Below are 121,896 nucleotides of genomic sequence, written 5' to 3'. Positions count from 1 at the left end.
ACTTCGCTAAGTGAATAAAATATCAGGTACCGGTGTATTTGCATAAAAAGGTCTTTACCAGATGGGCAATGCTTTGAAATGAAGCACCAGGTAGAAGAGGGTTTTTCCCTTCCCCATCAGCCCATCTTTCAGCGCGGGTTTGCTCCAAAGAGCCGCATTGTTTGAAGATCACAGCAACAGTTTAGCACGGCGAAGATGAGCGGTGCCTCAGCGGGGCATGGAGCTGATTCATGCACGTACCAAGCGCCGCTGTCTCACTATATCACACACTGCTGAAACCGCTTTACTGGCTTTCTGTCATGCAACAAATTTATTTTAAAGTGTGTGGGCCTTATACTGCCTGGAATGGCTTTACTTGTACTTCAAATACTGCATAAACCAAATTTAGAGATATATTTCTTGCTTCCCTCTGTTCCCCGCATCATTTTTTTTTGCTTCTGACTGTCCAATTGGTTGCAGTAATTCACTGCAGAGGAAGACATTTCTTAGGTTTCCAAGAGCGCCAGCTCCTTAACCTTTATGAAATTAAGGAGAATGAATCACTCCTGACTTTTACATCTTTCTCGAACACAAGTGTTTGTTAGATGCAGCCCAGGGCAGTGCTTTGCCTCAGTTTAACTTAGTTGTAAATGTTTGTAAATTCCCACATAATGTCTCAGCACAATGGAGACTGTGCGTCCACACGTGGATTTATTGAGAGAGACACTAAACATATTTCAGCTGGAGGGAAGGAAGATGAGGCACTTATCTGGTTTACTGTTCTATACAGTATATATTGGCATCTCATATTTTGTGAACATAAATGCCAGGTTGACTCAAGAGAGCTATGGATCAAGTGTTGTTTGTAACCTGCACCGAATGCTTCAAGTTTCATCTCAGCACTGAGGCCTTTTGGCATCTTTCAGTATCCCCAGTGTCCTGGGAGGCACTGGAAACTGGGATTTTGGAGCACAGGATGAGCACACAACAGCCAAGTAAGAGGCAGTAGGATGTTAAGGTTGCATCTGGCAACTGTTTGTTTTTAAAGGAAAAATGACTGGTTTATTTTATTTTGTGAGTTTATCCCTGTTTTGGTGACACGAGGGAGCACGTCCCTGGCTCAGCTCCGTCCCCTGCAGCCCTAGGAAAGGAGTGAGGGTGCTCTGTCCGGCTGTGCCCTTTGCTGTCATCCCTCTCCTGCATCCAGGTGTTTTGGTGCATGCACACAGGATGGGGAAGAGGCACCATGGAATGTGCCAGTCCCTTGCTCCCCTTTGGTCAGGACAGGCCCAAGCCACCTCTGCCTGCCCCTTTCCTTCCTCCGGGATAGTCAAGGAGGACGCTGTGCTCTGAAGCAGCTCCTGCAAGGCAGATCCTGCCGGAAACAAATCCGAGCCCGGCTGCTGCCCGGGAGCACCCGGCACCTACACGAGCCTCTTCCAAGGTGTGGTTTGCCTCTGGCTGTGTTGCAGTTCCCCGCTCGCCTCGGGGCTGTTGTTGTTGCCGCAGCGCCTCTTCCCCCGCGGCAGAGACCCCGCCGGTCGCACGGCCGGGGGTGACGGGCTGTTGGCGAGGGGGACACGGCGCCGTGTTATTATCCCAGCGGGGGCTTCCCCGAGCACCAGAAAACAACAGGCTGTTACACAGACACAACCACACTTTTCCCAGCTGGATCCAAGCGCGCTGATGCAGCTCCCGCGCTGTCGAGGACAACAAACAGCCCTCCTTTCTGTGCCAGGGAAAGGACACGTGTGGGGATGGGGACGCCGCAGCCACCCCTCTCCGGCTGGGATTCTGCCAGGACAGCGTCACCTGCAAGGCACAGGCTGTTGTTTGACCTTTGGGACCCTCCACGGTTTCCCTTGTCATGGATAAGGATTGGGAGTTAACAGGGATGCAGAGAAAGACGAGCTGGTGTTTTCTCGGGTCAAGCAGGTTAGGAGATATGATGGCAGTGATTTAATAAAGGCTGCACACGCCATCATTCAAATCAGCAGGATGGCACTTTACCCTGTGACATGTCAGTGTGCCCCAGATGACAGCAGCAAATGTCCTCAGATCAATGGAGCTGAGAGGTTTCACCATTCTGCATCCTGTGTGGTGCTCACCTCCTTGCACCTCTGGATAATATTAGTAACAAAGATAAATATTTAACCTTCTATAAAGTAAAAAAATTCACAATAATCCCAATTTAAACCATCCCCAGTTTTCAGGAGCCACAGAGGGAACAAAGGGAACAAACTACCGAAGCAGAGGAGTGTGACACTTGGAAAACTGGAGAACCTCCTTCTTGAAAGACATTAATAACTTATTAAGAAATACTTTCAGCCCTGATTCAGCACCCATTTAAGTCAGAGTCCTTCTCTCTAGATAAGGCAAAGCTGGGACGCTGTTCTGACGGCTGTTTGCTATGACTGTTGCCAACCAAATTTTGTGGCTCCACACCACCACATCCTTTTATGATGAAGTTCCCTCAAAGAAGAACTCGCTTGCTTTAATCATGTTTTCTCTGAGATTTATGGCTTGATGCTTCTTCACTGACGGAGCTTCTCCACGTGAAATGTCAGTAAGCCTGTTATAAATCGCTCCTGGCATTCCTGCTCTATCTTTTACTTGGCCAGGAGTATTTCTACCTGAAAGTGATAAATTCCTGCTATAACTGCTTTATGTGCTCCAGTAATTATGCTGTGCAGGGATGGCGGGGGATGAGCCTGTGCAGGCACCGCCTAAAAACAGCAGCCTGTAAAACGTGGGGGATTGGGCTGAACCCTGAGGTGCCACAGGACACACAGGCTGAGGGAAAAACCACTCTGGAAACCCAAAATAACTGTGAATGGTGAGGTTTCTCTGTTAGACTGAAGCTAGGGAATGGGTGGAAGAGAGGGGAGAAAATGAATTGTTTAAATTCAGGGTTGGAAGGCACTGGCACGGGGCAGGTGCCCTGCCTGGGCTGGGTGCCAGGCACGAGGGGCGATGCCCTCAGCACCACCACGCCGTGCCCACCCACCCGTCCCAGACCTCTGGGTAGGGGCTATTTGTGCTGTGCTAGACATGTTACAGATACACCAACACTGGAAAGACGTAGGCACGTCGGGTTTGGGTGTCTGATTGATTCAGGTGCTGTGGTATCCATATGGGCCGAGACCTACGGCAGGAGGTTCAACAAGATTCAGTGCCAGGCCCTGAGCTTTGGCCACAACAACCCCTGCACCACCACAGGCTGGGGAGGGGGGATGGAAAGAGGCCCAGAGGAAAAGGACTTGGGGGTGCTGGTTGGCAGCAGCTGAACATGACCCAGTGTGTGCCCAGGTGGGCAGCAAAGCCAGTGGCACTGGCCTGTGTCAGCAATGGGGTGGAGCAGGGCCAGGGCAGGGACTGTCCCCTGTGCCGGGCACTGCGGAGGCCACACCTCAAATCCTGCGTCTGGTTCTGCCCGCTCCGGTCGGGAAGGACATGGAGGGGCTGGAGAGAAGGCCAGCAGAGCTGGTGAAGTGTTTGGAGTGGCTGAGGGAGCTGGGGCGGTGGCTCAGCCTGGAGACAAGGAGGCTCAGGGGGGACCTTCTCACTCTCCACAATTGTGTGGCAGGAGGGGTGGGGGCAGAGGGGGTCGGGCTCAAGGGAACAAGGAACAGGACAAAGGGAAAGGGCCCCGAACAGTTCCAGGGGAGGTTCAGGTTGGGCATCAGGAAGAATTTCTTCACAGAAAGGGAGATAAGACATTGGGATGGGCTGCACAGAGAGGTGTTGGAGTCACCATCCCTGGTGGTGTTTAAGGAAAGACTGGACACGGCACACAGTGCCAGGGCCTGGTTGCCATCGTGGTGTTGGGCCACGGGTTGGACTTAGATGCCCTCACAGGTCTTTTCCCACCCGCCCCGCCCCGCTCCGCCCCGCCTCGCTCCGCCCCGCCTCGCCTCCACTCTGGGCCCTCCGCCCGGTCCCTCCGCTCGGCCCCGCCCACCCTTCACGGCGGCCACGCCCCCTCCCGGAGCGCGGGAAGCGCCGAGCGCGCGCGGCTCCCGCGCCTGTGCGGTGGTGGCGGGCGGGGAATTCGGAGTGATGGCGGGAAACGCTGAGGGCAGGGGCGGCTGAGAGCGGGGCAGCGCTGAGGGCAGGGCCGGGTGAGAGCGGGGCAGCGCTGAGGGCAGGGGCGGCCGAGAGCGGGGCAGCGCTGAGGGCAGGGGCGGCTGAGGGCAGGGCCGGCTGAGAGCGGGGCAGCGCTGAGGGCAGGGGCGGCCGAGAGCGGGGCCGTGCTGAGGGCAGGGCCGGCCGAGAGCGGGGCAGCGCTGAGGGCAGGGCCGGGTGAGAGCGGGGCAACGCTGAGGGCAGGGCCGGGTGAGAGCGGGGCAGCGCTGAGGGCAGGGCCGGGTGAGAGCGGGGCAGCGCTGAGGGCAGGGGCGGCCGAGAGCGGGGCAGCGCTGAGGGCAGGGCCGGGTGAGAGCGGGGCAGCGCTGAGGGCAGGGCCGGGTGAGAGCGGGGCAGCGCTGAGGGCAGGGCCGGCCGAGAGCGGGGCAGCGCTGAGGGCAGGGCCGGCCGAGAGCGGGGCAGCGCTGAGGGCAGGGCCGGCCGAGAGCGGGGCAGCGCTGAGGGCAGGGGCGGCTGAGAGCGGGGCGGCGATGAGGGAGGCGCTGCGCGGGCGCTCGGGCAATCAGCCGGCCCCGGGCGGCCCCGCCGATCCCCCCATGGAGCTGCCCGGGCCCCGCTGGGCCCGCACCCGCGCCGCGCTGGCCCGAATGGAGGAGGCGCTGAGCTGCTCCCGCTGGTAATGTATCCCCCGCCCTTTCCCTTTCCCCCGCGGTCCTTCCCTGAGTCCGCGCGTGTTAAAAGCGCCGCGTTTGTCCTTGCTGTGCCCACAGCGCCGGCGTCCTGCGGCAGCCCGTGTCCCTGCGGCAGTGCGAGCACGTCTTCTGCCTGTGAGTACCGCGGCCCTGTGGGGACGAGCGGGGGCACCGCCGCTGCTCTCCGGCCCTGCCGGGGCTGGGGGCAGAGGAGCTGCATTTCCCCTGTGGGGCCCGTGCCATAGCGCTGATTTGGGTTCAGGGTGCTGGCCAGGTGTAAAGGGAACCCTCAGCCTGCTGCTGTCCACTTGTTGTGGGATTAGAATTCCAAAACAGCCTCCAGTTCTCTTCATCTCCAACTCCTTCCTTTTCCTCTTCCTCATAACAAACAAAAAAGAGCAGCCTGGAAGGATGCTTCATGTTTCCCGGGGGTTTTGCTCTGCCGGCGGGGATTGGGTGCTGCTTGTCCTTGCCCTGGCCGCCTGCTGTGCTGATGACATTGCTCCTTCAGTTCTGTCTCTGTAGCTCTTCCTGTATTCATGCCCGTCCAAACACGTTAGGATACCAAGATTACCTCTACTTTCGGTTTGTTAAATAATTCGAGTGCTTAAAAACCACCCAGAGTTATGTTAGAAACATTCTGCACTTGCTGAGAAGGGGGTGGTCACCTGGCCTGTCATAAGACAACTTCACTGCATTGTCCGTACAGGCAGAGACTGAAATCTTTGTGTCCCAGAATCTCATCTGAGGAAGGTGATGGAGCTTTTTGGCTGCCCTCTGTGTCACTGCTCTTCAGGCATGCAAAGGCAAACACGGGGAGTTAAAAGGTCAGATGTATATCTTAAACAGTTTCTCTGCACAGCAGGTGTGTGAGCAGTCTGATAAAATCCTTTGGTGAAGAGGATTAATACTTTCTAACCTCTGCTTGTAAGCCAGCCTAGATATTCAGCTTTGCCTCTTGACACTGTAGTCACTATGTCAATAAAAGCAGAGGAAAACCTTTCCTCTCTCATGGTTGTGTATCCACTCCTTCTCTTCAGCTGCATCTTTCTAACTGGAGCTTAGAGTGTTGAAGGCCTAGAGGGTGAAGTGCAAACAAAATATTTCCTTTTTAAGGAGTAACTGATAATGGGACAGATGCCCTCTGTGTCTCTTCCCCCAGTGTGGATGTACTAAAAAATGCACAAATTATTTATTTCCAGATGTGTGTTCTTTCCCAGCTGTGGCCATTAATTGCTGTAGAAGATTCTTAAAGAGGCCCTTTTTACAAGGGTGTGTAGTGACAGGACAAGGGGTGTAATGGCTTCTAATTGGCAGAGAGTAGGTTTAGATTACACATCAGGATATTAGGAAGAAATGCTTCCCTGTGAGGGTGGTGAGGCCCTGGCACAGCTTTCCCAGAGAAGCTGTGGCTGCCCCATCCCTGGGAGTGTCCCAGGCCAGGTTGGAGCAACCTGGGCTAGTGGAAGGTGTCCCTGCCCAGGGCAGAATGCTTGGAACTAAATGGCTTTTAGGGACCCTTCCAGCCCAAGCCATTCCATGATTCTGCTGTCTGGAAGATTTGTTTCTGTTATTTGTTTCATTTATATGACCTGCCTACAGATTACTGGGTAAAATAACCCCCAGAAGCTTGTACAAGTCGTAAGCATGATCATGGGGCTTAATAAATGTAATTGTTTAGGTGTTGAGTGTCTTAAGGCCTTGTGGTTTCATTTTGGGTAACCCTGATGTATTCTAGGTGATAGATTTCAAAGACCCACTGTTTCATGAAGTTGTGGAGGTTTTTTAAGAAAAATTTTCAAAACATCATAAGACAGTGCTGTTTGTATTGTTGAGGAAGGAAAGAATAGCTAAAGGAGCCTTAAGCACTCATTAGCAGCTATTTCTTGCTTCAGGCAAAGTTCATTTGCTATTATGAATTATTGTTATACCTGATCTTTTCTCTTTTGTATGCCTGACCTTTCAGCAGCAATTTCATGTGTCCTTTGATGACTGAGCCTTGGATAGCTGCTGTTTTTTAAAAGAAACCTCAGGAAATTTAGATTAATTTGTTTAGAGGCACATTGTGTAGGGCACAGGTCCAATCTGCAGTTTTTCTGACCTGAACTGATCCTGATCCAGGGCTGAAGGCAAACATTTATTAATGCACCTGGGAAGGAGTGGGGTGAATGTCCAGAGCTGGCTTCTGATAGATGAGGTGAAATATGTGAAACTAATGAACTGAAGTAATCAGGTCACATATAATAGAACTGGTTCTCCCTCAGCATGGTTTTATTATGGACAGGGATATTTATTAAGATCACTTTCTGCAGCTTTGTCTGAGTAGCTCTACCAGGTTAGCCACAGTCATTATCCACTAACTATAAAACCCCAACAGCTAGAAGTAATTAAGAAATGTTGTGGTATAAAAGTCAGTCTGCATTTCCTTTGCAGTACCTTTTACAGGCAGGGGAAACCCGAGGCCACTTTCTCTGGAGAGTGAGACCTGCTTGGTCCTTCTCCCTTTGCTCCGAGTGCTTTGTCAATGTCATCTGGAATGTGTCAGAACCAAGAGCTGTATTTCAGTGTCTCAGCCACGAGGTCCTTTGCCTGCTCAGAGCACAAAACACACCCAGCAGCAATTTTTACATACCCCATTTCCTCCCTTGGAATTAGCTGAGGGTGTGACACATGTGTGGTGTTTGAGGGAGAGATGCCAGTGCAGAGAACAGACCTGAAAATAACTCTCTCCTTAAGGGAAGTGGCAGTAGCTGTAATTGTGGTATCCTTTGGTTAACTGATGTGCTACTGGTTTTGGGGTATGTGAATGTTTAGAGTTGAGATCACAGACTTTGATCTTCCTTTCCCTGATATTACTTCCTCAGTGCCTTGATGTGACTTGCATTCTGTTCCTGTGGATATTTAACATGACCTATTCAAGGTTATTTTTTTACCTTTGCTAGAATTGTGTTCTGCATTGTGGTGGGGTAACAGAGACTTTGGAAATTACTGTCTTGGGTGTTTGAGAACATAACCTGTATTTAATATAATAGATTGTAGATGAGAAGTAATAATGGCCCTTGAATGTTGCAAAATATTCAACATTCAACAAAAATATTCAACATGGGAAGCCATAAGGTCTTCTCACTAGTCTAAACAAAAGAATAAAAGATTTTAGGCTGATATGGGGAGAGTAATATTGCTAAGAAGCTACAGGTGTTAAATGACCTTTACCAAATAAATGTTTCCCCACCTTGATCATCTCCTGACACAAATGCTCTGAAAGGGAGCAGTGATAGAATACTCTGAACACCTGCAGATCCTCACGGGAATTCAGACAGGTGAAAGTTCACAATATCGAGAACATTTTAAGATGGAGAAGGTGGAAGTGATAGTTTACCATGGGTTGGCTTTCTGGCACTTATTTAAAAGTGGAAGGCTGCAGAATGTAAAAGTTTGTGTAGTTTTAACTGTTGCAGTCTAATTGTTACCTGGAGGCAAACAGCAGTGGAGCCTTAGCATTCCTTGAAAATTTGGGTCAGCCTCTGCTCGGGAAATGGCAAGACACCACGTTTTTCATGACAGTGTTCAGACAAGACTCTGGCCTTGGCTTGTTTAATTCTGTTCAGCTTGTCACTTGCCATGATAAACATGCCCTGTCCTGCATTTGTGACTAACTCAGGAGGGCCTTACGGCAGAGTCTGTCACTGCTGAATAGGAGGCTCCTGTGGAGCGCTTGGCTGTGCAGCGGTTGGTTGTGAATACAGTGGATAACTTATGCTGGAAAATGGTTTTTCTTTTCCACTTGCCTTTCAGCTCCTGCGTGGGTGACTGTGTTGGCACAGAGTGCCCCGTGTGCCACGTGCCAGCCTGGGTGCAGGATGTCCAGACCAACCGGCAGCTGGACACCATGATCCAGCTGTGCTGCAAACTGCGGCAGCTGCTGGGCACGGACACCCCAGGTAAGGCTCGCCCGGGACAGCCGCTCCCGTGCATTCCACAGGCTTTCCATGGAGTGAGCAGTGCAGTCCTGCTTAACATTCTGAAAGGCTGCTCCGAATCAGGTTTGGAAAATTTGATTTGAAGAGAACTGTCTGTATGGATTGCTCGTTCTTTGAATCTGTTTTACTAAGAAATCCGCATGAGCGGGTTAGTCCATAATTCATTAGAACCTGTCTCCCAAAATTAGATGGAAGTGGGAGAGATTGCCAAGTCACGTGACACAAACCAGGGGCACAGGTTTTCATATCTTGTGCTGTTAGGTGAGCCCCAGTGTGCACTGTTCTGCATTGTATTAAAGAATTAATGCATAGATTCTCTTGCCTCTGTTTCTGTGCACTGAGCCATGTGTGCTGTCCCAGTCATTGTCAGTTTAGGGGTTTTGCACATGGCAAAAATGATGCACGTTCCTTGCCTAAAAGAGGAAGGAAGCAAGTCTTAACTCATTTATTTTCTGGTCCCTGACACTCAGCCAGTCTGCTGCAGTGGAGTTTTGTCATTGCTGACTGTGCTGGAAGATTGCAGAGAACGTACTCTGGGAATTCATCTCTTCCAAATTTGAGGCTCTTGTGGAAGTAGGGAAAAAAGAAGTGAAATAAGCGTAGGTGAGTGTATGTCTCTTTTGCAAGCTCAGAGAGGAGCATTTGTGTAATACCAAGTTTTAGAAAATATTAATTTAGCTGTCAGATATGGAAAAGGTGTTTCTTCCTTCATTGTTGCTTCCTAATATGTTTGGCTAAACTAAAGATTCTTTTTCTACATCTTATCCCATCAGCACCTTCATTCATTTGTGGAGTAGCTCTTTGTTGACATGGAAATACATTTAAAGTGAGGAGACTGGAAGCCTGTGTCCAACTGTAAAGGAAAACATTTTATATAGATATAAAAAATCCTGTGGTGGTTAAATCTTCTGGAGCACAGAAAACAGACTGTGCCTTAAACAGGATTTCAAGGAAACATTTTAAGTGATGGAGGCTTTTAAAAACACACTTGAAAGAGAATCTCTGAGAGGACCTATTTGTGATGCTATAAATAAAACCTTTAAAATAAAACATGGTAGTATTACTGATACTATTTGGATGTTTTGGACAACTCTTACAAGTGGATTAACTCTTAAAAATTAGTCAGATGTTCAACTGTACTAGTAATTGAATAATACATTTAATCTCATAGTTCTTAAAAAGTGAAGTCTGCATGCTGTGTCTAAACCACAGAACGAAATGAGGTTCTTTTTATCATCCCTTCTTCTGGCTTTAAAGCAGGCACAAAATTGAAGTTTACAAGAAGAGGGTTATGTTTGAAGCTAAATCTGTGAACTGATTTGGAAGAGGACTTTCCATCACTTGTAATCTTTGCAGCGTGCCAGGGATTAGCACAGTGGCCTTTTGGATGTTTGATACTGGGGTTAAGAGAAAAACTTCCCAAGCTGGTGATAGTTCATTGTCAGGATTGGTGTGGATACATCAGTAAATGAGCACACCTCTAAGAACAACCAATTCTGTGCTGTAAAATAACCCATATTGCTGAAAATCAGAGGATGTTGTAGCTTTAGAGGTTTTGAGAGCAAATCCTTTTTAGGATGTTTTGTCCCTCATCTCTGGCAAATCCATCACCTCCTATAGATGTATGCCTTGAACTTAATGTATCCAAAGTGAAATATGTGAGTTTGGAGAATCAGGGCCTCTTGTTAAGGACTTGCTTTCATGTTCTTACAGCTCTGTACTTCTGTCAACAATATTTTCTTCTCTTTTTTGTTAGAAGGTCAGAAATTGTACTTTGTGTTCCAGTAAAGGAAATAGACCGAAAAATCAATCTTTCAGTGGAGGAAAGGAAGAGAAGCAGTTGAAACAAAGAATATTTCCATATATTTGTTTTATGTCCCTTTTGCATATTTGCTTTACATGCCTTGTTTTGTTGTGGCTCATCTCAAGGCTTCTCTTTGAGATCTTTGTTGACACTGAAATATCTAATGCGAGTGGATCCTCCTGCCCATTTTTAGCCTTCAACAGAGCTGGTGAATGCAGCAAGTTGTGTGTTTTTCTTTAAAAAACCCCACAGAACTGCTGTGACTGAAAAAGATAGGGTTAAGCTCACACATTGAATGCTTCAAGTACAAAAATCCCTGTACCCTGAGGTTCCACAGCAGATGTGAGAGGGATCTCACTTTGTATTCTGTTGGGATAAGAATAGCTTTGCCAAACAGCATGTGCATTGTAAGAAGCAGTGGCAAGTAATGCAGAAAAGACTGCACAAAACAGCTAATGTTTCCCTTTAATGTAAAGGGAAACACAACAAATGGCACTACTGGGACTATTGAAGGGGGATGGACAAAAGACAAACCTGGAAGTGGCTAGAAAATACTAATTATAGGTAGCAAATTCAAACTATAGCTAATGCTGAGTCTCAAAATTAATTCACTTGTTTGAGATGCTGTATCTGTGGCCAGGTGAGAAGAGCTGTCTGACCTTTTCACTCCCTGTGCTGTACCTTTTACAAGGGTAAGGTGCAGCTGGGTGGTTGGCAGGCCTCACAGGTGGGTGTCTGCACCCCAGTCTTTAGGTGTGATGTTACAGCATCCAGGACATCGTGAGAACTGGTGTTGGTGGGATGATGGGCTTCACAGGTGGGTAATTAGAAAGAACTTCATAGAATCTTAGAATGGATTGGGTTGGAAAAGACCTCCGAGATCATAGAGTCCAACCCTTGGTCCAACTCCAGTCCCTTTACCAGATCATGGCACTCAGTGCTACGGCCAAGCTCAGCTGAAAAACCTCCAGGGATGGGGAATCCACCCCCTCTCTGGGCAGCCCATTCCAATGCCTGAGCACTCTCTCTGCAAAGAAGTTTTTTCTGCTCTCCAATTTCCCCTGGCAGAGCTTGAGCCCATCGTGCCCCCTTGTCCTGTTGCTGAGTGCCTGGGAGAAGAGACCAACTTGCTGAATCCTGGACAGTGTGTATAATACACTAGAGATGAAGGAGGCCCATTTATAGTGATGATTTTGACAGTGAATTTCTAAATCAGCAGATTTTTCTGTGTGATGTTCTTTAAAATGAAGAGATTGTTGTTAATTTTCAGAACAACCATTTATAGATTACCTTATTTGTAACATAATGTGCTTCTACCACTGCCAAACGAAGCCTTCCCCTCTTCTCATGCAGAGCTAGACCTTGCAGGTGTTGGTCAGAGGTTCCAGACCTTGTGCTAATGCTGGTGGACAGTGGGAGAGATCAACTTTTGATCAGCCTTTATAGTATCATGACTTAGTTTCACATTTACTGATGTGGAGGGAAAGATGTTGAACTCCTGTTGTAACAGATTACTTTGCATTTCATGTAAGTTGTGACATTTTTCATAATAGCAAGAGATGAGGTTTTGAATAGTTGGAACTTCTCCCTTTTCCCCCTGTGCTGAATACTTAGTTTGCAAAATAATCATTCTTCAGTGAAGGCACTAATGTTGCACAGATGGTACCAAAGCTCTTCCCTTTGATTTTTAATAAGGGACTAGTTTGTCAAAGAGATTTCTCAACTTCTGTTCTGAAACCCATAATAGAGAATAATTTGAAAGGCACACAATGTGCATCATTATATTCCTTTGATGCAGATTAATGGTAGCTAAACCACATTTTCTAATTGCTCCTTTTTCCCCCTGTCCTGGCCCGTTATTGCAGTAGAGCAGAACCTGGGGTGGAGCTCTGCTTGCAAGGCACTGCCTGTCTCCTCATGTGTTTGTCTATCCTCAACCCTTTTAACACTCAGGAAATTCAACTCTATTAAATGTCAGCATTAAGAAACTCATGCTTATTATGTGCAAATAAGTCTAATTTAGAAAGAATTCAGTTAATGTATTGTGTATATGAATGTTACATTTAATAGGTAATGGAGAGTAAATTTACTGCATTTATTATAGGCTGATTCTAATGCTGGTATTGTGGATGCTCTTTACACTATTGCAGATGCTTAAAATCCAGGATTAGTAGGGCATGCTCTACTGATTTACCTTGTCTCAATGCATCTCTAAAGAATTTTGGGAGGACATTTATGTATTAAAAAGATAATGAAATCTAAATCATATATGGTAATTTTTTTCATTCCTGGCTTCCAACTTGGAGACAGCAAAGAATTCATTGGGATCGATTTTTCTATGAGCAATTTTCCCTGAAGGCAGTTTAACTGAATGCACTTAGCTACCAGATAATACCCTCTTTATAGAAATTAACATTTACATATTAAACCACAAGGACTTCCTTTCAGCTTCTTAGCACTGTGTCTCCTCTCTTTCTTCCTTTCACAGCTCTGGGTTCATCAAAAAATTCAATTTTCAGGGAGGGCAGATTGGCCATTTGTTCTGCTCCCTACCTTGGTCTGGTAAAGGGACTGGAGTTGGACCAAGGGTTGGACTTGCTGATCTCGGAGGTCTTTTCCAACCCAATCCATTCTGTGATTCTTGCCCACTTTGGGTGGCAGAGTCTGAGAATAACCATGTTTTTGTGGCTGCTACACAGAATGTTCTGATGAAGTTGACATTAGCTATGGAGTATTCCAGAGGATGGAGCTGTTGAGGAAGGGCTGAGGGGTAACCCAGCCTGGCAGAAGGTGCTGTTTCTGCCCCAGCAGGCTGGGGAGGTGCCCTGGGTGTGCAGGGCTGGCCCCTCCATGGGCTGGATCTCTTTGGCAGCAGGTGCTGTCCTCTAGTGATGCTCCTCAGGTGCCTCCCTGTTCTAAAACACGCAACGTTCTCTTTTACACCTGAAGTAGTTGCATGTGAGTACAAACAATTCTGGGAAATTCTTTATTTGGTGTGTTGTTATATTTTCAGCAGGGTTTTAACAACCTGACTAATGAGTCCCTGCTGAGCAGCCAGTGCTGAACAGATTGGTTTGGGAACCCTCATGGTGGGTTGTTCCCAGGCTTTCTTGCTGCCAGAAGTGGTAGGTCTGGAGCTTCCCGTGTAAGTTCCTCACTGTGTTGTGCTGCCTTAGATCCTGCTTCTGAAGGACAGTGCCTTTGATTGAACTTGTCACTTGGACTTTAAAGTCTTGCTGTGCCTTACACATCAAAAAGAATTCTGGCCATCACAAAATTGTTGCACAAATTACTTCTGCAAGCTGATTTTATTCTCTCTCTTTACTTGAGGATGACTGATGGTTCTAGCAAGGTAAATATTTTACAAGGAAATCTGCTGGTTGTATAAACAGTGAAGGCAAGACAAATAAATAGTAACTCATGTTTTATATTTTGCATCTGTTTGCAATCAAGCTCTTCCTTTTTTTAGATGTTATTGTCAGAAGGAGATTGGATATGATCTCATGGCCAGCTCATTCTGAGATTTCGGTCTCAATTTCACTCCTTTTCTTCCTGTTTGCACCAATTCCAGCCCTGTGGAAAAACCGAATAGCTGCAGTTCTGTACTTGATGATTGTCTTAAGATACCTAAATGATTGATTGGCCAGCCTCAAGCTGTATTTCTTAAAGACTTTTGGTCTGATGGCTTACATATTCCTCTGGCTAAATCTAATATGTACCATATTTTAATTCCAGGGATAAGTAGGATAATTGAAATCAAGATTGAGGAAACATTTAACTTTGAAATATTGCCTTAAAAACCCCTGCAAATGTCTGGTTTAGTGTTCAATTACTGGCTATACAGTTCTCTTTCAAGTGTAATTTCAAACATACATTTTTGGGGCTAAGGGATTGGGACTAGTTTGTTTGCTGTCTGTGAGTTTGTCACAGCTTGCTGTGGAAAACAGACTATAGTTGCAGAAACCAAAAGTAAAAGAGAAGGTATGGGAAAAATAAATTATCCATGGAAAGTTAATACACCAAGTGAAAGTGATAGATTGTTGCAGTGAGTGTCTGTCACTTCTAATAATTGAGGCTTTGTATAGTTTATTGCAAGAATGTTTAATCCCTCTCCCTGCCACTAATCTTGGTCTTAGTTCTATTAAAAAAAAAATCCAACAAAACTTTCCTCACTAAGCAAAATTCCTGCTGGTTTTGTGTTTGATTGTTGTAAATCATCAAGACTTTTGTGAGTTGTAGTCCCTGAGGCTTGAGGCAACAGGAAAAGTCAGTTGTGCATTTACTTTGAAGGACTTGACCAAATAGCCCAAAATAACTTGAGTTTCCATGAAGGAATGGGTAAAAAATCTGTTCTAATTCTTTTGCACCAAAAAAAGTAGTTGTCTAATTAAATTAGTGTCAAACTTAGAGGTCACTTTAAGCTCTTTAATTTGTACATAAGCCATTGAGGACAGTATTTATGGTCTTTGTCCTCAACTGCTATTTCATGTGCTGGGAGTACAGGATATTCCTCTGTCATCTTGGTTATTGATTTGTAATGGGCTGTACAGTGTGATTTATAAAATTGCTTCACTGCATATTTTTAAAGAAATGTTCGAGATCATCAAAATGTTTGGCTTCTTGAAATTATTTACTACCAAGGGGTAAAGGATCAGATGACAGGACACAATTACTTACAGATTTTCTATATATTCCTCTGATTAATCTGCCATATGTGTGGAATCAGTCAAAATTTCTCAGGAATGTTCAACACTGTTATGAGGATATTATCTTTGCTTGCTTAGAGCTTATTCTTCTTTTTCATCTTCAGATGAACTGTATTGTCTTTTTAGAAAATTGTTTCTGTGCTCTTTTTCTATGCACATACCTGTTTGTTAAACCTATTTCCAAGGAGAACTCAGGGAGAGAACCAACCTCTCTGCTTTTCTGACCTGGTCAGAAATCCTCTGTGCATGAGCTGAAGGAATTTCTCCACCAGAATGCTCCCTTGCTTCAGCTGCACTGGGATCCCTGGACTCCAGGGGGGCAGGTGACCTTGGCAGGGGTTTTGAAGCATTTTGTCTTCTCAGAAGAAATGAAGGCACTCCCAGATTGTGTTTAGTAACACTTTAAAGTTGTTGCAGTTGTTAATATGATCTTTGTTCGTGTTGTGATGTTCTGAAGAGCTCTGTACCTCCATAATTATTTCTCCTCCTCCCTGCTCCACTTAGATTCAGCAGAAGATCCATCCACACCAACTGACTCGGACTTGGGAAAAAAGAGCAAGAAGGAACAGATTAAAATGTGGTTCAGCCCCAGGAGCAGGAAGATTCGATGTGTCCTGAACAAGAACCAGCCTGAGACTAAAAGCAGTGACCCTGGTGAAAATGAATCTTCAGTTTATGATTTCTTTCCTTCCCCTCCTCATGAAAAGCCTCCTGAGCCTCCAAAGAAACCAACCCAGAGGCAGATAAAGAAGGTGAAGAAGAAACATCTAGAGGACATTAACAAAGTGTGGAGCTTGGAGAAGCCTGAGCACAAGAGAGTTGAGGAGAAGGCTCCCAAGGAAAGGTGTGTGACCATCTGCAGCCAGCCAGTCGTGCTGTGCACTCCAGAAGCAGATGGCCCTGGAGAGAAACCTCAGCAGGAGCCTCTGGAGGAAGGTGACTGCAGCAAAAGCACAGGAAGTGGGGAAGTGCCACCACAGGCAGAACCCCCAGAGGAGAAAGACAGCAGGGACCTTGAGTGCCCTGCACAAGGTGGCAAAGAAAAGAGCTGTGCTACCGACACGTCACTGCCAGTGGGAAATGAAACAACCCCCTTAAAACGTGGCAGGGAGGGATCCAGAGCTCAGGTTACTCCTCAGCCTAAACGACTGAGGAGGTCTGAGAGGGGTGTCAGTGGGCAGGCAGGCAGCCAGGCAGATGGCTTGGGGGAGGCACCTCAGGGCTCCCCCATTGCCACAGGGACTGAGCAGCAGACACCAGTTCAGGTTTCCTCCTCTGCATCAAAGCTCACCGACACTGTGAGGAAGACAAGAAGCTCTGCAGTCCCTCAAGCAATAAGCAGTCCTTCACTTTCAAAATCTCCCTCTACCCCATCTACTCCGAGGACCTGCAGTCAAATATCCACACCCAGCAGTCCTTCTGTGTTGAAATCCCCTGGTGGCAACACAATTGCCAGAAGAAACTACAAAGGAGAGACTTTGCTACATGTTGCTTCCATCAAGGTAAGACCATCCTCTTCTAGTTCAGTTTTTAACGGAGGTTTTAAAAAGACAACATTGTTTTAAAAATATTCTGTAAACCCAGTTACTTCAGAACATGCTATTTTGGTGGCATGGAACTTTGATTTTGTGATCTGTATGTTCTATGTTTTTTGGGAAGTTTCTAACCTGATTCTCTGATTTTACAAAGAAATTACTATTGGAATGATCAAAGATGGTTATACGTGGAAACTCAATGCACTGCAGTGTCAGTTATACCTGTGAGCTTTAGGAAATGATAAGCATTTAGATCCTTGGCCTTGTGTGCCAGAAAGCTGTCTCTGATTTGTCATAAGGAATTCAGTAGGTATTTCAGACATCACTTGAGTGATCCTGATCAGTTTGACTTGAGCAGGGTAAGATCTGAACTATCTACATAAAGATAACTATGAAATTAATTCCATAATCTTTGAGGTCTGCCACCTGATGGAAGCGTTGGCTGAAGGGAATGAGGTGCTGCACCCTGTGGTTCCCATGCTGAGCCCTGTGCTCTGAAGGGAAGGGACAGAGCTGGGATGTTCTCAGTAGGCTTCAGTGTTATGAAGAATCAGTGTTATTTTTGTAGTTGTCACTGATTTTGCTGTTGCCTTGGCCAGTTCCTGCTGTGGTAGAACTTCATGTCTTTGCTCTGTGCAAGGGCTGTTCTTGCCCATTACTTTGTAGGAGCTGCAGGCAGGGTGGGACTGATCACACTCATCAGATGCACTTGTGGCAACTCCCTTCTGAGAGGTCGTTTGAAGGAGTTTGTAGTCTGGCAATGTAAAAGTGCTTTGTGCTAAATCATAATATACAAATACTGTGTGGTTAATAAACTGCCTCTGCTGGAAGAATTGATTCCTCTGTAAGCATTCTGACATTTATACAGCACTTCTCTGTAGTGAGACAGGCTTGAGAAATAACCTGTTCTAGAGAAATAACTGTGCCCTCTTTCAAAGACATTCTAATAAGCCACTCCTGCTGCACGAGACCTTTTTAAATAGAAGTGGCAGCTGAGCTGAGTTGAGTTCAAATCTCAGACTTGATGCCATTAATATGGAATTAGGGAGGAGAAAATGAAATGTTGTCCTCACAGGACTGAAGAGCTCTGAAGGATAGATCTCTAGTTACCTCTCGTCATAAGTCCTGTATATTCCTCTTTATTAAAACACTGTTTACAAATTACCCTTCCATGATTTTCTGGGAATGTGTAATGAATACTGTCATGACTGACTGGTTCTAGAAAACCTGATGTACCTTGACAAGTTTTCACACAGGTCTGGTTTCCAGCAAGGTGTCTGACACTCCTTTGGAATGCAGGTATTTCACCTGAGGACATGGCATGTCTGCAGCTGATTGTGACACTTGGAGCCCTGGCATTTTTGGGGTATGCCAGTAAGGTGGTTTTCATTGCAAAGCATTTGAAGATAAATGAGTGAAAATGGAACAGTTCATGCTGTAGGCAAAAAGGATAAATGTACTTTGGTTATCAGGGTTCAGTGGTGTCAATGGCACTGCTCGTTGGGGTTGGCACAGCCCTCTGAGAACGGGCAGGGCTGCTGGAAAGGGGGTGGGCTTTCATCACTCCTGTGTGTGAATTGCTCTCAGTGTTGACTTCTAATGTTTATAATTATTGAGCTAAAATGGGAAGTGCCTTCTGTTCCTCATTAGTTCTGCTGTGGTTTTATCCATCAGTTCCATATTCATCAAGGTGCTCGTTAGCAAAGGCTTGTTTACCCAGGTGGAGCTGCAGGGTGATCCCAGTTACTGCTGCCTTGTAACCGAACCAAAACACGGCAAGTGAAGTGATCCTTTCAGTGTGGTTACAGTTTCCTTGCATGTGTCTGTTTCCAGGTACTAAACTTCCAATGCAGCTCTGAGAAGAATGTTTTGCTGTCTCAGTTTCTAATCTGTAGAAGGTTATATAAATAATCTCCTTTCTGTTCTGGTGTACTTTGTTCTTGTTATGTAGCTTAATCTTGGGAGTGTCATGGCATTCCAAAGAAGCTGCTGCATCTCCTGGTAGCCAGGAAGTGTAGGCACATTTACTAGTCTGTGACAGAGTAGATGAAGTTTCTGGAGACAAGATTTTTAAAATTTGTTTGGTCAAAATAGCCCTGCCATTTTTCTGTGTTTCTGGAAGGAGTGTTTCTCTTCCAGTTTTGTTTTATTGGCAATTTTTTTCCTTGTTCTTTCCACAGCCAGTAATGTTTTTCCATGTGTATAATGGGCAACAGGCTTGTAGCTGCCAGCCCCCCTCAGAGTGAAATAAAGTCTAATTCTCTGGGACTTCATTAATTATAAAAATAAATCTGTATTATTTTCATTAGCTGTTAAGGTCTAATACCCAGAATTTAATTAAAGCTAATTGAATTCTCTATTTTTTCTTATTTAAAGCAGATCATAAACAACATTATCAGGCATGAAAAGTAAGTGTTGTGCTATTTCAAATGATTCTGAGGGATTGTCCCAATTTACTTCTTCTGCTAGTTATTACCTTACTGAAATCAAAATGGTTCTCTAGAAAGGTTCTGGTGTGCCTGAACTTAATGCTCAGCTAAACTGATAAATGAAAATAAATGTGACCCTGCCTGTAGCAAACAGCAGTCAGATTACAGAGAGAGTGCTCAGGCATTGGAATGGGCTGCCCAGAGAGGGGGTGGATTCCCCATCCCTGGAGGTTTTTCAGCTGAGCTTGGCCGTGGCACTGAGTGCCATGATCTGGTAAAGGGACTGGAGTTGGACCAAGGGTTGGACTCGATGATCTCAGAGGTCTTTTCCAACCCAATCCATTCTATGATTCTATAGTCATTAAAGGTAAAAATTCCAATTAGTTAAAATACAAAATGTGACCTTTTCAACTTGGAATCTTCTAAACTAGTGGGAAACTGCCCAATCAACAGCCCTTCCACATGGGGACTTTTTGACAGTAGGATAACAAATGGTTCATAGGACAGCTCTGGCACCTGGGACACTGCACAGCCCAGCTTAACAAATTAGTGTGGGGAGAGAAACCCCCCACCTTTTTTGTACAGTCAGGTGAGCAGTTCCTTTGGTACCCGGGGGGTGTGTGCCCTGCTGGGCCACGGGGGAGCATCGCCCCTCCCAGAGGAACGAGACAAGGAAATAGGAAACAGCACCATGAGTTCAAATGCAGAAGTTAAGAACATGAAAACTGGCCACGAGTCAAAGCAATCCATCTTCCCAAGTGCTGATTTGAAAGCTTAGAAACAAATTACCACTTTTTTTCCATAATGCTCAGTTGTTATTTCTCTTGTTTCCGAGGCGGGTTAAATTTCTTGCACGCTTTGTGTTTGTTAAAGGTTAAGCACAACTCCCTTGTATGCTTGTTATTAATGAATGGTCTGCTGGGTAGGGAATTGATTTGGAGAAATTTGGGGTGAGAAATTTGCTGGTTGCTGGGAAGAGTTGGTTGGAGCATTTGCAATTCCTATGAGCACTCTGTAATTCATATTTATTCTCTTTGACTATTTATGAGCAGTAAATAATCAAGTTCCTCCCCAACCTAAACAAGCAAAAGTCTTTGGGTTTGAAAGGGGTTTTTTCAGTTCATTTGTTGACCAAAAGATTGAAGTCACTTGGTTACATTTGTAAATAAATGGAGAAGTGTTTGGTAGAAATAGTATGTTTTTAGCTTCATCTTCACGTACTGTCTGAAATTCTTTGGATCTTTTGAACTGGTAGAATATGTTTTCATTAACTGAATAATTTACATATGACTTCTGGGTGGAAAATATTTATGGTTAATGGAAATTGTAAAGGCTAAAATGGAAAAAGAACTCCTGTAAAATAAGATTGAAAGGACGCTTGGAGTTCTTAACCACATGTCTGTGTTAAAATCAGGACACAACTGACTTGAGAGAAAAGGGGAAAAAAAAACCCAACAACCTCGTGTGAGCCAAATAAAGATATTTTTCTGGGCTTATGCCATCTGTGGCTGCAGGAACTAAATTCTCCTTGGGAGGAAGTGTTTGTGAAGCCGTACAAATACCCTTCTCTGCAAGCTGCTGCCGGCTCCAGGTCTGCCAACAGATGGCCCCAGTGCCTTTCCTGCTGGTGTGGTTTTCCCAGCTCCTGTAAACCGTGTCAGGGAGGAAGAGCAAACCATGGCATTGTTGTGTTGTCACTACACATAAGCTTTGCTGTGAGCTTAAAACGTCCTTCACTTTGTTTCTTCTGAGTGGACAATTCTGCATTCTGCAGTAGTTCCTGCCTCTTCAGGAGCTGGATGTAATCCCTCATTGATAATGAGATTCCAAAATAAACACTTCCCAGTGAATTGGTAATGTTGGGGTTTTCTACCTGGCCTGTGTCAAGTTCCCTCTTTCTGAACAAGGAGTGTCTCTGTTTACCTTCCCACTCTGCTGTGCTACTGCCCAGACACATCCCAGGGTCCCTCCTCCATCACCTGCCTGTGGCTCCCCCTTGGAGTCTGGTGATTTCCTGCTGGCATTGCTGGATCAGCTGAACTCAAGGAACTGCCCAGACACATCCCAGGGTCCCTCCTCCCTCACCTGCCTGTGGCTCCCTCTTGGAGTCTGGTGATTTCCTGCTGGCATTGCTGGATCAGCTGAACTCAAGGAACTGCCCAGACACATCCCAGGGTCCCTCCTCCCTCACCTGCCTGTGGCTCCCTCTTGGAGTCTGGTGATTTCCTGCTGGCATTGCTGGATCAGCTGAACTCAAGGAACTGCCCAGACACATCCCAGGGTCCCTCCTCCATCACCTGCCTGTGGCTCCCTCTTGGAGTCTGGTGATTTCCTGCTGGCATTGCTGGATCAGCTGAACTCAAGGAACTAAATGTACTCAGCTGATTCCAGTAATAGTCAAAGTGCAACTTCATGCAGCATGTTGGAATCAGTAATTCCATACTAATAGGTGTAGTTCCCTCTGCTTTCATTTGGGGGAAAGATACATGGGATAGACTTACTTGTGACTGGGATTGCAACTACCAGGTCCTTACTCTTTGTTTAGAGTTTAGCAAAGCATTTAGTAACTTAAAATGTTAGTAATTCCATCAGCTTTGATAGGAGTGGTCAGTGTAAAGAACAAGCAAACAGTTTCCCTCCTCTGCCCCCTTGCCCCTAAAAAAAGCCTCCAAAAAAGCTCCTAAAGTGGCCAGTGTTAAAAAATGCACTTTTTTTTACTCCTGGATGTTGTCACTGCTGGCGTCCACCCCAGCAGCATTTGCTTTGGTACAACCACAGCTCTGTTATACAAATCAATGTTCAGAACTGATCTGAGAAGCTGTGGAGCTGTCTGATGCCCACACAGATTATTAGCTGTGCTTCCTGCTTTACAGGAGCACTCCTGAAATGTCAAACCCTTGCTGTACATGTTTGCAAACTGAACTTTAAATGATAAGCTCAGATCTCGCTCATTACAGATAATTGTGGCTTCTCTCTGTCGGAGAAGATCTCAGTGCTGAGCCTGTCTTGGCTGCCTCTGAGTAACTCCTCAGGTTTGATGCCTGTCTGCTCCCTTGCAGCCAGAAAGGATGCTCTGCTCTTGGAGCACTTTAATTGCTTTGAAAGGTAACGTTTTGCTGGGACATCTATGCTGGGAATATAATACAGGAAGTTTATCTCTGTGTTAATTTGCTTGATGCTTGTAGAGCCAGTGATTCTCAGCATTTTTTTTGTGAATTTTGAGTTTTACAGGCATTGCTTGCTGGATTTATTTCTGCTGAGCAGCCTGTCTTAATATGTTCTCTAACTAAAGAGTACAGATTAAAGCTATCTTGTTTTTTCAATGTGTTCCTTGGTAACACAAAAAATAGGATTAAGTTTATTTTTATTGTATTTAAAGCTTAATTTAATATTCTCTCGTCTTTTCTTTCTAAGGCTTGCTATGAGTAACACTTAGGAATTCCCTGACTTTCCACTACTACTGTCTCTTCAGGTTACTTTTCCACCTGCTTTTAAGATGGCCTGCACTGCAGAGATCTCTGACTCAGCTTCCACAGGAGCCTTCTCACCTTTTTATAGCTGCATCTGGATATGCTCCAATATTATTACCAACTTTCTCTCTTGTACTTTGCTTTTCAGAGTGTCAAAACATTGGATTCACAATTTCTACCATTTTTCTTTCTTTGCCTTGTCTCTGCTCAGCCTCTCTCCAAAATCCACTGTTTCCACGTACATCTCCTGGCTTATAGAAAAAACTGAATACAGCTTCTTCCAAAAAGCAATTTTAAACTATTTGGTAGAATAATTGTCAGTGAAGGTATTGGTGAGATTTAACATGAGTAGTAATTGTGGTGTTAAATAAAACTCTTTTCCTTTTGACTTGTGGAAAAACAATTTCTGGAAGCTTGTTAGGCTTATTAATTTATGTCACTTATGTTTTCAGCCAGTTATTTAGATCAGCTTAAAAAAATCCAGCCTGAAGAAAAAGGAAATTCTTGAGAAGTGTTCTTGTCTTTAATCCTTGCAGTTGACTCCAGTGGACAGATTGCAATCAGCACAAATTTTTCCATTTGCTTTAAGTCTGTTATATGCCTTTTTTTGTCTAGAAATGCATATTTGTGCAAAATGTGTTGGTGCTTCTAAATGAACCATGATGATAAACTGTGCTCTCTCCCAACCAGTTGAGCTTTTGCTGTCCTGACAATATCTACATGGAAGGCTTATATCATTCAGTTCTTACTGCAGCTACATTTAGAGTTTGGCATCTCTTAAATCTGTGTTGTCTTTGTGTATTGTTGTCATTACTTTTTCATAACTACAGTTTTTTCCTGTGTAGGGTGACTTGGCAGCTGTGGAAGAGCTGCTGAATAACGGGGCAGACCCCAATGTCAAAGACAATGCTGGCTGGACACCACTGGTGAGTGTTGAAGGCTTGTATTTTTCTGTCATCTAATCAGGTTTCATTTTATCCCTTCTTTCCTCTCCCATATTTCAGTTCCCTTTACACAAAGAATTATGCAAAGTCAAGAAGTGATGATAAACAAGGTTAAAATAATTCATTAGTAACTACTGACCTGCCCAGATCTTAACTCTCCTCTGCTGGGGTGTGGGGCACGCCAGGAAATCAATCAGCCTGCAGTTCTGCAAGTGCAGAAAATATAACTACAATAGCTAGAAAACGATCAGTTGCAAGCAATGTTTATATTTGATGGGTTCTTAATGTCCTCAGTGTTTTGGAAATATGTCAAGTAGTGGAATGAAAAAATTTCTCACTCAAATTACAGAAAACAAACAAAAGGTTCTTTTCAAGCATGACTCCTTCCTCTCCTGAGGAACACTCCTGACAGCCTGTAATCTGGAAGGCTTTGTTCCCTGCAGTCTTAATTTGCACACAGCTGGCCTTTGTTCAGCTCTTCTCGGGGCTTTCTGTCAGTGCTGGGTTCCCAGGTTAGTTCATGTCAGGAATGCAACGCACTATCCTCGCCTTGTCTGCCCCAAAACTCTCCCGAGTGTCTGAAAGTGAATGAGCTGGTGTGACAGAAGTCCTTCCCCTGAGCTGTGTCCCTGGATCTCACTCTCCTGGCTGTGCCCCCAGCACGAGGCGTGTAACCACGGGCACCGGGCGGTGGTGGAGCTGCTGCTGCGGCACCGCGCGCTGGTGAACACCACGGGCTACCAGAACGACTCCCCCCTGCACGACGCCGCCAGGAACGGGCACGTGGCCATCGTGGAGCTGCTGCTGCGCCACGGCGCCTCCCGGGACGCCGTGTGAGTACACTGGGAGTGACTGGGAACTGCTGCCCTGTGAGTACACAGGGAGTGACTGGGAACTGTTGTGCTGTGTGAGTACACTGGGAGTGACTGGGAACTGTTGTGCTGTGTGAGTACACAGGGAGTGACTGGGAACTGCTGCCCTGTGAGTACACAGGGAGTGACTGGGAACTGCTGCCGTGTGAGTACACAGGGAGTGACTGGGAACTGCTGCCGTGTGAGTACACAGGGAGTGACTGGGAACTGCTGCCGTGTGAGTACACTGGGAGTGACTGGGAACTGTTGTGCTGTGTGAGTACACAGGGAGTGACTGGGAACTGTTGTGCTGTGTGAGTACACAGGGAGTGACTGGGAACTGTTGCCGTGTGAGAACACAGGGAGTGACTGGGAACTGCTGCCCTGTGAGTACACAGGGAGTGACTGGGAACTGTTGCCGTGTGAGTACACAGGGAGTGACTGGGAACTGTTGCCGTGTGAGTACACAGGGAGTGACTGGGAACTGCTGCCCTGTGAGTACACAGGGAGTGACTGGGAACTGCTGCCCTGTGAGTACACAGGGAGTGACTGGGAACTGCTGCCCTGTGAGTACACAGGGAGTGACTGGGAACTGTTGTGCTGTGTGAGTACACAGAGAGTGACTGGGAACTGTTGCTGTGTGAGAACACAGGGAGTGACTGGGAACTGTTGCCCTGTGAGAACACAGGGAGTGACTGGGAACTGTTGCCGTGTGAGAACACAGGGAGTGACTGGGAACTGCTGTGCCGTGTGAGTACACAGGGAGTGACTGGGAACTGCTGCTGTGTGAGTACACTGGGAGTGACTGGGAACTGTTGTGCTGTGTGAGTACACAGGGAGTGACTGGGAACTGTTGCCGTGTGAGAACACAGGGAGTGACTGGGAACTGCTGCCCTATGAGTACACAGGGAGTGACTGGGAACTGTTGCCGTGTGAGTACACAGGGAGTGACTGGGAACTGTTGTGCTGTGTGAGTACACAGGGAGTGACTGGGAACTGTTGCCGTGTGAGAACACAGGGAGTGACTGGGAACTGTTGTGCTGTGTGAGTACACAGGGAGTGACTGGGAACTGTTGCCCTGTGAGTACACAGGGAGTGACTGGGAACTGTTGCCCTGTGAGTACACAGGGAGTGACTGGGAACTGTTGCCCTGTGAGTACACAGGGAGTGACTGGGAACTGTTGCCCTGTGAGTACACAGGGAGTGACTGGGAACTGTTGCCCTGTGAGTACACAGGGAGTGACTGGGAACTGTTGCCCTGTGAGTACACAGGGAGTGACTGGGAACTGTTGCCGTGTGAGAACACAGGGAGTGACTGGGAACTGTTGCCCTGTGAGAACACAGGGAGTGACTGGGAACTGTTGCCCTGTGAGAACACAGGGAATGACTGGGAACTGTTGCCCTGTGAGTACACAGGGAGTGACTGGGAACTGTTGCCGTGTGAGTACACAGGGCGTGACTGGGAACTGCTGTGCCGTGTGAGTACACAGGGAGTGACTGGGAACTGTTGTGCTGTGTGAGTACACAGGGAGTGACTGGGAACTGCTGCCCTGTGAGTACACAGGGAGTGACTGGGAACTGTTGTGCTGTGTGAGTACACAGGGAGTGACTGGGAACTGTTGTGCTGTGTGAGTACACAGGGAGTGACTGGGAACTGCTGCCCTGTGAGTACACAGGGAGTGACTGGGAACTGCTGCCCTGTGAGTACACAGGGAGTGACTGGGAACTGCTGCCCTGTGAGTACACAGGGAGTGACTGGGAACTGTTGCCGTGTGAGAACACAGGGAGTGACTGGGAACTGTTACCCTGTGAGAACACAGGGAGTGACTGGGAACTGTTGCCCTGTGAGTACACAGGGAGTGACTGGGAACTGTTGCCGTGTGAGTACACAGGGCGTGACTGGGAACTGCTGTGCCGTGTGAGTACACAGGGAGTGACTGGGAACTGTTGTGCTGTGTGAGTACACAGGGAGTGACTGGGAACTGCTGCCCTGTGAGTACACAGGGAGTGACTGGGAACTGTTGTGCTGTGTGAGTACACAGGGAGTGACTGGGAACTGTTGTGCTGTGTGAGTACACAGGGAGTGACTGGGAACTGCTGCCCTGTGAGTACACAGGGAGTGACTGGGAACTGCTGCCCTGTGAGTACACAGGGAGTGACTGGGAACTGTTGCTGTGTGAGTACACTGGGAGTGACTGGGAACTGTTGCCCTGTGAGAACACAGGGAGTGACTGGGAACTGCTGCCCTGTGAGTACACAGGGAGTGACTGGGAACTGCTGCCCTGTGAGTACACAGGGAGTGACTGGGAACTGCTGCCCTGTGAGTACACAGGGAGTGACTGGGAACTGTTGCTGTGTGAGTACACTGGGAGTGACTGGGAACTGTTGTGCTGTGTGAGTACACTGGGAGTGACTGGGAACTGCTGCCCTGTGAGTACACAGGGAGTGACTGGGAACTGCTGCTGTGTGAGTGCACAGGGAGTGACTGGGAACTGTTGTGCTGTGTGAGTACACAGGGAGTGACTGGGAACTGTTGTGCTGTGTGAGTACACAGGGAGTGACTGGGAACTGTTGTGCTGTGTGAGTACACAGGGAGTGACTGGGAACAACCTCCAGAGTGTGTGCTGAGTAAATGGGAGGCAAAGCTGGTAACATAAATATGACTTGTTTGAAGTGAGGGGGTGGGTGCTAAATGTGTGCTCTGCTGTGCTTGTGTCCTCCTTTCTCAGGTAGGTGTTTCCTTTCCACTTCACTTTGTCCTAAGCTTTTCTGAGGACTCCTGAGTCACACATAGCTGGAGTACTGGAGACTGTAGTAGGAAAGTAACAACACATGCTTACCCTAATCTTACACTTTCCTGTTGGCATCTTGTTACAGCAACTGTCAGCTTGGAGATGCTGAGCTAGATGAGTTTTGAACTGCTACAGCTGTTTTTTGTCTCTCTGCTGTTACTACACTACTTGCTAGCAGAAGGCATTTTGGTCCAGCCTCTTCTGTTTTCACAAATTGAATAGGCAGAGGCTGAGCTTTGGGAAGTGTTTCATTATTTTCATTCTGGATGAAGGCACTAATCTTTGGTACACTTTTTAATTAAAAAAAAGCAAGCTTAGAAATATTTTCAGTTGATTCTTCTCTGCAGTTACACCTCCTGAAGATTTTGGCATTTGTGTATTGGAGGTGCTGAAAAATCCTTTAGTCTATGCATAACCCTGCAGCCTATTAGCATTTCAGACACTAAATGTAATTTTAGGTGGTGTATTGTTGTTGTGCCAGAGCCTGTGTGTGCAAATTGGAGTCCAATGCAAATTGTCAATAGGTGTGTGCATGTAGTAACACAACAGGATGAATTCTTGCAGGGCACAAGTTTCCTTGGCAGCCACATAAAGAAGCATAAATAAGTTCAGCTTAATCACTTCAGCTCTTCAGATTTGCTCTGGAAGCTTACAGAATTAAGGTGCTCTGTGGGAAAGCATAGTTTTCATAAAGTCCTAATCTTGACTTTATTTAAAAAACAACAAGAGAAAAACCAAAACAAAGCAACAAACTCTTGAGACTTCAGCGCGAAAGAGTAAAACAAGGATCAGTTGTTCATCTCCACTTTGTTCTTGAACAACAAGGACCAGCACATTATACCCTGAAAAGCAGACAGATTCAGAAACTCATTTTCAAGACACTTGAGTGTCAGGGACTGGTTGTGTCACAGTTATCACTTGTTTGTCTGGTATTTGAAAATGTGGCACAGCCAACAGCCCTGCTGGAAGGTTTTGACAGGACTTGAGCCCTGGGAGGTTTGCACAGCCAAGACTCCAAATGCCAGCAGTGGACTCTGCAGGTCTCTCATTAGCCCTGGTCTCTGCTGCATGTGCTCACACAAACAGAGATGAAGCTGAACCTCCTTCAGCTCATTCTACATGAGCAAACATGACTTTCTGTTGAAACAAGGTTTTTAATCAGGGACAGGGAGATTTATGTAAACCTTTAACTCTGCCTTAACTTTTTACTGAATGTAGATAATGTTCAGTTCAATATTTGTGAGATTTGTCTGACAGAACCAGCCATGGATTTTTGACAAAAATCCAGTCCTGAATGTCCCTCCTGGAATAATTGAGGCTTCTAGGTCTTCCTTTTTTTGTCTGCAATGCTACTGGGTGTGTTGCTATTGCATTGGTGATGGAAAGGGATTGGGTTTCCCCCCATCCCTCTATTTTTACAGAAGGCATTAGATCCACAGAGTAAGGGATGTACAAGCAAAATTTTCAGGTTTGAATAGTAAGATTCTGCTGACCTCTTCTAAATGCTGTCGAGAAACTGTAGAAACAAGAACAGTGTTTCTGAGACTTCTAAGAATGTCTTGTGCCTCCCTTCCTTCCTTCCTGTGCCCTCCTGGCTTCCAGCAATGAAAAGTGCTGCGACCTTGCCCTCGATCATGACTTTGCAGATCTTTACTGGGTGTTTCTTTTTCTGCTGCCTCTGGTAGTTGTAGTCCTAATTAAGCAGTGCTTGTATTGTCTAGGTAAGTGGATTTGAACCATCTTTATTGTAGAAGGTTTACTTTATCCTTTTTTCCTAGTGGATGCAGGTACCCTTATAGCAAAGTCTCATCTTACAAGAGGCCTGTTTTCCTTTAGTGACTTTTTTCCTGGATCCCTGAAACCTGCAGACCAGAGTTTTAAAAACAGGAGACAAAAACAGGCTGAGCACTCAAGATGGTGCAATTATAGTTCTTTTCATAATGACTGGTTATAGCTGTCCTCTTTGCACCTAATGCAGGACCTGCTCACCTTCCCATTGCTACTTTGGACCTTTACGGTACAAATTGGGCAGTGATGAGTAGAATTTGCATCTCTTCCCAAGGGTTTATTTTCTTGAGGAATATACCATAGGAGTCCCTTAACTTTAGAGGTGTACAATGTGTGAGATGAGACTATACCAAGCTAATTTTACCAAACCAATGATTTGTGTATTTTTTAGCTTTCTTTTTCCTTTTTTTTTTTTTTTTGGTGTACAAAACTCTTTCTATTCCTTTTGTGGGCTCTTCAGCTTCTCAATGAACTCACTTTCAGCCCAGGAAAGGGCCCTCCTTAATATGATGGGATAAAGTGATTCTTCATTACCTCACAGGAGAGCAGGGGGGAAAGTTTCATTAGTTCGCTGTGGTTGCTTATAAGTCTTTTCCTTTAGCAAAGCTCAGTAAAATGTGACCATGATAAATGTGTTCAAATGTTACTTGGGACACTATGAAATATATAGCGTGAAACCTCCCAAAAGTGACTGATGTCTTGCTGCTGTTTTGACAGCAGAATTAACTCAGTTTTGTGTCTTAATGTCCCTTGTGTGTTGGAGAGTTAATCTACTGGAATAAAAACAGAGCTTGTGCTGAATAGCCTGCTTAGAGCAGTAGTTTTGAGATTCAGAATGATACTCAGCTGTGCCAGATGAAATATGTTTTTAAAGATGTGCAATATTTACTGACTGCAGGCCCAAAGGCACGTGAGCCCCACTGGTCTGTGGAGGGATGTGGGATATATCTAGAAGCAAATACAGCTGCTTCCTCAGGGCCCTTGGAGAGGTGCACAGGTATAACTCTATCCAGGGAGCTGAGACTTTGCAGTTGCAGTTTAGACCATCAGGTTCACAGGGCCATTGAAGCACATCTCATTCCAACCACCTTGCAGGCTGTTTTTCTCCTTGAATGTGAACACAGAGTGCATCAAGAATTAACTGTATAATACGAAGCAGCCACATACCTTTTAGACCACAAGAGTACAGATGGGGCCTTCCTCTTTTGCCAGAGAGTAATCCTGGGATTTCTGTATCCTTTGGCAAAAAAGGGTTTTTTTGAAATCTGTCAGATTTAATAGTTGTGGCACTTCATTTGCCATTGAAGTTTTCACTGACTGGGAAAGATACGAACTACAAATGAAAAGTATTATATGGACCAATGGACCTATTAATTGTCCTACTGGTCTTGTTAATTTTTTTAAGTTAATCTCCTACACATAGCTAATTTTTATTTTTATGGCTTCTTTCAGTGTGCTTGAGTTCTGTCTTTTTTTCTTGCTTCACAGCAAGCCAAGTGATTTGAAAAATTAGATCTGTGCATTTGCAATTTCACAGCACTTCCTAAATGCTCTCCCTCAAATGGGCTGGCTTTGCAGCTCTTCATGCACAATAAGTTCAGCATTAGTAAAAATTGTGGCCATGCTCTATTTTTTTAGGTGTTGGCTGTCTGAGTAGTTCTGATTCTGAAGAAACCTCTGGGAATGCTTAGGGATAGACTGCAGTCCTCAATTATGAATGGCATAAGGGCAAAACCTCTTCTAACCTGCAGTTAGTTCAGGAGGCATCAGGCCCATGACACTGACAGTTTTTTCTGCTTGTTCTGAGGCAGGGCAGTGGAGGTCTTTGCTGTCTAAGTCCAAGACAGTATGTTTAACTTCCTGCTGACAGCAGGTTAATTAAAACCCTGGCTCTGTTTGAGTATCTCACATAGTCTTTCTAGCTACACAGATTAAGTTTTCTTTCTTCTGTCAGATTCAAAGAAGGTTTCTATTTACTGATGCCAATGGGGTTTTGGATTTTTTGGTTTCTATAGATTTTAAAAGTACTTGTAACTGTAGTAAAAAAGCAGATGTAGTATGTTAATATTTCTGGTAGCTTAAGTTCCTTGTTTATGTATCCCAAACCCTAGCACATACCAGTAGCTCAAATTCTTTTAGTGTTTAGATGTCTTTTCAAGGTAGAAGACTAAGAAGGTCTGCAGAATGAAACATAAACATAAACCAACAACCTTGAGTCTCAGAACACTGGAAAATCTCCAAGAGCTAAAGAAGAGAATGATGAAGACAGAGAGTCCCACTGACCCCAAACCCAAATCATAAGGAGGTGTGACCAGAAGCAAGATGGGGCTGGACCAAGAAATGTGTGAACTGGGGATTGGGTGGGCAGTATAAAAACCATAGAGATTAGTGTTCAGGAGGAGATGTCATCATGTCTTCCCAAAAACCCTAAGCCTAGACATTAAAGAATCTACCTTTTTATCTTATCCCACATTAACTTGGCTCTGTTTGGGGTCTGTCACAGCACCATTACCATATGCTTCACATCCAGGTGCTGTCTGGAGAGCCCTGACCTCGTCCTGTTCCCAGGTGGGAGTTGTGGTTACTGCACTGACCCCTTGTTGCTGGACTTGAATTCAACACTGAACTTGTTTGTGGGGCTGGGGTAAAACTTGGCTTATGTGGAACAGGAGGTTCCACCATGACTTCTGGTGCCAAAATGGAGCAGTTTAATACTCCTGATTGCAAAGTATTATGTAGTTATTGTTTGCTTACATCAGGAGCTGGGCAAGTTTGGGGCTTCTAAACAATTAACAGGCGTGCCTCCATATTTATCTTCTCTGGTCACTTATTTGCTGGAAGTCAGTGAAACATTTAGAAGGGAGCTGTAAAGTTTCTTTGTGGCTATGGCAGTAACCTCTGTTGTCTTCAAACCTAATACTTCAGCAGTGTTTTGCCATAAACTGGATCCTATTTCTGAAGCTTTTCATAAGAAGTTCTTTGATGTGTCAGTCCTTAAGATATCATCTGTCATCTGGTGTAAAGTCATGCTCAGAAGATTACGGGGAGTTGCTCTTGGCTGGGCTCATCTCTGTTCTCAGCACAGCCATCCTGCTCTTTGATTGGAATTTGTTCTAGCTGTAACAGCCCTCTGCTGACTACTCATACCTTGATGACTGGCTAATAGGAGGCTGCCTGCATCAAAGGGTACGTCTGACTCTTGAATGTTTAAAACAACTTTCAAACAGCCCACTTGCATTCTGGTACAAACAGGTACGCCTTGGAGACCTTGTATTCTGGCTTAAGCACCACAGACAATTATTTCTGCCTTGTAGGAACAATTGAGTCTTCCCTGAGTGTGGGACTCATCATGTGCACTGGGTCCATTCCCCACAAACCCAGACCTGTAGTCAGAGCACTCATAGTTCCTGATATTTCTAAAACCACTGTGTGTTAGGGTGGACCTGTTGTGCAAGTCTAATTTGGTTTTGCAAACTGGATCAAAATTCATTTTTCCCTCTGAACAGGGTGGATGATTTAATAATGCCAAGGTCATGGGTTCAATCCCCTGTATGGGCCATTGACTTAAGAGTTGGACTCGATGATCCTTGTGGGTCCCTTCCAACTCAGAAGGAGTTGTGGCTCTGTGATTCGGATTTCCCTTGTTCAGCTCAGCTGCATAAAAGCATTTTTGCCTAAAGCTTCTCTTTCCCATTGCTGTGCCTCACTGGTGGTGGGGTGCTTGCACAGATTTGGTCCTTAATCCTGGTCACAGAGTCAAAAATAATATAAATAAATTCCTAATATAATAAAAACAGTTCTTCAAATTCCTGTACTGGTCAGGGTGGCAGCCCAGGCTGGGCAAGGGCTCTTTCTGATCTTACTGTTTGGATGGTGAGTGGGTGCCTAACTCAGAAGTGCAAATATGGTTTTCATCCTTTTTCTTTGAAAAAGATGAGTAAATTACAACAACACCCTACTTGAAATCTCTTGTTAGGATGTGCTTCTTGTCTTGGTTTTTATTTTGCAAACTCTGTTTTCTCCTGTGTCAGCTACATTTTCTCATTTCTTTAACAATTTGCTTTGTTGCAAATATTCACAACTCTTAAATCATCCCTAGTGCTGGTGTTCCTTTTCCAGACCTCAGCTCCCAAGTTTGTCACAATTTAACTACACCACCTTAACATCCTGTAAATAGCCATTAATTCTTCAATGCTGCATAAAGATGGGAGAGCATTTCACAGCACTTCAGTAAGAAGCAACTGAAATGAGCTTAAAAATGTAGGAAAAAAATTTAAGTGAATACAGAAGGAGGAGCCAGAGTTTGCAGTTTATTTGGCAAAAAATGTTCTATATTTAACTCTGATGGTCTGTATATTAATCTATGGTAAACATTCCTGAGGTTTTTTATCAACATCCTTCTGTGCCTTTGGAGGAAAAAGCACTCCCAAACCTCTCCTACTGCCATGCAGTGATTTCCTCTCTCTGTTCACAGTGAAAGGTCAGCCATGTAGTCTACAGGTGATTTTTAGTGTATGTGATGATGAATCTATTCCCCCCCTCCCCGGATCATTGTTCAAAGGAACTCTGTCCTGCAGCACTTTGAGTTGAATATGGCCCTTATTTAAAGAAAGGGAAGAGCTACCCTGATGATGCATGACAAAACAGGAACAGCATGACAATATTTAATGGGCTGCAACTCCCAGGACTGGGCAGAGATTTAACCAATTATCTTTTAGTCTGCAGAGCTGGTATTATGCCTGCACTCTGCTCATTAGTAGCACAGAAGAGCTTGGGGTTGGTAATGTTGTAAAATACCATCCTGGACCCTTCTGGGGGGCATTTTTGTGGGCTGTTGTTTTCCCAAGGGGCTGTGTTAGTGAGCAGTGCTCAGTCAGGAGCACAGAGGGGTGCTGAGGTCAGACACAGCTGTCAGCTTTATGCTGGCCAAAGCCCCCCAGTTAAGCCAGAGTGAAGACTTCATGATTTGAGCTTCTCTTTGGGCTGGGTTGGGTTTTGGCCTTATGTGGAATTCCCTATAAAGCTTCCTAGATTCCTGCTCTGCACAGGAAGGGGTGGCTGAGAGGCAGCTCTTCAAAGCTGTGGTGGTTTTTTGACCCCTTTAAACGTCTCATTGTTTGATGACTAAGCTTGCCGGGTTTCAGACACTGAGTCAGGGCTTTGTTCTCAGTGACAATCTTCCGCTTAATAATGGGCTCTTATTATGCCTTTTGAGAGCAGAGCTACGTGAGGTGGGGAGAAGAGGATCAGCTGGAATAGCCATTATTCCCATAAAGGGCAAAGCAAGCAGAATATTTCTCCAGAGTGCTGGCAGAGGATCCTGTTTGCTAATGGCAGTAATACCTGTTTGCAATTTCAGGCTTTTGCAGCTGCAAAGTTGTGTGAAGAGAGAGAAGCCATGGCTGTTCTTGGTGTGTTTATAGCACATCACATCTGTCTGAGGAATGCTCAAAGAGGAAATGGCTCTTGAAGCACATCTAATAACTGTGAGGTGCCACATACGATCAATAGTCTTTGACAGAATTGGCAAACCGACTAAAATCAGAATGAATTGGCTACAATGTGTTCTGTGGAACAGCACACAGGGGGAAAATGAGATGCATACTCAAGTCTTGGAAGTGCAAGGGAGCCACAGTTCCCAAGCAGGAAGCAGACAGCTTTTCCCATAAAAGCACAACCCCATCAAACTCCAGTGTTTAATACAGTGCGTAGAATCTCCTGACATGTCGTTTATGGCAAATGGAGAAGCCAGAAATACATTGCTTGGTTATATGACTGCAGTGAAAGATTAAAGCTGAAATTTCTGGGTCTTGCAAATGATATCAAAGTGCATCTTGAAACAGTTTAACAAGGACTGTGGTTTATTTAACTGAACATTCTGCTCTGAACATCCCTTACTCCTCAGCTGAATGCAACAGCTTGTAATTCAGTATCCATCTGTCTTGGATGCAATTCTTACTTGAAGCTTTGTGCTTTTAGCTGAAATTACATATTAATAAGAAAGTGGGAGGGAAAGCTACCCAGCTAATGTGCCCAGTTAGTTAAGAATCAAGTCACATTTTATTTACTTAAACCCATCTGTGCTTGTTTTGCCAGTAATATATTTGGTCTGCGGCCTGTGGACTATGCAGAAAGTGAAAAGATGAAGTCTGTGCTAATGTTACCAGTGAAGAATGAATCATCTTCATTTAACCAACCCTCCAAGGTAAATGTCTGTCTGGGGCTTTCTCTGGTTTTGTTGTTTTTGTTTTTTTTTAAAAAAAAACTCTGTAAGTTCATCCTGTAAATATTGAAGGCTTGGACATAAGTAGAATACATCACCTGCTTTACAGGGAGATTTTAAAAGTGGGAAACTCACCTGGACAGTATTTCTAGAATACATGTGAAACACATACAAGCCATGAAATTCTGTTACAGCTTTAGCTGGGAAAACAAAGGGTATTTCTTGTTCTGTGGCTGTATTATAGGAGAACGAGCACTGTGATATTCCTCACGTATTTTTGCTTGAGCCTGACTATTGATGTTGGTTTTCTGCATATTTAAATTTGTTCTACTCACCAAACTGTCTGAAAACAGCAGCAGTCTTTGCTCCAGGTGCTTTTTGTGTGCCTTGAAAAGTCTGTTCCAGAATCATCCTTTGCCCAACAATGAAGATATCACAGCTGAAAACAGCTTTTGGAAGGTTGTTTTGGAGTTTTTTGTTTTTCCCCTGTTTTTGCTTAAGAATTCTTAGGACTTGTAACCAAAATGAGGTTATTCAGACCTAACAAGTTACAGGATCATGAAATTCTTTGTGCTGCTTAATGGCTGAGGATTAAGCTGACCTGGCTGACAGAAGCAGCCCTGCTTCACACCAGGGTATACACCTTGTTCTGATCCCTCCTCACTGAGGATATAAGGTACCCATTGGCCCAAAGTAAACTGCTGCAGCTAAATCAGCAATTATGTGGCTATTTCTTCCACCTGTAGCAAATGGAACTTGTAGCTCTTCTGTTGCAAATAAACCTCTTTTTCATCCTGCTGCAATTTGCGTTTGCCTTGGGCTGAGTGTGTGCCCATGGAGGCCCACGAGCTCACAGGGATGCTTTGGTCCAAAGCCTGAGCCTGCAGGGTAACAGGATCTCCAGGGTGTGTCTGTGCTGTGGGATCTGGGAGCATTTACAACAATCCAGGAGCTGAAGTGCCACATCCTTGTCTGCATAAACCTTGAGCAAGCAGCTCCTCTTATTTACATTCGTAGTAACCACATAAAAAAACCACTTAAGCATTCACTGCTTACAGGGCAAAGCATTAGGGACTTTTACTGAAAGGAGCACAAGTGCTGTGGGGAGAGGCTGAGGGAGCTGGGGGTGTTTAGCCTGGAGAAGAGGAGGCTCAGAGGTGACCTCAGCACTGTCTGGAACTGCCTGAAGGGAAGTTCTGGCCAGGTGGGGGTTGGTCTCTTCTCCCAGGCACTCAGCAATAGGACAAGGGGGCACGATGGGCTCAAGCTCTGCCAGAGGAAATTGAAGTTGGAGATCAGAAAAAACTTCTTTGTAGAGAGAGTGCTCAGGGATTGGAATGGGCTGCCCAGAGAGGGGGTGGATTCCCCATCCCTGGAGGTTTTTCAGCTGAGCTTGGCCGTGGCACTGAGTGCCATGATCTGGTAAAGGGACTGGAGTGGGACCAAGGGTTGGACTTGGTGATCTCAGAGGGCTTTTCCAACCCAATCCATTCTATCATTCTATGAAATGCAGATATTAATTATGTAGGTTCCTCAACAGCATGTCTGTCAGTAATACCCTGTCCACTAAGTTTGCCATGGGTTGTGTTTCCAAATACTTATTAAATAAAGCTGTCCAAAGTTAGTTGCTGTATTTATGTTCCCAGACATTCAGCTTATTGTAGGATTTTGTGTTCCTGCAGGTGCTGAGCCCCAGCCAGCCCAGAAATGGCCCTCTTGGTTTGCTGGGGAGCAACCTTAGTGCAGCACAGCAGAAGTTGCTGAACGAATTAGGAGCAGTTCTGAAGGCTCAAAGGTGCACTGAATTTAGCAGTGGAGGTATGTAAATGTCTGTCCAAGTATAAGTAAGTGCAGTTCTGCACCTTATCCTTCAATATACCACTTGCAACAGGGTTTTTTATAGTTCTTGGTGAGGGAAGCTTCTGAAATCCCTGAATTGTAGCTGCAGTGCAGTGCTGGTGTGTTTTGCATGTAAACACATATCAAGCCTGTCTGGTTACCAAAGCAGGAGGCTTTGAGGGGAGCCACAGTTTGGCAGCATTTTGTCTGTTATTTAAAATCCTTAAGTCTCCTCAGAGACCTCTTCTCTTTACACCCCCTTTACCAAATTTAAGGTCTCTGTACATGCGAGAGATCCTGTAAAGTTTTTGCCTTCCAGAAGTGAGTCCTGGGCAGATGGTGCCTTAGAGAGAGCCTGTCATTGCCCAAGAGTCGACACGTCTTCTGACATTCCTTCAAATTTTGTTCTTCCTTCAGATTGATGGAGCCAAGTTATGAAGCTTGGGTTTGGGTTTTTTTCCCCCTTTGAGAAGGAGGACATTGTCTTAATCCCTCCTATTATATTTTCTTTGGAATTCTGCTTGGGAATAAATGCTAAGGCAATTTTCCCCTGCCATCTTTCACATCTGTGCTACTACTGCAGAATTTTCAGTTGAGTTGTGTTAGCTTTGCATTAAAGCAGCAAGATCCCACTGTGAGATTCCTGTCAGACTTAAATATAACTTTAAAAGGATTGAAAAAATTACTATCCTATAAAATGGAGCCTCATTTGAAGGTTTAAGTGTTAGCTTAGAACTATGACTTCCTTTTTCACAGCAAGTATATGTTGAAACCCACAAAATTTCTAATAGCTCTTCTACTAACTTGTGTCATAGCCTCAAAAATCACATACTTGTGCTAGAAAGAGTGGTTGATAAACTATTATAGCTTGTTTTTCCTTTAAATGGTGATTGATTGCTTTTCAGCCAGGCATGGTGCTGATTTTTATGTGCTTTTAGTCCTACTGATGTAATCTCTCTCCCAGTAACTCATCTCGTTATCCCTGATGTTCCAATGCCACGTACTGTCAAATGCATGATGGCTGTTCTGACTGGATGCTGGGTCCTCAGGTTTGAATGTGAGTATTAAATATCTGGGATTCTTAGGGCTTTTTATATAAAAATTGTAGATGGGATTCCAGAATTTTTTTTTTCAGCAACTACCCTATTGTCAATGCTCTATTAACATACAGTGTGAGGGTTTTGGTTTTTTTAAAATCTCCTGAATGACAAGAAATTTAATTAATGTACTACTTCTTTCTTGTTAAATGAGTGCATTTCATAGTTTGATGTGTTGGGTAGGTCATAGCCTAAGTGTCAGTGGGGAGTGAATTTCTTCCTTGCTACATTAAGACAGATTTGGAAGATTATGGAAAATATCCTGGGAGCGAAGAAGGATTTTGTTGAATTCTAGGACTTCTTATCAGCAGTTTCCATTAGAATTGATAGGAAACATTGGCTTGCTTGGGGTATATGCTCAAGGGCTGGAGGAAAAAAGCTTATATTTACATATAAGCTCAGATCTGTTGGAAGTTGCAAGTTCTAACCCAAGTTGCAAGTTGTTCTGATGTCATCTCTCCTGTGATCTGTAATTAGTTTTTATACAGAACGTGCCTTTTTATACAGCTGTTCTCTGGAATAAGGCCCCAAATTCTGCTTTTTATTTGTCCTTTCTGATGTATTTCTTAGCATCTGCTCTCACAGTAGTTGCCAAAGCCATCTTCTTCCCCTTGACCTTTATGTCTAAGTCTCTTTTGCTAATAAGTACACTACAAATGAGTTAATTATCCATGGAAAACTCACAGACAAATTTCATTCTGGTTTTTTACTGTGTGACTAAACATCAGAATATAAGGATTCCTTAATGGTCTAAATTTTCCAGTCAGTAATGTTTATGCAGGCACTGTGCAAAGCCTCAGAAGCTGCATTCTAGTTTTGCATCTGAAGCACATCCTCAGGTTGAACTCAGAGTGTTCATTTGGCTTCGAGATAGTCTGTTCTGTGCTATTTTTGGAAGTGTCTGTTGAATTGTGTCCCTTCAGAAATATCTTCTGCAACACCTACAGTGGCTCCTGTTTGTGGCCTTACAAGCAAAAGGAAAACACTGTGTTGTCTCTGTGTTCCTACAACTGGGAGTAGCTTCTTGTTGAGTATGTAACATGGAGAAATGCTGTTTTATGTTTCATCACCTCCAGGCACCTGTTAAGCAGAGGGAAGGTGGTTTCCTGTTTGGAGACAGGGATGCAGCAGGAATCTCGGCAGGCCTAGAAGTGATGTTTGGGTCTTGTAATTGGAAAAGGTGCTCTGGAACAGCATCCTGTTTAAATAAGACTGGATAACCTGTAATGTGGTGAGTCACTTTGCAGGCTCTTGGCTTCACTCAGTTCAGAAGGTCTGCACACACCCCATCATACCTGCCAGAGTGATTGTCCTTTATTTCATTTTACCTTCTTGCTACTCAGATGCTTAGAAACCTTCTGGGTGGTAGAGGAAGATTTAATTAGTGAGACCTGAATTTAAGTCTTTGTGGAAGAACTTTTATACTTAGAAGGGAGTGGAAAAGAAAAAAAAATAAGTGAAATAGTCTGGGGATTATTCATGGAATATTTTTATGTTTTTTTATTTGCAGCTGAGTTTTATTTTTATGCTGTTAGTACTGATTAGTACAACCCTGACTGCTAATGCTCCCAGCTTAGTAAGCAACATACTACTTAAAAGCCAGTGATTCTCCTCCCTAGTGGGAAATGTTAGTAATAACTCATGGGGTCTGATGCAGCTAAGTGCCTATAATTAACAGCACCACTCCATCTGTTCCCACCAGTCTGTTATCAGTCTTCTTCAGAGTCATTACAAGTTAAAGATTGTTATAACAAATAATGGGACTCCTGCTGATGGAACATTTGTCTAGGAAAAAGAGGTCTTTGCTTTTCTTTTCCATGATTTCTCTCCTAATTTATTGTGGCTTTTGGACTTCTGTTTGGATAAGTTTCCTCCAATGTGATGCAAATAAAGTTCAAAAAATATGTGCATATTCTGGTTATGTAATAAATTCAAGAAGCTGTTACGGTTCACTGTTCTAAAGTGAACTCATGTTGAAAAACTTCACTAAAATATCTGAAAAAACAAAGCTCAGAGAGGCACTTAGTGAAGTGCTGACTGTGCATATGTGAGTATTTGAAGGGTTTTTTTACTACAAGGTAAGCTACATTTGACTTCTATTTCTAAAGTTATATTTATAGCCTATACATTATACCACTTTCTAAAAAACCATCACGAAACACTGTTGCAAAAACAGTATTTCATTTGAGAGTTTCTGTTAACTCTTGTGTCACAGAAGCCTCAGCTCTGGTTGTCTAATAAAAAGGAACATCCTTCTCTTGGGTGATTCTCTGGTGCTTCTGTGTACAGGTGTCCATACACACAGAGACAGCATCCATTAGTACTGGCAGAGAGGTAGTGTGGAATTTTCCAGCAGAGTTTGAGCTAAGTATAAGGCTCCTAAGTAGCAGAGAGCCAGGATTGAAGTATATTATCTTCAGTTTTGGGATTCCCTTTTGTCTTCAGGTGGACAATTAGGGTGAAAGGATGTCACTGCTGAGCACAATTAGATCTTCACAGAAGAAAAATGTCACCTTACCGGTTGCAGTTCCATCTTTTCCAGTATTATACACTGTCAGCAGTATATCCCCTTCCAAGCAGCACAGAACTCAATTGAGACAGTGTTGTCACTGTGCTCCTTGCCCTTGGCCATATCTTTCACTGGTTTCATTATTTTATTGCCTTCATTATTTCTGGGATCGTAATAGGGCACGAAGTGGCATATCATTATCCTTCTGCAAGTAGGCTGAGACAGAGATTCAAGCATCACTGTATTTCCTCTGTGCTTTATGGAGAACACAGAGTAGAGTAATTAAAACCAGCAGAAATCTTTAATAGCTTTTCCAGCTTGTTTTTTCCTTAAACTTATTGTCATCTGTTAAAGCAGGGAATGAAAAATGATCCTGGTAACGATATGCATTGGAACAAGCTTGTGTCAGTCTTTGCAGCCAAGTGGCTGGCAGAATTCTAAACACCTGATTGTTCATTCCTTCCTCTGCTTTGCTTACCTGGAGAAGCAGCAATGATTCAGCTCTGATCATTATAAGAATGCAAAAAATCTGCTTTTCCTGTAAGAAGTCAGAACAACAGGGAGCTGACTGGAAGGGCTGGGACACTGCATGACTGACATTTCAAGGTGAAAACATCTTTCTGAATTTCTTGGAGCAATATGCCCATCCTTGTTTAGGCTATTAGACCAGAGAAGTGCAAAGCTGCCTGAGCTGACTCCTCCTCAGGCTGGACTGTCTCCCTTCCATACATAAACATCTTTTAGATAACAGGCTGATCCTCAGCAAAGCCCTCCTTCCTTAAAACAGCTCAAAACTTTTGATCACTGGGGTTTCATGCCTGTTTTGCACTCAGAGACTTATTTCAGCTGCCTCCTACAAAGGGACTCACAGCTCTGAGGGGCAGTAGAACTCTCTGAAGTGCAGATCACCTTCTAGTTGTACTGGGTGTGCAGCTGAGAAGAAACTTCCACACCACCAGGGTCTGAACTTCTGCACTCCCACAGTGTCTGCACATTCTGGAAAGGAGCAGGGAAGCACTTGGGCTTCAAAGTAATCACAGATCTGACCTGTGAAGCTGCTGGGATTGGCAGAAGAGGAAAAGGGGGGTGAGAATGTCTTAAATACAGTGTCTGCCTTTGCATAGCTTGGAAGTGGGCTGGTTTGAAATAAGGTCTAGAGCAAAAGGAAACGGTGTTTCCACTGCTCCTTCTGTTGTCATCCAGATACTCAGTTTTTTTGTATTTACACAGTCTGTTTGTTCTAGTTCTCTTTTATTTTGAAGAAAACATTGCATTTAGGAAGCACATTGTAAGGGAGAGGATGAAAAGCATTGCCTTATTCATTTAAAAGCATGTGGTGAGATCCAGAGGATGATGAGCACTCCCAGTGGAATTCAGCCTCACCTTAGGAATGGCTACCTCCAGTCCCTTTGATCAGTCTAGGAGGCAGCTGTGGTGAATGGTGCTTTTTCCAAAGAGGATAGGCCCCTTGGGGCTTCCAGTGAAGGAATGCTTTCCATATCACATGCCCCTAGCTTCTGGGAATGGATGTTTCAGGACTTCCTAAGCATCTGCTCCATCATGTTTAATAAATATCATCTGGATTAACCTGTTAGCTACTACTCTTAAACAGATTCACTTCAGTCTCTGCAGCATCTTGTGTCGTTTCCATGTGATGAGAAAACAGACTGCTCTTGTTTCACCAGTGAAATCTGTACCTCACTCCATGAAATCTGTGAGTCAGTCTAAAGCTACTTTATAGGCATGTAGGAGACAATATTGACATTCTTTTCTGTGCAGTGGCAGAGGCCAGTAATGGTGTTTATGAAAGCATATTGTAGCTGGCCATGCCAAATTCCCCTAAGGCTTTCTCTTGGTCCAGATTTCTTCCTTTTCTAGGAAAAAAATCCCATCGAGTTTTACTCAATCTGCATGTAGGTTTTAAAAGCCAGTGTGGTCTTGAGCCAAGAATGTTTCAGTTGCAGTCTCTACTAGACCTTGGATGTGTAGTATTTTGTCTGCTTTGTTGCTATCATGTATTTCTAAATTACTTTTAGCCATTCTAAGAGATTTTTGGGACTAACCTCTGCTCTTTGCTTTATTAATGCAAATCCAACAAAACTCCACTAAGGCTAATTGAGTTACTGAGAGCTACCCCTGGGTATCTGTGGGTGATTACAACTTGTTCTTGGCAACCAGATTTTTTTGTACTTCATTCTCTTTAAATTGTTTTTGCTGATGCAGTTAGTTTCATTATAAACCAATAAGACTTATGAAAAAGGATTATAGGGCTCTGATCTTAAATTTTGCAAATAATGATTTATTTCCAGTACTAGTAGCTCTAGTTGTATCAGAGGTCAATTAATGTTACCCTTAGAGCAGACACCCTGTTAACCTGTTTGCTCCTTAGATACTCAAAGCTGAGAAGGTGGGGGCAGCTGCTCTGTGAAGTGATAAGGATCAGTGTAAGTAGTGAAGCTTTACTGAACTTGGTAACGAGGGATAAAAAACGAGCAGTGCTGTCCTTGCCAAGTGTGGTGGCATCAAAGCTAAACAGGATGGATTAAGCTACAGCCTTTTCCTGCAGTGTTTTCTGGGGGCTTTAATGCAGGCTTGGATTTTGCTAGAATTTGGTGTTTATATCTAAAAATTGCAAGTGTGAAATGAGCTATTTAAGAGGCTTTTAACCTCGTGATGTTCTGTGTTTCCAGGGAAGAACTCTGCATGACCCCTGTGCCCACGTGATCTTGCCCCAGACTGGCCTGCTGTCGGGCAAGCTTTATCCATGAGTGCCTGCACTCTGCAGCTTGGCACTGCCAACAGCTCTGCTCCTTGGTGGAAATGCCACTTGCCTTGATACAAGTCTTGCCCTTTTGCAGGTGATTGGTCCAACTACCGTGATTAAACTACAAGGCCATTGCCACGGAGTTGCAATAATCACCCTCTTCTCTTCAGGGAAGAGGACATGGGAAATGAATAAACTTGGTCAACTTCAAACTTAGAAGCTCCACAGCTCGTACTGGCAATAGTACCAAGGCATAAATCAGAATTGGCTGAGACCCTGGGCAAGTGGGATGGTCTTACTTTATTTTGTAACCGAACAGACTAGATTTTTAGTCAGGCTTGCCAGTAAAGAATGCACAGACTGCAAATTTGTGGAGGAAAACAACATGACCTTGTTTTCTACTCCCTCCTAAAATTACAGATGTCTTCTGAAATGTAAGTTTGTTCTCCCCTCCATTTTCAGAGACCTTCTTTAAGGCTGTTCTTGTCCTTCCAAAATTCAGTAGTGTTCTGAAATTTTTTTGCATAATTACTTTAATATCCATCTCAATTAAGAAGGGAGGTGGCACAGCGTTGATGGTGCCCTGATCACTTTTTAATTAGGATGCTAGCAAATCTTTTTCTGAGTCCATTCACTTGACCAGGGTCTTGGCATCAGGTGCTCTCACTGGTGGCTTTCCAACAGAGTGCTGAGCAAATGAGAGCCTAATCTCATTTTTTGGAAACAATTTAAAAGGGCTCCTGTTTGAAGTCAAAGGGCACTGTAAGGTCAGAAGAGCTTCTGGAAAAGCCCCTGTAAAGGCAGCAGAATTATATACTTGTAAGTAAAGCATTGAGTTTTATTAGAGCTGGAGATCAGCTCAGTTGGTTAAAACTTGGTTGTAATAACACCAAGGTCATGGGTTCAATCCCCTGTGTGGGCCATTGACTTGAGTTGGACTCGATGATCCTTGTGGGTCCTTCCAACTCAGAATAGTCTGGGATTCTGTGATTTCCTTTCATATGTCCCCTTAATTGGGATGATACTAGTTGGCTGAAGAGACTGTTAGAAGGGAATTGTCATGTTATCCAGCCACTTATACACATTAGCAGCTTTAAAATTAACAATGCCTACTCAAGGACCTGGGCTATACTGAATGGACTCAATTTAGCACTCAGTTTTCACAGAAAATAAAATCCCTAGCTGTAAAAAAAAAAAAAAAAAGTGTTTGTATGGAGATATTATTGTTTTTAGCACAAGATCACCTTGTGGTGGTTGTGCCATCTCTTGGAAGAATGATAAAGCTGCTGCATTGCTGCTGCTTCCAAACAGCACTGTAACACATCCAAGGCTGGGGATGCCCCCTCTGAGAACCTCACGTGGGCTGTTGCATCCACTTGGAGCCACTGCACCTGAAAAGGGTAGCACAGAATTAGTGATCCAGAAGCAAGTGGCTTGGCAAGTTTTGTGGAAAGGGGGGGGAAAAGAACAGGAAAATAACCTTTTGTTTAGACAAATGCATAATGTATTAGGTAAAAACACAACTTGAGCCCTCTGTCATTTTATCTCAAGTATGAAAACAGAGGTGGATTTCCCTCTTTTTTGTGTGTGTGTTTTTGTTGTTTGTTTCTTTGGGTTTTTTTGTTTTGTTATTTTGGCTTAGTATTTGACTCCTTTAATTCTTTAATACAAAATCTAGGATGTGCAGGAGTCACTGAAGAGAAATGAGGAACGTGGGAAGAAATCAGTCTGAACAACATTTGCAGTTAAAGGACATACTGGCCTCTATCACTGAAATTATTTTGCTTGCTTTCTTCTAGTTAGGAAGCCTTCCCTCATGGATAGATATTCCTTGACTGTTGTGGGCACTTTCCTCACACCTTGGTTGGTACTGCATCAGTTTTTGAGCTGCAGGTGACTGTGGTTCTGGTGGCACAATGTGGCGTTGGGCTCATTTCCACGTGCCTGAGGCTCTTCCCTCCTGTTGGTGCCTGTTGGTTTGCCTCCTTCCAAGGGATTGTCTTAGTTCAGAGGGGTTATGCTGTTGATGGCAGGATTGCTGTGAAGGATGTTGAAGCCTGAAACACCAGGTGTTCTGAGCCTGAGGACTCCAGTGACTTTCTGTACAGTTCTGTACAGTTTTCTCCCCTGTGTTGGAGGAGATGGCTTGAAATGCCTCTGATCACAACTGTTCCAGAAGGCAGTGGTTCCTACCTATCAGATATGACAAAACCCATGGGTCAGAGCAAGTTCTGCTGCTTGCATGAAAAATACATTTGATCATTGAAAACATGCTCTTCTTCCATCACCAGAAAACCATCCTGAGTTGGCTGCTCCACAAAGGGGTGTGTATGTGTGTGTAGGCCTAACAGTGTTGGCTCTCAGCATACCTCTGGTAAAGGAAAACCTGGGCATTGAAAACCTGTGTTTGTGGGTTTTTATCCTATCTGGAATATGTGGCTTTTGTGCCACAAATCTAAGACACAGATCTGACCTGTTTCTAGCTGGTGAAGGGAAGTTACAATTCATGAGAAGGCTGGTCATGCAGACCCTGGCTGGGAATGGGCTGTTCACATTGCCAGTATTTGAAAGGAACAAGTGACTGTCTTATGCTTCTTGCAGACACAGAGAAAACAGGGCACAGGTAGATGAGTCTTTCTCGCTCTGTGGGAGGATTGTCATTACATGTGAGAAGGAACTTTGAGGATTCAGGTTCCTTGGAGGGTCTGTCAGTGTAGGATGGACTGACATACATGTGCAAAGCAGACAGCATTGATTTTGCATTCTCTAACACAGACATTCCACTAATCTTGTCACTTTCCTGACTTTATTATATTTTTTTCATACAAGTAGCACTACAAAAAGACATTGTAGTCTTTTGTATTCATTCAGCCTTTTATTACTTTTGTATCACAGTTGCTTCATTTACTGATGCTGGCGTTGGATGCTCAATCTGTGATGTACTTACTGTATAAAAACCTCATTTCTGTAGTGAAAGTCCTTGAAATCGAGCTTTTGATGGCAGATTGAAATGAAACTTGCTCTTAATGAATGGACAGTTCTGTTCCTAAGACTGAATGAGGCTTTTTCCTTTATTGTAAGTAGCACCCATTAATATCTGTATTTTCTTGGAAAGAAAGAATAACAGTGTAAGTTAGAGGCACATTGACATGGGAAGTCTTGTTGAATTGTGGTGATTTAAAATAAATAAATAAAATGTGAAATAGCTTTTAGATTTATTTTTGAGTTACGAGTACTTGAAATTAAGTTATCAGTATTCATTGCTGTTATCAATAATGAATATGTAAGTTGCCTTTCTGGAAAATATATGACCAGGTTTGCCCTTCCAGTTCATGTTCTTTTTCCTTGAAGGAATGAACAAGTGCAAATAATCAATCTGATACTTGTACACGGAGGGAGGCATTTGCTGTAGTGTTCAGCCAGTTGTGGTTTTCTGTAGGGGTTTATCTTTTTTGATGTAAGTACATTGGAAGACTTCTGCTAAAATGTGAATTCCCATTGCATTCTGTGAGTTGGTATGAACTGGCAGCATATTACTGAGAGTTTTATCTCAAGATCTCTCTGGGTTAGATACTCATATATTGGCCTCTTACTGCCATGGCATCCAAGTACCTTTGTCAGTGAGACTTCTGTCATAGCCTTGGGCTTATTCCTTTTCAGGATCAATCCCTCATATTTCCTTTCTGATTTTGTTCAGGCCGTGGGTTCCATCTTTGCCCAGTGCAAATGAGTTACCTGAATTAGAAACACTGTGCAAGGAATGAGGTGCTATAAAAGCTACAGCCTTGTCCACATTGTAAATCCTCATGGAACCATTTCCAAAATCAGCTTTGCAAACTTTTTTCTTGGGTAATTTTTATTAATGAGTGCAATGTACGTTCAGGCAGAACATTCCCTCCTTGAGTGGGTGACCACAGCAATTCCTGTCTCCACAGTGAGGTCAGGAAGTGCTCGAGGGACGTTATGGATACATTAGCATCAGCCCATTATTGGAAAAAATAACAGGCCTTAAAACAAGGTAAAAACATGTTGACTCTGAGAGACAATCTCATTATGCACCAGTGGTAACAGGAGTGAATGCCAGTGTTAAATCCCAGCATAAATCTTCAGTTCCTGCTGATCTTGGAGACCTTGAAATCCCATCTGATTTGTTATTTGAGGCCGTGGCTGTTCAGAAGCAGCTTTGTGCTGGCTTTGTAATTGCTCTTTATCAGGCAATTGCTTCCATTCCATAACTGCAGCCTGGGTTCTACACGCCAGCTTCAAGCTTCCAAATGATCAGCAATTTGACGTTTGACATTAAGTGGTTGACCTTTACTGGGTAAGAGGAAGAGCTAATAATTCCTAGTGTTTATAGCACTGATGTTAGGGTGATATTACTTCTCTCCATCTCACTCTCATCTCCAGCCACTGTTATAAATTTTTTTGAGTTTAAAAGCAAATTGCCAAAGCACACAAGCTTTGATGCTTATGTGGATTGAATGTGTTGCATTGTGGCTGATTATTTTATGTCAGCACGACTCCTTAGTCCCTAAAATAATGTGCAAGCCTCTTTTTAAACCTGGGCTCTCTAATTTTTGCCTTCTTTATTGCACTTTTGTAGGGGTACAAGCCTGTCTGCAAAGCTCAGCTCGAGAACAAGAAGAGAAGTATGAAATCCAAGGTGGCCCCCAAAGAGGGAGGCTCAACAGAGAACAGCTGGTGGGTTTTACTGCTCCAGACAGCCCATATTAATGACCTTTGGTTTGAGCAGCTCTGCCCTTTGCCACGTGCGAAAGTGCAGGAGATGTAAAATTTTAATGTGGTCCTGTACAGAAATTGATTAGGTGCAAGGTGATCCAAAGAACTGTGAACACCCATAAAGCTGTCAGTTTTCTCTGCTATGTGTCTCTGATTCTGTGTTGCTCTAACCTTGTCAGGGGAACGCTGTGTTGCATTCCTGGAGGAAGCTGATGGGACAGGGAGTGATGCTGGTTTGGCCTTCTCTGCTCAGCTTTAGAACATAGTTGTGAAAATTGAAAGAAAAATTTTTGTTACTATTTTTTTCCATTTAGGGCCAGTTTTATATTTAACTGTGTTCATTTCTGGTTACTTGCTGGATTACACTGGAGAATTCATTAACTGCACTGCAACAGTAGCTGTAAATATTCCTAACTCACAGTTCAAACCCTGTTGTGCTGGAAAGTAAACTGAAGCAAGAATTCACCATGTAAGCAAGTTTGCATGTTAAGTTACTGTTCTAGTTTCCAGCGTTGGTTATTTTAAATTGTTTTGGGTTTTTTTTAATGCTCTGATTTTTCCTTTCTACATTTTTCCTGTCTGCTGCAAGGTCCTGTATTTATACTTCTTTTTTTTTCCTTTCTGCTTAGCTGCCTAAGTTGTTTGATGGCTGCTACTTCTATTTTCTGGGCTCTTTCAAACATCACCAGAAGAGTGATCTCCTGGAGCTGGTCAGAGCAGCAGGAGGACAAGTTCTGGTCAGGCAGCCAAAGCCAGACAGTGACGTGACCCAGACCATCAACACAGTGTCCTACCACGCCGAGCCCGGCTCTGACCAGAGGTTCTGCACTCAATATGTCATCTACGACGGGACCTCGAAATTCAAGCCCGAGAAAATTCGGCAGGGCAAGGTGTGGATGGCCCCCTCCAGCTGGCTCATAGACTGTGTGATGTCATTTCAGCTCCTGCCTGTAAAATGAGTGCCAGCCCCTCATGAGCAAGGCTTCAGAATGTGGGGAATCTTGAGCAGCTGGAACGCTCTGGTAGATGCTGGTCGGAAGCTGAGACCTGTTTTGGATTCAGGAGAGCTTTGAGCACTGAAGTGAGTTACTGAGGTTGCTGATATGCTGAAATAAATGAATATACAGTGGAAGAGATAATTGAAAAATGTGCCTTGACTTACTTAGTGTCCTTTGTTTTTGCATTTAATTTAATAAATTCTTAATGAGTAATCACTGACATTTTGTAGCTAAGATTTTGCAAAGTGAGACCTTTTGTTTTCTGATTTGTAGACAATAGACCCTATTTATGGTGTGTTTAATATCCATTGACAAGGATCTACTGTGTGTATCAAGATTGCCCAGGCCAGAATTTGTATTTGAAAAGACACTCTATGCATTTGAACCTGTGTAGACATCTCTTTTGTCAGGTGACATGTGATTGTATTATAACTTCTTACAACTGAATTCTGCTGGAAATTCTTTTGATATGGAATAAGTGTTGTAGAAATCAGAGTTGAACTAGTGAATTCATGTGGAAGCAGACAATTTTGGGAACACTATATTTTAAAATCTTGGTCTAAAATTTACTTTTTTGTAGAAAGAGAAATGCTTTATTTACTTCTGAAGTCATTCAAGCTGTAAATGTGTAACTTGAATTTGATTCTATTTTCCTAAGGTTTGTAAGCATCGGGATCCTTCTTGAATTATTATAATAAATATTTCTGTAAATATGGATGGTTGGCTCTCATGGTTACTTCAAGTTAAAAAAAAATGAATGATCACAAAAGAATCACGTTTCACTTTGCACAGTTGTACCTAAGCAGCTGGCTATGCTGGAGCAGTATTTGATTCTTTCATATTTGTTACAATATTTCTCATAATTTGTTGTAAGTTATTGTCAGAACTCACTCTGTGCTCTGATGTAATGTCTTGTGAATTCATAATTGAAAAATGGTGTCTTGTAATAACACACAATAAGGATGATAGTTGTGGGATAAACCAAAGTTCCTTGTGTTTGCTTTTGTATTGCTCCTAATAATTAAACTTTTTGTGTGCAGTAAGTTTGGAGTATCTTACTGCAGAATGAGAGCATGTCCCATGCATATCTCAACAGGGAAATGAAAATTCTTTTTTGTGAACTTGGTACAGCTTTGAGGATGATGTTTCACCCCCAAGAGCTGCTTTTGCAGATGAAGAGAGCTGTGTTCTGTAACCACTGCCACTGGAGGTCCCGTGCCAGTTTTCAGTGTGCTCTGTAATCACTTGGTACACTGCAGGTAGCACAGGTACACCTTCTCACCTTGAGTAGCTGGAGTATCTTGGTCTGTCCCTTATGCTAGACTGAGGGGCTGCTCTTTGCTGGATGCAGGGCTCATTAATACATGGAGCAGCCCATGGGATGATAGATGTGGTTTGGGTTCTTGTGCAGATAAACTGGCGGCGAATGAGATGCTGAGTCGATACTGCGTGAATTTGGTCATTTGTTTTAACAATTGGAGCACGTTTTAACTTGGCATTTCATAGCACATCAATAAACCTCATGCACTATTCTTTGCAAAAGCAGCGGTGAATCTCTGAAAAATTCTAAAGAATGGAGCTTTTCTGGTCTGTACCAGGAAAAAATTTGGCCTAGCAGTAATCCTGTTCTATGTCCTAAAGTAGAGGCAGCACATTTACTGGTTTTAAGAGCCATTTTTTCCTTGGCAAATGAAAAGAAACTGTTAGAAAATTGCCATTAATATTTTTTTAAGCCACCTCTTCCATGTTCCTTTGGATTGAGTTATGTTATCAAGCAGAGTTTCTATCAAATCACATTAAGAATCCCTCCGTATTATACTGAGGGGAGATCTTTACCCCAGATTAACTCTGGCCCCATCTCCTTCAGGTCTCTGCAGGGATTCAGAGTGTGATCATCTTATGTAGATGTAGCTTGAAGAGCTTCGCAGTAGATTTGATGCCAGAACTACAGCAGGTGCCAAACACTACTGAAGCACTGTGTAAGTACACAAAAGTAGAGGTCAGTGACACAGGCTCTGCCTCATTTGCCCTTGCTAATTGTTGAAAGCAGAGGGATAGCACTCGATAAACCAGGATAGACCAAGTCCCTTAATCTACTGGATGGATTTTGGCTCCTGAAAGCAGGATTCTAAAATCATGAGGCATGTGGTAAGGGGCAGGTAGAAGAGACAGAAAGACATGATCTCTAAGTCCAAACCCAAGGGTCTGTTAAAGGAACGTGGTAGGAAGCAGGCTCAAAATATGAAGAGGTATTTCAAGCAGTGTGAGAGACTTATGGCACATCATCACAGTAGCCTGGCATAGCCTGAAGCAGGGAGTGGATGAGTTAATCAAAGACAATCTGTTAAAGGTTAATAAAGAACTGTGATGTAATGTGAATTTATATTAGTATTCTCCTGCTAGTCTGCATGTACTTAATGTGCACTGATGATTGGGGCATTTCATGGAAACAGAATGGTTTGGGTTGGAAGGGAACATAAAGATCATCTAGTGATCATTATCTCTCTTGCAAAGATAGAAGTACAAGACTTCTGGAGTGTTCTGGCTTAGAGATATTTTTATGGATCAAAAATACTGTGCATCACAGAATGGCTTGGGCTGGAAGGGACCCCAGAGATCATCTTGTTCCACCCCCTGTGGGCAGGGACACCTTCCACTATCCCAGGTTGCTCCAAGCCCCATCCAACCTGGCCTTGGACATTTCCAGGGATGGGGCAGCCACAGCTTCCCTGGGCAACCTGTGCCAGGGCCTGCCCACCCTCACAGGGAAGAATTTCTTCCTTAGGCTAACGATTTTCAGGCATCTTCCCTTGAAAATTGTTTCTCATAATGAATTAATTAATCTAGGATGCTTGTTATCACCTTGAATAGCAGTGTCTGGGGCTCAGTGACAGCAGTTTAACACCTCTAATAGTTAATAGAAGATAATATTTTTAATAAATACTGCATGATCTTTTTGAATGATATTGCAATATTTCTTCAAGTGTTTTAGGGAAACCATAGGCAGCCAAGTAGTATCCAAACAGTGGCTGTTTATGCTCTCAGGTTAGAATTGGCATGCCCAGGAGGTGCTGTTGCTGTGTTGTCTTGCAGTCTCCATCTGAATGATGCCAAGCATGGGATGGTCCAAAGACTTTAATGTTTCTAGTAACAAAGATGTCAGCAGGTGCCTCACCCATCTGGCACCTGCACAGCCTTTGTGGGGCTTGAACCAAAGCCCCCCTCCTGCTCTGTCCCAAGCTCTGAGCAGGGATTGGACCTGACTGCCTCTGCAGGACTCAACATGGTTATCCCTGATGAGCTTGGGCATGGCTCATGGAAGGAGTGAGTGAGTGGAGTTAATTCAATGGAAGGAATAATGCCAGGCAGGGGATTGAAGCTGTTTGTATTCCCTGCCTAGTTCCAGTGTCTTATTTAAGACCAAACTTGTGCTGGAGCTGTTATTTTTTGCTGCAGTCTTCCAGCAGATCTGCCTTTTGGCTAATGATGCTCATGCAAACATTCTGCTCAGGACAAAGCTCTGTGCACAGAAGCCACAGCCTTCTGTAAAACTACACATTGGTGTGGGTTATTGGGGAAAATGTATAAACAGGGATCATCTGGTCCCCCTGCCTGTGCTTGCTGTGCTGCTTTCAGTTCCTGTGGGCTGGCTTTGCTGCCAGGGTGGGAAGAGGGAAGGGGAAAAGTCAGTTTACAGATGCCAGCCCTGCAGTGCTGACAGAGCTGCTGGGCAGGAGCTGTTCTGGCCTGCCCTAGGGATCAGCTGGACTGCCAGCAAAGACTGGGTAGCAGTGCCTTGGCAACTCTCTGAGGACAGGTCCATGAAACACAGCAGAACAAAGCTTCTTTTTTTTCCTACTCAAGCTATTTTGTGCTTCAGTGCTGGAGGATCACCTGGAAACGGGGTGGATGTGATGCCACAGTGATTGCTATTAATCAGTTTGGCCCCGTGTCCTGTTTTTTGCCTTTCTCCCACACTGTGCAAGAAAAAGCAGTTTGATGGGAGGGTTTGAATCTCTCTGATAACTAAGTGGGCTGCATTGTGTTGCAAAGGCCAAGAAAGCAGGCTTAAAAACCAGCTCAAAAACTGCAGCAAGAGGTCTTTGGACAGCCAGATAGCATTGGCTTGGAAATGGGCAGCAGTGTCTCAATGGAACAAATGAAGATTCAGCTGTTTTTAATAACAGTGCAGCATGTTCTATCTTTTCAGACTTGTTTGATTTAAATTAATGGTAGTTTAACCAGTGTTAAATTGCCCTTAAAAGCAGAAGAACATTTTGTGTGTAATCAGATGGGGAAAGGGGAGACGTTTCCCGCCTTTATTTATTTATTTTTTCCCATGGAGAAGATGCATTTTGTGTGCTTCAATTTACCTCCTGGCAGGAGATCGGCTCTGATGAAGTAGCAGAGAGCCATCAGCTCCTGCCGTGTGTGCGAGGCCCTGCTGTCACTCCCTGCCCCGAGGTGCTGAGGCAGTGACAGGCACTGGGGTGGCTCTACCCAGGGCTTGTTTTGCAGCAGGGACTGGGATGGGGCTGGGATGTCCTGCTCCAGTGGACGCTGGAGGTGCTCTGCCCCACAGCTGGGAGGAGTTCCCAGTGCAGCACCGCTGTTGGCTGCCTTACAACATCTGCCCTGCATGTCAAGTGTGCTGCAGAGGGAGAGGTTCCCTCCCGATGGGCACAGCTGTAAAGCGCAGCAGTCCCTTCCCAGGCCTGAGCTCAGCCTGGGGCTGTGCCTGTGCAGTGACAGTGCTGCAGAGCAGTGCTGCCCTTCACAAGCCCCTCAGCTAAACATACACAGTGAGAACAGGGTTAAAATAGCTATTAAAAAATGGAATGTGAAGCAGCAGCTAAGCTGGCTGTCTTGCTCAGCTTGCTGAACTGATAAAAATTTACTTATTCCTTCAGGTTGTGCAGGGCTGGGTTAATTTCCTGCTAGTTTAGCAAACTACTGAATCTCAGCCAAACTGATTGGTGGGGGAGCAAGTGTGAGGCTGCCTCTTCTGGGGGCTTGGTTTGGATAGGAAGGCCTCTGGATTGAGGTGTTCAATTGCCATACACACCTGTGCACTCCACATCCCCCTGAGGGGGGTCTCAGTCTCTCTGCAGTGTTTGTAGTGGGTGCCAGAGCAGCCTGACTGGGAAAATGGTTTTTTCCTGCTCTGCTGGAAAGGTCAGCTTTGAACAGCTGGTGTCAGGGAAAACTCAGCTCATCTATAGTTTGGGTCTATCTAGTATTCATGGTCTAGCAAAATTTAATTCTGCAGCATAAAAGATCTGAAGGAACATTTAAAAAAATGGTGTGCCTTTTAATTGAATTAAATATTAATATGGATAATGCAATCAATGCTTTATTGATTGCGTTAGCCACAATAATGTTTAATTCAATAAGTCTGCAGTGCTGGATCTTTTTCTTCCCCTGTGTTTGTTTTATGTTGTGCAGCAGTGTAATGCCATATGCTCTGCCTGGCTGTGTCCCCCAGGCTTGTTCTAGAAGAGCAGGAGATGGTAGGATTGGGAGAGGGCAAAGGAGCCAGGCTGTGCTCCGGGTTGAACCCCTTCATGTGCTCTCAGGTTGGCTGCATAAAGTCAGGGCCAGCTGCATGGCTGATGTACCCTGGGTTCAAACCAGCTACCCTTAGTGGCATGCACCATTTTACAGCCCTCACACAAAGAATATTGTTACTGATGTAAGTATTGCCCACGACCCCCTGTGCTTTGGGTCTGGAGCCTGGCCCCGTGTGATGTTTTGTTCCTGCTCTCCACAGTTGGGTCCCAGCAGCTGTGTCTGTCAGAATGGGCAGATTTTCTACCCTAAGCTCACTAACGTGCTTCTGAAGAGGTGCCAGGTCCTGGTTTTAAACTCAGCCAAGCTTGAATGATTTTATCTGCGGTTGTAGGCAGAAGGTTTTTATTAAATTAAAAGCCACTGTTTTGTTTAACTGATAAATTGGAGGCAGATGTTCCCCCAGCTCAGTCCCCTCACAGTACAAGGTTTCTGGTCTCTGTCTCCTTGCTTGCTGTGTACCTGTTGCACAAGCTGTGGTAGAAACATCCGGGAACAAGCACTTGTTTTTATCCAGTGATGGCTTTTTGTGGCCTCTTTCAAGAGTACTTAATGAAACTGAATTTGGCTCAGTAAGGAGAGATGGGCAAACTGCCACACAGAACCAGCAGTTCCTGTGGTGTGTGCAGCACCCTGTGTCTGGGGCTTAGAAGTGGCTGTCCCTTGCCACCTCGAGTCTTGTGAGCTACAGACTTGCCCTCCCACCCATGTCAGGACACCGGACTTGCCCAAGGAGCTGGGTAGGTGTTTGGGCCTTCCCTGGGAAGGGACACAACTGGCCCTGCTGGCAAGGCAGGCCACTACTGAGAATGACCTCATCAACAGGCAGAGAAAGTGGGGGGAAAAGAGGGGCCAGGATTTGATTTGGTCTTGTTGCACTCCATTTACATTTGGCAGATCCAAGGAAAAGCTCATAACCTTGCTTTTATTTCCTCCTTACAGGGCCCATGTGTTTCAGCAGGAAGCCTTATTAGTGCAGGGAGTCTGGGTGCACAAAGTAGGGGCACAGTGAGCTCAGCTGTAGTCAGCCATCCACTGGGACCAGGTTTGGACACAGAGAGCCTGCAGTCAGCTACTTTAAACAGGATTTGGACTGCAAAGACAGATTGTGAATGCAAAATGGAGGTCCAGGCTTTGCAGATTCACAGAGAAATAATGAGTGATCAGATGCAGCAGCTCCTGGTTGTGGTACCTGCCATTCACAGGGCAAGCTCTGTAAGATCCATGAGGCAGAAGAAACCACTATTCCTACTGAAAGCCAGGCAAGGTAGTCCTGGCTCTGGGTCAGTCTCTGGATGGCACCACAGTGATGTGTTAAATTGAATATGGCACTTGCACTACAGACATGAGAATAATATTTGACCATGGTAGGTGAGAGGCTATAACCAGACCTTGGGATGCGCTGCATAGTCCCACACAGAAGTAGTGCATATTAAAGTGACTATTTCAACTACCTTTATGTATTAAATGATAATATTTACTTCTGGTCTTATTCTCTCCCCTTTCTCTTCACAGTCCTGTAAGGAAAGCACTTAAATGTTGCAATTCCAAAGCAGAGCACCATTCATTTGAGGCTGTTTTGTCTCTTCAATGCCATGGTCACCCCCACCTCTTCTGTTCCTGCTTCATGGTGTCCAGGCTGCTGCTGGTATTTCTTTCACCTTCAAAAAGATGATCTGAAAAAGATCATTTTGTACCTGCTGGAGGATGGAGATCATCGTTGTGGTGCTGCCCAGGCCAGCACAAGGACCCGGGAAGGAGCCCATGTGTGTGTGGAGTGGTGTTGCACTGCCCATCAGCAGTTGTGTGGCAAAAGAAGAGGTTTTATGCAGGGGCTTCAAAGCTCTGCCCTTGGGATGAGAAACAAAATTCTCCTGCTAAAGGGGCAACTGCAAAGCTCAGTTTCCAAATCTTCACCACTCCAGACACATTTTTGCAGCATTTCTCTGCCCAAAGAGACTGGAGAGCTCTCTTTAATCTTCTTGCACTTGCAACCACCTTTACAAAGGTGTCTGTCCCTGCTGTGCCCACTTCAGGATTTCAGGCTTCCTCACTGCATTACAGCAGTTACACACTCTGGTTCCCAGACATTTCCCTCTAATGGATTTTGCATTAGTAGCTGGTATCGGGAAATCTAGTACCAAAAGGTTAATGTACATCCATTAGTCCTTTTTCCCTCCTTTTTCTTTATGTGCTAGTAGAAGACAACCAATTTCATTAAATACATTAGGTCTGGAAAAGGGTCTGGAATCACTTAAAATTCTGTATGTGCAAAGTTGTGGGGCTATTAGTATTGTCCTGTCTAAGTACTACAGGTAAAGTGGGATTTGCAGATGTTCAATGATACCTTTCAGGTGTTCTCCAGCCTTCACAACCTTTCTTTTCCTCATAAAAAGAGTTGGTGTTTTTGAGACCTGCTCCTTCCATCGATTAGATTACACTCTGTGCATCCTGAAGGAGCCTGTGTGCTCTCAGCTAAGGCAGAGTAAAAAGGAGGAGTGATGTCAGGGTATTTGGGGCTGCTGTGTGGGCAGCTGAGGCAGCTTGGACAGCCAGACTGTTCCTCCACCTGCAGCAAGTTTTCTCCCTCCTCCCCCTGAAGCCAGCACTTCTGTCCTGCTAATTGGAGTGAAGCTGAACCCTGTGAGTATCTCACTGCAGTCTCTGACCTGCACTTTAGACAAGGTCAAGCTTTTTCACTGCAAAAAATCTATTACTCAAAAAGTCTATTAACGATCGCAAGTGGCAAGTGGGAGGGGTGGAGCAGGCTGGCTGTTTGTTTTGCCTCCTGATGTGTTTATGATTTGAGGAGCTTGCCACGTTCTTTAAGTGAAACCTTATGTTTTAGCACAGCAGACCTTTGCGAGTTAGTAATTTGGGTCATGGTACTCTCCTGCTGGCTTGTCTGTGTGTGGAGGGGGTTTGCACAGCAAGGTTCTGGTAGCAGGAGAAGCTGCTCCAGGCTCCCCCCATGTCCTGTTTGAAGCAGTAGCAGAGACAACCTGTGATGAACTTACTGCAGCCCCCATTTCCTGTCCCACTCTGCCACTGGGGGAGAGGAGGTAGAGCAAAAAATCTCAATACTGAAGGCTCACTGTCTTGATATTTAGGTGAAAGCTGAGTGCATGAGCACCTCAAATATTGCAGAATTATGGCCAAAAGAAAAGAAAAAAATCCCATGGGCTTTAATTTCACTTAATGAGAAACCATTCACAGTGTTCCATTTCTGATCCATATCTTTCCATTTCTATTCTAATGGTAATTACTGTAGCAGTTTATTAACAAAGAAATCATTTGATAGCTTTCACAAGTTCCCATACTTCAAGTATCTAACAACCTATTGATTCGATAGCCTGGCAGCGTTCCTGATTGAGGAGCTGGAGTTTGATTTTTTTTAAGCACTTTGATCATTTCACATGCAAAGGATAATTATTTTTCTGGTTGAAACAAGGGATGGATTGCAGAACGATGGAGTCTACAGGGTGTCCTTGTGTGTGATCCCTCTCCCAACCGCTTGGAGCAAGCAGTGCTCTTACAGAAGGACCTTGAAAAACTGTCAGTGGGTTGGATTTCTGATCCCTGAGTTACTGCAATCAGCAATGAACAGGTATGTAGCACACCTGCAGAGAGGTAAAGTCAGTATTTGACACTACTGAGTGTAATAATATTGCCCAGAGAAACTGTGACTGCCCCATCCCTGGAAGTGTTCAAGGTCAGGTTGGACGGGGCTTGGAGCAACCTGGGACAGTGGAAGGTGTCCCTGCCCAAGGCAGGGGGTGGAATGAGGTGGTCTTTAAGGTCCCTTCCAAACCAAACCAGTCCATGGTGATTCTGTGATACCTTTACAAAGGGGTTTTCTGTTTGCCCCTGTATGTCCTGCTCCCAGCTGGGCCCCAGCAGGGTGCTGCAGGAAGCAGGTTTTGCAGTGACAATGCATTTTCACAGTCCTCTCTCAGCTGCTGACACGTGACACTGCTGGTTGATTCACTGCCCCTGCTCTCACTTTCTGGATGGTTCCTCACTCTTTCAAGGTGACTGGGGACATTTTCCTGGGCAGCAGCTCACACTGGTGCAGAACCCCCAGGCACTGCAGAAGCTCCTGGGGGGCTGTGCAGTGTGTGATGAGTGAGTCTGCCAGAGCACACGAGGCCAGAACCATGGGCCAGCCCCTCAGAGACAGCCAACAGCCAGGCTGCCACTCTGCTGGGATGGCTGGTGTGTGTGACATGTGGCAGAGGCTCACAGGAGTGGAAAAATAAGGTGGTGTTTCTGGGAGCAGTGTGTGGCATAGGCTGCTGGAGCATGTTGTTGAGGACTTCTAGCAAATTGTTCCTAATTTATTGAAGGCCTACATGGGAGTTGTATTTCTGCTGATAGATAGCAGGGAAGCTTGCTGGGAAAGAGGCCCCAGGTACTTCAGGAAGTACACTTGGACCAAATGCCTTTGGTTTCATCATGACCCCTTTGGGAAGGAATAAGGGGAAGAAAATGGATGGAAGCAATTTGCTGTGAGTTTTCTGATGCAGGTTTGGAAAGAAGAGAAACTTTTGACCTCTATGAGGAGAAGCTGCTACCTGTGTCCTCACAGGGCTTTTCATGCACGTGACCCTAATGGGCCCCTGAACTGGTTGGTTAGCAATTCATTCACTTCTGAACAGCCTGCATTGATCATGCAATGCCCAGGTGACCCTACAACCTGTCGGGAATAAGGTACTGGAAGAACTTGAATTACAGGTTGGTCATTTTCCCATCTAATATATCACAGAGTGAAAGCTTTATGACTTCAGAGCTTACTGTATTAATTTTATGCATGAGTGCTTTATTTTTGCCATATGAGATATATCACTAGCTTACTAGAGCAAAATATCATTAGACCTGGAAAGGGATTTGGTCACTTACACTTTGTCACCAAGGATCATTGCACATAGATTATGTAGGGCTGTACTCTGCCATTTCTCATGTGTTTATTAAGCGATTATAAATATCGAGCCCTGCGCCTTCAGGGGACACTTGAGATCTGTTATTGTAGTAATGTTTCATTGAGAAAGATGGCACACACACAGTGATTTGTGCCTTGGGAGGGTCCATCAAAAGGTTTGTCTGAGGAGAAGACAGAGGTCTGTTCTGCCTTGAAGGAGTTCTCCTTCATTGGTTTTAGTCTTACCTGTCCCCGTCCCTGGAGGTGTTGAAGGAAAGACTGGATGTGGCACACAGTGCTCTGGTCTAGTTGAAATGATGGTGATTGGTCACAGGTTGGACTCAATGATCTCAAGAGGTCTCTGTGATTCTGTTATGATTGTGCATCTTCTCTCATCCTGGTGGCTGGCACTGAGGTCAGGATCCCGAGACACCCAGGCTCCAGCCCTGCCTGTGCCAGAGCCCTTGAGTTATTCACATCCAAGCCCTGCACTTGGGGCACTTTGGTTTCCCCCATCTCAGTTCAGGATGTCAGTCTTGAAAACATCACCAACTTGACTTTTCAGAAGTGCTGAGCCCACAATGTTTATTATTTCAGTGACAATGAATGGAACTTTTGTATGGACCCATAACATCTGTTCACCCTGAACATTCAACCTACTTCTGCACAAGCCATTCAGTGGCATGAGGTGATGGCTTCAAACTGACAGATGGCAGGTTTAGATTAGATATTAGAAAGAAATTCTTCCCTGGTGAGGCAAAGGGTGCCCAGAGAAGCTGTGGCTGCCCCACCTCTGAAAGTGTCCAAGGCCAGGTTGGATGGGGCTTGGAGCAACCTGGGCTGGTGGGAGATGTCCCTGCCCATGGCAGGGGGTTGGAACTGGGTGGTTTTTAAGGTCCCTTCCAACCCAAACCACCCTATGATTCCCCACAGTCCAAAACTGTGCAGGAGTCCATCTCAGAGCTCGTCACTCCTCAATCACCAAGGCCAAAGAGCAGCCCTCATCTCCAGACTTTCCATCTTCTGCCAACATGGCCCATGACCTGATGTCTCTAGTCAAGTTTTCCAAAGAGTTCTGCTCCTTTTCAGTCACTGTAGGTCTTATTTTTCCAGAAAAAATTAACTTGTAAAGCATCTCCTGAAGATTTGGTGAAGGCTGGGCCTCTTGTGGAAACTGATGCTTCTTTAGGTCCCTTCTTTTCCTTTAAAATTTTATATTAAAATGTTTCCTGCTGGGTATGTAAAGCACAACCTGGAAATGTGGCTGTTCTCCATTTCTGAATTTCCACTTAAAACTGAACAACTCAGGCCCACCTTTGATTAAGTGATCCACGAAAGAAAAAACAAACCTACTATCTGCCTCTTAAAAGTTAATTAATGCTTCCGTGATTCACTGATGAAAAGGACTGAGATGAGGAGTAGGTGAGCATAAATTCTGCTGCATAAATTCACCAACAAGACTGATAGAAGCCTGCAATTGTGTCCTGAGCCTGAGAACACGAGGAAATGGGGTTAAAATGATTTGTGACCAAAAGAAGAAAGAATTTCCTTCTGTTACCTGACTGTATGTAATTTTTATTAGTCTGATGATGTACAGTGGGACTATTTCTCTTGGAAATGGCTTTTTGGTTAACATTTCATTTTCCTTCCCAAAGTTAGCTCTCCCTTGCAGTGCTATGACACCCAGCTCCCTGAGATTTGCTGGCCCCCAACTTTATTAGTACCACTTGTTGTCACTGGAAATGATCTACTTCAGAGCAGGTAATAAAGCCCTTGTTTTGCAGGTAAGCAAGGCCTTGCCCTGTATCGTGCAGCATTTCCACTGCAGGGCAGGAATGAAACATTGGTTGGTAGAAAATAGTAAGAATAAGACTCATAAGATATTGCATTGATAGTTGCATGACTTTTACACCAGCTGTTCCTCTTCAGGAACTTGAGGCTGTGCACTAATTTAATATCATTAAATTGGGCCAGGTTTTGGTGTGATCTATCCTTCTGATACTGCATTTCCAGCCATTGTCATGCCAATATTACCTGGTGCATCCTAATAACATCTGGGAAAGTACCAAGTTCACTTTTACCTGTGAAAGGCACAGGGTTCCAGGGTCAGAGTAATGGTGCAGATTATCATACATTTATCACCAAGTAATTGTGAGAAAAGCAGATAAGGGACCTCTAGCTCATACCCATGGGAATAATTTCATGTGGGGAATGGAGCTTTTAAGATCCAATGGGAATGGGGAGAGAATTCTGGTGTTGCTGGTGCTGGATGAAGCATCCTCTCATGAGCCCAAGTTTTACCCCTGCATCTTCTCCAGGAGCAGCTTCTGGTCCAAATTTGTGTTTGTTGGAAGAGAATGTGGCTCTGTTGTTTTCATGTTTCCTTCTTTTCATGTTTTCTAACCTGCTTTTCTCTTCAAAGGTAACAGAAAGGCTGGGACACCTCAAGGCTGGGACACCTCAAGGCTGGGACACCTCAAGGCTTCCCTGTTGCCCACTGGTGGCCCTTGCACATGGAGGTAACAAAATCTTTGCTATGTGTTGTGTTCCTACAGGTGTTTTTATTCTCAAAATAGTGTCTTTAGTCTCAAAAACTAAGGCCCAATGCCCCTGGCTGGGTAATACTGGTCGAAGAGTGTATTTGACAAAATGACAGAACAAATCTGTGGTGCAGGTGGGTTTCTCAGAACCTCCTGCCCACCCTGCTCAGGGTTAGAGGGGCAACAGGCCAAGCCTGGCTGGAGTAACTTCTTCAAAGGATGTGTGTGTGCTTCCCTGGTCAGGAATTCATCCATGCATCCACATGAATTTCTATTTCTACACTGACCTACACCTCAGGATCTTGTCTCTCATTCAGCAACTTCTTATTTCTCCTCTTGACATGGTTTCACAGAAGAGAATTCCTGTATTTCTGCTGCAGGGCATCACAGCCACTGGTAGCACACAAACACTGGGACACTTTGGCCTAGGAAATGATGGCTTTGGTTTGTGATCCACTTTCTCAAATCCAGGAGGATGTAGCCCATGTTGGCACTATTCTGGTGAGAAGTGGGACTGCAAATGATGTGTCAGCCCCCAAGCTCCAGCTAAAGCCCAGCCTTGGATCTTCTCAGAGGCACCCCAGAGGAGCTTGGCACCCTTGGGTCAGGGAAAAACCACCATCTCATGGCACTTGTGGTATCTCCACCTCCTGGGCCCTGTGGTATCTCTGCTTTTCCTGTGCTGTCCCTTCCCACAGGGAGACTCTTTCACCATCAGGGAAGTTTTAAGGCTTGTCTTTCCCTACATGCCCCTGCTCCCTTGCCCAAGGCTCCTGCACCTCCTCCCATTTACTGTTTCCCATGCTGCTGACAAAACCAATGGGATTTAGGATGTTTTAAGGACTAAAATATTCCATGGAGCTTCACAGCATGACAACAAACAGGCTCTATTACCCAGGCACGTCTCCATTTGCTTTCCCTTCACGCTGGCAGGGCCAGGAGGGGCAGCGCTCCTGTTTGTTTGGAAATGCAATTAGCCCAAGTGCGCAGGCCTGCGGCAAGCCAGGAGGATAACCTTGAATCCAGGGAAAGTTCGGGGAGATTTAAAGCCATCTGCAGCTCCAATGGGTCCCCACGCACCCCTTTCGCTGGCAGTTTCTATTCATGCCAGTAAAGAGCCAGAAGAGCTGCAATACAATGGGAAATTGCTTCTTTGGGTATCGTCGCATCTTGACTTAGCAGTGCTTTAACCTTGGCCTCAGCTTCCTGCGGGGCCTGTTGGCTCTGCTGCAGAAGTGCCCACACCAGCCAGGAACGTGTAGGATTTTCCATCTGAGTAAAATTAAAGCCCAAAACCTTTACCATCCTCTCGATGCCAGACATGCTCTACCTGCATTAACTTGAGCTTAATGGACTGCAAAACGAGCGTTTCAGTGTGTATGGGAGTGGATTATTTGCAGGAGAGCAAGTTCCTCACATTTTTATCTTCCCTTTCCCAAAGCTTTTGTCCTTTGAAAAAAAAAAAGAGAAACGGCAACTACAGCCAAATTGTAGGAACAGAGCAGGCCCTAGGACGTCCAGAAAACTGTCTGAGCAAGGCAGAGGGTGCATCCACCCAGCCAGGTAACTATGAAAAAAGCAAAGACCACTGGTCTCTGTCTGCTAAACAAACATGATGTTTATTAACCAAGTACTTGGTGGGCAGGGTGGTGAGGCCCCAGCACAGGGTGCCCAGAGAAGCTGTGGCTGCTCCATCCCTGGAAACATTCAAGGCCAAGTTGGACAGGGCTTGCAGCAACCTGGGCTAGTGGAAGGTGTCCCTGTCCATGGCAGGGGGTGGAACAGAAAGATTTTAAAGGCCTCTTCCAACACAAACTATTCTATGTTTCTATGCTCATCATACATCATTTGGAAGGGCAATGTAAAGCTTGATGAACCCCATTTTTCACCTGCTTCCTTGGAGTTTTGCCTTTGAGATTCATAGGCTCCCTAGGCGTGGATTTGGCCGTTTCTCCAAACACAGAGCCAAGGCAGTGCTGGAATACCTGCAGGGGTAATCTGTATAGGATAATCCCTGTACATAACTGGGTGGGAGAGTGGGCTGTGGTTTCTCTTCAAGCTGTCCTGGGTTATCACTACCAGGAGAACAACAACATGGAACATTGTGTGTGTTTAATGGCCACAAGTACCTTCACTGTGTCCTTTCCAGTGCCAGATGCCTTACAATCTAAATGAGTATCTTTAATAGTGGCATTAATTATTATTGAAATCCTGCTTTGTCCTACTGAAACAAGCCTAAATAGCTCACACTTGCTATTTCTCTCTCTCTCCTTTCCCCAGATCCCCATCTCCTGTATCTGATGCCAACATCAGAAAGTCACGTGGCAAAGGCTGCTTTCACCTGACTGGTTGGGTCGCTGAAATGGGGCAATATGCAGAAAGGGTCAGGCACAGAAACAGCACCAGAGATGCTGTATGAGCTGAGGGTCAGAAAGGCTGAGCTGGCAAGGATGCCCTGAAACTCTCAGATAATCTCCTTTGGTGCTATGTATGTGTATATATATATATGTGTGTGTGTGTGTGTATGTATGTATACATACATAGATATATATATACATTTACTTTACCCACCCTCTTGCCTTCTTCCATGGGAAGCCCAGTGCCACGAAAATATCAACTGACAAGTCCCATGGATGCAAATAACTAATTAAAATAATTAATTAATTAAATGCAGATAACTCTTCCCTATGAGGGTGGCAGGTCCTGGCACAGGCACTCCAGAGAAGCTGTGGCTGCCCCATCCCTGAATGTGTTCAAGGTCAGGGTGGATGGGGCTTGGAACAACCTGGGCTGGTGGAAGGTGTCCCTGCCCATGGCATGAGATGAGCTTTAAGGTCCCTTCCAACCCACACCATTCTGTGATTCTATGAAATAGTGACCCCAAGGGAGCCACTGTGGTCAGAGGACAAACTCCTGAAGGCTTTGTCTGTCCCACACTGAACAGCCACTGACAACACCCAGCTGGACACCCAGAATGTGAGGCCACCCCTGCAGGGGGGTGCAACCATCACCTGTCCCATGGCCTCGGCAGGCAGGAGTCCAGCAGTGCTGGTAGGGAACCATCTCGTTCTGTGCTACTCCAAAGGAACCTGACTTAGTTTTCTTGTTGCATTTTGTCTTTCCTTCCAGTTTCCTAGTGCATAATTATCCCTTTGTCTGTGTGTGGCTGAGTGGGCATGAACTGGCATCTTCTGTGAGCAGATCTCTCAGTTACTGAAGTTAGTCATGGTAAAAAGATACAGTCCCTAAAAAAAATATCCCTTTGAAAATGTAGGAAGTATATCTGCAAACACAGATAAATACAATCTGAAATAGTGAATGGACCTTTAAAGGTCACTTCCAACCCAAACCATTCCATGATCCTGAATATGTAAGTACAGGCACATGCTTTCCATATGTTCTACCCCACCCCCTGTGCTTTAAAAGCCAAGCTTCCACACTACAGGGAAGATGGATGGGCCCTCCCTTCCCTTCAACAGCTACCAAAGAGAAGCACTTCATTGCTGCTGCTGTGCTGTGGTCCAATGATTTGCTCTTTCCCTTTAGCAGAGCTGGGGCTGGATGGGGCAGCTGCATCTGAGCCAGGGGATGGTCACCAGGGGGCTCAGCTCGTTGTGTGCCACTGCAGCCATTCCATGCTGCTGACTCAGGAGCACTGGTAGGATGCAGAGGAACCAAAGCCCAGGGTTTTCCCAGGCTTAGCCTGGTTCTGAGCATGCCTTGCAGGCTCCTGGGGGAGAACAACATCACCCTTCTGGTGCTCCGCAGGTGATCCGGAGCTGAGTCGGTCCCTCCTTGGGGTGTGCAGGAAATTATCCTGTAATTATAAAACGATCTTGAGTAATGGCATATTAATGAGGACAGGGAAAGGTGATGATCTTGGAGTGGGCTTTCCCACTGCTGGGTGTAGGAGGGAGCTGTACACAGCTGCTGCTCTTGGGGGAGCAAAAAACGGCATCACATCAAAGAAGTGAGGCCTGGGAAGGACCATTTTTCTGGCTCTGGCTCTGTTCCTTCTCCACATTTCACTGCTACTCCTGCTGAAGGTGTTTCCTTCAAGCTCTCCTCTCTGACCTGCTTTTTTGCTCCAATTTGAGTCCTTTTAACTCCCTTTTCTTGCCACATCTCCTAAGTTTTATCATTTGTCTTCTCCCATCCTGTCCTCTTTATCCCTCACTTTTCCAACTCGTCAGCTCTACCTTCCCCTACTTTCTGCCCTACCAAGTCCCCTGCTCTTTGCTACCTCTCAGCATCTTTCCTCACTTTCATCTACCTTCTTTTCTCCATCTTCCACAAATACCTGTTGTATTTGAAGAGTGTCAGCCCAGGGAGATGGTAAGGACGGTGCCCATGGAGGAGGTTGTGCTCCCCTATCTAATAACATATGTATCAGGCACCTTTCCCTTCAGCTGGCAGCCTCTGGAAGCCCAAGACGAACCTTTCAACAAGATTAAAGAGATGGTATTAATTGCTATCGATCACGGGTCAACAAATTAAATTGCATCTGCAACTGCATCTCTGAAAGGTCTAAATGAGAATAGTAGTTAATGGGTCTGGCTGGCCCAGAGCTGTGATTAATTAAAGGCAGAAATGAACTACAACATTAAAAAAAAAAAGGCAGAAATGAAGGAGATTGGGATGAGGATGAAACTGTGGTGTATCTGGGGAGCACTTGATGGGATTTCAGTTCTGCTTCCACCCTGGCCTGAGATGGGCTGAGAGGAAGCAGAACCTGTGGCAATGTTTTTGGGGCTACTGCTTCAAGCATCCCAGTGCCATGGAAACACTGTCCACCACACGTTTTCCCAGCAAATCTGCTCTGTGCCCATCGCTCCTTCCTGCGATCCCACATCTTGCCCCACTGACTCCTCGGTGCATGGAGAGAGCTGTGGGATCCCTCAGCAGGACTGTGTGTCTGACACCACTGGATTTGGGGGAGTCAGATCCCTTCTCTGGTTCCAGCCAACATCTCATGGAGACCTTGCAGGCACGTCAGTCTGGATGGGATATGCAGGGCTTCCCCTCTTGTCACCCACCCACACACTCCAGCTCCCTGAGTGGTCCCTGGGATTTTTATTCTCCTTTTGTTTTAGACACAGTGCCCTGAAAGGGTGAAGGGGGAAAAATGGGCATTCCCATGTTGCTTAGCAATCCCACTGCTCTTCCCATGCTGGTCCAGCACTGCAGCATCCTGGTGGCAGCTGGGAGAAAAGTACTCCTGGGTGGGAGTAAGGGTTCCACAGTGACTCCTTGGGAAATAATGAAGTAGCACAGCATGGCATGGAGATGGTGCTTAATTAATAACGAAGGAAATAATAATATGTGGCACGTATAGAGCTGTACTTGTTCCAAGCACTGTACAAACATTAACTACAGTAATTAAGCTGTAATTAATTAGAGTAACTACTAATCAGTGTAAATAATGATGCATCTGGAGGTACCAAATGGAGTTTGTGAACTGAAAGCAAATTTCCATGTTCAGGAAATGGCATCAAGTATAAAATGGCACCAGTAAAAGGCAAAACCAGATGGAGGCTCAGGTGAGAGCCTGGGAGACAAGTTAGTCCAGGGCAGCTCCCAAAATGGGAATCCCAGTTTGGCAAATAAAGCTGCTTTACTGAGTTAGGGCTGAGATGCTCTCCGGGCAGCCCATCCTGTCCATAGGACTCTCATGGCTATTTCCAGGCTCCAAGCCCACTCCTCCCATGCCAGCAACACTCACCAACACTGGAGAGCTGGGGGCTGGAGCAAGGGATGAGATGGGCAATTGGGAGCTTGAGGGGCTGATGATCAGCAGAGTAAAATACACCACAAGTATGTAGTTTTGGGTTTCTTTGCTGGTTCACACACTTTATATTTAACAAAATAATTTTTTAATAATATAGTTTTTTACACATCAAATATTGTTTCTAGGACCCTCCCCCCATTTTTACAGATTTTTTTTTCTCACTGGTTTCAGGCACACTATTGTTTGAAAGTTTTGAAACCAGATAGTCATTGACAGGCAGCAGCTCACACAGCAATGGCGCCTCTGATGCTCAGCCTGCAGGAAGCCAGTGCACATCCCACCCCTGCCCTCCATAAAACACCAAAATGGGAAAGAAATAAAAATATAAAGGCAACAGTGTGTATAAACCGAGCCCAATGTGCTGATCCACTGGTGGAGGATGCTGTGGGGAGGATCTGCTGCTGCTGCTCCTGCTGCTGCTGCTTAGAGTAGGTGCTGAAGTCTGAACTCTGAACAAAACAAGCACCATCACCCTCATGGCCATGACAATAAAGCAGGGAACCAAGCGTGGACAGTTATGGGAAAGGCTCCTGCACTCACCTGGGCAGGCAGAGCAGGGAGATGACATTGGTGGCTTTTCTTTCACAGCATCGCTTGGAAGCTGCAGCCTGAGAAAGAAGGAGGTGCCACTGAAGAAAAGCCTGACAGGGACCCTCAGCTGCTGGCAGGAACCATGGGGACCTCTCCTCCTGCAGGCAGGCACAGAGCTGCATTCTAGAGACACCCCTCAGCAGCAGCTGATTCCCATGGATGTGGCCAGCCCAGCCCCATCTGCCTGGGCACTGTGCCTTGCTTTATCCCCAGCAGTATGGATGCTCCCAGGGAGAGCCAGGGCAGCTCCCTCCTCCTGCAGTGAAGGACCTGCCTGCCAGCTGAGCCAGTGTAGTGCTGCTACAGCTGTGGGACATTCCTGGCAACCTCCCTGTGTGTGGAGATCAGGTAAGTGTGACCCGCTGTTGCTGAAGGCAATGAAATGTTGTCTTTGGCTCCAGCAAGGGCAGCCTTGGTGCCAAGGGATGGGACAATGCAGGTGGACACAACCTCTGTCTGGGAACCAGGAACAGCTGGGACCCTCATCCATCACCCCTGATACCCCAGCCAGGAGTCCTCACACAGAGACCACCCGGGCAAGATGTTGCTTTCTCAGTGTCTTTCCAGTCCCTCCTGCCTGGCTGCCCTGTCCTGCCCTGCCCACACAGCCTCTGTGGGTTCCTGCTCCCATCAAGGTCACGGTGACTGTGTAGGTGTCTTTGACTTTATTGTCCCCACTCAGTGGGGAAAGTTTAACACAGATACAGCTCATGTCTTGGCTGTCTGGTCCATACCTGTGCATCTACCTCGGTCCTGCTGCAAGTTACATTCCAGTTGGTGTTTTTATTTAACCCCATCCTCCCCTTTCAATTTCTACCTTCCTCCTGTCCTTAGTGCCACTCCCGTTTATAGACAATAAAAATGCTCCATCCATCGCTTCACTCACAGCTGTATTGTCCCAATGATCCCAGCTTAGGAAGAGGCTTTAAAAAAAAATCACAATAGCAAAAACTCCTTAAATAAATAAATGTGAAAAACCCCACGATCCACACTGTAGAAAGTGAGAGTGGTGAATAGATCGTCCATTCGAAGGCATCACCAGTCCAAGAACTCCATGGGCTGTTCTTTTTTCCTCCCCAAATCTGACCACTGCATCCCTCCCAAGCACTGATAATTACAAAAGCAGAGGAGATACCTAGAGACCAGATACATAGTGTGCAAAGCCAGAGAGAGCAGGAGGGGGCACAGGGAGACCCTTTCCCGTGGGTACAAATCTCTGCTCGTGTGGAACCCTCGCAGGTTTTGCTGGTGACCCTGTTGCCGTGGCGGGAGGTCGGGCGCGGGGGCAGCATCGAGGCCGTTCCATCCTCATCGTCCTCAGCGGGTTGTTTGGCTGGCAGGGGGTCCCCACTACAGAGCCTGCTTGCCCTGGCACTCCCGCTTGGAGCACTGCGCCGGCTTCCACCAGTCCCCGTTGTGGCAGTGGCAGATATTGCAGTCGTCCACCTTCACCTCGATGCCGGCGGGAATGATCGTGGTTCCTGCAAAGCAGTTCGGACCTGCAAAAACACACGGGGCAAGAGTGATAAATACTTCTTTGGGTTTGGACTGGGTGCTGCAGCTCTGCTCCAGCTCCTGGGAGCAGGCAAGCGCTCAGCCCGCGCCCCTCGCTGTGCTCTGGCCACAGCACTGCCGAAAGCCACAGCAGTGCTCCAGCTGCTCCGTGCCGAGCCCTCGCCCCGCGGCCACCGCCTGCCTCACTTTGGCTGCCTTCTCGAAACTGTCCTCTCTTTCTGTACCTAACCCCTAGAACAAATGGCATCGGGTGCCCCATTCGGCACACTCTTGCCCAGTAATTTAGTATCTCTGCTTCATTTTGGCTGTGAGATGGACAGGACACAGCCCAGCCTTCGCTGCTCCATCCCGGTGAGCCTGCACTGAGCTGCAGGGACCAGGGCCAATTCATCCCATGGCAGCTGTACTCCATCACCAGGGATCCCCTCCAGCTTGGGGCTATTGACCATCAATGACTTGTAGCATCAAATTAGCAAAACAATTCACCTCTCAAATAAGCTTTCTGATAAAATCTATTTTTTTTTTCTTAAGAGTAATTCCTTTAATCTGCTCATTATTGGTTTGGGGTTTTTTGGTTTGGTTTTTCTTCTACTTCTTTGTTATACAGTATCTCAAAGCTGAGCAGCAAGTCAACAAGAATCTTATTTCCCAGTCACAGAATGGTTGGGGTTGGAAGGGACATTAAAGGCCTTTCCTCCTCATAAAAGCCCCACAAATACCCACTGCCCAGCTGTCCCTCTGCAAGCCCTCTCCACAGCCCCTCTCACTCCTGCCTCACTTGGTGCCAGGAGTTGATGTCAGAGCCAGCAGCACACACAGCATTTGATAGCACTGGGGAAGCACAAAGACATTTGACAAGTGTCCTGTGGCTCAAGTGCTGCTTTGAAATGTCACCCCTCAGCTGCCAGCAGTTCTAATCTGTGCCTCCAGTGCACAAGGTGCATGGGAAAGATGAGAGCCTCTACAGACATGAAATTATGGACAAGTTGTTGCTTAAGTCTTAGGCTTAAGGCTGTTTGAAAGGGAAAACAGGGTCTGTGTGAGGCTGGAAACAGGATGAGCTGTAACCAACCCAGAGCCAGAGTCTGATGTTTAACTATCTCAGAGAACTATTCACTTCATTTATTAGTGCCCTGACTTTATTAAGATGGTCCTCAGGACCCTTTGTTCAACAGGCCACGAGTTTGACAGGACTGAGCTTAACCAGACAATTCAGGGTCCCTGAGTGTTATTTGTGTTTAAGCAACCTCCTGACTTCATTAAAGGCCTCAATCAAATGCAGATCAGCTCTACAGCAACATTTCACATCCATCTTCAGGAAGCCACAACAGAAAGGCCTGACAAAGATGCCTCTGATGGCTCCAGTACCAGAATCTGGGGTGATGGGGTGTTGCCCAGGGCTGCTCCTTCCCCCACGGGCAGGACCTGGGAAGGCAGCCTGTGGCTCTGGGAAGGTCTGTGTTGCTCCACGATGTCCCCTCCTTTGCCCAGCCAGCATGTGAATCCACCAGGGTGCCATGGAGGAGCAGGCTTTTGCTCCAGAAATTCAATCTGCTTGTTGAGGTGACACAGGTCTGCGGGCAGTGGAGGAGCAATGCTCTCAAGTGGTGATGCTGTAAGTCTGCTTGAGCTGGGCTTTGGGCTGGACAAGCTTCAAAGGGCCTCTCCACCCTCAGTCATTCCACACCACAAAGAGTTTCAAAGCCAGGAGTTACCAGCCAAGAACACACAGCAATACAGAACAGCCAAACTCTACATGTGCACACATGCTCTGTGCTTTCCTTTGCAGGCATGTGGTTAACAACTCATGTCCTGTTTTGGTCACAAGTAGAAGATAGCCCAGGCTGGTGTCTCACCAGAAGATGCAGTCTCAGTTGGAAAGGCTGTAATTCCAGCTGTGGTATGTCTCTGGCAGCCCACTGAGGTTGTCATACTTTCCCACAGCTTTCGTGCCCTGTGCTCTCCATCACAGATTTAATTCTCTGCCTCCTGGAGCCTGGTGGGTGGTGGTGTGTCCTCACACCCAGCGTGGGCCAGGCTGGCTCATTTGCTGCCGTTCAGAGTCCGGGGTTCAAGCACAATAAAAGTACCAATAACTGTATCCAGCTGTATTTGAAGATGAAACAAGTGTCAGGGATGCCCAGCATGGGCAGCCTCCACACTACAGCCTGCTCTCCCAGAACAAAAAACAACCCCTATTCATTACAATTTAAACAAAAAGCTTCCTCTGGAGACAAGGGTGGCAAAGAAAGGGGAAGATGGTTTTCTCTCTTGTTGCCCTGTAGCTGCCTGTTAATCACCTCATTTGAGAAGCCAGTGCTGCCTGGACACCCACACCTGTCTCCAGACACAGCCTTCTCTGGGTTTATAGCAGGGCCAGTCCATTCCTGTGGCTGGAAACAGGAGGGAGGTGGGCTCTGACAGGAGCCACCAGGTTTGCTCACTCTCAGGTGAGCCAGCTTTGCCTCCCAGCCAGGGTTTGGGGACCCCACACCCCCCTCACAGGGTTTTGGCTGCATCCCTGCACTGAACTGGTGTAGGGGTCACTCAGCCAAGGGTGATTGAATTGGGACTGGCTGATGGGGTGCTGCCAGTGGTGAAGAGCTTATTTTGACTTGCATCCTGCTCATCTGTCCATTCATTCCATGGCTGCTCCATCACAGCCACAGCTGTCCTTCCCCCTCCCAGCTGCTCCAGGTCTCTCCTCCCTCTTGAGCTTCCCCAGGGAGCTCATGAGGAAAAGAAGTAATGATTAAACACCTGTCATTAATGTCTCTATCCCAAGATCAGGAGGAGGAGAAAGCAGACACCATGATGGAAAGGGGAGATGGATGAGAGGGATGTACTAAAAGCATCACCTGTGGCTTTGATGTCCCTTATTCTGGGGACAGAAGCACAGACACATCCCTACCCCAGCCAAGGACACATGGCAGCTCTGGAAATTAGTATTCAAACACTAATAATCTGCCCCTCTGATCTCTGGCATATAACGAGCCTGGAAGGACCTGGCAAGCACCTCTATGTCTAAGAGAAAATCCTTGGGATGCTGCCACCACCCCAAAGGGGCTGGGAAAGAGGGAAAATCACGGCTATTTGGATAAATCCGAGGGACTGATGGCTGGGAGGAACGCTGGGGTTTGGCCAAATGAGTCCTCACTGAGGTAACACCCACCATCCCTGGGCTGGCCAGGATCACCTGAGCACACCTAAGGAAGGAGCTGCACTCAGCCTTAACCAAGGCAAAAAAAAAATCACAGCAATTGGGGTTGTTTTCCTTTTTCTTGGCATTTAGCAAAATGAGTGAAAACCTGGCTTGGGGCTCTACTGACACTGCCCTCCTGTGGGATATTTTCCTGCCCTTTTGGGGCAGCCTCTCTCCTGTCAGACCTTAGTACTTGTAATTTAGGCCAACACTGCCCCTCCTCTGGACTGGTTTTCTCCCCGCATTCTCTCAAAACAACACTCTGCATTGCCAGAGTGAAATGGTTTCTTTTGCACACCACAGAGAGCTGGCTTGCACCCTCTCCCCACCTCTACAGAAACAGGGATTTCTAAGGGAAGGCAAAATTTCCACACTCCATTTGTGATAATTCAACTCAGATTCTCACTGCCTGAAATCCAATTTTCCAGCATGATCACTCAGTCTTTGGGTTTTTTTTTTTCCATTTAAACGTCTCCCACTTTCATACTGGAGAAGTGGACCCTGGTTGTCCACACTGGGATGCAGTGAGCATCTCACCTGTGGGGGTGGCACAAGAAAAAGGCACTCAGAGAGACACTGCACTGCTGAAATGTAGGTGAAAACATGCCCCAGCCAAGTCACCAGAGGTTTTCCAGAGACTCTGAGGTTTATAGAGCAGGAGCTATTGGTGGAGATATTATCCAGCACCTGGGGATCTGTGTGGCTTTGCCATGTGCAGCCCCTAAAGCCACTACCAGAGCCCACAGCAAGGAACTAAGTCCTTTCTTTGCTCTGCAGCAGAGCTCAACAGATTCCTCTAAATTCTCTAATCTTCTTCCTTCACAACATTTCAAAAGCTCAGAGCCCCAGCCCAGTGCTGCTGAGGACAGTCCTGAGCTTTTCCCAGTGTGGCTGCTTGGAGGAACAGGATGAGCCCAGGGTCTGCCAAATCCATGCCAAAAAACCCCCACAAAGGGTGAGGCAGATCAGCAACGTGGGGTTTTTAGAAATTATTATTCAAAGGAAGACTGTGCTCAGAAACATTTGATGACATGTCAAGCACATCAGGTTACTTATGATAATAGCAGCAGGAACAAGAAGCTGCTTTGGGCAAGGGATGTCATCCTGCTCTTGGTAAAAGCATCTTAAACCACGACTGTGATGATAACAGGACACTAATCACCCTTTTTCCTTGCCCAGAGAGACTGATGGGAGAAGTTTGCTGCTCCCACAGACAATGTAATTGTGAGATTTGCTTTGCTTAACTTAGTTAATACTCATAAAAGCCCACAGCACTCCAGGCTGTTTGCTAGAACAGCTGTGAAGAATTTTATGGAGATATATTAGAGACATTCAGATGCTGGTTTGATGGGGGAGATGTAAAAAAATCATAATAGGGTATGTTGTCTGGGGGGAATGATGGCAAATTCCACAACCATATGGCTGAGACCAGATAGCTGGGACATGACCCATGTGGAGCTGCTGAACTGCACCCCCGTTACAGAGGGAGTTGGGGTTGGTCTCTCTCTATCACCACGAGCACACCGTGTCCTGCTGAGGCCACACAGTCCCTCGGTGCTGGACACCAGTGCCCCCCCCAGCTCCCAGATGGGTTTTACTGAGCTCAGTAGCTCTGCCTGTGGCTTTCAGCAGTTCTGGTTTCAGCTTTGTGTGCAAAAAGAAGCAGTAAAAGGAAATCAAATGTTAATCAAACAGCAAGCACGACCCACTGCAGACCAACTGGGATATTCAGATTTGCCCTGGGGAGTGTCTGTCCCACACAAAGCTCATCACCTCCCCCAGAACCTCTCATGGTGCAGCTCCGGTTTCAGCAGGAGTTGTAGTTTCCTCTCATTTATATATATTCCAATGGTTATCCTGTCTCTCCTGCCACTCCTTTGAGAGCCTTTCCATCCTTTCAGGAGATATGAAAGCTGACTCCAAGAGAATTCAGCTTATTCAGTCAGATAACCTCAAGGAGAGAGGTGTTGATGGCTGTGCTTATCTGCCCAGCTTATGTAGCTGCTCAACAGCAACTCATTGAGCCAGCCATCCCTCAGGCTCCCCACAACTGAAGTTGCAATGGATAAGCAGACAACAGTGGTGCATCCACAATATCTAGGAATGGATTCAGCCTGGAAACATCCCTATGGATGCTCATTCAGCTCCATGATGCTCAATGACTTTGCTTTTGGAGCTTGACCATGAATGGAACAAGGTGTGGGGATTTACTGCAGGCAGCCCACGCTGAACTGGGGGAGATGGTTCTAGTGAGTGTGGCCAAGTGCCTTCCCAGTGGGAAGGTGGATTTTTCTCTCCATCTCTTCACAAAACAGGCATCTCACAGCCTTCACCATGACCATCCCACACCACAAGCCATGTGGTCTCCAGTGCTGGTGTCTGCTGCTCCCAGCATTGCTCAGCTGAAACAGCCCCTCACAAAGTGAGGATTACACCCAGAACCTTCACAAGGATGCTCATGGATCCCCAACAGAAAAAGAGGAAAAACACAGGAACACGAGTGCTCCCCAGACTCTGTCACAGAGGCAAGAAATGGCTGGTTGCCTGCACCTTGGGAATTTTTCCATGTCGAGGCTGAACTCTGTGCTCAGGAAGGAAGAAAATCCAGCATCTTGTATTTCATGATGGCCCCAGTTTCTGGAGGTTCACATGGCTCCTCTCTGCTGATCCTGCAGAATCTTCTCAAATGTTCCTTTAGCTCTGTCACCCCTGTTTAGGTGATCCCTTCAGATTGCAAGAAAAGAGCTCAATGTGTGGCTTTAATTAATATGCCAGGGAGAGAAGAAGTCTCACTTTCACTGCCTGGTATGGAGCACCAGCCCTGCTCTCCCTGGGGGGAGGAGAAGGCAGCAGGCAAAGCCAGAGGTGACACATAAAGAAATCAGCTGGTGATGCTGAGCTTTGCCTTGCTGAAAATGAAATTTGGTGATTCTCTGCAGGGGGAGCTGAAAACCCCACACAAAGATAACAGCCCTGGAGCTTTACTGCGTTAGAAAGAGGCCAAAGCTGAAGATCCTGACTCAGACTGAACCCTGAGGGTGTACTGGAAATGGGGCTGCCATGTGGGGGATGAGTTCTCACCCAGCCATGCCCAGCTGTGATACAATCTGTGGGTGATCATTCCTTGGTGGTGGCGGCAGGGCAGGCAGTCACTGTGGCTCTGCTCCTCCCTGCTCCTGGGGGGGATGGCCATGTCCCCCAGGCCATGGAGGACACAGCTCGTTGCAGACAGGAGGGGCTGCACTGGAGCACAGCCGTGTTTGCAGCGTGGGGATGTGGCAGTTGGTCACCAGCACAAACACAGACATGGTCTGCTAATCCTTCCCTGCTGCCGTGGGTACCTGCTGGGTGGCACTGGCATCCTGCAGGGACTGGGAACTTGCCAGGAGTGTGGCAGTGTCTCCTGGCAGGAGAGGGGCTCTGTCTCACCATGGGTGGGGGGCGAGTAGGGGGAGCAAGGGAAAAGCAGTGCTGGTTGCCTTGGCTGAAGACCAGTGAGAGAGGGTACTGGGGTGGAATTGCTGTGGGTTTCATCCATCCTCTCCTATGAGGTGAGGGATGAAAAGCAAAGGCAGGCATGGAAAGCTTTGGGGAGAAGTGTGAGTGAGCACAGGGGTAGTGGTGGCTCGAGCAATCTCCATGGCCCCTCTGCCACTCAGAAGCTCAGGAATTGCTGTTTCCCCCTTTTTTAGGGTTGCTGTTCATATTTTAAAATCCCCCAAGAAAGCCTTGCATGGTCCTGAAGTGTGTAGTTGTGTGTGCATATATACATATAAGCAAAGGCAAGAAGATTTAAAACATATCTACATTTCCCACAGCCTTTTTTCCTCCCTGTTGTTCCTGTGCTTTCAGCCCAAGTTTCCCTGGAAGGACAGGAGGCCTGTGCAGGCTTTCCCACCACATCTCAGCCTGTTCCAGTCTCCCTTCACCAGCACAGAGAGTGCAAATAGCTTGCAGTGAGGTGGGCATGTCCCCCCTTGCCCTTTCTGATGGAAGGAACCAAACCATGGATACATGCACTGATGGGCCAAGGGATGGATGCTGCTGCAGCCAGGCCACTTCTGCTTGGGGTGCTTCCACTTTCAGGCAGAGAATTGCATGATCATGCAATCAGAGTGGTTTGGGTTGGAAAGGACCTTAAAGCTCACCTCATTCCACCCCCTGCCATGGGCAGGGACACCTTCCACCAGCCCAGGTTGCTCCAGGCCCTGTCCAACCTGGCCTGGGACACTTCCAGGGATGGGGCAGCCACAGCTGCTCTGGGCAACTTGTGCCAGGGCCTGCCCACCCTCACAGGAAAGAATTTCTTTCTAATATCCAATCTAACCCTTCCCTCTGGCAGTTTAAAAACATTCCCCCTTGTCCTGTCACCCCATGGCTCCAAGTCATGGTAACAAGTGTCTCCTCCAGGTGACCCCAAGGTGGACTTTTCCTTTGCTGCCTTGTCCAGGACCACTGCAGAGGTGACACCTCCAATAAATGCCCCCAATTTCACTCTGTTCTCTAAAACATTGCAAAATGAGAGCCTTCTCTTTTTTTATCTGTCGACAAACCCCACTGGCTCTGGCTAAAAGCTCCTGGAGTCAGCTTCAGTACCTTCTAGACACCCACAAGCTTCCAATCCTGTGCACCATTGCCCCAAAGAATTACTCTCCTCTGAAGCTGATCTGCAGCTCCCTCCCATCATTCCTGCATATTTCACTGCTCACAAGATGATGCTAACAGCTCTTCTCAAGTACTGCCTATTTACAGGAGAGATTTTTCCAGCCATAATTCACATTACTGGGTGCCTGAAGATGTCTAAAAGTTATTTAATCTCTGCATTAAAAATATATATATATATCTGCATTATCCTTGTCCAAATTAAATCCAAGTTGCTCACTCTGAGCAGGCCCTACATCATTGGAAGGAATGCATTTAAAAGGCCAGGGGGAGGTGAAAAGCTCAATTCAGGGCAAAGGGATCATTCCACTGCCTTTTGCCAGTGATGCAGCCAGCACAGCAAAGACTAAACACACCAGCAGCTCCCAGCCAGCCCAGTGGGACAGGGAGCTGGTGCCCCACATCCCCTCCTGGCTCTCCCCACGCAGAGGTGTTCACATCATCCAGGCTTTGCTCAGGCAATCCCAAGCATCCTCTGCCTTGGAGTCTGAAGAATGCAGGGGACCCACTGGAGTCCCCTAAATTATGGCCTGGCACCCAGTGACACAGACTGAGTTAATCCTCACTGCTCTGCACCGCAGTTAGAAAATTACTGATAGCTCGTTATCCGTCTTAATCAGAAGCAGCAAACAAATGAGGGACAGGGAGACATCCAGAAGGGAATACATGGCATTACTCCTCCTTATTGATAGCACAGTTACTTAATTTGATGTGGAGACATAACTTCAGGCATCACTAACTACTGGAGCAGGAATGTTTTGGTGCAGGGAAGATCTATGGGTGCAATTTAAAAGCAGTCTGTTGGGGAGCAGTGACGTCCATCAGCAGTGATACAGATCTGAGCTGTGTGGACAGGCTGGAGACCATCACTCACACAGAGAACACACAGCAGCCCTTCCACAGCTCCAAAGCACCAGCTGGAAATCACGGCCCTGCTCCACTCCTCATCTGCTGGGTTTGTGGCATGAGCAGGACCCAGGCTGAGCACAGAATCACAGAATGGTTTAGGTTGGAGGGACCTTGCTGCTCATCCTGCTCCACTCCCTGCCATGGGCAGGGACACCTTCCAACCAAACCAGGTTCCTCCAAGCTCCCTCCAACCTGGCACTGAACACTTCTGCAGCCTTGAAGAGGACACACTGCCACTGAGGTCATGGAGGAGCCAGCACAGGATCAGCTCCCAGCAGCAGCACAGCAACTCCCAGGGCTCCAGACCCAGCTTTAAATACAGGGCTTTCCCCCCTTCTTTAATATAAAATGCAGGTTGGCATTTCCAAAGTCTCCTATGGGATTTGCACTCCAAATTCCTCTTCATTTTAAAAGGATCTATGTGTGCAAATACCCTGATCAACACTGAAAAGTTTAGTTCAGGGTAAAAAAACGACTCAGGCAACGGGCTTAGCATGGCATGGGCAGGAACTTTGCAACCAGAAGAGGGATTGGGAATCAGATTTTCACTGTGCACACTCAAGGCTGAAGAAGGAAAACAGAAACACCTCAAAGCCAGCAGTAACCATCTGTTAAGGGAGAAATATGTTTCAACATTTACCTGAGCAAACAAACAGGATTAGCTCTTAAAAATCTCTTTGCAGGCAACATAAAGCTTTGGGAGAATACCATAGATTTAAAAAAAAATACAGCTACATTGTAATTATGGGCCATGAAAGCGACTCCGAGGTCATTTTAACCTTTCAGGTAAGTAATAGCCTTTTAAAAAGTTGTCTAAATAGGTATTTCCCAAAATGAACTTCAACAGTGCTGAAGGTGCATTATTTTTTTAATGGTTCAAACATGGCAAATAATGTGAGGTGGATTTCTTTTTCAGCTGGTATCATATAGATTAATTTAAAAGAAATCAATTAATAAAACTATCATTAAACTACTGCATCAGCAAACAATGTTACCAGTAAAATCAACAGCCAGAGGGAAGCAAAGCTGGACCTCCCACAGACTAAGCCTGTAAGTGCAGAAAATGTATTTTATACATGTTGTGTCTCTGCTGCCTTCACCTTGACAGCTCAGCCCCTGAGAGCAGCCATGGAACAACGTGGCTTGAAGGCTCAGTCCAGGTGATCATGTCCTAGAGCCAGGATTTCCCCAGTCACTCAAGAAAGGAACTGGGGTGCAGAGCACAAACTTGGCCTGGGATCTGTTTGGATGTTCATCCTGCCCAGGGCAGCTCCCCAGGCACTGTCCTGGGACACTGTGAGGGAGCAGCAGCTCCAGAGGCAGCCACAGCCCCTTTTCCATGTGCACGTGGGAGGAAACCCTTATCTAGGGAAACCCTTATTGTCCAGGAACTGCCCAAGTGCCAGGTCTTTGCTCCCTGCCTGGGCATCCCCATTCAAAGGCCAAGGTTAACAACAAAAGAATAACAACCAGGACTTTTTCCTCTAGGTCTTTTGAGCTTTTAGCCAACTTATTCGCCTCTTGGTTGTGCTCCCTGTGAAAATATAATGATTTTTATGGCCCATTTTAACACTTTTATGTCTTTTTTTCTTCAGAAAAAAAATCCCACATTTGGTGTAAGAATTAAAACAGTATTTCATGCTTAACTGCAATCACAGATGATGTATGGAAGAGAGCTGGCTGCATGTCAACTCATATAAAGCCAGAATTGAATCTAACTTGGTCACTACAGCTGTGCATGATGTTTTATGGGGTGGGGTTTTTTTTCAGATCAGTCATAAATGAAGTGGAAATTGTGACTATGCTCATTTTGTATAAAACAGGAGGAAAAAATGTGGCAGAGAACCAGGACTGCTGCACATTTATCTGAGTTGTTCATTCAGATGTGGAGTCCCCTGCAAACCCAGCCCAGCGCTGGATGAGGAAGCTGCAGTGGCAGTGGCTGCCTGTTCCACAAGGGAACCTCTGCCCAAACCCCCTGCCCAGGGGAACGAGGGTTTCCTCAGCTGGGGGATGAACCTCCAGCTCCTGTCTGAAAAACAGCTCCATTGCAATCCAGATCCCTGTGGAATCGTGCTGTGGGATCAGTGTGACACTTCAGGGTATCAGCATGGGCCCTCTTCTGTTTCCCACCTGCTGACAGATTTTTCTGATGAAGGTTTTGAATGTGGGATTATGTCAAAAATGGGACTTCAAAGCAAAGATAAAACTTTCCATGTAAGGAAAGAGCTGCTGTGGAAACCATTTCTTTCTACTCTCAGCTCGTGTTTGAGTTCACAGATCACAGACAGACTATTCTGAGTTGGAAGGGACCCACAAGGATCATCGAGTCCAACTCTTAAGTCAATGGCCCACACAGGGGATTGAACCCATGAGCTTGGCATTATTACAACCAAGTTTTAACCAACTGAGTTGTTGGGTTTTCTGCTGCTGATTTTGAGGAGAACACAATTTGCACACTTTGTGTAACAGCAAACCCATCTCCTGCTGTCTTCACCACCATTCCCAGCACTCTGACCTCCATGGGCTTCACCACCATTCCCAGCACTCTGGCCTCCATGGGCTTCACCACCATTCCCAGCACTCTGGCCTCCATGGGCTTCACCACCATTCCCAGCACTCTGGCCTCCATGGGCTTCACCACCATTCCCAGCACTCTGGCCTCCATGGGCTTCACCACCATTCCCAGCACTCTGGCCTCCATGGGCTTCACCACCATTCCCAGCACTCTGACCTCCATGGGCTTCACCACCATTCCCAGCACTCTGACCTCCATGGGCTTCACCACCATTCCCAGCACTCTGACCTCCATGGGCTTCACCACCATTCCCAGCACTCTGACCTCCATGGGCTTCACCACTCTGGCCCCTGGACTCGATGATGGCCATGGAGGGTGAGACCCGAGTGAAAGATGAATTTAATAAAGAAGTACATGTATAACAATTTCCCTTCCAGTCAAAGGATGGATCTTCTGGAGGGTGTTTAACACAGCCCAGTGGCACCAGCCTCTGGATTTGCCTGGTTCTTATCACTAAAAATTCAGGTTGGGCTGCAGTGGCAGAGCTCCCACTTTATGCAAATCCATACAAATGATTGATTACCTGTACAAAGGGAATAACCACAATGGCAGAAACATTACTCCTTAATTTGTCCGGGGAATTTAATTACCTGCCTGTAGCATGGAAAAGGAAAATCAAGAAAACATCTGTCCTTCAACCCTACTGCAAGCAGCCAATAAGCCTGGTGCTAGAGAGGCAAGACATGGCACTGCTGTGCCAGAATGCATAACTCCTGAGGAAACAGCAGGAGGAGGAGGAGGAGGAAAAGGGTCAGGGCAGAATGGATGGATGGATGGATCTCAGTGACACATATGTGGAGAGCCAAGCACCACAAGGACGGGCACACCTTGGTCTGATGGACAGATGGGACAAGCAGAGCTCGGTGCTTCTGGAATAAACAGGCCCCTAAACCCTTCTGCTGGGACCTGTCCTGGTTTCTCCAGCAGCTGCAGAAGCAGCTTTTTTAATCCATGTTTTGTCCCCAGATTTTGCTCTTCCCATTACACTACCTGAATTTAATGGTATCCATGGCATTTCCACGGTGCTTCCTGATGGTGCTGTGCAAAGAGTCCAATTATTAATAGAAATAAAACAATGAGTGCTGGTTTGCATGTGAATAGTTGCATTTAACAAAATTATTCAAGGGAAAAGGATTGTCCTTTCCTTTGCTGTTAATTCTGGGTGTCACCACAAAAGCATAACCACAATACACGTGGGCTTTTGTACTCCAGCAGATGCCATGTGGTACCGTGGGGATGTTGGGGACAGGACAGTGACTCTGAGCTGTAAGGCAGCAGCCAGGAATGATGGAAGGCTGGGATACAGGTGGTCCTGCATCCCTCCCCCCATAATTTTCTGAAAGCTTCGTTATCCCTCACTCTGCCAGTCTGTTTTTATTATTTAATTACTGGATAAAACTGTTCCTCACCCTCCGGTCTCAGTGACACCACAGTACCCAAGTGACTCAGGCCAGGGCCCGTTATCCTCACAGCATCCCCAGGGGTTCAGGGGAGTGCCCTGTGAGAGGGGAACGGGCATGGCTGGAACCAAACCCAGCAGACAACTCCTTTTAACAAAACTTGCAGGAACATGAAGGTTTGAAGCTGCAAACTGCTTTCTCAAGGGTGATGGGAAGTGGTTCAGATCTCGCTGGCAGGGGGAGGGAACTGTGGGACAGAGCTGCAAAGTGATGGACAGTGACTCCCAAATGAAACGCCCATTTGGAAGTGCTTCCACACCTTTTAGCAAGTGTTCCTTGCCTTCTTTTTCCTGCATTCATTTTGTCCTTTAGGATTTTTTTAAAGCCAGAAGGGGGATTTACTGACCTGATGAGTTAATGATTTTAGAAAACACCTAAAAAATGCTTCAGTTCAAAAGATTGATGTTTCCTATTGTATTTTTTTAATGCCAATTAATTACTTAATTCATTAGCAATGTAACACAAGAATGGTCTTTGAAAACCTGCTGCTTTGTGTAGATGCCTTTAATTATGGATAATTAAATACTGTGGAAGGACCTGATTATACCTCTGAGCATTTTCTAATCTGGAAAATGAAACACACTCCTGAACACACCTAACACAAGCCGAGCTCAATAACCACAACAAGTGACAAAAGATGGGAAAATGAGCACCCCAAAAGCCCACGACTAAAAGAGGGTGGGGAAAAAACCGAGGGCTCTGTGCCCACCCTGACAGGATTGCAGCAGTCCCTGCCTCGTTGGGAATGTGGAAGCCCAAGCTCAGCAAGGAGCTGCTGCAGCCAGAGAGCAAACACGGGCCCAGGGCAGCCTGAGGTTAACACTTGGTGAAGTTGGGAACAGATTTCCAGATGGTCCTTTGTACATATGGCAGCAATAGCCAAAACTGCTAAAAAGAGCAAAGCACTCTCCACATGTAGTCATAGTTGACCTTGAAAGATGAGAACTTGCCAACATCAAAAGTTACTCCATTAGTTTGGCTTTGCATTCCTCCTCTTGTTTTTTGGGGTTTTTTTGCCCCTTTTTCTCCTCTTTGCTCCTCCACAGAAATGGCAGTAAGGAAGTCAGCATCCAGAGGGCTGCAATAACCAGACCTGCTGTCTCAGAAAGAGTTTTAATCCCAGAAGAAAGTCAGGGGAATGTTTGTTTTGAAGACACCCTTCCAGACAGATCCCCTCCCTTCCGTGGCCGAGATCCTACGGCAGGACTCAGAGAGGTTTATTTTTGGCTTGAGAGGAAGGAGGGGCACTGATGTCTAAATAAAGCTGATTTGTTCTGTCACACCATGCAGGAGCCTCGCTGTGTGTGCCTTCCCTTCCCCTCCCAGCATCCTACTGGTACCACAGCCATCCCCATCCCTCCTGCACTCTCAGCAACCAGCTGCCTTCTGCCTCCATCAAACCCCACTGACTGTGGTGCCTTTGGTGAGAAAATCATGCTGTGGGCTTTTCAGTGCCAGGGGCCAGTCCTGCTCGCTGGCAGAGCTCTGGTTTTGCTGCAGGGAAGCCTGACCCAAGCCCCTCGTGATGGTGTGTTATCCATAGGGGGCTGTTCTGCACCGTACAGCAGCTGAGCCCTCAGCCAGTGAGACCAAATTCTTCTGGAGAGCCCAGGCCAGGGCTGGGTAAACCTCCCACACGTGCTTTCAAGAGCAAACAGCATCTGTTTATTCCCCCTGACTCTTACTTTGGCATCCTTCCTCCCTGGGCAGTCGTGACGTGATTGCCAAACCCAGTGAACTCTTGCTTTATCCAGGGTATTTCTCAGCTGGAAAATTTTGGGAATAAAAGCGGTATAGGTCTTGTGAAACCTTAGGGGCAGAGTGACATGAGGGGGACAAATAAATGTGGGCTATTCACTCTGGCACTGATTGAACTGGAGAGACAAAAAGAAGGAAAATGTTGCCCTTAACATGGGCTTCCTGTCTGCCTTAAGCCAAAGTAGCAACTGTGACATGGACATCTCTGCCTAAGGCAGGGCCCTGGATGAACTTTATGGTCCCTTCCAACCCAAACCATTCTGTGGTTCTATCATGATTTGTGGGTGCTGATGTCCAGATGTGGGGTGCTGCCCCAGAGATCCCCCCCTGGAGTGCACAGCCAAAATCCTCAACTCTGCAGCTCATTTCAGCTGAGAAATGTAGAAACTCAGCAACTGTGGGATGAAATGCACAATGACCCTGCAGCACCTGGGACGTGGTGTCTTTCTGTCAGCATCCCCACCTAAGGCTTCCTCCCAGTGCCAAGGGGTGACAAACTCACTGCCAGCCCCTTGCCAAGAGGTCACCTCTGCCAATGGGGGACAGCAGGGGGGTAATGCCAAAAGACCAGCAGACCACACAGACAGCAACACCTTATGAAAAGGTGCTGCTACTAAATGGACATCAGAAGGTGCCAAGCCTTCAAGCACCACCAGACCTTTCACCTCACCAGCTGAGAAAGTCTTCGACATAATCAAGTTATGTTCCGGATTTTATTCAATTTTTTTCCCCCAACAGATTAGTGGAAACCAGAAAGCCAATGATCTGTAGCCCCTCTGCTGCCCCCCAGGCTGTGACCTGCCTATTAATGCACTCAGTGATAGAGAACCATTGGACTGGTCCCACCAGGGAGCCAATATTTAACCAGCCCATGCAATCCCTGGTTTGCTGCAGCCTTCCCTCTGCCTGCATTTCCTGCACCAGAGCAGGTCATGTCTAGAAAGCCCAAACCTCAGTCAGGAGGACAAACCACACCCATTTCCTTGATGCACTTGAGCATCCCCTTCACATCTGACAAATCCTATTCCAACAAGGATTCACACATGGCTTTGGAACCCCAGTGCCCCCCAGGGGCTGGAAGAGCCCAGCCTGCTTGGCAAAGGGTGTCCCCGCTGTCTGGTGATGCCTATCAGCATCCCATGTGAGCCTGACAAGCACGGGCACTGCCACTGCTCCCAGGGAGCACCACTCCGAGGTGAATCCCTTCATCTCCTCCCTGGCTACAGGGCAGAGGCAGCTCTTTCACCCCCAGTTAGGAGAGAAGCTTCTTGTTTGATCACAGGTGAATCCAAGGAGGGAGAGTGCAGGCAGAGTACACGGAGACAAGAGAGAAGGGGCAGTGCAAACTGCTAAACCACTGTGCACACAGCAGGAGTAAGGAAAGCCCTGGTTTCTTGCTGAGGGCCTGTAATTCCTTCTTTGGAGGCCATTCCCTTTCCATCAGCACTCCTCAAGCCTTTAAATCCATAGATACATGTTTGGCTAAAAGTGTAAGAAAAGCAATCACCTTTACTTCATGGGTTGACACAACTGGGAAACCCAGACGACCATTTGGGCAGGGTGGTCTCTCCAATCCCTGTGAAACTCTTCAAGAAGGGGCTTATATGGGCACAGGAACTGGCCCTCACTTTTTTAGTTTAGTTTGGTTTGGGTTTGGTTTTTGGCTTTTGGTTTTAAAACTTTCTATTATAAAAACTTCCCTGTTGAGGTGTTAGGATGAATGAGAGAGGGGACAAGTCTTCACCTGCTGCCAGGCAGCAGTGTTCCCTGGGAGCAGGGCAGCCAGATCAGTTCACACCAGTCTTGGCAACCAAATCCCAGTGTATTTGCTCCCTAGAGGAACATGATGTAGCCAAGAAAAATGAGGTTCCTGTGTAAAGCACAGTAAATATATCTAATTGTTACTATCACAGACAGGTTTTCATTTTTAATCACAGTTTTCCAAGTCCTTAACAATTACAGTTTGACGTTCCCTGTAATACATTTTTGCTTTTCACAGCTTGCAAGGTAACCAGAAATTCCCTCTCGCGGCTTTCCGTGTAGCACAGCCAGGGGACCAGAGCTTTGTGTGCACCAACCGAAAACAGCAGCGAAATCCATTCATAACCCGCTGGCAGCGCCGCCCCGATCCGCGGCCCGGGGGCAGCTCTGCGAGGGGAAGGGGCAGCTCTGCGAGGGGAAGGGGCAGCAATGCCTGGGGAAGGGGCAGCAATGCCTGGGGAAGGGGTAGCAATGCCTGGGGAAGGGGCAGCTCTGCGAGGGGAAGGGGCAGCAATGCCTGGGGAAGGGGCAGCTCTGCGAGGGGAAGGGGCAGCTCTGCATGGGGAAGGGACAGCTCTGCATGGGGAAGGGGCAGCAATGCCTGGGGAAGGGGCAGCTCTGCGAGGGGAAGGGGCAGCTCTGCATGGGGAAGGGGCAGCTGTGCGAGGGGAAGGGGCAGCAATGCCTGGGGAAGGGGCAGCTCTGCGAGGGGAAGGGGCAGCTCTGCGAGGGGAAGGGGCAGCAATGCCTGGGGAAGGGGCAGCTCTGCGAGGGGAAGGGGCAGCTCTGCGAGGGGAAGGGGCAGCTCTGCATGGGGAAGGGGCAGCAATGCCTGGGGAAGGGGCAGCTGTGCGAGGGGAAGGGGTAGCTCTGCATGGGGAAGGGGCAGCAATGCCTGGGGAAGGGGCAGCTGTGCGAGGGGAAGGGGTAGCTCTGCATGGGGAAGGGGCAGCAATGCCTGGGGAAGGGGCAGCTCTGCGAGGGGAAGGGGCAGCTCTGCATGGGGAAGGGGCAGCTATGCCTGGGGAAGGGGCAGCTGTGCGAGGGGAAGGGGCAGCTCTGCGAGGGGAAGGGGCAGCTCTGCATGGGGAAGGGGCAGCTATGCCTGGGGAAGGGGCAGCTGTGCGAGGGGAAGGGGCAGCTGGGACAGCTCAGCGTGGGGAAGGGGCAGCAATACCTGGGGAAGGGGCAGTTCTGCGCGGGGAAGGGGGAGCTCAGCACGGGGAAGGGGCAGCTGTGCGAGGGGAAGGGGCAGTAATTCAAGAGGAAGGGGCAGTTCTGCGTGGGAAAGAAAAGGGCAGCTCTGTGAGGGTCAGGGGTAGCTCTGTGAGGGAAAGGGGCAGCTCAGCGAGGGGAAGGGGCAGCTGTGCGAGGGGAAGGGGCAGCTCAGCGAGGGGAAGGGGCAGCTCTGCATGGGGAAGAGTCAGCAGTGCGAGAGGAAGGGGCAGCAGTGCGAAGGGAAGGGGCAGCTCTGCGAGGGGAAGGGGCAGCTCTGTGAGGGGAAGGGGCAGCTCAGCGAGGGGAAGGGGCAGCTCTGCGCCCACCCCGCCCGCCAGACACGGGGTGACGCATCTGGTGTTGCTGCGGCACCGCTCCGATAAATAATCAATCCTCCCGCAGAAGGAGTCCCACGGACGTCAGCGCTGGCTGCGATGAGTCAGAGAGCAGAGAGCGAGGCTTTTCTGGAAGGAACACCCAAGGGGGCTCGGCCCTCATGAAAGCAGAGCCTCTGGCTTGCAAACTGACGGGGCTGGCTCGGCACACGTTCCTCGCCCGCGGGGCTGACGGGCGACTGTTCTGCCGGGGTTTGGAGCCCTTCCCGCACGAAAACACGCCGCTATTTCGGCTCACAAGCCGCACACCAGGCAAAGCCACTGACCTGAGATAATGAGACTCTGCGATACCAAAGCATTATCGAACGAGGGCTCTTCCACCCACGCCTCCTGACATTTCCCATGCATTTCAATCAGGCAAGAAAGCACAGTCCAAGGTGCTGTTCTGCAAACAGCAAAGCCTGTGAGCCTCATCCTGCAAGGTGCCAAGGGTTTTCCAAAGAGCACTGGATGCTGGCAGCCCTCTCCTGCCAAGTGGGGAAGGAAGAGGTGGCCCCAGAGGCATCTAACCCCAGAGGAGTATTTTGATCCCAGAGCATCACAGAATGGTTTGGGTTGGAAGGGACCTTAAAGCTCATCTGGTTCCAAACCCCTGTCCTGGGCAGGGACAGCATCCACCACCCCGGGTTGCTCCAAGCCCTGTCCAGCCTGGCCTTGAGGGATGGGGCAGCCACAGCTTCTCCAGGCAACCTGTGCCAGGGCCTCACTCACCATCCTCACAGGGAGGAGTTTTTTCCAAACCTACTCTCTTTCAGTTTGCAGCTACTCCCCCTTATCCAGTCACTCCATGTTCTTGTAAAAAGAACTTTCTTGTAGTCCTCCTTTAACCCTGGACCTGGCTACTTACCCAGGCCAGGGGAGAGCCCAGTGGGAAGGATGTTTCCCATCAGTCAGAGCTGTTTCTCCTGTTCCTCTCCCACTTAAATGGGGAGGGAAAGTCAAAGGCGCAAACACTTTTTGCTTTTAATATAAATCAGAGCAGGCTGTTTGAAATAATCCACTGGGCAAAAAGTCCTTTTGTTTCTGTCTTCCCTATTAGAAATGTTCCAAATTATAAAATAAAGATCTACATCTAAAACCATGTCACCCCCTCCAGCCTCCTGATTTCAGTCAGTTCATTCTGAAAGCATTAAATGGGGCATCAGATGACTTCAAGGTTTTTCCCTGACCTTTTTTAACGTACAAACAGCGAGTTTGCTATAATTGGCCTTTCTCCTGGGGAGCTTTCAGTGAGTCAGCATTTTCTGACCAACACATTCCCATTTTCTTCAAATACTCTCAAGCGGCTGCAGTGAAAAGAGTCTGAGCTTTGAAAGGTTGGGGAGAACTTTGTGTGCTTATCTTCACACAGACCCTCTTCTCTCAACAGATCCCTGTGCAGGACATCAGCACTTCTCTTTCTGGTACATCGGTTCCTGCTTCATTTATTCCAACAAACTGCTTCCCTACCAGCACTACCTGGCATGAAACATTTGTAACTGGGACAAAAATGTGGTTGTCATTACACCAGTTTGCATCAATTGTGGGACTCTTCTGTATTTATTTCTTAAAACTCCTTACTGAATTCCTTGTGGCAATTATGATTTCAGAAACAGGTCCAAGTGGAGTATGGACATCCTGGGATTTACCTCCTGTTACAAAGTGCTGACAGTCAGGGTCCTGTGGGTGACTTCTCTGCCCAGCCCTCTTTCACTGAGCTGCATCAACATGGCCAGAGGCACAAGGAGCTGACCTGAACCAACCCAACCACCCAAAGCAGAGACAGCAACATCCTCTGATCTTTCCCACCAGGCTTTTATTGGCTCGTGACCAAGTCTAAGCTCTCCAGTCTTGGGCGGTAATTCAGAGCAACACTGCAGAAGGGTTTTCTAAGCACCAACACAGACAGCAAGAACTGAGCCCCCCAACCAGCCAAGCCTGTGCTGCAGGAACAGAGGCACAAGTAGCCTCATGCTGCAGGAGCCGTGCCCTGGTGCTGTGCCTGCAGACCTGCACGGAGAGCTGGATGCTCCCAAGGAAAGCTGGAGCACACAGACAGCTGACCCAGGCAGGGTGGGCCAAGGGGGTGGGAGGAAATGGATGCTGATGCTCATGGACACAAGAGCACCTCTGGACAACAGGGACTGCTGATGGCAGACTTGGCACTGCACCAGCCTCTCCCTGTCCTACAGGAATGTTCAGCAGCAGCACCGCTGCCACCAAGAGAACATCCGCACACCCTCACCCCAATGGGCTGTGCCAGCTGTGGCTCCCTCTGCCAAAGGGTTCCATCAAGCCTGTACTCATCTTCCTTCTGCCCAGGTGATGTGTTTCACCAGCAAGTCAGGGGTGGAGATAAAGAAAACACACCTTAAAAAACACTTCTTAGTTTCTCCAGCCACACTGACAGGTGAGTTGGCAAGGGTGGGATGTGCAGACATGCAGTGATACCCAGGATGAGATTACTGTGCTGCTGTCCCTTGCAGAGGGGTGTAGGGGTAGGAGTGACAGAAGGCTGCAGCTGAAATGCAAGATCCTACCAAAGGAGAGGGGATGGAGATGCAGTAAAAGTGGAGGGAAGGGAAGGAAGTGGGAGGAGAAAACTTCTCTGCGCTTTTCTTAATTCTAAGTGTTCTCAGACTTGCTTAGCTGTAATCTTTAATTCATATTTTCATTACAGTCTCTTTGTTCTGTAAAGTCTGCATTTCATGTAAAAGGAGCAGCTCAAACATCAATTATTTGACATAAGTCAACCCCTTGTTAAAGTCCTCTACTCTACATATATGTAGGCTCCAATAAAAGAAGCATTAAACATTCATTAAATTAGAAATACATGAAGACAGTGCCTGCCACTTTTCTCATACAGATGTGCTTAACAGTCCCAACCTTCTAGAGCAGCAAAAATAAACCCATTTCTAATCCTTTTAGAAACCCTGACCATGCAAAACACCCCAGCCTCCTGCAATGCCCCTCTGAGTGACCCACAGATACCAGCAGGTCAGATCCTCAGCTGGGGCAAATGAGAGTAAAACAGAGACATTACAGCAAAGGACACAGACTCAGGATTTGGCTTTAGGCTCTTCTTGCAGCAGAATGGTTTACAGCAATGTATCTGGGTAATAATGTCACTTTTGGTCTTTTAAGTCACACCAAGAATCTGATCAGGTGAGGAACAGCAGCAGTACCACACCTGCTTTCATTTCAGTACTGCTTGGGCTGCCTGTGTCCTGCAAAGGGAACTTGGCTTCCCAACCTGCATCTAGGAACTTTCTCCCTACAAAAAACCCCAACCTGGCCCCGCTGTTTATGAGACCTACACCAATACTATCATCATGATAGTGACTCTTGCACTACCACTTCCATAGGCTGGTGCTCACAAATTTCAGCAGTATTTTCCCAAGGGGAAACAATCACTTATGAGCAGAAGCTTCACAAATATTTGAGAGTTTAAAGAGCAATGCAGAGCATGTAACGTGTTTCCCACATCTCTGAGAGCTGTGTCCCTAAAAGAAAGCTTTGGAGCCAGTCCCAGCCAACAAGTGGCTTCTCATAATCCTCCCTGGCCCTTCTCCTTGGGGTGCCTGTTACACTCATTCTGCCATCTGTCACAGTGCAGGCATGGAAGTGTGGTTAGGACCTGGGGAACAAATCCAGGACAGCCGCTTTCAGCTCTCGCCTGGCCTTTGGCTGTCAGGCAGAGCCTTTTCCTGCCGTGTTTAATTTGTGAATTATCCTGTTCTTGCTTGCTGGGCACAGGAAGAGGCCACAAAGGCTCGGGCAGCACCAGGTGACCCGTGAGCGCGGGGTGAACACGTGGGGTGGCAGGGGCTGCTGTCCCACTGGCTCCCGCTGCAGTCCCTTTGAATGGAGCCTTTCCCAGCAGCTTCCCTGTCACTCTGGCACTGCACAGTCCAGCAGCTCCAGCTTTGTGTGAGCACTGAGCTGTGTGATGGAGTTAATCACATTAAGCGCTGCTCAGTTTGTGGCTTTTTTGTTCTCTAAAGGCTTTTCCTCTCCTTTGCCTCTTTTAGTCTCACTTTGTTTGAAACTTCAGGAGGTGGCAGATCCAACTCAGCCCTCCCTGATGCTCTCCAGCAGCAGGATGGCCAGTTTTGGGAGGTTTAACCTCTGTGTACCCTTCCAAAGCTTTTTACTGTTCTCAGATGACTCTTCCAACAGCTGTGTCCATAGGAAGCAGGGCAGTCCTCAGTCAGCAGGACATTTAAGGTCTGTATATTCCAGCTGCAGGAGATTTCCAAAAGCAATGGAGGGTCTGGCTCTTCACAGGTATATATATTCACATATATCTCCAAATCCCACCAGCAAGTTTGGCATCCACGTGCCTTTAACCACTCGGCCCAAAGTGATGGAGATGAACAAGCTCCACTGAAAGGCAATTTTAGAGAAGGGACTTCTGTTAGACAGGAGTGTTGTGTCAGGCTGGTGTCTGCCTGGCCCAAATACACCACTTGGATTTCAGTCGTGATCTTCTACCAGCTTTGAAATCAATCCTGCCTTTCTCTGTTGGCAATGAAATCACTCCTTTATTTGAGCTAAAAGGGCACCACAGTTCCCACTGGTGCTGGTAATCCCAGGGAACATCAGCCTGTCCCTCCTGTGCCATGAGAGGGGGTGGTGGCCGTGGGGTGACCGAGTGCCCACAGCGCTGGCTGGTGCCTGGCTGCCACCAGGACTTCATGCACCAGGAATGAGGGTGGTGTGGCTGGGCTACACTACTCTCTTCTGCCTCTGGGACCCAGGAGGGGGATCGTGGAGTCCAGCAAATCCGGCGTGGGGAAAGCGTCTTCTCCTTGGCTGCATCTGCACAAGCAATCAGCACATTGCATAGACTTTGGCTGAAGGGGGGTTAAGTGCAATCTTAAAATCTGGCCATTTCAGGAATTCCTGAAATAAATTAGAAGAGGAATTTTATTTAGTTGTTTGGTTTTGGTTTTTATTTTTTTCTAAAGGAATCTCCCCATGGCTCCAAATCACTGTTTTCCATAAAGTAAAAGAACATGAAGTCTTCTCTCATCCTCTTGCCACATTTTCTGTGTCACCTTTGTCCTCCAACAGTTGTAATTAATCAAATGGCAGACAAAACATCCTCTCCCCAAATCCTTCCTTTTTTTTTCCTCAAACTTTTAGTATTTTTTCCACACTTCCTTGATTTTTTTGTCACTGATCAGGTTAGAAGCAGAAGCTTTCCAAAACAATGACCTGGAGCTTCGGTGATCCACATCTTGCAGATAAATAACAAGCCATATTTATGCAATCAGGCAAAAGTAGCTTAAAATCCAGGCACTGGATTATTTGATATTAAAATCTTGGCACTTTTCAAGATGGCTGATAATTTGGAACAACAGAGACCATGTGGGACAGTTCTTTTTGTCAATATTGGTTAACAACATGCACTGTTAATCCATTACCTTCACCTAAAAGAATTTACATTTAGATGGAGCTTTTGTCCCCCCAAATCCTTGAAGCATCAAAGGTCTGTTCCCGGGTGTTATCCTACAAAAACACATGCAAAATTCCCTTAGGGACAGGAGTGAAGTGTATTTGTGTGCCAAAGGAAAGGCTGCCCTTGGCTCCCATGGGCTGGGAAAATCCTTGGGGGTTTCCTGAGCAACCCACTGTGTTATGGCAGGATCAGGCTGGGGTGCTTATTTCAAATTAACTCCAACAGAGAAATAACGAGCAGCAAGTTTATATTCTCAGTGAATTAGGCAAAATGTGGATTTATATGCACGGAAAGAAATTATTATTTACTTGCATTTGTGCTCATACCCTAAAATATAGAGACATTTGTAGGGAATTAATAATATTCATAGCATATTATAATAAATACCCACAAGAGCTTTGCCTGAAGACATGCTATTTTACCAGTGTGAAATCTGTTGAAGGTCAAAGGGATCTTTTATTTGTGTGTGGAGGGCAGGATCAGCCTCTTTACTTGGAAATCTGTATCAACTGTGATAATTTAAAACTTTAATTAAAGACTCAGTGACAGATTATCTACCAAATGTCTTTCTGCTGCCCAGGATTCCATCAGGAATGTCTCCAGAAGCCCAGGCTGAGTAAGCACACTGGGCAGGAAATATTTCACTGTGGACACCTTAGCTTTCATCTGGCTTGTTGGGTAACAAATACTTTTGCTGAGGATTGGTGGCAACAAACATTGAATTAAAGGCAAAACCAGACCCCAACCCAGAAATTTATAATACTTATTCTGTTCATCCCTCAAGAAAATGAAAGCACCACAGCAAGGACTATTTCAGCAGCTGTGTTAATGCACGTGTAAATGGGGGAAGGCACCTTTGGAACGCTCTGAAAAGCATTTCACACTTTAGAGAGGACAGGAAGTTAACAATTCTACTGTGGTGTTTATTAGAATGTTAAAATTAATTTCCCTGACACAGCTGTGCCATAAAACCCCCCAGTGCTGATGAATTTTTGCTCATGTTGGGATTATCTTTGGATACAATTCCAAAGGAGCAGTTTGTAGAGTCAGGAGGACATGAGTGCTCACTTCTCTCCTCACCTCTGCTCCAGCCTTCCCCAGTTGGAAATTACATCTGATTTTCCTTCCACAGAGCAGCAAACAGGGGATGGATGCACAAGTGGTGTGAAGCTGAGCCCCCTGAGAGCAGTGGGAAGGGATCAGTCCTTGGAAGGACCCCCAAGGCCACGAGGGGACTCCCTGCTGGGGCACATCCCCTCAACCCCCAGAGGGGCAGGCGGGGAGTGGGTGGTTTTGGCGCCCACAAATGGCACAGGGGGAGGTGAAATGCAGGGGATTTCTCCCTCTGTGCACAGCAGCAGGTGAGAGTTGCTTGGAGCTGGCAAAGAAGAGGAACTGATTTAATCCGGAGCACAGATTAAACCAGATTAAGAGATGTGAGAGAGGATACACTTGGGATCCAACCCCATCCCTGCACCCTGCACCCTTGCCAGGCCACATCCAAAGGGCTGAAGGCAATGGAAAAAGCAACCTCCAAGCAATGCACAAGAAAGGGTGTGAAAGGCACACACATATCCCACCAATAATGGGGCTCAACCCACAGCACTGGATGGATTTACTGGGGGGACAATTAGAGGTTGGGACATGAAAAGTTCAGGGTCAGGTGAGATGGCCCAGAGGAGGTATGAGCAGCACCACACAGGGGTGTCTACAGCCCTGGCCACAGGAGGATGGAGACCTCCCTGGGGACTTTTGTGTGGAAAGGCTTTGGCATAAGCAGAGTCCTTTAGAACCGCAGGAGAACCGGGGGCAGGAGGGACATTGCACAGGGTGGCAGCCACGAGTTTGATTTTAACAGTGATAGGCAAGCTTTAGATGCTGCAGAGGAGAGAGTTAACAGCAGCTGACACACTTTTGTCTGGAGAAGTCACAATGACTAGAAATAACAACTCGGGGCCATAATTCCACGGCCTGTCACTACCAGGAAACGTGAAACCCAATGACCTTTCATCTCCACGACAGAAATGCTGCACAGCACCTGAAGCCATTGCCCTCAAAATCCACTCTGACAAACTGCATGATAGGACATGAAGGAGAAAACGTCCTCTCCCTCCCTCACCCCCAAATTTCCTCCTGCTCTGTGTGTAATGTGGTATCCCTTGCCAAGCAGAGCCAGCTTTGCATGAGCTGCAGAGTTTAGCAAAGCACGAGATAACAATTTCATTTCTTTTGACCATAAGGAATAAAGCCACAGAATCACAGAATGGTTTGGGTTGGAAGGTATCTTAAGGATAACCTCATTCCACCCCCTGCCATGGGCAGGGACACCTTCCACCAGCCCAGGGTGCTCCAAGCTCTGTCCAACCTGGCCTTGGACACTTCCAGAGATGGGGCACCACAGCTGCTCTGGGCAGCCCGTGCCAGTGCTCACTGATGCCCAGCAGTTTTGCCCTTGACAAGACAGAGTTAAGAAAGGCATGAATCTGAATGTCTCGAGAGGAAATTATTCTCCCATCAATGGCAGTAACAGCTAAACAAGCAGGCAAGCCATGCTGCTGGCAGAGTGCAGCAAACGATGCAGGGCTGTGTTTTAACCTAAAACAAGGCTCTTCTGAAATTTTAAGGAGTAGCTTTGGAAATGATGATTTGCACTTCATGTTTTTCTGGAGATTGACTTTTCTTCCCCTCCAACAACTGTATCACTCGAGCTCTGCTCTTTGCCAGCCTAAAATGATGACCAAAGGGACTGAGATTAAGTTAAAATCTTTTCATCACACTGAAACATGGCACTGAAAGTGTCTTGACCACTTTGGTAGAAAACAAAAGCTACTGGATGCAGGAAAAAAACAAATAAATTAAAAAAGGGGGGGTTCAGTCATTTAAGTGGGTCTGTCAGCTTGTGTTATCTTCATGCATTTGTGAAACTGAGCTTTAATTGACTGGCTGCAGTGGAGAGCTGAAAGACAAAATTTTGGTCTCAAGATGAACAGACAGCTGAAGATGTTGTGCTCCTCATTCATTAGGATGTGTCAGAGGGATTCAGATGGGAAGAGACACAGCAATGGCTGTTGCTTTCATCACAATCCCCCAAACTGTAAGGGAAAGGTGAAGGGAGTGTGCCACACTCAGCCACATCCAAGAGCAGTAACAAAATGTTCATCAAATTCCCTGTCAGAAAGGAGACTATCTTGGGGCTACTAATTTCTGTCACTATGTGAATTCTTTCATTATGTTTGTGGCAGATTTAGCCAAAACTCCAAGCTTTGGCCAACCATCAGCCAGTCAGCAACAGCTGCAGCAGGAGGAGCACAAAGCCCAGCCAGCTGGGGGGTCTCACATCCCTTCCCTACAGCCAGGCTGGGATACAGGGAGGGGTTCAGCTCCCTTACAGCACCCCCCGTGTGGATATGCTCCTCTGCTCCCAGAACAGCCATGCCCCACTGCTGGCTGAGCTGTGCTGCAGGCCCTGCTCTCCCTGGCCCCAGAGCCCAGGATTCCCAGGGCATGCAGGCTGCTCTGGAGAGGATGGTGAGAAACACATCCCTGCCCAAAAAAGATTTCAGCTGTACAGCTTTACACCTGTGTCCCCCACAGATGAGTGAAGAGAGCAGTGGAGGCATTTGGAAAAACTGTGGGTGAAGCCTCCTGGCTTCTGCTTGAGAGTTCCAGTCACTACACTGTGCCCCAGAGTCCCTTCAGCACGTGGCTGATTTTCCTTCTTGTCCTCCTGTCCTTGTCCCCATCATCAGGAGCTGCTTCTTTCCCTTGTTATTTGGGCACTCTGATGGTTTTGGGAAGACACATGCTGCTCATTCCCAGTCACCAGGCATGTCAGGGACTGCAACCAGCCCCTGAAGAGAGGGAGTCTGGTTACTGGGTCATGGTGGTGAAGGGCTGGTAGGGAAATCCAGCAGCTTCTGGACCTGTGTGAAGGCACCTCTGAGGCTGCACCGTGGGAAGCCTGAGGGATGCCCACAGGTTGGATTCAGCGTGGCACCCTCTGTGATGGGAACAGAGGCCAAACACACACAGGCGTCGCTTTTTGGCTGCAAATGGGTCTGAACCAAAGCAATGGGCACGGCCACGGCCAGTGGCACCCCCAGGGCACCAACACAAGACATGGGCCTTGCTGAGTGTGGTGGGAAACCTCACACCCAGCGCCGGGGACCATCTGCAAAGGGGGTGGACAGAGCAGGGGAACAAACCTTTTCTCTGAGGTTCACCAACATCAACAACAAACCAATGACATTTCCTATGAACATTTTCTGCTTTTCAACAGGAACACAAAACTAACTGAAAATTGTAAATATTCTTTTGACCAAAAATCATGGTTTAATAGAAACCTTAGGATTTCAAGCAGTACTTTTGGTACAGTTTTCCAGATATTTTTTAATTTTGCAAGTTCCTTTAGTAAACATATTTTGCATTTCCAATTCTTTGCTCTTTCTCTGTCTTAAAGAGCAGAAAATGTGTTGAAAATGTTATTTCTTTGCAAACATTTTCATTTAGATCCAAAAGCAACCATAACTCTTACCCAGCAGCAGTGATGTATGCACGAGAAAATATATATGGATAGTGAATTCTAAATAGGAGGAGGTGAATCCAAGGAGCCATTTCTTACACATTCAGAAAGCTGTGAAGAGGTTTATGTGCAGCTACCTTACCTTTTAATCTGTCTTCACATCTACATGGGGAGAAAGGTGCTTTTTCTGAGACACATGTGCACACAGGCTGCTGTGCAAGACCGGGGAGACCTTCTTGGAAACAGATTTATTTTCCAAAGAGGTACTTTCAGTCATTCCAAAACCCTTCTTGGAAGTATTGATGAGTCAGGCTCCAATTCATGAAATCATTTCAGCAGGACAATTAAGGCCAACACTACACACACAGACTCCAGCACAGAACTAACGATGTTCTGGGTTTGGTGAGTGTCTTACTGGCCACAGGAGAAGTCTTGCCTTTGATTTTGGTGAGTTTTCCCTTGGCCTTAGGTAATAACCATTGGTTTCTTAATTTAGGGGCAAAGACTTCCTCTTTTCTCATAAACTTGGTTCTGTGTTAGAGTAGTTGTGAGAAAAAAAGCAACAACATGAAACAACAATCACTGATATCAGGACTCAGTTCTATGAAGTCTTATTCAAATCAGCCACTCCATCTGCTTCCAGGAGAAGACACAGGCCAGGAAGGGTTTTCACAGGTGGCATCCCATAACTGAAGGCCACGCACCAGGAGAAGGAACAGCCCCCACTGCTGATGGAAGCAAACCCCCTGGGTGCATCAGTAACAACATGGGAATAAAATGTTTCCTTTTCATCTCTTTGTTAAAGCCAACACAGGACTCTCTTACCATTTTTGCAGACAGGACAACACTGCTCTGGTTCATAGACCGGGTTGACACACTCGGGAACGGCGCAGTCTGCTACAACACAGTGAACTTCATTGCTGGGCTCGCAGCGACACCATTCGCATGGCGAGGGCTAGGAACAAAGCTGGAGTTAGCCCGTGGCCTCCCGCAGCTCACAAGTTTGCAACATTTCCATCTCACCACAAGACACACACAATTAGAGTTCAACATCCCCTGACTGCATCATTCATCATGGGTAATACCAATCAACCTCTGGGACAAAGAGCAACACCTGAAATGGGCACCAGAACATCAAAAAAGGGTGTTGTGAGCCTTGTTTTCCCAGAGAGGGTTTGGGGTGCTTCAGCCTTCATGACCCTTTAGGTTCCTTTGACAAAAAGCCTGAGCTGAGCCACGAGGTTGCACCTCTGCTCTCCCCATGTGTGCTGTCTTACACATCCAGCCAGAAGAAGAGCAGGATTTTGGGGAGTTGTTTGGCCTGGAGAAGAAGAGGCTCAGAGGTGACCTCAGCACTGTCTGGAACTGCCTGAAGGGAAGTTCTGGCCAGGTGGGGGTTGGTCTCTTCTTCCAGGCACTCAGCAATAGGACAAGGGGGCACGATGAGCTCAAGCTCTGCCTGGGGAAACTGAGGTTGGAGAGCAGAAAGAAATTCTTTGCAGAGAGAGTGCTCAGGCATTGGAATGGGCTGCCCAGAGAGGGGGTGGATTCCCCATCCCTGGAGGTTTTTCAGCTGAGCTTGGCCGTGGCACTGAGTGCCATGATCTGGTAAAGGGACTGGAGTTGGACCAAGGGTTGGACTCGATGATCTCGGAGGTCTTTTCCAACCCAATCGATTCTATGATTCTATGAAAGTCATGAGTGTTGGTTTATCCAAGGAAGGGAGGATAGAGTGATTTTCCAGGACATACTTGTACACCACCACTGCCAGCAGACCCCAAGCTGTTGCCAGGGTGCTGCTGGGGTGGCCTGTCCATCTGCTACTTGCTCAGCTTTCATTCCCACCTTTCAGGGCACAGGAGAAATAGTGTTCAGGGCAAAAGTATTTTATTCTGTGTTTGTGAGCACTCCCGTAACACAACCATTAGTTCTGGTGCTGTCCCCTCTCCCACTTGCTTCAACAGCAACACTCACACAGAATATGTAAATAATTAGGAGATTGAGTAATTCTGCTGAGCCAGGGAATTCTGGATTAAAGCTAAATGGATTTGTTTCAGCTCCATCAATCCAAAGAGGAATCTCTGTGCACCTCTTGAACAGCACAGAGTTGTTACTGTCTCACTCTCTGCAAAGCTGTGAAAATCTATTGAAAAATAGGAAGGTCAGTGTTTTAAGGTTCCCAGTCACTTATGGGGTGTGCAAGTGTGATGGAAGGATGACAACAGAGCTAAGAAAGGAGAGTAAGGGGAGAATTAAAAGGAAAATAACTTCCTTTCAGTACCAGTAGGTTCAATATGTAACTCCCAGTTTCTCAGCAATGGTAGATCCATTACTAACACTTGAATGAGTAAATGTGGGTATTGGAAAATAATTCTGCTTTATGTTGTGTTGATAGGAATCTGCAGCAATGGGAACTCCCCAACATAAAAGAAACCCAATCCCATCCCCCCCAAACCCCAAAAGCACAAAAATGAGATGCAAAGAAAGATTAAACCTGATGTGTTTCAGACCTCAGTGATGGGTCACTCACTTCTACAAGACAGATGAGCCCTGGTTCTGGCAGGCAAAAAGCATTTCAGTTCACTTCTAAGAAGTTCCATATGTCTTGAGTCTAATCATTTATTCCCAGGAAATTCATTTCTACCTTAAAATGCACTAATTAAAGCTTCCCTTGCTTTGTCTCAGCATCTGCAGTCTATAATTCCCATCACCTCTCATTTGCTCACGGCTTTGGCAATTTAGATAAAATCAGCACTCCTTGAGCAAGGCAAGGAGCGCGTGGAGGTGGAATTCCTCTCTCTAATTATCGTTCCCCATTCAATCCTGCTTTGATTTCTGTCTGAAGCACCAGGAATCTAAATTCATTTGACTGGCATTTCTTATTCAAGGCTATTTAATAAGAAGAAACAATACAGAAGAAAATAGACAGAACTATTTGCTGAGGGATCAATAAGAAAATTGCTGCTTTGTTTTCACTCATTTTAATCGCTAATTATATGGAGTGGTAGAATCAGATCTTGTGATTTGTGGAGGCTTTCACTGACGTATCCTCCAGGACTTTCACTACTACACTGGCTGCAATGATAAGAAATATGGGATGGGTTTCCAGCCCAATCTACAGCCTAAAGATGATCAGCACAAGCAGAAGATGCCCCTGAACGACTCTGCTCTGAGGAGATGAGACGTGACACACACGTTTGCTCCAGCGTTGTTGGTGGAACCTCACAGTGACACTGTAACAAACCATGATGCTGCCTGGCAGGAGAGCAGCTTCCCAAGAGGGGGGAACTGTGCACAACTGAAACACGCCCTGGTGGAACAAGGAACGAGCAGCCAGCAAAGGAAAAGGCTGCTTTGGCACCAACCAGACTTTTCTCTGCCACCTCCTCTTCCCCATTGTGTAAGGTCAAAGCTACTTGGTCTTGCCACCAGGATCTTCCTCTGTCTGACCATGTTTCTCATGTGTCAGTGACCCTTATCATGGCTCTTCCCCAGCCCCTCCCCTCTAGGGTTGACTCCAGCTCCCCTCTCCTCTTAGTTTATGAATGCCTTGGCACTTTCTCCCATGGGATGTGCTTTGGGATCCGTTTCACAAACCCCTGCCCTTTCAGAAAGGACTTTGCCCCAAGCACACTGATTGAGCATCTTTCAACTGTTGTCTGCAGGTTCTGCATCCAAGCCATTACTTTCCCTGGAGCTATCCTTCTTGGGAAACAACTGCCCAAAACCAAGTCCTCTATCTATTGATATAAGCAGCAGGCAGACCCAGCAGCAAACTGACACACTGGGAACCAGGAGAGTCAGTGAATCAGTGAAAGATGTCCCAAAATTTTGTTTCCTGATTTCCTGATCAAAGATTTAACTCCCATGGAAGAGGGGTGGTTTACACTTTTGTAGCCACAGAAATTGAAACACCCGTTCCAGAAAAGAAACTCTCATCCCTACTGAAAAAGGAGATTGAAAAAATATAGAGGGTGTCTGAAGTAGGGCAGGAGAGAGGACACTGTCCCACATGGATAGTGCAAATGCTTTATTGCTGTGCCTCAAACTGATATTCTGGAAACACCTTTAAGATTAAAGGAATACAAAAGGTGATCATTTATTCACTCTATCTGTCCAAGACAGAATAATGTCTTAGAAGACTCTCCAGAGAAGAAAGGATTTCAGGAGATGTTGGTAAATAAATATCCTCCTGCCCATTGCCCAACAGGAAAATGTGCTCACGATGCCCAGGCACAACACCCACACCATTGCATGGTTCCTCACTGTTCAAGGCATGTTTTTAGAAAAGGACCTTCCATTAAAACCAGAGCAGCAAACTGGTAGAACACACCAGTCAGCAGAGCATTTTGAGTTGGGAAAAGCAGTGCAAAGCACCTGATGTTGCTTTTACCCAATGTCCACTTTCAGCAGGGTGGGAGCACTCACCCTCAGAACCACCAAGCCAACCCCTGCTGTTGTTGTCAGTGTAGGGCCAAGTCAAGCCAAGCTGGTGGGAAGGAGATGTGGACATCTAACCATCATTCAGGGGCTTTGAACAGCAGATGAAATGGGACATGGAGCACAAAGGACCTTCTCAGTCTCAGCACTGGCCCTGATTCACCTCTCCTCCAGCCAGTCGCTTCAAAAAGACCAGAGGAGCACAAAGATGTGGGTTCTGAACACCTGCTTATAACCACCCCTAAGATCATGGCCCAACTTCTTGAGTTCTACTGAGCTCAAGGAGGACTGGTTTGGCTGGGAGGGCAGGTTCATTCCCTGCTTCTGTGTGGGATGGCCCCATCACACACCAGGGTGGCTGGAGGACAGAGCCAGCACTTGTTCTGTGTGGCTGGAAAACCTTAAGTCTCAGGTGCTGTCAAATGGGAAACATCTGAAATCAGCAGAGTTTGTTAACAAAGGAAGAAGGAAGGAAATTAAAGCAGAGAACAGAGAATACACATGGCTAATAAAGATTTTATGTGTGTGAGCACATAATGACAAACTTGATAGATGATACAAACAAAGAAATGAAAAAGGCAGCAAAGGAAACAGAATGAAAAACAAGATACACCCTGAGCAGGGGAAATCAGGAAACCAAAGAAGGTGCAGATACTGCATCTCCTCATCTTCACTCTCCTACCCCTACACACCAGCTCCCCAGTGCTTTCACCTTGTCTTTGGAGGCAAATGCCAGGACATGCAGAAATGATGACTGATAACACCATCCAGCTACTCCTCTCAGTGATAAGGGGCTCCCTGTCTTACAGGGTGGGCATCAGGTGGGTCCTTCTTTAGTCAGCTACGAGTCTCATAAACCCACAGAAATCTCATTCCTCTGAGAGGTCTACTTGTGAGGGCTCCTCCAGGCCCCCCAGTCCTCCAGAAGGACTGCTGGACACACAGAGATGACATGATCAAACCATCCTTGAGGAAAATAGCCTAAAAATCTGACCGTTCACCATCTTAAGGGAGAGGTGAAGAAAAGAAATGGAAATCTGAACTCAAACCTCAATGTTTACATCTACTTGTTTATGCTTTTCTACAGCTGAGGAGATCTGGATCAAACATGTTTTTAGACCAAGGCAGCTGGAACAATCACACCAATAACCAACACACAAAACTTCATGTTTTTAGGCAAGATCTTGCAAGAAGCTTCTGCAAGGCTTAAGCTTTCCTCTGCCTCAGTCCTCACTTACTGAAATACTCCCAAATACTTACTGAACCTCCCCTGTATTTCTCCCTTGTCCATCACTATGGCACTCAAAGCCACCTCTTGGCTGCCCCAAACATGTGAAAGCCTTTTCTATCACCTTGTATAAAGCCTTGCCAGTTCTGCAAAAGTTCATCACTGAGCAGTAAGTATTCTCCTTGAGTGAAGGGAGGAAGAGTACACACACACACACACACACACACACACACACACACACACACACACACACACACATATATATATGTGAAACATTATTTTGCAGCCCTCCTCTTCCCTGCCTGCAATAAGGGTTTCTCTGCCTATGTGTCTGCTTGTCAATCACTCAGCTGCTTCTACACAACCTCTTCTAGAGAGGCAGAAAGGGAGTGATTTACCTAAGACAAACTAAAGACTCTGAGGGTGACATGTGACTGATACTTTCTCTCCACCTCTTTGTTGTGTCAATCAGAGGCAATTTTCCTCAACAGCACTTTTTGCTCCGCTGCCACACCCACCAGGCTAACTGTGGTTTGCAGGAGCACTCATTTCAGTCCTGTATGAGGGCTGTCACTCAGCTCACAAGACACCTCAGACCAAGTTTTAAGCTGCCGTCTCCTGTGATGAGCTGTGATTCTTCCAGCTGCCTTCACTCAGACTCAGGGTTTGAGGCTCATACCCCTCCAGAAGCTGGGAAAATGGTGCTCATTTTCCAACAGCCTCCCAAGGCTGAGATGTCATTTGGCACCTAAGTATTCAAGAGCCAGTGGATCTTGTAGCATTAAAACAGACTGCACAGAGACCTTGCTCTTGAGACTTCTCACTCCATGAATTTAGATGGCACCTGCTCCAGGCATGTTTAGCACAGCCACTTCCCACCACTTTGGACCTCTCACCACTTTTTTGGGAAAAGGCCTTCACTTGTATGGTGTTTTCCTTGTACCTGGGATCTCAGCCTTGCAGAAGAAGGTTTACATCTTTGCTGGAGTCAGCATAAAGGCTGCTCAAGGCTATGGCAAGTTCTTGCAACTGAAAGTCATCTGTTCTGACATCCAGGATTTGTTGAGCTGCTCTCCTCCCCCTCCTTCCTACACTCTCCAGCTGAGCTTGAAGAGGGTTTTGTACAAGAATGCCCCATAATCCCAAACTGGAAGACTCTATCTCATTGCCAAGGTCACATAAGGACCATGTCCTTGTGCTGTCTGACACACAACAGCCCCTCATCAATTATACACAGCTACTGCCAAGCAGCTACAGAGCAACACACACTTCAGGAGTATTATATCACAAATACCTGACATTTCTTTTGGGAAACAAAGGAGAAAATATACATGTAAGTGTTTACAACCATCTAATCATGTTACAAAGGACCAACTGATCATCATGCAGGGGCTGTTCAAGTTAGGAGAAGACTATCTAAGTTTGTCACTGAATTGAACATACCTGCTATTTGGGCCTGTGATGCTTTCCACAGATTTTACAACATGACCAGAATGACTGGAGAATTCTGCTTAGTTGACTGGAATTGGACATGGTGTATAATCAAGAAATTAAGGTTTTTTTCCTGAGCCCCAGGGAAACCCAAGGATCCATCACATCAGAACACAGGCAGAGGAGATGCCAGGACTCTTGGTGTCACTGTGAACCTGAATCAGGCATGTTACCTCCCACCTCCTTTAAGCACCAAAAAGGACATGGTGTGTAAGGATATGCCTTTTCTAGGTGATATTTCAAAGGGAAAGAATGTTTGTCATGGTAGTTTTGCTGAATATGGAGTTGCAATGCTTCTCCTCCTTTGAGAACATGTCAGAAAAAGAAATGCCAACCCCTTCAACAGGAGACATCAACCTCCATATTTCTATGATGTCAAGGCAGTTTGGAATGCAGTGGCTCTAACCTGGCACTTCTGCAGGCCTTGCCACAGGTTCTGACCCAGAAGCTGTACCCACATGCACCTCCTGCACACACGTCTGGATGTGTCCCATCCCCTGAGGGCTGCACTCCAAGGGAAGGAAAACTGAAAACCATGGCTGCTGCCAATCTCTCCATCCTCAGTTTTCAAGAGACTCACACAGACAATCCCTTTTCCTTCAGACAGGCTGGACTGGTGACCTCCTGATCGATGCAGACAACAGGAAACCAGAGCAATGGAAAGCAAAGTACATCAAATTGGGCACTTACAACTTAAGAGCAGCTGTAGCTTTTAATGACGCTAAGGACAATGGCAATTCTGATGGAAATTATCTCTGTAGCTACAGTTTCAGGTGGTGAATTTATTGGCAGGAAGCAAGAAAGAGAAGAAAGTTTAAAAGGACCTGATGAATAAATTCGGAGGCAAAAATGGCTGCCACATTATGGCTGAGGTGGGAAGTCACAAACCAGGGGAGAGGAATAAAGGAACTGGGATAGCATTCATCAGAGATACTCCTGGAGCTGAAATTAGAATAATTTTCATTGTCATTGAAATTGCCAGTGATCTCAGGCAGATTAGCAGGAGATTGTAGGAAAATTCAGAGCAAGCTTTGAGCTGAGAAATTTTGCAGGTGCCAAACTCATGGAGAATGAGCTAGTGAACCACCCAAAGGTGAGCCTGAAATCTCCTCAGTTCTCTTTTGGGCTGCTCACTTCGCTTTTACTATTAGCAGCAAAAATGCCACTCGTTTTTGTCACTTATTTAATAAAATAAAAATCATCCATCCAGCTAGTGGAGACACAGTATCAATTACACCACAGAAACTGTAACCTCCTGGATTTTCCAAAGGTGGAAAGTTGCTCAAATAAACAATCTGCTGAGTGATTATAGACGAGTACAATCACTGAAAACACAATCAGGCTGCAAATGACTTTGCAACAGGAAAAAACTACTAAGTCATTAGATAATTTATCTGCAGTGAAAAAACTGGAGCTGTATCCTACTTATAGCAATACAAATGAACTGTGCCATCCAGAAATTGAAAAATGCTTGCACCATACTGCAGATTGGCTAAACCAAGGAGCTGGCTTCCAAGAAGCAGCAGAAGCAGATGCTGAGGTCCTGTTTTCCTAAGGGAGCCCCCAGCACATACATGGAAATATTACTGATGGAAGACTGAAACAAAATGACAAATTTCCTCGACAGAAAGGACACAAGACACACAAATACAATACTGAAAACATTTTCTGTAAATGGTGACTCCATCCTATACTCAAAGCAGCCCCATCCAAGGAGGTTGAACATAACTTGTCTATTTCCTTAGCCTACAGCAGCCTCCAACCAAAGCTCCATTTTAGTTTCCCCTATAACTGCTGCGTGTCTGTTCATAGCTCTGAGTCTTCCCAGCATTTTAGTGACCAGGCTTGGATTCTGGAGATGAAAAGGTGTAAGGATGCTGTAATCTACCCCACAAGTCATGTATTCCTCTCCTTCCCTCACCCCCAGATCATGCCCATCCATACCAGGAAACCACATTATCCTGCCCATCCTTCTCCATGGGGAGCTACACAGATCAGTGAGCCAGATGAGGGAGAGGAGCACAGAAGATCTGCCTCACTGTGGGTATCCTGAGCCCACAGCTGATGAGTCAGGACTGTGATGGCATTAGGAGCTTTGTGCTCACAGATTTGGGCTGTGCCAAACAATCTGATGAGTTTAAAAGGCTCCTGGAACCACGTCTGGATGTGAAGAGTGACTCCTCCATTAGCTGATGAGAGGGAGACAACCTTGAGCCCTTTTTCCTGGCCCTTTTTCCGTGGGAGCTGCGTATCTGCAGTCTCGTGGTTGCTTTTCTCTCCTGAGAGCAGCAGTGAAGCTTTCTGTAAAAACATGACCTTGCACTTCTTCCATAAGAATGCCCTCTTTGCTTTGATATATGTCTCATTTTACTCCCTTCAACAGTTGCACCTCTCCTACCCTGGGGCTGAGGGGACTGGAGTTCTCTATTACTTTGTTGATAATTTTTATGACTTTATTACAATAGTTGTTTAGCTCAGACATGCCCATTGCACAGGGAAGGGGACTCCTTCTGAAAGGTTATAGATATGACAGATGGGACTGTGGCTCCAAAGTGCTCCAAGTTCGGACACACATAGAACGTCTGCGTGTACTTCACATTTGTTAAGTCCCCTCTAATGTCAACAGGGAATGTGAGCCCAGCTGGCAGCATCCTGCTCTCCACTCCCTCCCAGTCCTCTCTTGCAATGAGGGAGCCATGCCTAGGAGAAAGCTTCCTGGAGCAGGGAAAATGAACCAAGAACCTGGTCAGAAGGATGATCCCCTTCACATGTGTTTCCCCTACACCCCAATCTGCTGTTTCCTCCTTTGTTCGTGCTGAAAGATGGGAGGTGGCAAGATCAGCTCTGTATGCTGATAAAATACTGAATTTGTATTAAGGAGGTAGGTGTAATATAACCATAACCATAACCATAACCAGCCATGACTATGGAGGAAATTTGGACCTGGTCCTGCTTCTTCTCCTGAGCCTCCTGTCTGGATTGTCAGATGCAGTTTCCACGGCCACAGTACTGGCCACCAGTGCTGAATTTGGACTCTTTTACTCATGAGACACACAGGTGATGGCTGTTCACCAAACTGAATGCAATCTTTGAGTCAGTTGGCTTTGTCTGAAGACAAGCTCCATGTCCCCAATAGCTCAGGCAGCTGGAAACCATCACGGTGATGGGTTGGTGGGTGACTCCTGGCTGAGCTGCAGCAACCATGGGCAGGTGGGAGCTTCTCCTGCCCTACCCTGCAGACTTCAGTGCTCCATCACCCTCAGACTTGACATTTCACAGTTTTGCCTCTTGTGTCCTAAGGAAAGGTGGCCCCACCCCCTGGTACTACAGCACCCCAATATGGTCCCTCCTTCCCATCAGAGGAGCAGCTCCTTCCCAAATGCTTTGCCCTTGCTCACTGCTGCCAAGCTCAAGGTTCCCTCCAGCACTGGAGCTGGAGACAAGAGCTCATTACTGGTCTCCATCAACACATTCCGTCACCTTTTTCTCCTCCCAAGGGAAGACACATTGGCTGATCATGAGTGTATGTCCAAGGAGCTGACTTGCTTTTTGCCTTTACATGCTGAGGGTACAGGAGGCCAGGGGTGCTCAGTGCCCTTGGCTGCACCTGCACACACATCCCCTCCTCCTCTGCTGCCTCCAGGCCCTGCTTCAAAGCCTCATCCTGCCAAGCATGGGGTGGGGGCTGTACCAGTGGGTTGAGCATCACGTGTCTGCTGGGGTTTGCTGTGGTTGTGGTTCCCTTTGCTCCTGGGCCTTGGCAGTGGCCCCATTTTCCCTGCACTGAGAGGTGTGAGAGGGCAAACACATGATGTCAAATAGAGATCTGTTCCTGGTTGCCTTTTCTCTCTCATTCTCCTCTCTCTGTCCCTTTTTGATAGCCTAGCCTTACTCTTTACTTTCTGGCAGCTGGCAGGGCAGATCAGGCTTCATGGGAGCTCCCTTGGCAAATCCTTATCTCAGGTCAGCATCATGCAAACTCCTCAGAGGATTATCTTTACACCAGTGTAACACCCCAGCCAGCCACTTGAGATCCACTGGGCTGCTGCAGTTCACAGCAGCAGAGAACCTGCAGCTCTTTACCAGCTGGCTCTGTGGGGAAGGCATTTTACAAATTCTCCTGTCTGTCCCTTGTATCCAGTTGCCAATGCCTAAAACCCTCAGGAGAGAAGCCAGCAGGGTCTGGGAGGTTTCTGTCCCTTAGGGGATGTTATCACATTTGGTTATGAGCACAAGATGGGAAGAATGTGAAATAAAAATGGGTTTGAATGGGTGATCTGTGATGAGAGAATACACTGAGCTCTGCTAGCACAGGGAGCACAGTGGGCTAACCCTCAGTCAGAAAGGTTTTGATGACTGGGAGGACCACACTTAACAAACTGAGAGATTCCCTGCTTTGAGGAGCTGCTTCAAACCCTCCTATGAACATACTGATTTTACTCTAATTCCCAAAGAATTCCCTCTGACCTGTGCCACAGAACAGAGTAAGGAAGCCAAATGCCACACGTATTTTTACCTTGCAACTAGTCTGAGCACTGTCACTACATGACTTACCTAATTATAGTCTTTAAAACAGTAACTAGAATAATGGCTACTGGAGCATTATTTTTAATTAATGCAATTCTGCATAAAGCACAGTCCAGTGGCAACAAACACACACCTGCACTTTCCCTCGCTTTGGTAGGAAAGAGTTTCCTATAAAACTTCTCACCAAGGAGCTGTGAATGTTTCTAAGGATGACATCCTTCTTCATCAGCTGCTGGTCTGAACACCTCACGCTCACCAGCCCTACAGAGGCACCTCAGGTGACAGAGATGAACACAGCTTGGGAGAACCAAAGGATGAGCCCTTCTCTCCTTGGCCCCACTGAGCATTGCCTGGCACAATAATAAGGCCTCAGACTTGACCTCAGTGCTCTTGGAAGGAGCTGGTAGTGGCTGTGTGGACTACACATTCCATTTTCTTAACAGTCTGGCTCCAGCAGTGAAGGAGGGAGGGAGGGGAATGCCAGAGCTTCTCCTCTGGCTGTGCAGAGATATCCCCTCTCTTTCAGCAGCTCTCTGGACAGTCCCTAGTTCTGGAAGCAAGCAGAGCCAATGGGCTATTTCCTGGGGTGAATAACTGAAAGCCTGGCCACAGCTCTGGCAGTACAAATGTTGGGCACACTTTAATTCCTGTGTCATATTTACTGGAAAAGTACCAAACCCTTGGGCTTGCACACACAGGCCCAGCTCTGCCCTGCACTGTGAATTCAATGGGGCCTGTGCTTCATTCCTGGTGGTTTTGAATCCTGCTGCTGTGCAAGTTTGGGGTCTCCTCTGTTTCAGTGGGGAGCTCTGAGAAAGTCTGTGTGTAGCTCAGCCAGGGTCACTGAGCTCAGAGCTTCTGAGGCCTCCATATAGTGTGATCAGGGGAAGACAACTGCATGGACTTTTTTTAGCCAAATTTCGAATAAAGCTCATCTTCTTCCACCTACTGTAGTAATATATTTGTGTATAATGTAATATATGGTACAGAATCAGTAGCTAAGTACATAACACAATTTTAAAACAGGTATCACTATAGGTTGATATGTGATGGGCCTATCTATTTTAGTATGTTTTCTTGGTACAAATTATGACAGAAATACAGTAAGTCGGTAATTTGAGATTCCTTTGCATAGACACTGTCACTGTAATTTTGCCAGGAGGGAGATAATAAATCATACTTTTCCATCTGACTGATGTTCTGTTTCCCCTGTCTGATTTCAATGGCTGTGTGCTATCTTCAGAGCTGGCATTGTTCATGGCTCCTTTTATTAAAGCACAGGAACGTTATTGAAATTCCTTTTGTATTATGATTTTCTAGCTGTATGTGAAATTGCAGAACACACAAGGAGAAGAAGAAGGGGAAAAAAAAGGAAAAAGCTCTATTTGTTTGAGTCATGGTAGGGAAAAAAACCCTGCTGCACACAACTTCCTTCCTTGGAGAGGAAAATGCCAGCATTAAATGGGGGCCCCATGGTGGCTTGGATGAGTAATCAGCTTCTCGGAATTCATGGGCAAAGATCTAAGAGCTACCAGTGACCTGGAGGACTGGTTTAGTACAGCACCAAAATGTTTCAATAATGCTTGTTCTTGCAGAGATCAGCTTGCCATGATTTGGGCACTTTCCAAGATTCTCTGGGAAACTGAACACTCAGTCAAGAACCTTCCTTTCCTCTCCACAGTGTTTTCCCAGTGGCCTAAGGAAGCTGGGATTTACGTGTTGTACTGTCACACTGATGCCAACCACAACATCTGTGGTCCCATCCTGCAGCTGGACAGTGCAGTGCACTGGGGCAGGGCTGTGGGACCCTGAGAGCAGCCACTGCACCACCCCACACTGGATGGGTACACACTTTTCCCCTCACCTTCCCTCTCAACCAGGGCTGCAACACACTGGTTTTTCACCTAACAGCATCACCCCACCAGGAATACTCCAGAACATCCCCAGTGCTCCATTCATGTTTGGCCAGGTGGGGGTTGGTCTCTTCTCCCAGGCACTCAGCAATAGGACAAGGGGGCACGATGGGCTCAAGCTCTGCCAGGGGAAATTGAAGTTGGAGAGCAGAAAAAACTTCTTTGCAGAGAGAGTGCTCAGGCATTGGAATGGGCTGCCCAGAGAGGGGGTGGATTCCCCATCCCTGGAGGTTTTTCAACTGAGCTTGGCCGTGGCACTGAGTGCCATGATCTGGTAAAGGGCCTGGAGCTGGACCAAGGGTTGGACTTGATGATCTCGGAGGTCTTTTCCAACCCAATCAATTCCAAGATTCTGTGATCCTATGGTTCTATCCCAGGCTGGGTGGTCTGAGCAAGGCTGTACCTGGCACCACCTAATTTCTATTTCTGGTGCGGTTCTGGGAGTGAAATCACTTTTTGATTTCACTGCCTCCTTTTCTGCCATGTCAGGATGGACAGGCTGCAGTCAGGGCTGGGAGGTGCTGGGAGAGCTGCTGCACACATGCTTGCATGTGCCTTTTGATGAGAGGTCTCACTTTGTTAAGTTACATTCAGAGAATTGCATTAATAAAACATTTTGAAAGAGCATTAACAAAGCAGAAGGAGGTGTCACTGTTCTGCAGTGAAGGTTTCCATGATAAGCTAAGAATCCATATATGATAATGCTATGCTGATACAGTCCCTCATTTATTTTGGATTCTGATTGCACCCTGCCAGAGCTGGGATCCCTACTGTGCAAAGCACTGCTCAAGAAGACATAAAGTCAGCAAGATACAGAAGCTCTTGCTGAAGGAGTACAGGTGATTTGTGGACAAAACAAAGCAATGAACTTAAGATATATTGGCAGGAAACAGGGGAAAGAAAAATAAAGTACAACTCCAGCAGTGAATCCTGGCTCTTTTCAAGTCAGTGAAGATTTTGCCCTAGAACTAAAAATTTCCCCTTTCCTGTTTTGTTTTGTTTTTGTTTTTGTTTTTTTTCTCCCACAGTCTGAAGGCCTGTCCATGGACAAGGGATGTTCTTCCATCCCTCCACACTTGTGCTTGATGCAAGGGAACAGCATTTGGGCACCATGTAGGGACTTTCTGACTGAGGATAGGTTTGGGAGCAGTGAAGAGGACAAGGAGGTGAGGCAGGAGATGAAAGGCAGCAGCCAAGGCTGAGTCTTGGCAGAGCCAACAGCTGGAAGAAACTGTAGCTCTTGGAATAAAGCAGGGCAGCCACTGAAGAGCACCCAAAAACTGTCCTTGATGTTCAGAGTGTTTTCCAAGCTCTGGTTCACAACTGCAGGTTGAAGCTGCTCTCCTGACCCGAATATTATCAGGAAGGCCAAGTTGTGACACCAAAGCCTCTTGTGTTCCCACCCAAAGGTAACTCACCCAGTGCCCTGCCAGGCAAACCCAGATATGTCAATGCCTGTGCTTAGGCAATTCCCACCACTGCCCTGGAGGATGGCACAATGCTACCAAACCCCACGTCACTGGGACTCGCCCTCTTGCACAGGCAGGGAACAGGTCCTGCCTGTCACTCTAAAATGAAGAGAATGTTTCAAGAGGTCATCTTGGCAATCTCTTGTGAACTGACCATTCATCTCCCAGCACTGCTATTTTTCTACATATCCACAAAGGTCCTCAGAAGGTTATTCTGGATATGCCTCTGTTGGGTGGTGAGACATCTAGGAAGACCAGAGCTGATCATGGACTTTCCAAACTGACAAACCAGTCCTCTTCCAAGGGCTCCTGTCTGTGGCTACAAACACACCCTTGCCCATGCTGCAATTCCATTTCTCCAGTGTGGGTAGGTGTGTGCTTGTCTGTCAGTAAGTTATGCAAGAGAGGAAAAACTAATCAGCACTTAGGGAAACTGTTGTCTCACTGACATTTGCACGACTGCTCCATCAGCTGCCAAGGAACATCCACCATGCTGACAGAACACTGTCTCCTCAAGTTTACATCAGCTGCTGTCTGGGAACATTCATGTAAAACACAACCATGTGTACTTACAACAACCAAGACCACTCTCTGGCTTGTTATTTGCTTGTTTTCTCTCTCTGGGAAGAAAGGGGAGTGTTAACAACCTCCTTGAAAGATCTCTGCTCCTACAGGCGAGCACAGAGCACTTGGACTCAGACCTTCACCTCCAGGACTAAAATCAAAACAAGGATGGTGTGTGGGAATAAAAACAAGCTGCCAAGTGACCCCAAGAGAACCCACCAGATCTCTCTGAGAAAACAGAGGCTGCCTGAGACTCACAGCATCCTTCACACCCACCCTGCAGCCACCACACTGCCTGTGCTCCCGCTGAGAGGGCCAGGAGACCCCAGAGAGTAGAGCTGAGGCTGACAAAGAGAGAAGTGGAAAGCAAGATGGGAAATGGAGAGATGAATCCAGCAAAATCCATTAGACCTCCCCTCCCTCCTGCTCCACAGGTACCAAAACCCTGACCACTGGGCAGCAATGCATATATTAGACATACTTGAGTCAGATCTTGACTAACTTTAGAGGGACTGTGCTGATCACTTCTGTAGAGGTTTCCAGGTGGATCTGCAGTCTCTGCCAAAGCTGGGGATAAGTCCCACTCAAGCTCAGGGATGAGGCAGGCTATGTATGGACAGCTGGGGCCCCAAACCCACCAAGATCTTCCAGGACCCATAACAAAGCTTTGAACATGCTACATGGGGTTACTAAACCATCTGTCAAGGACACAAGGCTTTGCCAAGGGATACCAGAAAAACTCCTAATGGGTTTAGATTTACAGCTGAACTTCAGTTTAGCATTTTAGCTGTACGTGTTGATGATCAAGGGGCACAAGCACAAACATTTGGACAGCTGTCCAAGCTAGACAGCTTGTTGTCATGTTTGTATTTTGTGCTTGTGATTGCTATGACTCAAAAAATCAGATACACAAGATCTGTTCATTAGAAGAAAGCTAAATATTCAAGAAATGGGCCTTTATAACAACTCCTTTACCCTCAAGAGCATTGCAGTCACTGCCAGTGGTAAGAAAAAAGATTAAATTCAATTTGGATTTCTCACCCTAAACATAAGCAAAAATCTAGAAACAACAAAGAAAAATTCTTCCAAATGGAAACTTCTCAGAGATTTTTATATCCTTAAGTAAAAAAAATCCTAGAGAAAAAAATTAATCCTAATTTGTGAAAGATCAGGCAGCTGAAATCCCTACAAGATGAGTCAGTCCTGGCACACACACACACAGACACACACTTGCAAAAGATTTTAAATAGAGGCTAATTTCAGCTGAAACTGAGCACTGACAAGCACTTCTATAGATGACCATTTGGAACCTACATACGAGCAAAAGTAAATCAAATGGGTGAAAGGGTTCTGAGCCCACATAAAACAGTGCCTCTGTTTCCACTGAAAGCAGCCTGGTTTAGAGTCAGAGTCACTGGAGAAAGCCTCTCCTCTTTGATTCCAGTGTGTGTGGAACGGACGTGACGAAGTTTGCAGGCATTAGAAATTCAACAGGATGAGGGAAGAGCAGAGCTCAGAGCCTGCAAACCCATGAACTGCTCAGAATTTCAGCTGTGCAGACAGCAGGTGAAATCTTTACTCTCTTGAAGTAAACAGCAAAATACTTGGGTGCCTCATAAAGTCAAGACTTCAGAGCAGCAGTTTCCTGAATCTTGAAGTTCTGTCTTTCCTGTAGCATTTATAAAGTCATAGTTCACAGCTGCTCCTTTCCCACCCCCCTGTCCCCAGACATGCCTGGAAATGATCTTCCATTGCCTGACTCTCCTACACTACTTGAGAGGGGAACTAAAAAAATCACTGTTTATTGTAGGTAAACACACAGATTTCCAAAAGATTGTTTCTGCCCTATTCCACAAGGTATCAAGCTCTCAGCAAAACACAGGTCCAGGTCACAAGCTTGACTCTCAGCTAAATTAAGTCTGAAGCATCTCACGTTGGTTTTGGAGCTTAGAAGGTTACTGTGTTTGAGAGTGGCGTGACACCACCTACTTTGTGTTTCTCAGAGGATACTGAAACTTTGCTTTCCACTCAACATCCTTGGAACACAACAAGCAATGAACCAGATGGCTCCTCACTCCCTTTAATAGCCTTTCTCCCTATATTCTGTTTCTGTACAGTTTAAGCTGTTATCAGGATGCAATTATTTCTTTCAGGAAAAGTGATTACTACCTTTTTATTTAATTCAAATGCCAAAGATACTTTAATGACAAGATCCACCTCATTATTCTCCCACTGTAATCTCTTTAAAAAGAGTCCTTACAACTTTCTGCTTCCTAAAATCTCTCCAAAACCAGTCCTTATAACTCTCAGGTAAGATTCTGACCACGGAGGTTGGACACCTCACCACCTGATGAGAACACAGCAGTCAAAACGGGACCACTGAAGCATGATGGTGGGATGAAGTTTGGTGAGGCCTTGCTAGGGCAAGAAGAGCAGTTCACTGGATTTTTCACAAGTTTACTGCTTTATTTAAGCAGTTCACCAGATCAGCAACTTCACATTCCTCAGTGGAGCTAAGCAGGGAAGAGGTTGATCAGGATGGCCCTCAAGGAGATGTTCCTCACACCTTTGCTTTGCCTCGTGTCTGTGATATCAAACTGTCCTGCCAAGGCTGAGTGATGCAGACAGATGGACAGAGAAAGAGGAACATAAACCAGACACGACAGAAGAAAAGAACTACCTACTACCTTCACTGAAAATGACAGTTTTGGGGAAAGAGGAAGTTGTGACTGAGAAGTTTTGAAGTACAGACCAACACGAAATTATTGTCATTGCAGGAAAGAAAATAAACTGGCCAAGCGTATAATGAGCTCAGGCACTGAGCCAGGAGGAGTTACAGCCTGTCATTGATTATGGAGGTACAGCTCCAAAGCCACGTGAGCTGGGAGAACAAACTTGTGCACCTAGAGCTTTCACAGCCACTGTTCTGCATTGGGAAACACTGATCTCCTCAGCAGAATTGAAAACATGTGCTCAGACTCAGTAGAATGAGAGATGCACGTTGTGTAAAGGACAATAATTTTTAGAATTTGGTCTTATTTTTAGGATGTATTTCAGAAGGATTTCTTTACAACATTCCTAACAGGAACTCAACTATTACAATGAAACCACATACTTTTATTACTTGAGATGGTCATCTGCTAGGAATTTATCTTCTCCATTCTAGACAGCCTTATTACAGTTCAAATGAAAATATTAAAGGTAGTTTGGCATCTACTTATTTGCATTCTCATACAGTTATGAGTAACAACTCTCAGTACTGCACCATCTATTTTTTGCTATCCAAGTTGGAAAAGGGATTCTTCAAAAGCACTCAGCATTGGTTTACACACCACTGGTGGTCCAACATGATCCATACTATGAGCAAGGGAGGCAGATCCAGAGGGCTGGCAATTCCCACAGGGCTTCTGACTGACCACTGGCCCTCAATGGGTGCTTGTAAGGGGGAGGTGACAGCTTTTACAGGAGCCAGACCTTCAGCACAGCTAAGAATGACTTCAGCATTCGCCAGCAGCAGTAAGCAAATACTGAGTGCCTTTGAGAGTTCCCATCAAACACACAATTCCTAAAGCATGTTAATATTAAATACTGAAGAAAGAGTTTCGTACCTTAAATTCCTCCAAGATTTTGTAATTTTTCCCATGGTATTCACAGAAGTTTTTCACTTCTTTGCATTCCGGACAGCATCCATTGTGTTCCACTTTTGTACACTTTGGGTGGATTTTAGGGCATTCTGGTTGATCACAAACAGGTCCATCCTCGGTACAGACACAGGGACAGTTGGAATGTCCCGGGAAGAAACGTTCTCCCAGTTTGTATACAAAGCCACTGTCATCCACACAACCCTTCCCCCGATAGTCATCAAAGATCAGATTGTCATTACTGGAGGTCTGGTCCCCTTCATCAGCAGGGTAGTCTTCATGATTGATGGCAGCTGGAGTGACCAAACCAGGGATTACGAACAGAAGTATCCAGGCTTCATGGATATGAAGAGCCATCCCCCTCCTCAGCTTCTCCATCAGATCTCAATGCCAGATAAAAACAGTTGCTTCCATAGGGAGACCAGTGTTGTGGTCTGAAAATAAGTATTTTTAAGTGAGAACAAATCCAAAATTCAAGGAATATTGGCTTATAAAGGTCATAGGGTTCAATCAGCACCAAAGAATAAATCAGAGTTCTCAAACTGCATAAATAAATATCACTGCTCCATTTGAATTAAGCCCCTTCTCTGTGATTGTTAGACAACAAAGCATGTGAAATACATGACTTGGACACTCTGCCTGGAAGCACATGCCCACAAAGTATCTCTGAAGGAATGGTGGCTCACAGAATCATCTAATTTTTACTCTCCTCATCTGTGCAGTTGAGTTTTCAGATGCACCAGCAATTAAACCAGTTGCCTGAAATCACATGGTGATGGGGAGCTCGGAGGGTTTGAGCCCAAGTGGTCTGAACCTTTTGTGGTGGCCACTGTCCCCCTTGGTGCTACACATGATGCACAGCCCACTTCATTAAACTGAGGTGGGAAACCTGAACTGAGCAAGGAGTTAAGCATAATCTGTTGTCAAATCTGTGTCCCACACGAAAGAAGGTGCCGGGTTACACTTGGGCTGTGAGAAGTGCAGTAGTATAGAATTTTATATAAAGCATTTCTGAAGAGGGACTGTCTGGGCTACCGACACAGTCCAGTCTGCAGCAGGTATGCAATCCCAATAGAAGCAAAAATGCAGTTCACCTTCTCCATTATTCAGCATTTCAGTAATTCCGACAGAGAAATGCGGAGAACAGGACGTTAAATGCCTGCATAATGCATGAAGCCGCTGGAGTGTGTTTGTCTGATTAAGCCGAGCCTTTCTAAAACTTTGGGAGCGATGCAGCACGGCCCGACCTTCGCAAGCTCTGCTGAGGTGGTCGAGCGGGGGATCGACCCTGGGAGGGAGAGGAGCTTTGCACTGACCCCCGGGAGCGCCGGCGCCAAGAGAAGGCTCCGTGCCGGCGTCTTGGGAGCACTTCTGGCTTCCCACCGTGCCACATCAGTGCCACCGACACACTGTCCACATCACTGCCACCAACCTGCCCGCACACCAGCCCACAGCCAGTGCAACCCCGGCAGCAAACGGGTTGCTGACCTCTCTGAAGAGAGCTGGGCAAAGTATTACAGGAAACTTTTAAACGAGGTGAAATATTGGCATTCTCCGGATTGCGGAACTGCGGAGGTAGATCCTGGCACAAACCGAAAGAAGGACTGTTGGGCTGTGCGTGTCATCCCCTCTCCTCCTCCGTTCCCAGAGCACGCACACCCAGACACATCCAGTCCACACAAACATGCACTAACCTGCACACACAGGCAAACACGTACTCCCAACCCTCGGGGAGATATTCTTTATGTACTGGAAATTTTGGTGGACTGCAGATGTTCAGCAATTAATTCTTCCTAATTGATGCAAAAAAGCAGCAGCAGGAGGAGAAAGCTTTAATCCTAGAGAAGCAGCTAAGGGATCCTGTTGACAAAGCAGTTTTTCCAAAGCCACACCAGAGGGAGACACCGGATATTACACAAGCTTTATCAAATTCAGAAAGATATCTTCTTAATTGAAGTACTAGCTGCGTTTCCATCACAAGGACTATGCACCCTGTTGTTACTCCTATCAGCAATATCTACTGTAACATGCTGTTTGGAAACTAAGTGATTCCTGCAGATACGGCTGTTTTACATATCTACAGAGCAAAGAACCTCCTCACCTAAATGCTACAGGTAGGTTGCAACATTGCAGATTTGTGGGCATTTAAGGGGGGAAAAAAAGGCAAGCAAATGAAGTACTTCATATCTGAGAAAACGTGAAACAATCAACAAAATTTGTTGGAGTTTGATGAGGAAGCTCTCAAAAAATACGTAAAAGTTCTCCACAAATCATAAATAAGAGCACTGTATTTTACTACAGCAGCTGAGATGTCCCACAGCAACTCACAAGCGAGCCAGGAAATCAGACAGACTGCAGACGTCTTGCACGGACAGATTTCAACAAGTAAACAAATGCTGCTCAGCTCAGAATTAGTTTATAGCTTGAACTTTCTCATCATTTCTCATCATGAGAGATGCCAGGATCGTAGGTAAGTCTGAGCAAAACGTTTCCATCAGCCTTCCCTCACCCCAAGTGAATAATTCACACTTACCTAATCGGGCTCGATCTTATGGCTGAGAGGGGTCACAGGCCAACATGGACTGAAAGGTTAGAAACCGATTAGTGAAAGCAGTTCCTCCTAATCACGTTTTCGGTGTTGACTCACGCACAATCCCTTTTCCTCCACCTCCCATCGCAAAACAGGGGAGCGCGGCAGCCCAGCAACCACAGCATGAGAATTAAGCTTTCACCCGGCGCCGAGCATTCAGAGGGAGCAGGATTCAGGCGGTCCGGAGGCTGGGATGCCGCGGAGAATCCCCGGTGCCAGCAGCACAGTCATCGCGGCGAACTTGGGCTGCATCTCCTCAGGTCTCGGGGCGGGGGGGTGGCTGAGAAAACAACCCATCCCTGTCCCCTCCCTGCGCCCGGCGGATCTCCTGCGGCTCCAGCGCTGCCTCGGCGGGGGAAGGGGGGCGCGGGCGCTGGCGATGCGGGCGGCGGGCGGGGGAGGGCAGGCGGCGGAGCCCCGCGCCCGGCGGGCGGGCAGCCCCCGCGCCCCTCGGGGACTCCCCGGGCCGGGGGCCGGGCATGCCCGCGCCGCGCAGCTCCCTGCCGCTGAGATTAGAATTGATTTCCTTTGGGGGGAGGGGGTGAGAAGAAAGAGGGAATAACGGGGGAAAAAAACCCCCAAAATAATGCAGGGGCGGGGCACCCCCACCCCAGCCGTTGCCCCGCCCGCCGCCGGCTGGAGCGACGGCCCCCGGTTCCCTCCAGACCCGTCGGCTTCCCGCTCGAATCCAGCGGCTCCCCTCAGATCCGCCGCCTCGGGCTCCCTTCAGCCCGGCGTCCCTGCGATCCGCCAGCTGGGGCTCCGCTCAGCCCGGCTCCCCCTGGCTCCCCTCAGCCCGGCTCCCCTCAGCCCGGCTCCGCTCAGCCCGCCTCCCCTCAGCCCGGCTCCCCTCAGCCCGGCTCTCCCTGGCTCCCCTCAGCCCGGCTCCCCTCAGCCCGGCTCCCCTCAACCCGGCACTCCTCAACCCGGCTCCGCTCCGCCCGGCTCCCCCGGCTCCCCTCAGCCCGGCTCCCCTCAACCCGGCACTCTTCAGCCCGGCTCCGCTCAGCCCGGCTCCCCTCAGCCCGGCTCCCCTCAACCCGGCACTCCTCAACCCGGCTCCGCTCCGCCCGGCTCCGCTCAGCCCGCCTCCCCTCAGCCCGGCTCCCCTCAGCCCGGCTCCGCTCAGCCCGGCTCCCCTCAGCCCGGCTCCCCTCAGCCCGGCTCCTCTCACTCCGGCTCCCCTCAGCCCGACTCCCTTCAGCCCGGCTCCGCTCAGCCCGGCTCTTCTCAGCCCGGCTCCTCTCAGCCCGGCTCACTTCAGCCCGGCTCCCCCCGGCTCCCTTCAGCCCGGCTCCGCTCAGCCCGGCTCTTCTCAGCCCGGCTCCCCCCGGCTCCCCTCAGCCCGGCTCTTCTCAGCCCCGCTCCCCTCAGCCCGGCTCCCCCCGGCTCCGCTCAGCCCGGCTGCCCCCGGCTCCCCTCAGCCCCAGCTCATCGCCGCTGCCCCGGCGGTGTCCGGGCAAACATCCCCCGTGGCCGCATTATGGAAACTTCGCCTCATCTCCCCTCAGGCGGGTGCGCTGGGGACGGGGCGCCCCGGCTGCCGTGACTTGTGCTGTGCTACATTAAAAAACAATCTCCTTGCAATTCGGCCGCGCTGTCATTAGGCGTCATTGTAAAGCTGTTTCTCCAGAAACCACCAAACGAGAGCCTCTTGGCGTTGGGGAAAACGCGGCGCCAACAAAAAGAGGGAGAAACCTGGGGGGTTTATTTGGATAAAACGCCGAATAACGCTCCGTTTGGGCAGACACTAAGGATGCGCGTGTGAGCCGCCCGGTGCCGCGGTGTCCAGCGCCTTTCCCGCAGCGCCGAGCGATGGAGGTGCCGCTGTCCAGAGGCAAACCCTGCCGTCGGAGCCGGCGGAGAGCAGCAGCTGCGGGCCGTGGAAGCGCAGGCAGCGCACGGCGCCGCCGGGGCCCCGCAGCGCCGACAGCTGCCCCGCGTCCCGCCGCAGCAGCCGCACCGAGCCGTCGCTGCTG

General features: G+C 46.7%; 3 protein-coding genes and 1 long non-coding RNA gene across 14 annotated transcripts in view; 2 read left to right on the top strand and 2 right to left on the bottom strand.

Moving 5' to 3' along the window:
• The first annotated feature begins 3,997 nt into the window (after nt 1-3,997).
• Nucleotides 3,998-49,941, top strand: BARD1 (BRCA1 associated RING domain 1). Of its 5 annotated transcripts, XR_011698400.1 has the most exons (12): nt 3,999-4,741; nt 4,836-4,892; nt 8,553-8,698; nt 15,752-16,749; nt 23,527-23,607; nt 24,286-24,458; nt 35,153-35,261; nt 36,962-37,097; nt 38,083-38,175; nt 39,292-39,446; nt 46,384-46,564; nt 48,092-48,181. XR_011698400.1 is itself a non-coding variant. In XM_071562120.1 (11 exons), exons 1-11 carry the CDS (start codon nt 4,596-4,598, stop codon nt 49,185-49,187), a joined length of 2,367 nt encoding a protein of 788 aa, XP_071418221.1. In that variant the 5' UTR covers nt 4,059-4,595; the 3' UTR covers nt 49,188-49,941. The 5 variants fall into 5 exon arrangements, 2 of the variants coding, with proteins under 2 accessions (XP_071418221.1, XP_071418222.1); XR_011698399.1 differs by lacking the exon at nt 39,292-39,446 and having other exon boundaries at nt 3,998-4,741; XR_011698401.1 differs by lacking the exon at nt 46,384-46,564.
• An 18,133-nt stretch (nt 49,942-68,074) lies between these two features.
• On the bottom strand, nt 68,075-120,752 carry VWC2L (von Willebrand factor C domain containing 2 like). 4 transcript variants are annotated; one of them, XM_071562397.1, is made up of 4 exons: nt 119,861-120,611; nt 117,295-117,761; nt 98,880-99,009; nt 68,075-70,130 (listed from the first exon to the last, which is right to left on the bottom strand). In XM_071562397.1, exons 2-4 carry the CDS (start codon nt 117,703-117,705, stop codon nt 69,982-69,984), a joined length of 690 nt encoding a protein of 229 aa, XP_071418498.1. In that variant the 5' UTR covers nt 117,706-117,761; nt 119,861-120,611; the 3' UTR covers nt 68,075-69,981. The 4 variants fall into 4 exon arrangements, with proteins under 4 accessions (XP_071418498.1, XP_071418501.1, XP_071418500.1 ...); XM_071562400.1 differs by lacking the exon at nt 119,861-120,611 and adding an exon at nt 118,816-118,893; XM_071562399.1 differs by lacking the exon at nt 119,861-120,611 and adding an exon at nt 118,644-118,715.
• The window catches only part of LOC139675138 (uncharacterized), an 11,004-nt gene continuing 8,150 nt past the window's right edge, over nt 119,043-121,896 (top strand). For 2 of the 3 annotated variants that reach the window (XR_011698441.1, XR_011698440.1), the window contains exons 1-3: nt 119,043-119,441; nt 119,629-119,797; nt 120,013-120,177. This is a non-coding gene — a long non-coding RNA (uncharacterized lncRNA). Of the gene's footprint in view, nt 119,442-119,628; nt 119,798-120,012; nt 120,178-121,664 lie in introns of all 3 variants that reach the window. The other variant, XR_011698442.1, reaches the window with a different exon arrangement.
• SPAG16 (sperm associated antigen 16) overlaps nt 121,610-121,896 on the bottom strand; it is a 425,449-nt gene continuing 425,162 nt past the window's right edge. For both annotated transcript variants that reach the window (XM_071562395.1, XM_071562396.1), the window contains one exon: nt 121,610-121,896. This exon is cut by the window's right edge and continues 19 nt beyond it. In XM_071562395.1, coding sequence (XP_071418496.1) covers nt 121,668-121,896 — 229 coding nt within the window. In that variant the 3' untranslated portion in view covers nt 121,610-121,667.

Source organism: Pithys albifrons, chromosome 8, assembly GCF_047495875.1.
Source record: "Pithys albifrons albifrons isolate INPA30051 chromosome 8, PitAlb_v1, whole genome shotgun sequence".
In the NCBI taxonomy this organism is placed as follows: domain Eukaryota; kingdom Metazoa; phylum Chordata; class Aves; order Passeriformes; family Thamnophilidae; genus Pithys; species Pithys albifrons.
The sequence above is the reverse complement of the archived record's forward strand: the minus strand, read 5'-3'. Positions and strand labels throughout refer to the sequence as shown.

Bases quoted from the DNA above. Each gene is read 5' to 3' on its own strand.
- BARD1 (XM_071562120.1), top strand. From the start codon at position 4,596: ATGAGGGAGGCGCTGCGCGGGCGCTCGGGCAATCAGCCGGCCCCGGGC. The intron at 4,893-8,552 runs GTGAGTACCGCG...CTTGCCTTTCAG, and splicing joins TGCGAGCACGTCTTCTGCCT to CTCCTGCGTGGGTGACTGTG. The intron at 8,699-15,751 runs GTAAGGCTCGCC...TGCTCCACTTAG, and splicing joins GCTGGGCACGGACACCCCAG to ATTCAGCAGAAGATCCATCC.
- VWC2L (XM_071562397.1), bottom strand. From the start codon at position 117,705: ATGGAGAAGCTGAGGAGGGGGATGGCTCTTCATATCCATGAAGCCTGG. The intron at 99,010-117,294 runs GTACGAAACTCT...CTTTGTTCCTAG, and splicing joins AAATCTTGGAGGAATTTAAG to CCCTCGCCATGCGAATGGTG. The intron at 70,131-98,879 runs GTAAGAGAGTCC...GTGTTTTTGCAG, and splicing joins TTGTCCTGTCTGCAAAAATG to GTCCGAACTGCTTTGCAGGA.